Source organism: Mauremys reevesii, linkage group 2 (assembly GCF_016161935.1).
Source record: "Mauremys reevesii isolate NIE-2019 linkage group 2, ASM1616193v1, whole genome shotgun sequence".
NCBI lineage: Eukaryota > Metazoa > Chordata > Testudines > Geoemydidae > Mauremys > Mauremys reevesii.
Window position 1 is genome coordinate 196873313 of NC_052624.1, and position 144179 is coordinate 197017491.

General features: G+C 43.0%; 2 protein-coding genes and 1 long non-coding RNA gene across 11 annotated transcripts; 2 read left to right on the forward strand and 1 right to left on the reverse strand.

Annotated features, from left to right (window-relative positions):
• Positions 1-17209: 17209 nt before the first annotated feature.
• Positions 17210-50668, forward strand: MC2R (melanocortin 2 receptor). 4 transcript variants are annotated; one of them, XM_039528114.1, is made up of 4 exons: positions 17210-17292; positions 23934-24045; positions 43740-44824; positions 45756-50668. In XM_039528114.1, the coding sequence occupies exons 3-4, from the start codon at positions 43887-43889 to the stop codon at positions 45838-45840; spliced, it is 1023 nt and encodes a 340-aa protein (XP_039384048.1). In that variant the 5' UTR covers positions 17210-17292; positions 23934-24045; positions 43740-43886; the 3' UTR covers positions 45841-50668. The 4 variants fall into 4 exon arrangements, 2 of the variants coding, with proteins under 2 accessions (XP_039384048.1, XP_039384047.1); XR_005595275.1 differs by lacking the exons at positions 17210-17292; positions 23934-24045 and adding an exon at positions 38986-39046 and having other exon boundaries at positions 45756-46930; positions 49973-50668; XR_005595276.1 differs by lacking the exons at positions 17210-17292; positions 23934-24045 and adding an exon at positions 38986-39046 and having other exon boundaries at positions 43740-44900; positions 45756-45852.
• A 29570-nt stretch (positions 50669-80238) lies between these two features.
• Positions 80239-108371, reverse strand: MC5R (melanocortin 5 receptor). 5 transcript variants are annotated; one of them, XR_005593519.1, is made up of 5 exons: positions 105055-105113; positions 103281-103387; positions 101641-101738; positions 80516-80581; positions 80239-80335 (listed from the first exon to the last, which is right to left on the reverse strand). XR_005593519.1 is itself a non-coding variant. In XM_039522141.1 (4 exons), exon 4 carries the CDS (start codon positions 100606-100608, stop codon positions 99631-99633), a length of 978 nt encoding a protein of 325 aa, XP_039378075.1. In that variant the 5' UTR covers positions 100609-100691; positions 101641-101738; positions 103281-103387; positions 108316-108371; the 3' UTR covers positions 97365-99630. The 5 variants fall into 5 exon arrangements, 4 of the variants coding, with proteins under 4 accessions (XP_039378075.1, XP_039378072.1, XP_039378073.1 ...); XM_039522141.1 differs by lacking the exons at positions 80239-80335; positions 80516-80581; positions 105055-105113 and adding exons at positions 97365-100691; positions 108316-108371; XM_039522138.1 differs by lacking the exons at positions 80239-80335; positions 80516-80581 and adding an exon at positions 97365-100691.
• LOC120396907 lies at positions 81360-97233 on the forward strand. 2 transcript variants are annotated; one of them, XR_005593520.1, is made up of 3 exons: positions 81360-81510; positions 94520-94573; positions 95423-97233. It is a non-coding gene; the product is annotated as an uncharacterized LOC120396907 (long non-coding RNA). The 2 variants fall into 2 exon arrangements; XR_005593521.1 differs by lacking the exon at positions 81360-81510 and adding an exon at positions 93501-93623.
• Positions 108372-144179: the final 35808 nt, after the last annotated feature.

Sequence of the window (144179 nt, forward strand, 5' to 3'; positions counted from 1 at the left end):
GATCTCGTTCTGCAAATACTGCATCTAAGTAGGGCAATTAGTGTAGTGTTACTATTGTGAATGGTTTACAATTAGGTTGCATAACAATGACCCTCGCCTAACAGCCACGTGCGAGAGGCCACAGAGAACAAGCATCCATTGATCGTTCCCGTGCACTGGCGGGAGGGGCTGCAAAAGGCTCATCCTTTCTGCTTTGCACATTGCCTTTAGCAGGAGAGCACAGCTAACCACTAACTGATAAGCAGTATGTACTGTAAGGCTTATCAGGACTTTGTGCAAGAGGGATGCAGCTGTCTTTCCTCGCTTGTGCGCTCTGCAGTGCAATGGCGCCGCCAATGAGAGCGTATTCCGAAATCTCGGACTAGTTCTGAGATCTCCTGAGACTTGGTTCCCTCTTTGGTCTTGTTAACTGAAACTGACTAGACTGTGTTTACTGTTGGCAAACATGTATGTGTTCAAGGAAATCACCTACTTTTTCGCATCACACAGCTTCGGCTCTTTCCCGGACTGCCCTGGCATCCCCTGCAGAGGCTGGCTCAGATTAGACGCCGAAAGAAAAAGACTAGGGACGACATGTTCCAGGAACTGATGGCCTGCTCCAGAGCGGAGGCGGCAGAGCAGAGACAGTGGAGGGAGACCCTGTGTCAGCAGCATCGCACACACATGGAACGGGAGGATAGGTGGCGGCAGGAAGACCAGCAGGCGACTCAAACGCTGCTTGGTCTAATGAGGGAGCAAACGGACACGCTCCGGCGCCTTGTAGATGTTCTGCAAGACCGCAGGCAGGAGAAGAGAGCCCCCCTGCAGTGCATCTGCAACCGCCCTCCAACGCCAAGAAGTCCTGTCCCCCCCTCACCCAAAGTTACAAGAAGGAGGGGCGGTAGGGGCCGTGAGAACTGTCCCAGCACCGCAGCAGACCGCTAATGTTCGAGACAACTCTCGCGCTGTAAATTTGTACAAGTTCTTTCCTTACAGCATCAACCAGTCCCAACTCCAAGTTTAAACCCCCCACTGTGTACTACATTATTAAAAGCGGTTTGGTGTTACTCACTGTTTCCGTCACGTTTCTCGTGTCAGAAGACTTTCTGTGGGAGTGTGGGGGGGGGGGGGGAATTGTAATTGCAGTGCATAGCCCACAGTACCTTGGTACAGACTTGGGTGCAGGGTCAACTGCAGGGCACACACAGACTGCAGTCACTAGGCACCAGGGACAGTCTGTGTGGTGTATGCTGCCCCGGGTCTTTCCTTGATGTGTATGCTTGTCCAGGGTCCTGGTGCCTGCCATCCCCGAATGTAAAGGCAGGCTTCCCTTCACATGCACTTCGACCATAGCCACGATCCTCCCCGGTGCCCTGAGCCCCAAAAAGAGCCCTCATCCAGGGGCAGATACTCACCCTTCCCCCACACCCCTCACCCCTTCCAACACCCAAACCCACAGCCCACAGCCGTCATGTAAACCCCTATCCAAAGACGGCACCCCTCGCCCCTTCCTGCAAACCCACCCATTCCTGCAACCCTCCCCCTAAATGCACAACCACCGTAAACCGTCCCCCACCCTACAGACCTATGTAGGAGCAGGAGGCTGTCCGTCCTCTTTTGGACAAGCGGTCTGTACATCAGTGCACACCTTACCCAGCACAGAATGCTTCCATGTTTCAACCAAGAAACAGAAATGCAAAGTCAACGAAAGATTTATTATTAATTACTGAAACATTTCCTTAGTTTTAAAACGTCCTTTGGAAGTGGGGGAAACTTGGTTTGTGATCAGGCTCTCTTAAAATCAAGTGGACAGTCACAGGTTACCCTGCTCTGCGAGGAAACTCGCTTTCAAAGCCTCCCTGATGCACATCGCTTCCCGCTGGGATATTCTCTCGGCACGGGTGTCTGCTGATCGTAAACAGCAGCCAGGCGATTTGCCTCAACCTCCCAAGCGGCCAAAAAGGTCTCGCCCTTGCTCTCACATAGATTGTGGAGCACACAGCAAGCAGCAATAACTACGGGGATATTCTTTTCGCTGATGTCCGAGCGAGTCAGTAAGCTCCGCCATCTCCCCTTGAGACGTCCGAAAGCACACTCCACCACCATTCTGCACTTGCTCAGCCGGTAGTTGAAGAGTTCCTTCTCACTGTCCAAGGCGCCTGTATAGGGCTTCATGAGCCAGGGCATTAGCGGGTAGGCCGGGTCCCCGAGGATCACTGTAGGCATCTGCACATCCCCAACTGTTATTTTGTGGTCCAGGAAGAAAGTACCTGCCTGGAGGCGTCTAAACAGACCAGAGTTCCTGAATACACGCGCGTCATGAACCTTGCCCGCCCACCCGACGTTGATGTTGGTAAAACGTCCCCTATGGTCCACCACAGCTTGCAGCACCATTGAAAAGTAGCCCTTCGGTTAATGTACTCGCTGGCCTGGTGGGCTGGTGCCAGGATAGGGATGTGAGTCCCATCTATAGCCCCACCGCAGTTTGGGAATCCCATCGCGGCGAAGCCATCTATGATGACCTGGACATTTCTGAGAGTCACTACCTTTGAGAGCAGTTGCTCAACGATTGCGTGGGCTACTTGAATGACAGCAATCCCCACGGTAGATTTGCCCACGCCAAAGTGGTTCGCTACTGACCGGTAGCTGTCTGGCGTGGCAAGTTTCCAGAGGGCTATGGCCACTCGCTTCTGCACACTCAGGGCTGCTCGCATCCGTGTGTCCTGGTGCTTCAGGGCAGGGGACAGCAAGTCACACAGTTCAAGGAAAGTGCCCTTACGCATCCTGAAGTTTCGCAGCCACTCTGTGTCATCCCAGACCTGCAGCACTATGCGGTCCCACCAGTCTGTGCTTGTTTCCCGGGCCCAGAATCGCCGTTCCACACCATGAACGTGACCCATTGCCACCATGATCTCCACTGCCCGGCGTACCCTGGTTTCTGAGAGGTCTGTGCCACTCTCCTCACCGCGCTGCCGGAGCCTCCTCGCCCGGTTTCTCAGCAGCTGACTGTGGAAGAGGTGGACGATAAGGTGCGAGGAGTTGACAACGGCCATAAGTGCAGCGATGATCGCAGCGGGCTCCATGCTCGCAGTGCTGTGGCGTCCGCGCTGTAACCGACCAGACAAGGGCGCGAACAGATTTCCCGCCGGCGCTTTCAAGGAAGAGAGGGAGGGCGTGATTGACGGTTCAATGACGACACTAACCCAAAACCACCCTCGACACATTTTTTCCCCCAGCAGGCATTGCGAGCTCTACCCAGCATTCCAATGGGCAGCGGGGACTGCGGGAACTGTGGGATAGCTTCCCACAGTGCACCGCTTCCAAAGTCGACGCTGGCCCCGTGAATGTGGACTCAGAAGTTCGAATTTGTGTATTTAGTATGGATATACAAATTCGACTTCATAAGGTCGAATCCACAAATTCGACTTAAGTAGATTTGAAATAGTCCTGTAGTGTAGACAAGGCCAAAGACTAGACCTATTATGTGGGCTGGCATAGGAGACTTTTGACCTTTGGCATATGATGGATGGATATTCACTAAATCAATAGCACTGTACTTAGAAGAAACACCATATACCATAAGCCATGTCAAACCAAAACAACTGTTCTTTGTTTTCCGTTTCTCATCAGTTAGGAAATAATATATTAGTTCCCATAGACATTTAGTCAATGACCTCTGGAAAAGACAACTTATTTGGAAATTATTTCAGCTACATCTGTAAGATCTCAGTAATTATAAATTGAGTATTGCGTTGCATGCACTGTGTAAACAGATGGTGTATAATTTACTTAGCAGTTGATGCTGCAAAGGATTCATTTGAGTCTACTAATTGCTGAATATGTGGATGGACTTGCATCTGTCAAGGGATTAATTTATCTCATGGTAAACAAGAAAAAACATTAATTTTCTTGTCTGTTAGATAATATAGTATAAAAGATTTCTCAGAATGGAAATGGTGGCTCAATATGCCAGAGAAAATTATGTCCTTTCTTGATTGAGCTGTTGTTCATTTTTATTTTTTGACATTTATCTAGTGTAAAGTACTTATGGCCAAATTCATCAGTTAACTCGAGCTGCTATGTGCTACTCCAGCATTACAATGCAGCCATAACCCATTTTTTGAGAACCCCATTTTAAAGTAAGTTGATTGATAAATGACACAAAGTTCACAGGACAGCCTAAATGGAATGGTTAAGAGAAATGAGTGTATTCAGACTAGCAAATGATAGTTAAGGGGAGATGTAACTGCCCAAACATGTCATCTATACCACAAGAATCCATTATAGTAACTCGTCACTTAACATTGTAGTTATGTTCCTGAAAAATGCAACTTTAAGTGAAACGATGTTAAACGGATCTAATTTTCCCATGAGATTTAATGTAAATGCGGGGAGTTAGGTTCCAAGGAAATTTTGGAGGGGGGAGACAAACAGCATTATATACTGTACAGTACTGTACTGGGGAAGTGCCCCTGGCTTATCCCACACAGGCACAGCCCGCTGCAACAATGAGGCAGGCAAGGACACTAGGAAGCACCTTGCACAGCATCAGCTTCCCCCCAGAAGAACAGGTGCTGACTTTGCGGGGGATGCTCCAGGCCTGCCTCTTCCCACCCCCACTCCACCTCCTCCCCAGAGCACACCGCATCCCCGCTCCTCCCCCTTCCTCCCAGTGCTTCCCTGCCACCAAACAGCTGTTTGGTAGCACTTAGGACTTTCTGGGAGGGAGAGGGAGGAGTGGAGATGTGATGAGTTGTGAAAGCATTCTATGACTTTAAAATATTACAGTTCTTGTATGCATTTGTTCATCATGAAAGTTAACCATCCAATAGCAGCTGTTCAGTGACATGAAGGAACACAACTGGATGTAAAAATGAAATGTTAAAATGGAGAAAATGTTCTTCTAATAACTTTTCTAAAGGCAAAAGGCACCTTTCTCAGTTGTTGGAAAAATACTAATGAAATGTGAAAAATCTAGGGTGAGATAAAAGCTCTATTGAAGTTAATTGGAGTTTTGCCATTGACTTTAATAGGGCCAGTATTTTACCCCTGGTATCTGTAGTTAGTGTATGGAGCTCTACACTAAAAATAACACCGATGTTTAGTTGGCTGTAATTAAGGAAAAAATAAACAAATTGAACTAATTGAAGGCTAACTACAACATAGAAAAAAACAGGAATAAAAAAGCAGATAGTACTGGTACCCAATGTGCAGAGGAGACCCTATGCTGCTGGCATAATTAGAAAAATGCATATACTGTCCAAGTTAGACCTAGGGGAACTTTTTCAGCCAAAACTCTTTTGGAGGAGGGACTTCAGGCTCCATGTTTCATTTTAGATATGGGAAAAGGGAAGCAAAGAGGGCTTAGACCTGATTCAATTCTTGTTAAAGTGAAAATTCCCACTGACTAACATTGGATCTGACTGAGTTCTCATTGAACTCATCCAGAAAAATCAGTTCCAGAATAGGAATAGAACCTAGGACTCCCAAGTCACTGTGCTCTGCACCTATCACTAGACAATCTGCCTCTTTAATAAAGCTGAAGCACAAAATTTCATGGAAGCCAAATTGGATAAAAGTTCAGGAGTTAGATGTAAATGATAACTTAAATGGGGGGGACACTTTTTCACTTGCTTTCTGAACACTGGTTTTCTAATTGCGAGAACCAAAAAATGGTTTGCAAGATGACAAAAGGCAGAGTGATAGCAGGACTTAAAATTTAAAAATATTAACCAAGGAACAAGAACAAGAATAGCTTTTAAAAGTTCTCTATGGAATGTTGTACCTTGTAAAGAAGGCAGGAGGCAAAAAACTTAAAAAATATTGGAAGGGGAAAAATTTAGTCTGTCTGGAAAATGAGGCTAGGATAAAGGCATTATAGCTGAGTTAGGGATTAATGAAGCCCTGAAGAAAATATGCAATGGAGTTGTAAATCACTTGAGGACAATGGTTATTCAGTAGACAACTCAGAGCAATTGACTTCAATATTAGTTAAATCTGAATTACTCATTTGAAAGGTAAATCCTTCCACATAAAGGGACCAAGCCTTACTCATGTGAGTCATCCTGTCCCATCTGCTTCAGGATGCAATATTGAGGCCACTATGAACAATACAAATTTAACTGTTAAAACATAGAAGGGCCCCTCTAGTATGTGGCACTTATGAACAGGGACAAAAGTATCTGATTTTATGGACTATAATGTAAATACTAGGTGGTTTGAAAGAGAATATATTGTTAAAACTGACATTATTGGCAATCAGATGATGCTATTGAAAACCATCTTGCTAGTTCTGTGTATCTGAATATGCAGGAGTTAGATCTTGGAGAAATACTTATCACTAGCAGTGTTGCTGTTGGCTTTGAAAAACTGAGCATATTTAAGTATCAGAGTGGTAGCCATGTTAGTCTGTATCCAGCTTATTTATTGAGCTCATTTATTTATTCATATTAATGTTAGTTTACTACTAAAAACCAATTCCAATGGAATTTCCTATTAAGAATTAGCCTTAGGTGAAGCAGTTGACTGTTACATGAAGCAGAAATAATATCAAAATTCCATGAGAATGCCCTTTTAACTCCAGTGCCAGTGAGTTGCAGAAAATTCTGTGTTCTCAAGGGATAAATACTTTCAGACAGTGACTAGAATGTACTTTGTTATCACTTTAAAAAAATCACCAGAGTGAGAGCTCTGTATAGTAAGAATGATCTTGAGATGAGGGCTAACGCCTATGTTGTTTCAAGGTTGGCTTATTGTAATTATCCTTTGGCAGGACTTCCTGATCATTAATCATAGGATTTAGCTTATAAAAAGTCTCCGATTCTGTCTGGATTGGTACTATTCTAAAATGTTTACATTGCCACCTCGTACACTTCATATTGATTTGTAAGTTCATTCACTTCTATGACTTACCTCAGGGTTTATGGTCCAGCATGTCTGACTACGCTTTTATATTCATTTATTTGCAGGTTGGCCCACTGAGGGCAGAGTTGGCTGTATCTATAACCTTGAGATTTGTGTAATTGTGCTCCCTTGTTGTGGAACCAGGTCTCTAACTGACTGTTATGTGACCTGGGTTTGACTCAGCAATGCAGGTTACAATAAATGGGTATTTATTTGCTGTGGTTTGCTTTTTTTAGCTGCTAATTGACTCTTTCTTTCAGTGCACTGGGACTCTTGTGAAAGAATCAATATAAATGCATGGTAATGAAAATGTTGTTCGTCTTAACTACAGTTAATATAGTGTGTCTCTATTTCCCTCTTCTTCAATAGTCCCTTAGTTTTCTGTCTTTAATTTTCTCTTCATTTTCCTCCTTCTGTCTTCCCACAGTAAAAGATCATTTATGATGAATATATCAGGGAGGGCAGGAAGAAAAGCTCTAAGGTCTCTTAAAGATTATACTTTGTCACCCCAAGAGGGAAAGAAGAGGTAAGAATAAAATAACACAATACTCTTTGTCCCAGATGTGCAGGATCAAAACAAGATGTGAGGAATGTGGCTTAATTAGGTCACAAATTTATTAACCTAACTTGCTGGAAAATTCCCACAGCAATAACTCTGGCAGTAGAGGTTGTTATTCCTTCCTCATTCTTTTCCACCTATTTAGTGAGAGCTGCCATCAGCCCCCTCTAAATCTGGTCCCATCCTATTGCTGGGACACCACCACCCTTCCCTGATGAAGGCTAAGGACCTGCAGGGAAGCAGGTTGTCTCCTCACTGTACTATATGTTGGGATTCCCAACCTGATTTCCCCAGCTTCTTCAGGAGATTCCTTCCCCTAAGTCTACTTCCAGCTCTGGTATATCAAGGAATTAGCCCCCTGTGCTACACATTTGCACCGGACACCAGTCACAAGGAGGCACCAGCTTGGCTGCTTCATCCCTACTGAATTAGCCTCCCCAGGAGGGGACCTCTACACTGGTATTCATTCAATTGCCACCATTGCTAGGCATAACCTATTGGGCTCTTATTCTGTGCTGTTGAATGGAATCCCACTCCACCAGGGGAATCTCAGTATATACTCTGATATTACCATAAACTGAAATTTCCGTTTTTGAGGTAACTCCCTTCTCCTTAAAGAGGTAATAGGGCCTGTAACCACATCTGTGCTCCATTGACTGGACAAATTGACTCATCTTGGGGGCGGGGGGAGGTTGATACTCTGAGTTGGGGTGTCAGCTCGCCTCCTCCCCATTGCAGAACTCTAAATTCCAAAGCGTTAGCTGAATCCTTCCTTGCTGAACCCCTTATTAGCCTGATAGAGACCACCCCTCCACTATCCATGACACCACAGATTGTACTGTCAAATACTGAGAGGGCTCGCCCCTGCCCTCAAGTGGAGTTGAGTAAATTCCTCCATTATATACCTCAATGTGCAAGGTGCTAGTTGTTTTGCATAGACACAAAACTGGTCAAGAACCAAGGCTCCTTGGGTCAAGCAGTACCCAGATAGGCTCCTCTGTGGGTCCCAGTACCAGCTCTCAAATTCCATCCACCACATCCTGAGGCTACAGCTACATTTGAGCTGGAGGTGTAACTTCCAGCTCAGGTAGAGGTGTGTGCACTAACTCTGGTCAAGCTAGCACACTTGAACTGGCAGTTATCAACATGGCCCAATGCGTCACTTTTACTTCAGAATCACCTCTTTCACTCCTGACTTCATCCTTGCATGCAGTCACTGTCACTGGGATGGGAGACAGCCCCTACAGCTACTCCCTATTACCTCCCGGATCCAATACAAACTGCTTGCCCTGGTAAAGCCCACAGACCCACTGCTCCCCAATCAACTTTCAGGTCTAGCTCGGGCAGCCAATACCCGCTTCAAGCAGGGGCGGCTCTAGGAATTTGGCCGCCCCAAGCACGGCGGCACGCCGCAGGGGGCGCACTGCCCGTCGCCGGTCCCGCAGCTCCGGGGGACCTCTTGCAGACGTGCCTGCGGAGGGTCCGCTCGTCCCACGGCTCTGGTGAAGCATCTGCAGGCATGCCTGCGGGAGGTCCGCCGGAGCCGCCTGCTGCCCTCCCAGTAAAAGGCCGCCCCGAGCGCGCGCTTGGCGCGCTGGGGTCTGGAGCCGGCCCTGCCTTCAAGGAAACTCTATTCCCTTATTTAAGGGATTGTCGAATACTCGGTAAAAATCTCCATCTTTTCATTTGCAAATTGGGTCTGGCCATTGTAGTTGGCTGCCTCCTCAGTTATGTACAAAAACCCATCCAAGGGTACCAGCTAGATGTGAAACTGAAGTTTGCCATGCTTGTAGTTAACGCAAAATAATTTTCTTAGATGTCCTAGCCCTTTCTAACGAGCCCCTGCACGCTGCCAGTTTACAAGTGACTAGAGATACATGTCTCTCTCTTTAACCTAGTCTCCAGATACTCCAGCCTGGGGGTGCAGGAGACGGACTGCTCTGTTACATTTGCTGGTAGTACTCCTGGAGCTGGCCAAAAGTTGGGATTTGTCGGAAATTTCAACATTTAAAAATTTAGTTCATTCAGAACAAAAAAGATTTTTTCCAAGGAACTGAAAATCCTGAAAAAATAAAAATTTACCATGAAAAATAAATACATTAGTGTGCAAATGGGAAGCTAGGCCTGAAATTACCCATTCCATGCATACAAATAGCCATATCTTGTGCAAATGTACTTTTATACAAAAAAAATCTACATGCACATTTTGCAGGTGCAACAAAGGCTTTCATATTTCAATTTTCAACTATGTACAATTACTTTCCTTAAATAGCTTAAATTAACTTTCCTTAAATACATGCAAGATAGCTTAAGTATAGGTGACCTTATTTTGTAGACTATTTCTTTAATATTTTTATAAAATATCCATAAACTAAGTACAGGCAGATTTGGAAATACTCTTGACATTTCTTCATCACTAGGATGTGATCATTTACTTAGAACTTGCTGAATAGTTGGGTTTACAAAAGTTTATAAATATAGAGAAAGACACCAAGCATATTCCACAGGGAGCTAATTTTTGCCAGCTGTTCACCTTGTTGATACACTGCCTGGTTTCTCACAGCTTTTTTTTTTAAATCACTTTTTATTTGCTGCACCAAATAGTGAACAACATATTGAGCTCCTCATCTACAGCAGGTCCCCAGTATACATCAGGGTTGCATTCCTGAAAAGGGCGACGGATACTGAAACAAAGATACCAGGGAATTTTTCCCCATAAGGAATAATGACCCTGCCTCTTTCTGCCCCCACCTCCTTGACCCTCGTCTGGCCTCGCCTCTTCCCTCCCAGTTCTGCCCCCTTCTCCGAGTGTACCCTGTCCCTCCCCTGCTCCTCCACCTCCCTCCCAGTGCCTCCTGAATGCCACGGGAAGCACCCAAAGAAAAGCCATGCAAAAGGTGAAGCAATGGATATGCACATCAGGACTGACATGAATCGGACCATGTTCCCCTATTGATGAGCGACAGATATGCGAAACGACGGATAAGGAGGAGACGTATACCGGGCACCCCCTGTACCACAAGTCTCATAACCAGAAAATGACATTTGTTTATAAATCAGGCTCCAGTCTGACTTCAAAGCTATACGCATACAAAGTGCTTGCAGGATTGGAACTTTAAAGCTGGACGATGTTCCACAAAACCAAGTAAAATACACTTTTGGTTTGACTACATAACTTCCTTAAAACAGATCGTATGTCCCACATAGCTCTCATCACAGCTAATTTAAATGTTTTTAAAATTCAGATTAACATACCACTGTATTTAATTAGTGGCCGTTCATTATGGCCATATTTTTTTTTGCTTCTCACGGTAGTTTGACATTTCATAAGCAAATCAGTGTGTACCCACCATGATTAATAACTAACTCTAAATAGCAGCTTTTCTCAGAGTCAGTGCACAGGCTGTGTCGATTGTAGGAATCCCTGTTCATTCTCACTTTTTGAATGGCTCCATCCTTTCAAGCTTAATATAATTATTGAGCTTCTCTTCAGAATAAAAAGCAAGCTATTCTGGGTTCCATTAGAGGGCATATGGCACTTTAGGAGATCTGAGTGATGTAAGGATGAGATAGAATCAGTTAAAGCACTGAAAGGGACTCAAGGCACTAAATATTTTCTGAGCAGAACGAAGCAAAGTGGGTGGCTTTATTAAACTGTAATTCAAAGCATCAAAGACAAAATACCATAATCAAGGAGAGGGGACTCTGGATTAGTGTGCCTAATGGGGAGATAAAAACATTCATACTGACAATGTTTACTCATCCATCTTTGAGCAGACGCATCACACGTTTAAATTTTCAAGACTTATGTAATGTTTCTGGTGGAGAAAATACTTTCTCTGAGGTTATATCTTAACGGTGCAGTTCCTACTACACTTTTGATTTCATACTTGATCCATTACATCATTCCTAAAGTCAGATTGGGCTAATTGGCACATGTTGGAAGTCAAACAGAGCTGCATCACCCCAGGGGTTGTCCAGTGATTAGGACATTGGCCTGCGACTCAGAAGACCTGTATCTGGTTCCATATTCTGCCACAGCCTCCCTGTGTGGCCATGGGCAAATTAGTCTGGCCCATATCCACAAAAGGACTTATGTGTGATAACTCAAAGTGTTGCAGCACCTAGAAAACCACTGGAATAACACTGTGATCTACAAAGCCTAGGTTAGCCACCAGGACTCCCTGTACAATGAGGAGAGATAGGTGACTTAGAATGCAATGCACAAAAGCCAGCATGGGGAGCTGCCTAAACTAGCCAATAGGATAGGCTGACAAGAGGGTGTGTGTCCTAAGTCCCTCCCCTCTCAGGGTGTTAGGCATCCAAGCCCAGGCTGCAAGGAGGCACTTCTCTCTGCCAACAATCCACAACCAGGAACCCTTCTCCTGGGGTCAGGAGGCTTAGGCACATCACTTGTTTCTTGTGAGAATGAGTTAAATATCTGCCTCACTCCATACAAAGTGGCTGCAAAAGGAGGTGGTAGCTTAGTGCTTAGAGGACTCAGACATAGGCACCGACTCCGTGGAGCATCCACGGGGAAAAATTAGCAGGTGCTCCGCACCCACCAGCAGCCAAACTCCCCGCTCCTTGCCTCCTTCTCCCCACCCCAAGCATGCAGTATCCCCGCTCCTCCCCCTCCGAGCGCTTCCCACCTCCCCACCACCTAACAGCTGTTTAGTGGTGCTTAGGACTTTCCGGGAGGGAGGGGAAGGAGCAGGGACATGGCGCACTCAGGGGAGGAGGCGGGGAAGAGGCGGGGACATTAGGGAAGGGGTGGAATGGGGGCAGGGTGAAGGTGGTACAGGGGTGGGAAGAGGCGGGGCAGGAGCAGGGCCAGGGGCGGGGAGGGTCAAGCACCCACCGGGCAGAGGGGAGGTCGGTGCCTATGCTCAGAGAGGTATGGGGGAACTCCTGTTCAAGTACTTTTCTAGGCAAGTGCTTTAACAAGTAGGCAAAAAGTCTTGTAAGCTGGGTACTGCCACTACTCCCTTCTCCTCCTCTGGCCACAGTTTGAACAGGACCCAATGCAGTAGGTGGCTTCTAAGCACACCAACTGGATTGGGCTGCACAGGTGAGATATGCTGAAAACCACCTTTCTTCCTTCAGTTAGGATTGCAGTGGGACTTACGCATCCAAATGCCTTGACTGAAGCAACAGTGTACATGCCCAGAGGCAGAAACTTAGTAAGAGTTCCCTGGGTCCCTGAGAAAAATTAGGTGCTGAGTGAGTTTAGGCACTTACAGGCTTAGGCAGCAGACAAGCAGCCATTTTTGTGGATTTCAGTGGGGCCTCAAACTTAGGCACCTAAATACCTTTGTGGAACTGGGCCTTAATCTGGCTATGCCTCAGTTCCCCATCTGTAGAACAGAGGGAATAACACTTCCCTACCTTGCAGAGGTATTGTGATGATAAATATGTTAGACAGTGAGATTCTCAGACACTAAAGTGATGGAGGCCATATAAATACTAGATCAGGGGTAGGCATCCTATGGCACGGGTGCCGAAGGCGGCACACAAGCTGATTTTCAGTGGCACTCACACTGCCCAGGTCCTGGCCACCGGTCCGGGGGGCTTTGCATTTTAATCTAATTTTAAATGAAGCTTCTTAAGCATTTTAAAAACCTTATTTACTTTACATACAACAATTGTTTAGTTATATATTATAGACTTATAGAAAGAGACCTTCTAAAAACGTTAAAATGTGTTACCGGCATGCAAAACCTTAAATTAGAGTGAATAAATGAAGACTCGGCACAGCACTTCTGAAAGGTTGCTGACCCCTGACCTAGATAGAACATCACCTTTCTTCCTCCTCTTCTACTGTCTTCCTATATCATTCTTATCTTAATAATGCCTTGTACTATAATCCGATTGCTTAAAACACCTGAATTATTATATTTTGATATCTATACACATGACAGAAATTAAAAGGAACTGTTAACAAATGGCTCAAATCAAACTTTCCACTCTCATTCCTCCTCCATGTGCTGCCGAGATAAATGCCCTCTGGCATTTGATTTGGACGCAGATTAAAACAACCTAATTGCACTCATTTTTGAAAATGCCCAGTGAGCACAAACACCATTTGTACTGACTGCTGTGGATTCAAAAGCCCAATTTACCAGTACAAACTCTTTCAATTTTTTCCCCAATTCTCAATACCTACCACAACATAAGAGGCTTTTCGATTTTGAATGACAAATACCCAATTGTTTATGGAAAAGGTATTTAGTCAGAAGAATAAAGTAGTCAAATAATGTCCCAGGGAAACAGTAAAAATGTGATAGGATGTTCTGCTTCAGTTTCCATTATGAGTTAGAATTTAGACAGTAGCTACTTAAAAGAGGAAAGGCTAGAGACAAAGGTGACAGACTGGTCAACTCCCAGTGTCCTTTACACTCTGAAATCATATTCATTTGCCTTCCAGCATGTAATTATCCACTGCTAAGCAGAGTATGGACATTGTACACAAATGTCACTCTAGAAAGATCATCCTGTATAAAACTTGACAATAACTAATATGATCACAAAAAAATTCAAAGCCAAAAGGCAAAAATTTTCAGACTTCATTCCCTAAAATGATGTGCTTGCCTCTCTGGACAAAGGGAGAGCCAGGAGCTAGCAGAATAAAAGAGAAGCATGCCTTAACCTAAAAGATCACCCTTGGGACCAAATTCTTCCCAATGTTACACTCAAGCTATCCCAATGCAGCCACCGAGGACAGAATTGGGGCCTCTGAGCAGAGCCGGCTTTAGGAAGTGTGGGGCCCGATTCAAATACCCAGCAGCGGTCCAGCTCTTCAGCGGTACTTCGGTGGCGGGTCCTTCACTCGCTCTGGGTCTTCCACGGCACTGAAGGAGCTGCCGCCGAAGACCCAGAGCAAGTGAAGGACCCGCCGCCAAAGTGCCACCGAAGACCCAGACCGCCGCCAGGTGAGTAAAAATTAAAGTTAGGCTCTCTTCCTTAGGGCGCGGGGCCCTCTTAGGTGTAGGCACGGGGCCTCTTAGGCATGGGGCCCAATTCAGGGGAATCGACCTAAAGCCGGCCCTGCTTCTGAGGTTCAAGATTTTTAGTGTGTGCAAACTATAGTAAGGAGTCAGATTCTCTTCTGGTACATCAGTAGAGAGAGATCTCCATATGGTGACAGATGATTTTTCTGCCTTCACATGCCTAAAAATACTTTTTAATAACACTAGTTCCCGTGATTAGCATTATACACTTCTACCCCGATATAACGCTGTCCTCAGGAGCCAAAAAATCTTACCGCATTATAGGTGAAACCACGTTATATCGAACTTGCTTTGATCCGCCGGAGCGCGCAGCCCCACCGCCCCCGGAGCGCTGCTTTACCGCATTATATCCAAATTTGTGTTATACTGGGCCACGTTATATAGGGGTAAAGGTGTAGTCTTATTCATTTGTGTATTTTTAATTGTTAGCTTGTGTCAATACAATAAGCATTAAATCTCTTCTCCGAATCACCTGACAAAGAAAGCTCAGAAAGAAGCACACTTAATCTAAAGGGCTTTCTTCATGGAAAATGTACACAACAAATTTGAAAAGGATTCTATCAGCCACTGATTTAATTTGGAAATAACAGTCTCCCATACTTTGTAGGCTGTACCCGTCTTTATTCTGTGCAAATGTTTGAGGCTTATGTAACACATTTAAATAAAAAATCATTTGTTATAAGAAAGGGCAGTTTATGAATAGCTAAGTGATAGTTTAACAGGAGTTTTCTGCCTGAATGATTATCCAATGGAAAATACAGTTTCCACAAGATCAAAATCTTCTGTGAGAAAACTTCAATTTTGCAGCAGAGAAAGGGCTGCTGGGGCCTCTGGGCTCTCTGGCTGTGTGGCAGGCCACCTGGCAGGGAACTTGGAAGCCAGGGCCAGTTCCCTGACCTCCCCAACCCCCCAGGCACCCACCTGTCCTAGGAATCAGGGAACCAACTGCTAGGAGTCGGAGAGCCCTGAGAGGTTCATGGCAGCCCCTGCAGAGGGGCTGCTGAGGAGCCTGAAAGCCAGGGGAGTGTTCTTGAAACAATATTTTTTAAATGAAACTTTCTGGGAATTTTCCTTTCATGGGAAGCTGTGAAATTTCTATTTGATCCAAATTGGAAAGAAAAAAACTTCAAAATGATAACTGAAATTCTGTTTTCACCAGCTTTACTAACATGGATTCTCTAAAGAGCTGAATGTTTCAGAAATGGGTAGAGGGCAGGACTTGGACTCAAGGTGGGGGGTGAGAATGCTTTTATGAGATTGGATTTGGAGCAGTGGTGGGCAACTGTCAAATGACTGTGTCAAATTTTTAATCCATCCCTGTCTTTCTACAATTAGCCATTTTACTGATGAAAGCAAGGGCCCACCCATCAGAAATCTGGCTCAGCTGGCCTTTTAGGACTTGCCCCTGCACTTAATCCATCCCTCATGGGCCAATGTATGTTGATTCCCTGTACCTTCCCCAGTGTCTTCTACAGTCCAGTTTTAAATGATTCCAGCAGTAGAGTTTCCACCTTATCTCTTAGACCGGGGTGGGCAAACTATGGCCTGCAGGCCAGATTCGGCCTGCGAGCCATTTAAAGCCAGCCCGCAAGCTACCGCTGGGGAGCAGGGTCTCGGGCTTGCCCCCCTCCGATGCTCCAGCCAGGGCTCTGGGTCGGGGGCTGCCCCAGCGCTCCAGTCAGGGCATTGGGTTGGGGGCCGCACCTGGTGGTTCCTGGAAGCTGTGGCATGGCCCCACTCTGGTGATCCAGCCAGGGTGCAGGGTCGGGGGCCACACCATAAGGCTCCTGGAAGCCACGGCATGGCCCCGTTCTGGCTCCTACGCACTCCAATGGCCCCCTCGGGTGCTCCAATGGGAGCTGCAGGGGCAGTGCCTGCAGATGGGGCAGCGTGTAGAGCCACCTAGCTGTGCCTCTGCATAGGCGCCAGAGAAGAGACATGCCACTGCTTCTGGGAGCCGCTTGAGGTAAGCGTCACTCGGAGCCTGCACCCCTGAGCCTCTCCCAATGCCCCAACTCCCTGCCCCAGCCCTGATCCCCCTCCCACTCTCCAAACCCCTCAATCCTAGCCCAGAGCACTCTCCTGCACCCCAAACTCCTCATCCCCAGCCCCACCCCAGAGCACGCACCCCCAACCAGAGCCCTCACCTCCTCCTGCACCTCAACCCCAATTTTGTGAGTGTTCATGGCCTGCGATACAATTTCTATTCCCAGATGTGGCCCTCAGGTGAAAAAGTTTGCTGACCCATGTTCTAGAACATTACCCCTCTAAAAGATCTCAAAAAGATGCTTGATATTTAGAAAAAGATGCTTGCTGTTTATCCTGTGTTGTTTTTTGTTCAATGCTATCAAATGGGTCAAATATTCCCTTTCCCTTATCACTCTTTACAATCTTCAGATACTTGTAACTTGTCATCATTTCCCCATTTGAAGTTATTCAAATACTTATTTAGGTTTTTCTAATCTTATATTCGTCTCTTTAGCCCCTGGATTATTTTTGCTGCTTTTCTTTGAAGTCCCTCTGGTTTGTCCAGATTGATTCAGAAACAGACAAACGTTCATATGAGTAGAGTGTGATCTAGTGCATGTGAGGTGCTATTTACCCAATCAGGCTCTTTCCAGAAACATGCACCTTATTGTGATGCCACCCATGTAAGGCCTGATCCTATGTATTGTTAATGCAGGTATTCCCTAGTACTCTCATTGAAATCAGTTGGACTATGCATGTGGCCAAGGACTACTTGCATGAGGAAGAGTTTGCAGGATTGGGCAAAGAGGCTCCTCTCCAACAACTGGCTCCTTTTCCTGTGATAAAGACAGAGTTCAAACATAAAAACAATAGGTATGTGTGGGAAGGGTGATGTTATCTTTGCAAAATTAAATGACTTCCTTGGATAAAGAGAGGACATCATACTCAATCAAATTCTTTTTGTTAAATGTTCATTCTTTGAGCCCTGCTTTTAAGAAACTAGGTTTTAAACCAAAGGTATCACAACTTATTCCTCAGCAAACATTTATTAGTACACAAAGGGCTCCCTGAACATTTACCTTTTATAACCCATTCTTAAATTCTCCTTGAAAGTTCCTTCTCTTCTAAGTAGCATCTCAGTAAGAAAGCAGTGTACAGTTCTACTTTTAGGAATTACTAAACCTTCTGAGTTTAATGCCCAATATATCTGTGCTCTCAGAATGCAGGGATAGCTTGTCACAATTATTAACACCTTTTTAGAAAGGGATATCCTGTGTCTCATAGTAATAATATTCAGTACAGGAGACCAACCACCTCTTAGTAGGGGAAAAGATTTTCCTAGGAGCTCATGGCACTCATATGCCTACTGGAAAGCAATGGTGGTAAAAGAAATAAAATATAAAATGAAACATTCCTGTACAAAGACACAGAATTATGACAAGTATTGGATGTCAGTGCATTGATGTCCAGCAGTAAGCCTCAGAGCTACATCCTGAACTCTAATAATTGCAATTTTCAAAAGTGGCCACAGATTTGGCTGTTTTGTTTTGAGATACCCTAGACCTAATTTTCACAATTTTTACTGAAAACATAATGCAAGATATTACTGAAAAAAATGGTAAATATTTTAATAAAAGTTCAGGTAAAAAAATGCATTAATATTTCATTACAATGTTCATTTTTGAATAATGGCCACTTTTTCAATTAAAACACTTGTTTGAAAATTTCAGTCAGCTCTAATATTTTGTTGTCAGTATTCCAAAACTGAGATTAGTAACAGGAAGCAAACTTTAAAAAAAAAGTGAGCTTTGAAGAGGGATTTGAATAAAGAGGCAGGAGAGGATGGCAGAAAAAGTACTTCTCAATAGAACATGTGTTTATGATTTGAGATTTCCCCTTAACAAATCTTCAGTGTTATTAATGAATGCTATATTTTAATTTTAATTTATTATTCATTTTGAAAAACTGATATGACCATCCAGATAATTGTATAGTAAATATCTATTTGATTTACCCTCATAGTCTGGTCTGGTATGCTCAGAATGTTCCACAAAGATTCCTTTCACACTTAAATATGAAAGGTGTGAAAACAAAGAAAGAAGAGGAGGAAGGAGAAACAACCAATAAATAGGAGAGAAAGGAAGAAGACACAGAGGACGGCAGTCTGCCAGTCCATCTAGCACTCACATTTAAGAAAATATAACCCTCCGTGACTCTACCTCTGCTGTTTCTTTAAGATATTAATATACTTCTTACATAATGACTTAAATTCTCCTGACTTTCTGTTGATTTTATATATTAAATCTTCATAAGAAGATAGCCCAGTAATTTCTAATTCCCCTTTCTGATCAATACAATCATATTACTACTCCGTCTTTGTGATATCAATCTTTTAGGACAAAAGCACTACCCAATTTTTCTTCTTAAAACTTTTTAAATTGTTTGGCACTGAATAGTCATAGTACATGTAAAAAATAAATTAAAAACATTAAGATAGCAAAGCCAAGCACTCAGAAGTTAGGAAATGCTAGAATTAAGGTCACCCATGCAACCGTATTTCAGCCCCCTTGTGTGTATGCATTATGATACAGTCTTTAATTACAGAAGCAGCAAAGAATCCTGTGGCACCTTATAGACTAACAGACGTTTTGCAGCATGAGCTTTCGTGGGTGAATACCCACTTCTTCGGATGCAAGTAGTGGAAATTTCCAGGGGCAGGTTTATATATGCAAGCAAGAAGCAAGCTAGAGATAACGAGGTTAGTTCAGTCAGGGAGGATGAGGCCCTGTTCTAGCAGTTGAGTGAAAACCAAGAGAGGAGAAACTGGTTCTGTAGTTGGCAAGCCATTCACAGTCTTTGTTTAATCCTGAGCTGATGGTGTCAAATTTGCAGATGAACTGGAGCTCAGCAGTTTCTCTTTGAAGTCTGGTCCTGAAGTTTTTTTGCTGCAGGATGGCCACCTTAAGATCTGCTATTGTGTGGCCAGGGAGGTTGAAGTGTTCTCCTACAGGTTTTTGTATATTGCCATTCCTAATATCTGATTTGTGTCCATTTATCCTTTTCCTTAGAGACTGTCCAGTTTGGCCAATGTACATAGCAGAGGGGCATTGCTGGCATATGATGGCATATATAACATTGGTGGACGTGCAGGTGAATGAACCGGTGATGGTGTGGCTGATCTGGTTAGGTCCTGTGATGGTGTCGCTGGTGTAGATATGCGGGCACAGTTGGCATCGAGGTTTGTTGCATGGATTGGTTCCTGAGTTAGAGTTACTATGGTGCGGTGTGCAGTTACTGGTGAGAATATGCTTCAGGTTGGCAGGTTGTCTGTGGGCGAGGACTGGCCTGCTACCCAAGGCCTGTGAAAGTGTGGGATCATTGTCCAGGATGAGTTGTAGATCCCTGATGATGCGTTGGAGGGGTTTTAGCTGGGGACTGTATGTGATGGCTAGTGGAGTCCTGTTGGTTTCTTTCTTGGGTTTGTCTTGCAGTAGGAGGCTTCTAGGTACACGTCTGGCTCTGTTGATCTGTTTCCTTATTTCCTCGTGCGGGTACTGTAGTTTTGAGAATGCTTGGTGGAGATTTTGTAGGTGTTGGTCTCTGTCTGTGGGGTTAGAGCAGATGCGGTTGTACCTCAGTGCTTGGCTGTAGACAATGGATCTTGTGGTGTGCCCGGGATGGAAGCTGGAGGCATGAAGGTAGGCATAGCGGTCGGTAGGTTTTCTGTATAGGGTGGTGTTAATGTGACCATCAATTATTTGCACCGTAGTGTCTAGGAAGTGGACCTCCCGTGTAGATTGGTCCAGGCTGAGGTTGATGGTGGGGTGGAAGCTGTTGAAATCGTGGTGGAATTTTTCCAGAGTCTCCTTCCCATGGGTCCAGATGATGAAGATGTCATCAATGTAGCATAGGTAGAGAAGGGGCGTGAGTGGACGGGAGCTGAGGAAGCGTTGTTCCAGGTCAGCCATAAAAATATTGGCATATTGTGGGGCCATGCGGGTGCCCATAGCAGTGCCACTGATCTGGAGATATATATTGTCATCAAATTTGAAATAGTTGTGTGTGAGGATAAAGGCACAGAGCTCAGCAACCAGTTGTGCTGTGGCATCATCAGGGATACTGTTTCTGACAGCTTGTATTCCATCAGCGTGTGGGATGTTTGTGTAGAGAGCCTCTACATCCATGGTGGCCAGGATGGTGTTTTCTGGAAGGTCACCAATGCATTGTAGTTTCCTCAGGAAAACAGTGGTGTCACGGAGATAGCTGGGAGTGCTGGTGGCATAGGGTCTGAGTAGAGAATTAATTACATGATTAATTAATTACATCTTTAATTACATGATCTCATACTTTTAACAAAAGATGTTGTGTGTAATTTGCTAGATTTTTTTAAATCAAACTGAAATAATAGTAATTCCATCTTATTAAACCACATTAACATCCATATAGGTTATCAGCAGAGTTGGAACCTTTAGATCTGCAGCACAGATCTGCCACTTGAGTTAATGGAGTAACTGATAACAGTAGCAGGTTTTCATCCTCTGTGTGGACCAGCACTAGAGGGGATGAGACAAAGATGCTCTTTGCAGTAGGTTTCATGGATATTTGCTGATAGGAGAGGAAAGTAGAGACTCAGGAATCTTGGGTTCCATTCCAAGTTCCAGAGGAGAGTGTTCACAGACCCTTCTTCCCCATTCCTCCTCCCAAGCCTGACCCATTTTCCCCTATCCATTCCAGCCAGTTCTATGGCTCCAATCTCCCCACTTCTCCCTGTCCCACTCCCATCCCCATGCAACTCATCTCAGGCTTCTTGTTCCTGTCTCCTTGCACTGTCAGTCCTAGTCTCCTCCTCCAGTTTCCAAGTTTCCTGCCCCACATCCTATAGAATTGTATGGAGGGTCTGTTACGGACCAGCCAGGAGAAGTGCAGTGGGATCTATGTTTATGTGGATTCATTGGCCTTAATACACATGCAGACGATAAGAATGTCACAGATTTTAATGCCAGAGGGACCATTGTGATCATCTAGGAAGTGGACCTCCCGTGTAGATTGGTCCAGGCTGAGGTTGATGGTGGGGTGGAAGCTGTTGAAATCGTGGTGGAATTTTTCCAGAGTCTCCTTCCCATGGGTCCAGATGATGAAGATGTCATCAATGTAGCATAGGTAGAGAAGGGGCGTGAGTGGACGGGAGCTGAGGAAGCGTTGTTCCAGGTCAGCCATAAAAATATTGGCATAGCAGTGCCACTGATCTGGAGATATATATTGTCATCAAATTTGAAATAGTTGTGTGTGAGGATAAAGGCACAGAGCTCAGCAACCAGTTGTGCTGTGGCATCATCAGGGATACTGTTTCTGACAGCTTGTATTCCATCAGCGTGTGGGATGTTTGTGTAGAGAGCCTCTACATCCATGGTGGCCAGGATGGTGTTTTCTGGAAGGTCACCAATGCATTGTAGTTTCCTCAGGAAAACAGTGGTGTCACGGAGATATACAGTCTGACCTCCTGTATAACACAAGCAGGGCTGGCTTTAGGCCGATTCCCCTGAATCGGGCCCCAACTCTGGCAGGGCAGTGCGGCCCCGGCCCCAACTCTGGCCAGGTGGCGCGGCCCCGAGACCGGGGCTGGGGATAAGGCAGGGGCAGGGAGTCCCAAGGACAGGGAGCAGGTGTGGGGGGTTGGATCGGGCAGAGGTTCTGGGGGGGCGGTCAGGAGATGGGGAAGGGGGGTTGGGTAGCCATGGGAGTTCCAGGGGTCTGTCGGGGTGGTGGTGGATGGGGTTGGGGCAGTCAAGGGACAGGGAGCAGGGTGAGTTGGGTAGGGGGTGGGGTCCTGGGGAACAGTTAGGGTCGGGGGTCTTGGGAAGGAGTGGTCAGGGGACAAGGAGCAGGAGGGGTTGATGGGTTGCGGTTTCTGAGGGGGACAGTCAGGGGCAGGACATGGAGGGGGGGATGTATTCACCAGGCGGTTCCCTACCGGGTCTTCAGCGGCGGGTCCTTCAGTGCCGCGGAAGACCCGGAGTGAAGACCCGGAGTGCCGCCAAGTGAGTCATCCCTGCTGGGGCCCCGTCAAATCGGGCCCCGCACTTCCTAAAGCCGGCCCTGCCTGCAGTGGTCCCCAAAGAAGGGATAGTACCTAGGGAGATGGGTCTGTGCCCAGTTTAAGAGGGATAGACTATTCCTTTTGTGTTTGCTTTTGGGAACTCTGTTAATTTAGTTAAAATAAAAAGAAACTCTGACCCTGTAATTAGGCAAGACTGTGGAGTTTTGATTAAAGTCATTAGTACCATGAAGGCCTACTCCTGCAAGTTGCTGAGCTTGAAATCCTACACCTTTGCAGAGAGCTTATGCAACACCTGTGCACCACTTAAGATGTCAAAATAGAGATGAAGTGGGGTTTTGTGCTATCCCTTGGCACATGGGAGAATTTCATCCTCAGGCTCCGTTTGTCCTTTGAGAGACTATTTTTTTATTTTATTTTTTTGTTTGTTTGTTTTTCTGAATACATTTGTATTTGCTCATTTAAATCATGTCAGTTAGGAGTGTAAAACTGTTTCCAGGCCCTGATATCCCCAAACCCCTCAATTTATCAGTCTAACCCTGAAGTCTTTCCTTAGACAAAAATTGCCTGAATTCATCCCCCCAAAAGTGCTTCAGCAGCTGACTTCAGGACTCCTGCCTCTTTCTGAACTGTCTTTAACAAGCACTAAATTTTTTTCCCCTGACCTGAATATCATCTGGATGTTCTGTAGGAGCTGAAAGTACATGTCTTGCAACCAGAGCTGTCCCTAGGGTACGGCCACTGCCCGGGCCCCGCACTTTGGGGCCCCCTGTGCTTCATGAGGAGGCGGGCAGGGAGGTGAGGCAGGAGGTGGGTGGGCAGGGGGGATGAGGAGGAGTCCCCCTACCAACATCCCTCTCCCTCCAGCCAATCAATGCCTCTCCCTCTCTCCCAGTGCCTACAGCTGATCAGCTGTTTCGTGGCATCTGGAGGTGCTGGGGTGAAGGGAGAGGAGTAAGAGGGCAGAACTGGGTGGGGAAGAGGCGGAGTGGGAGTGGGAAGAGGCAGGGTGGGGCCTTGGGGGAAGGGGTGGAGTGGGGGCAGGGTCTGGGCGGAGCTGTGGGGGAGCACCCCCCCGACAGATAAAAACTCGGAGCCTATGTCCCGGAACCGCACCCTCCCAGAAGATAGAAACTCAGATCCTGTGTCCCGGGCCTCGCATCCCCCCTTAGGGATGGCCCTGCCTACAACAGCACAGGAATTTACTAGAAACTTGAAATACTATTTGTAATAAACAATATAGCCTGCTCTAGATTCCTTGTTATTTGTTCCACTAAATGTATCTCTTTCAGAAAGACTAGGAACAGGCTAGTCTGGCTGCTTCATTTTAGAGTATTTCCTCTTAGTCTGAGTGTTTAAAAAACAAACAAACCTTTTTTCAGAAAGTGGATGACTTATTTTAAAATGACCCTAGCTCAAGGTTGTGATAACAAGACAGCTGTCTTTCTCTCTGATTTAGATGTTCCAGTCTCTTCCTTGCGCAAGGGCTGTGTTGATTTCGAGTTCATTAATAAGTAATCTTGCTCCCAGCAATACCCTCACACTGACTCGAAAGTTGTCTCCAGACCAAGGTAAGTGGGGTTTACTACAACTATCTTATACCCTGAAAAGTCTGTCTGGAAAACATAGAGTGAGAGATGTAATATGAGTTGTGGAATGAAAGTTCTGAATTTTTAATAATCCATGAAATTTCTCGTCTCATAATTATTCTCTTCTGAGGATTTGGTGCAAAGTAAATGGGATTATTTAATCCTCTATTGCAGTGTATGGGGCTAAAACACTTGTTCACCCATCTCTATTTGTCTTTCAACCAGAATTAGAAATCCTCAGTTAATCAACCACATCCACATGTGAAGTAGATTTTTCTAACAAAGATCTGTCCTTGCCTGTGCATAAATGAGAGTACTGGTCACTTCCCCTTCCCTGGGCTCTCAGTGTGGTCCAGGATCTTTATATGGGAAGGAGGCAGGCTGGAAGCAGCAGGGAGTGCATGGACCTTCAGAGCATCTGAGCAGACCTCTCCTGATGCTCTGGAATGCTTCCTTCACAGGGACTTCAGGTACCTCTGCCCATAGGGCACACCCTGTCGGAACTGGATCCACTCACGATGTTCTGACAGGCAAGCAGGAAGACTCACAAAGGCATGGGTCCTTCACACAGATTTCTCTAGCTACTGCTCCAAGATCTATGCAGATTTTTATGGGCAGGGGTTGGAGCTGAACCCCCTGCTCTTTTCTTTTTCACTCTTCACTCCCAGACAGAGTCACCCTGCAGAACTTCTCTCCTTCTCCCTATCCCCTCCCAAAGGTTTTCCCATGAGAAGTGTCAAGCTGGTCCCATTTTTTACTGTTTGGGGATTTTTAGTGCATGGAGGTGTAAATGTCTCTACCAATGCAGAACAGTAAGACTTAAAATGGTTTCCACCAGTTAAGATATGATAAGGAAATAATAATTTCCTCTAAGGGATTCCTCTTGCCCATAGGGAGTTGTTAGTGCTAAAGGACTATAGAAAATATTCAGTGGTGTGTGTTTAACTAATGACAATCTTTATCCTATAAAAATTTAATAAATAAATGTCAGTACATGTATGTCTTTCAGAGTGATAATAAAATGGGGAAAGCTTTTAAATCTTAATTCACTCCGATCCGAAGAGCCTGCACAAGGCCCTGTGCATCACTTAACTCTCATTTAAGACCCAGATTAATGGTTTAAGTGGGATTTAAATGGTATATAAGGTCCAGTGAGGACCTGCTGCACTGGGGTGAGTATCAAAATTATAGAAGATACACATTAAGGAGATAGTTTAATCCAGTCAGAAATGTCTTGATCTATATCCTCACCTCTTTCCTAATACCATGTACAGCAGATAATCTTGTAAAGCAGTTGTTCTCACTGAAGCACAATGGTTACAGGAGAAAAAAAATCTTATCTCCTATATCAAATAGACAATCTGATGGACAAAGCAGAATTACTTGTAACTTAGAATAGCCAGATTCTGCCATCCTTACTCATGCTGAGTATTTCCTTACTTGGTCTGATTGAAACTAAGGAAACCATTAAGAAGTACTGTCACTGTGAAAACTAACCATTTTATTCCTATCCTTTGTTTTGTCTTTTAACCCATTATTGATGCCTGAGAGGATTTTCCATCTTAACTCATAAAAAAGCCTAACTAAGACAGTGGATAACCCTTGTCCACCTGCTTGTTGGCATCCTCAAAGAATTCTAGTAGATAGGTGAGGCATTATTTCCCTTTACAAAAGGAGTGTTGACCCTTCCCCAACATATTGTGTTCCTCTATATATCTGATTCTGTTCTTTATTATCATTTCAACCAACTGGCCTGGCACTGAAGTTAGGTTTACTGACCCAGGATTGCCTTTAGAGCCTTTTAAAACATAATTGGATTACCTATGCTATCCTCCAGTCATCTGATAAAGTGTAATTTAAGTGATAGGTTACGTACCACAGTTCTACAGTTTCATATTTGTGTTCCTTCAGAACTCTTGGGTGAATACCATCTGGCCCTACTGACTTATAATTTAAACAATAATCAATTCGTTCCAAAACCACCTCCTACTGACACCTCAATTTGGGATAGTTCCTCGGATTTGTCACCTAAAAAGAATGGCTCAGGTATGGGGCTCTGCAAGGAATACCAATGCGAAGGATTCATTTAGCATCTCCACAACAGCCTCGTCATCTCTGAATGCTCCTTTAGCACTTCAACTGTCAAGTGGCCCCACTGATTGTTTTGGAAAGCTTCTTGCTTCTGATGTAATTTTTAAAAGTTAGGGGGTTTTGTGTCTTTTGCCAGTTGCTCTTCAAATTCTTTTTTGGCCTGCCTAATTATATTTTTATACTAGACTTGCCGGAGTTCATGCTCCTATTTTCCTAAGTAGGATTTCCCTTCCAATTTTTAAAGTCTTAAAGTTTTTTAACTTCCACTTAACTGGCTTCCTCGCTCCTGTGTAGTTCCCTTTGTGAAGTTAAATGCTATTGGGATGGGTTTCTTTTGGTATTCCCCCTTCCCCGATGTTTAAAATTAATTACGTTATGGTCACTATTACTGAGTTATAGTCACCTCTTTGACCAAATCTTGGGCTCCACTTAGGACTAAATCAGTAATTGCCTCTCCCCTTGTGGGTCCCAGGACTAGTTGCTCCAAGAAGTAATTATTAATGGTGTCTAGAAATTTTACCTCTGCATCCTGTCCTGAGGTGACATGTACCCAGTCAATATGAGATAGTGGAAGACCCAATAATGATGAGGGATTTCTGCTTTTTGTAGCTTATAATTCCCCTGAGCATTTCACAGTCACCATCAACATCCTGGTCAGGTGTTCAGTAATATATTGCTACTACTATACTCTTATTATTCAAGCACAGAATCTTCTGCCTACAGATTCTATGATACCCTTTGATTCACTTAAGATTTTTACTATATTTGACTCCATGCTCTCTCATATATAGTGCCACTCCCTCACCAACATGACCTATGCTGTCATTTCTATATATTTTGTACCCTGGTATTACTGTGTCTCATTGACTGTCATCAAGTTTCTGTGGTGCTTATTATATTAATATACTCATTTAATACCAAGCACTCTAGTACACCCATCTTAGTAATTAGACTTCTAGCATTTGTATTCAAGCACTTATAAAGCTTCTAAACTTATAAAACTTGTCAATATTTTGTTGTCTGCCTTCATGTGATGTAATTGAATGGGACTCTTGTGTGCAACTTTCTCTTCAGTTCCTATCTGTATTTTATCTGCTCCTTTCCTCCTCTTCGGTAGGATATTGACTATCCCCTTAATAAATCCTTCATTAAACGGTGTTTGTCTGAACCATGTGCTTTCCGCCCCCCCAATTCTTAGTTTAAGAACTCCTCTATGACCTTTTTTCCTGTACAGGCTCAACCTTTCCCGAAAGGTTCCCCGGTTCCTAATAAACCTAAATCCCTCCTACAACACAGTCATCTTATCCATGCATTCAGACCCTACAGTTCTACCTAATTGCCTGGCCCTGCTCATGGAACTGAAAGCTTTTCAGAGAATGCTACTGTGGAGGTCCTGGACTTTAATCTCTTATCCAGCAGCTTCAATTTTGGCCTTCAGGACCTCTCTTACCTTTCCCTATGTCATTGATACTACATATACCATGACCACAGACTCCTCCCCAGCATTGCACATAAATCTACCTAGATGTCTTGAGGACCACAACCTTTGCACCTGGCAGGCAATTCACCACGCGCTTCTCCTAGTCATCATAAACTCAACTATCTAGATTTTTAATCAAATCCCACCATTACTATTACTTGGCTCTTCTTAATAACAAGGGTCCCCTCCCCCAGAGGGGTATACTTTAGTATAGGAGGATACCATCACATCATCTGGAAGGAGGGTCCCAATTATGGGATCATTTCCCTCTGCTCCAGCTTGATGTTCTCCTTCTCCAAGACTTTCCTCCTCCTCCTCCACAATAACACAGGCTGTCTGACTCAGGGTGGAACCACTCTGTCCCCAATCCACAATCATGCAATCATACATGCTGCACCCAGTGCAATCAAATGGATCGTCCCCACTCTGGACTTCTGCCTGCAATATTTTTACTTCTGCGTGTGTTTTTGGTTTTTGGTTTGGAGGGTTTTGGGTGGGGGGTTGGGGTTGTTACAGGCCTAACTTTAGAGAATGTTTATTAGGTGTATCTGGCTCTCCCTCTACCTCACAAAATTCCCCGTTTGCTGTTCCTGTTTGCTGTTCCTGTTTGATAGTTCTCTCGTTTCTTAGAAGGTAGCTTTTTAAACCCCTGTTCTCCCTGAGTTAGCCCTGCCCCTTTGTCAAGGATTAGGGATCAAAGGACAGCAAACTAGAGCCTTGCTAGGAAGCGTCTCAGTTTTGCCTAGCAGGCATTAGGCTCAGCACACAGCCTCCACTCCCCCAAAACAGATCACACAACAGGCACATGGCAAGCAACAAGCAGACAACTAACTCACTCCAAGAGTCACTTAGATGCTCCTCCTTCTGCTGGAAAACTCCATTTTTTGCTACTGTTGTCTGCTAGCATTAATCTGATTTATTTGTGTTTTGTTTTCCATTTATACATCCAATTAGTCTCTTAATATTCTAATTTCATAATGATTTAGATTTCACATATTCAAGTTACTCAAGATAGGATTCTTGTAACATTGAAATCAAATCTTTTTCTTCTCCAAATACAGTATAAGATTTGTTTCCTCTTTAGTCAGAGAAAAAACCCTTAAGTAGTTCAAGACATTATTTTAAATTGTTTCACTTATTTTAACTATTGATTTATTTGCATCTGTTAGTTAGTAGATACTCTCCTGCTCTCTAATTTTTAGGGATCAGCATTCCTAGGGCAACAAACTGGAAGGAAATTTTCTGCATCTGAATTCTCCTACCAAAGAATGGTTAATATCCTTCTGTACAACAGATTTCCTTGATGCTTGTTTATAACAGGTTTATGCCAGCAGCATTGCTGGAAGGAATAAAAATAGAACAGTGTCCTCAAACAGAGATGTCACTTGAAGGCCTTTTTTGATTAGTGGGGTTTTTGTTTTTGTTTTGTTTTTTTACAATTAATCCAGAGGACTATTTGTCTTGGACTCAAATTCACCGTTATTTTTTATTCCTTGGGAAAGTTACATTTATCTGTCTTTAAATTCATATATTCTGTAGATAAGTAAGAAAGAAGCAGACTGTAATGTCTGGAAGACAGTAACTGATGCTTGAACAGTTACAAATAAGATTAACTTTGTTACAGTTTTAATAAAGGTCCTGATACTTAGCTCACATAAATTGGTACAGGTTGGCAACAAGTTGACTTTAGTGGAGGGACATTTATTTACACCAGGTAAGGATGTGGCTCCAAATCTTAGGGCATCATTACACAGGAATTGTAACTTGGATTGCAGGATTCTCATTACAATAAGGTTGTTTCTACAAAATACAATTGCTTGGTAATAAATTCATTAATATGTCACTCACTAAGAAGGCAGTAGCAGCAGCTGTGGGGAAAGTGTGAAGACTTTTACCTCATGAGTTTCTAATTGAAAATGAATCAAGGTTTTTTGCAGGATCCTGCAAGTCACTTTCAGTTCTCACAGAGAATTAATGAGTGTCCCCATAGATAATGGGCCCAATCCTCTGCTAGTGTATATTGACAGCTCTATTGATCAAGCTGATCCCGAAGTCAATGGAACTATGGTGATATAAACCATAAAGAATCTGACCCAGTATTCCTAAAGACTCCCATCACCCTGTATCCTTGACCTGCAAGGATATGCGGGGGAGAAGGGGAGAAGAGAGATCCTCAGAGTCTGGGGATCAAAACCCTGCTCATTTTCTCGTAGGGATTGGAGGGAATTTCACCTCACCCCCATCAATGGAATGATCAGAGGAAAACTCCATGTTACTCCCTTGTTTCAGGCAACCTCACTTAATGTGATTGTTGGAAAACTTATAGCTCTAAAATACCTACTGCTAGTCTCTGAACTAGTCAGTCTTTGGCCCTAGAAGAGAAATGTCCTTTACAGTTCAGATTTCATATACAGAAAAAAGTCATGCAGTCAGTAGTGCTGTCAGACTTTCACAATCCATAGTTCAAATGTTTGTCACAGTAAATTGCTCATCACTCATAGATTGCTCATACCCCTAGATCTGAGTATGAGTTTGTGCATACACAGGGGGTGATGACTTTGTAAACAGTTTGTGCTTATGACTCACTAAAAATCAAGCACCCTAAGCCAACTTTTGCCCTATGCATTTTACAGGATATTACAGAATCACAGAAATTAGAGTTGAGAAATTATATATTCTCAAGAGCCCAATTTAACTTTACATGACTGGAAAGAAGGGCACCTCGCCATTTTGCTTAGGAGGATGCTCTACAACTAGGAAATGTTTCTCGAGGGTTGAGTTTGGGGGTTGTCTTTGTTTCGTTCTTTGAGAACTAAATCTTATTTTTCTCACTGTCATATTACTACTCTTCATTATCTCCTTTGGAAACACCCTAAAGAATTCCTTTCCCTCTATGACCTGAGTGACACATGCTGGAGGTCTCATGCTGCCAGTATTAAAACATCCTTGGAATTTCTAAACATTATAAGTGACAAACTTCCTAACTCAAAGTGTTGCAGCCAACACAGGGGAATTCTTTAGTTCCTCTTCATCTATTAGGACAAGATCTAATAATGACAGAACTAAAAAATTACGGCTTAGGTACAAGTGATCATCAGAATCATAGTGCCCAAGCCCAGTGAAGTCCAGACCAATAATATATAAATACTTGGTGCCTTATTAGGGCCAAATTCAAAAGGCTGAAAGCAACTCAGCTAAATTAGCTGGGTAGAAGAATTTAATCAGAAAAATGTCACTGATAATTGGGAATCATTGAAAAATACCTTGCTAGATGTCCAAAAAGCCATAGTCAAGGAAGAAGGCCATATGGATTAAAAAACTGACCTGGGTTACAGGGGAAGTGAAGGCAACTATTTTAAAAAAAAGTATATAAAACAAATAGGAGAAGGGAACGTTGATAGTAATGGATATAAATCAGACATTAGGAATTGTAGAAAATTGATAACGGAAGTAAAGTGGCACAAAGAGGAATCTGTGGCCAGGAGAGTTAAGGACAATCAGGAGGAGTTTTGTTTGTTTTTTAATATAATAGAACAAAAAGAATCAGGACACGGTTATTGGTCCATTACTAGATGGAAGTGGTAGAATTATCAATAATAATCCAGAAAAGGCAGAAGTGTTCAACATATATTTCTGTTCTGTATTTGAAAGGGGAGGAACATGATGTAGTCATATCATAGGATAGTAATTTCCATTCCACTAGTATCTCAAAAGGATTATTGAACAGCAGCTATTAAAGTTAGACATTTTAAAATTAGTATATTGCATGCTTGAAGTTGTTAATGATTCAAGATTAATCTTTGATTAAATAATTCCATTTGAGCCAGTTATTTGACACACAGATGAGTATAGGACCGTACAGAAAGAAGACAGACCTTGTGTGAAGAGAAGGTAGTTTAGTCCCTTCTTCTGTACCTGATGGAATGCTGACAGTGTTCATTCCCAACCTAACTGTCCAACCCTCTTTCCTTTTATAAGGTGTGAGACAAAGAAACTTCCTTTTTGGGGGGAAAAATCCTTTCCCTTCATTTAATTTTACTACGTGTTCTGTTTTTGACACTTTAATTTTCCCTATTTGTGGAGTTCTTTTATACTATTTTTAGGTTACATGAGTGACACACTAAATGGAATTCTAATCCAATCTTCTTATTAACAGCTGTGACAGCAGGCAGTTCTTACTGTTAAACATCTTTCAATGGATCCTTATTTCATCCATTGCAGAAAACATCTGCAATAACAAGCAATTCTTATCAGCCATAGAACATACTTAAATCATAGGCACCCCTTATCAATCACCCAGTCTTGTATAAACTGTACTTCCATTGATACTCTATATTAGTTTGAGGGATCTTTTTCCTAGACCTCTATATTCCCACAGACCCAGAGATGCTGAGGACAGTTAGATAAAGACCAACATTCAATCACACAAAAATTCCTGCGCACAGATCAGCTTGAGAACCAACACTCTGGGCCTTAGACTTCAAATGCACTAATATCCTATGATTCTGGGAGAATAGTTAATATGCAAATCAATTTAATTTTCAAGAAGGAGGGGAAAATGGGGTAATATTTGCTAACAAATATAACTTGTATCCAAGAGCTTTAAGAGAGCTGGGTGAGGACTTTGCTGGACTGTTAATGTTGCTTTTAAATGTCTTGGAATACTGGGGAAGTTCCAAAAGAGTAAAAGAGAGCTAATTTTGTGCCAATTTTTAAAGGGTAAATGGGATGACCCACGTAATTATAGGCCTATCAGCCTGCCATGGATCTCAACACCCTGGTGGCTAGGAGCCACCTCCTGCCTGTCAGCTTTGCTCCCTGTAAGCTCTGTGCAGCAGCAAGGAAGAGCTGGAGCTGCCACCACTGGAGGCTGCAAGGAGGTTTTGGGGCTGGCTTCCACAAGCTTCCCTGATAGTGCATGGGAAAAGGGGGGGGGCCAGAGGGCAGCGGGACCAAACAGCTATGGCAGTGGTCCCCAATGCGGTGCCCGCGGGCGCCATGGCGCCTGCCGGGGCATTTATGTGCGCCCGCCTACTGACAAGGGAGCACTTCCGCCGGATGAACCGCCGCTGAGGAGTGCGGCCACTGGACAACCAGCTGCCAAAATGCTGCCAAGAAGCAGCAACCCGAAGAAGCGTCGCCGCCGAAATGCTGCTGCTTCTCAGCGGCATTTCAGCGGCAACGCTTCTTGATGATGCCGGTTCGACGGCTGGTCATCTGGTCATCTGGTCATCTGGCGCCCGCCACACTCTTCTGGGAACATGAATATGCTATTGCAACAGAAAGGTTGGGGACCACTGAGCTATGGTGTTGGGGGCCACCCTACCCTTGCCATGCTGAGCTGGGAGCTCTGCTGCTCCTTCTCCCTGCAGGGCAGCTGCTTAGCCACTGATCTGCTCTCTATCCCTTGCTCCCAGGCCCTCCCCACCCCCACCCCCTTTCTAGGGCCACATGTACAGAGGCACCTGGGCAGCGCACACTATCAAGGCAATGAGTGGGAGCCAGCCCCACAGCATCCCTGGGATCCCTTATCTCTGCCTCCCAGAATGGGGTGAGGGTAGGGATAAGGGATCCCTAGGGAGTGCTGGGGCACACTGCACCCCAAGCCCTGGGGATACACTTCACCACTCCACAGCCGGCAGCTGTGTTTTTCCTCTGAAACCTACATTTTATGTCAAACTTCAAAACAAACAGAAAAAAATAAATAAAAAACCAACCAAACGAAACCACCTTCATTTAACACCACATTTTCAATATGAAGAATTGCAAAGTTTAATTGTAATAGTTTGACAGCCCTGGAGACTGATGTCCTCATTATCCTCAGACCAAGTGCACATGGGCATCTTCCTGCCGTGGGACTCAGCCTAGAGGTGGAGAGCCCCATTCCCAGATTAGATGGGGATGGGGGTGCTAGACACTCTGGGAAAGGGTTACTTTGACTGGGGTCTGTGCACTGCAGTGTGGATGCTAGAGCCTAGGTTCGAGCATGGATCAGAAAAGCATTAACCTAGGGTTAAAATGCAGTGTAGAGGCTCAAACTCAGGGTTCCCTGATACTGGACAGCTGACTTGACTCCCACTAGCCCTAGGCTTACATTGCTGTATAGACATACCCTTAGTATGATTCTGTGGCCAAAATTGTTAATGCGATCCTGGGTTGCATAAACAGGGGAATCTTTAGTAGGGATAGAGAAGTTATTTTACCCTCTATATTTGGCACTGGTGCGATGGCTGCTGTAATACTCTGTCCCATTGCTCTTCCTTCATTTCCATGCAGTTTTCAGCAACTATTGAAATGCCCAGAGCTGTATGTAATGTTCTAGGTATAGCCTTGCTAGTGTCATTCAGAGAAAACTGCCCTGGGCTGTGATGTGATAAGGGATCCCCGGGATGCTGTGGGATGTTTTGGGGCTGGCTCCCACTCATTGCCTTGCAGGGGCGGCTGTAGGCATTTTGCCGCCCTAAGCACGGCAGGCAGGCTGCCTTCGGTGGCTTGCCTGCGGAGGGTCCGCTGGTCCCGCAGCTTCGGCTTGGCGTGCTGGGGGCCTGGTGCCGCCCGTTGCCTTGACAGTATGCCCTGCTCAGGTGCCTCTGCACACACAGCCCTAGAGAGTCTAACTGCCTTCGTGCATTTGTTCACTGTTTGCTGACTAAAATCCAGGGCCGCCCAGAGGATTCCGGGGGCCCGGGGTCTTTGGCGGCGGGGGGCCCTTCCGTTCCGGGACCGCCGCCGAAGTGCCCTGAAGACCCGCGGCGGGGCCCCCCCGCCGCCGAAGCGCAGCCAAGTCTTCGTCGGCGGGGACCCCCCGCCGTGGGTCTTCGGGGCACTTCGGTGGCGGGTCCCGGAAGGGAAGGGCCCCCCGCCGCCGAATTACCGCCGAAGACCGGGCTGCGCTTCGGCGGCGGGTCCCGCTCTGTCTTCGGCGGTAATTCGCCAGTGGGGGGGTCCTTCCGCCCCAGAGCGGAAGGACCCCCCGCCGGCGAAGACCAGGAGTGAAGACGCTCCTGCGTCCGGCCCCGCGAGAATTTTCCGGGCCCCCCGGAGCGAGTGAGGGACCCCGCTCCAGGGGCCCCAAAAAACTCTCGTGGGGGCCCCTGTGGGGCTCGGGGCCTGGGGCAAATTGCCCCTCTGGCCCCCCCCTCTGGGCGGCCCTGCTAAAATCAATAGTACATTGAACATTTATAAACTTTCAAATTAGGAGACTGGGGTCTCTTTGGGCAGAGTTTATTCACTTTATTGAAGAAACAGAATATGTTTACTTGGAGTATTTCAAAGTTGATATTCTATGAAGATAAGAAGGCAGCAGGATTTGTGTGGATGCATATGTACTTTTTTTTTTTAAATATTTTCTTTAGCTGTATAGTTTGCAAGTCTTCATTTTGTCCAGATTCTTAGCTTAAAACTCTTCAGATACTTCTGTAGCTTATTGTTGTTAAACATGTCACCTGTAGTCAGTAAAATATCTATATGGTGCTCTGTTCAACAGAGATGAATATCTGCCACAGAGAGGTTGGCACTAGGGTGACCAGACAGCAAGTGTGAAAAATTGGGACGGGGTGGGGTAATAGGACCCTATATAAGAAAAAGACCCAAAAATCGGGACTGTCCCTATAAAATCAGGACATCTGGTCACCCTAGTTGGCACATATAAAATGTCTGAAATTAAATTACACAGTACTGTGAGTAACTCTGCAGAAACCAAAATGGCTGAAGTAATTCATAAACATCTTCCACAAGGGTCACTGCCACAGAAAGTAAATTGGGGCAACTTTGAGGGCTGACCTAGCCTGCTGGGGGACAGCTGCAAAAGACCCCAATACCCAGGGGCAGCTCTAGGAATTGCGCCGCCCCAAGCAGGGCGGCACGCCGCGGGGGGCGCTCTGGCGGTCGCCAGTCCCGCGGCTCCGGTGGACCTCCTGCAGACATGCCTGCGGAGGGTCCGCTGGTCCCGCGGCTCCGGTGGAGCATCCGCAGGCATGCCTGCGGGAGGTCCACCGGAGCCACGGGACCAGCGGACCCTCCACAGGCATGCCTGCAGGAGGTCCACCGGAGCTGCCTGCCGCCCTCACGGCAACAGGCAGAGAGCCCCCTGCGGCATGCTGCCCCAAGCGCGCGCTTGGCATGCTGGGGTCTGGAGCCGGTCCTACCAATACCACTGAATAAAGGAGGTGCAAGGCTGCCCCACTTTTTTCCATGCACAAGCACAACAATGAATTTCCCTTTATGTACTCGCTTTGTACAGGGGTGAGTGACTATACAAGGTGCAAGGCAGTGGAGAAATGCCTTGTGCTCTTCCTCCCCCAGTTTCACGTTCATCCAGGACTAGCATAGTCCTGACCCACACAGAAGACAAGGCTTTACGACCATTAGGGAACCAGTGCAGAGAATTTCACATCCTTGCTACTTGCCTGAATATTACAGTTCCTTTTCCCTGTGCTTTCAAGAATGCAATTAGTTACATGCTGATGAAAATACATTAGATAATCCTCTGCTCACTTGCTTGATATCAATAAAAAACCCTTTAACCGTGCTTTTAACAAGCATGGCATGTAATCAAATGCTATTGGAAAACTGGAAACAAGGGAAAAAGTAATTTGCCATAATTTTTGTAAAATATGTTTTTATTATAAAAGGGAGCAGTGAATATTGTATTTCTCCTAGCCGCATTAATGTATCTCAGACATAGGAGTTGGGCTATCATCTACAAAAAGTCTGAAGTATGCTTTAAGCAGCGCTACATGGAACCAATCAAACACAGCTTGCAAAACCACCTCTGAATTGAGTCATTATTCCACTCCTGGCTATTTTAGAGGTAGAAAATAAAGTGAACAGACATCCAGTGCGACTTCATGATGAAGATCCTGATTCTGCTCCCATCAAAGTCAATGGGAGTTTTGCCACTGAATTAAATGGAGTAGCTTCAGGACTGAAATGCTGGAGATGCATAACCTGCTCTAGTGACAAAAGCTTTTGCAGGGGCAGTGGGTTCTGGATAAAGGAGATATACTTAATCATTTAGAATGCCACCAAGGCTAACGCCACAGTATCTCTAAAAATGCAACTTATCACCTTTCTAGCCTAATAGGTGGCATTTTTTCTAAAATAAACAAAATCTGCAAGCCTGATGTAAATCCTTCATTTCTGCCTTATTGATGAGTTTATCATAGTCATTTTGTGCAGTCCAAGAGAACCCAAGAAAAATCATTCCGTGTTCAGTGTATCATGTACAGCCAAGGGTTTAGAGAGTAATTATAGTTGCCCTCTCTCTAGGCTGGAGTGCAAAGGTTTTATATCAATGATTCAAATATGGCAAAGGAAGCTAAGAAGTGATGAAAGTTTAAGAAATACAGTTTATTGAATGTGTCTCAAGGCCTTATCATTTTATGCATTATAGATCAGAGCTGAAACTATATCTTACCTGGAGGTAGAAGACAAGGAAAATAAGCCAATTTATAACTTTTTTTAGTCTAATGAACTAAAGCTCTATTCAGTAAAAACTCAAGTGCAGAACTGATGAGCTCCTGGAACATCCAAGTGCTACAGTCTCTTCAGTGCAATTGTAGTACACAGGAAATGATATTTTCTGGCCAGATCTACAGGGATTTACACAAAGGGAGCCCTGCATTATGTTTAAGGGCTCAATCCTGTGTAGTGCTGAGAGCCTTCAATTCCCATTGCGGCCAGTAAGAGTTCAGAGTGATCAGCACCACAAAGGACAAGCCATGGGACCTGATTCTCAGTTATGCAAAGGCTCCTTTATGCCCCTTTGACAGTGTAAATGTGCCTTAAGCCAGTGCTTCTCAAGCTATCTGATGTGAGGGACCGGCAATTTTTTTTTCCAGTGTGCCAGGGACCGGTGCCATATTATTATCCTATTCAACACTCTTATGAGGAAACTCACCACGGACCTGCAGCCGATGGCTCGCAGACCGGCACCGATCCGCGGACCACCACTTTGAGAAGCACTGCCTTAAGCTACCAAAGTGGTGTGAAAAAGAGGAGCACTAGGACCCAGTGGTGCCTCCCCATCCTATCCTCATATCGGCTTGGGAGGAAACTGCAGAGAGGAGCTACTCTAGCTACCAAGGGTAGAAGTAGCCAAAGCAGGGGCTGAGGGGCAAGAAGTAATATAGGGCCGAGCCTGGAACACTCCTGGACCCAGGACTATGAAGGGGAGATTCCCCCATAAATACTTTGGGGGCACTAGGACCTAGGTGGTGTCTCCCTTCCCCAACCCCCCACATGGCCTTGGGGGAAAACTGCAAAGAGGTGCCAGCCAGATCCTCCAGCCCATAGACAGAAGCAACCGAAGCAGGGATGCTGGGACATTCGTAGAACTTTCTTACAGTTTTGACTGGAATTTCTCTGCCCTGTTGCCACAACCCTCCCATTCCCTCAGTCTCTTCACCTCAGCTTCATTCCATGCTTCTTCCTTTTACCTTGTTCTCCCTTGCTCTGTCCCCTTCAACTTCCTCCCCTTCCCTTTTCATTCCAGTTACCTGATCCACTCCTAAGTAAACCCACCCCCCAAAAAACTGCAACACTAACGTGAGGTTTGCTGCCATCACATTGTTTGCTCTGCTTGTGTGTTATTGCCCTTCCCCAGGCCTGTGTCTGTCTTGTTTATTTAGAGTGCAGGAGGGGTGGGAGGTGCAGGCAGAGGGCTTAGGACAGGGAGTTGGGGGGCAGGATGCAGGAGGGGTTCGGGCTCCGGCCCGTGCCACTTACCTAAAGCGGCTCTGGGGTGGCAGTGGTGCGAACCGGGGTGTAGCAGGGTGGACCCTGCTCCGGGGTTTTAAGGGGTTAGAAAGCAGCCTGGCAGGGCTTGAGAGCTGCAGCTGGAGGCTGGGCTGATGGGGAAAGTGGCTGCAGCTGGGGGCCACGCCCCAAACTGAGGAACAGGGCTTATAAGAGGCAGGGAAGCCAGAGCCCAGACAGAGTCTCTCTCTGGCTATAGAGAGAGATGGGCCTGGCTGCTTAGAGGCTGAGGCTAGATACCTGAGGGAAGCAGGGCTGGGGGACAGGCTGAGGAGCTAGGGAAGCTCTAGCCAGGGAAGCCCCAGGCTGCGGCCTAGCAGTGGGCCAATAGGTATTGGGGGTTGCAGAGGGCAACCCAGGGGTAGGACAAAGCAGCAGGTCCAAACCCCCTTTGCCTGTGATGAGTGGGCTGATACTGCAGTCTGCCCCAGGGTGTGGGGCTAGACCATGACTGTCAGTAGCCACTACTGAGGCAAGGTGGGGATAGTAGTGTGGGGTTCCCCTGGGAGGGGGAGACCCAACCATAAATAGGGGGCACCGGGTCCAGGGAGGGACGCCGGGGCCAGAGAACAGGCGGGTCACCAGCCTGCTGAGGGCGCTCCAGGGCTGGACTGAGGGACATTCCGGGACCAACCACCAGGAGGCGCGGCAGGGGTGAGTATCGCCCGCTTACACGGGGCCAGGGCAGGCTCCCTGCACGCCTGCCTTGGCCCCACGCTGCGCCGTTCCGGAAAGCGCTGTGGCCCCTGGGGGAAGGGGGGTGGAGGGCTCCGCATGCGCTGCCCTTGCCACGCCTCCAGGTACCTCCTCCAAAGCTCCCATTGGCCATGTTCCCAACCAATGGGAGCTGCGGGAGGCAGTGCCTGGCGGCAAGGGCAACACATGGAGCCCTCTGCCCCCCCGCCCCTGGGGGGCTGCAGAGAAGTGGTGCTGGCCGCTTCTGAGACCGGTGTGGGGCCTGCAGCACCACGGGGGACAATCCCATGGGCCGGATCCAAAGCCCTGAGGGGCCGGATCCGGCCAGTGGGCCGTGGTTTGCCCACCCCTGATTTAGACCATAAGCCCTTCTGTTACCAATTACTGTACTTACATCAGGAAGTTATGTGACTGCAAGTAGTAATGGTGGTCCACTCCATGGGATGCTCACTAGAGAGGAGTGAGGTTGGTCCATCAGACACTAGCTCCATTAAGATGTGGTCCACCCTAGGAAAAGTTTGAGAACCTTGCTTTACAAGGCGTTTTTTAATCCACAACCTCTAAGGAATAACCTCTAAGGAACAACAGAAAACTTCAGGACAATGGCAGACAGGCCTGTTCCCATATCAGTTTGAGCAGATATCATTTAAGGTTCAGTAAGTGGCATAATCCTAGCACATGTCATTGTTTGGGTTACAATTATTTTTAATTAAGAAAAAAATTGGGGGAAAAAAAGTATTCAGAAGAAGAAATATGAAATTCTGGTTTTTATTTTGCATTTTTCCCACTCCCCAAATTAACCTTCTAGACATTCAGTTCAACATGTTAACAGTTAAGCAACACTTGTACAGCCCTGTTTTATGGACTATTGTCATAGGTCTCACCCCCACTTGGAGCTGTTGGGTTCCAATGTGGGGACCTGCCTTAGTTTCCCTCTAAACTAAAATCCTAGTTTAGGTCTGGTTCTCGCTGCCACCAGTCAGGTTAAAGTGTCTGACACACTGCCTGTCCCCCAAGCTTCCCCTGGGGAATCCAGATTCAAACCCCTTGAATCTCACCAGAGAGAGAGAGAAACAGCCAGTTCCCCTCCCCTTCCCTCTCTCCAGCTTGCTCCGGAGAGAGAGATACCTTGATTCAAACTCCTTGAATCTACACACAGGCAGGGTCGGCTCTACAAATCACGCTGCCCCAAGCAGCGCGGAGCGCTGCGCCGCCCTTCCCCGGTCCCGCGGCGGGTCCCCTCTTCCTGCGGCTCCGGTTGAGCTCCTGCCGGCATGCCTGCGGCAGGTCCACCGGAGCCCGGGACCAGCGGACCTGCCGCAGTCATGCCTGCGGGAGCTCAACCGGAGCCGCGGGAAGACGGGACCCGCCGCAGTCATGCCTGCGGCAGGTCCGCTCGTCCCGGGCTCCGGTGGACCTGCCGCAGGCACGACTGCGGGAGCTCAACCGGAGCCAAATGCCGCCCCCCCGGGAAACGGCCGCCCCAAGCGCCTGCTTGGCGCGCTGGGGTCTAGAGCCGCCCCTGCACACAGGGAAGCAGCCCACTTCCCCCCTCCCTCTCTCCTAGCCACTCTGGAGAGAGACACACCGATTCAACTCTGTGAATCACCCTTAGGAGGAACTCACTCTTCCCCCCCTCCCCTTCCCTTGAATCTCCACAAGAGAAGGCATTAACCAAGTTTTAAAAAGAAAAGATTTTATTAAAGAAAGAAAAAAAAGTACACTCTCTCTGTATTACCAGGATGCAAAAATACAGGGTCTAAACTTATTAATCTCTGGAGAGAATCCCCCCTCCTTTCTTTCTCAGTAAAAGCAATATCAGCAATAGAAATAAAGAATTTCTCCAGCAAACACACAACTGCAAATATAGAAAGCAACTCAAAAGACTAATCCGCCTTTCTAATTAATGCTCACTATTAAATAGTAGAAACTACTCCAGGAGAACTTGGAGACATGACTGATCTCTCTTAGATCCAAAGAGAGCTCTAACAAAGAACACAGACAAAGGCTTCCCTCCACAGAGATTTGAAATTATCTTGACTCTGATTGGTCCTCTGGTCAGGTGGTCATCAGGTACTGCATGTTAACCCTTTTTAGGTAAAAGAGACCTTAACCCTGATCTGTTCATTTATGACAACTATTATAAGCACCCTCCAATTCTTTTAAAATTAATAGCTGCTGCTAGCCATTGAATGTACACAATTTGTTCTTGCAGACCAGGGTTTAACAGCATCCATTACTTTTTAATATGCCATTGATCTGTGTGAATATGATGCCTTACTTACTAGAAGGTCAGGGGAAATAAGCTCAGTGGTATCTGCTAAGTATGGGAACTAAAAGATCTTGTAATGAAACCATATATGAAAAAACATTGATTTAATAAATGCATTTTTCCCTGTGGGAGATACTTTGCCTAAATCCCATTGAACTACAGTTTTATCTGTTTTTATTAAATGAATCAAATATCAAAATAAAATTGTTCTGAAATTGACTGCTAGCTTTATAAATCCTAAAGCTTCCCTGTGGCAGTAGCTCAGAGAGCTGGAAAGCTTGTCTTTCTAACCAACAGAAGTTTGGTCCAATAAAAGATATTACCTCACCTGCCTTGTCTCTGGAAAAATCCCTGTCAATTTACAGACAAAGCTAAATCTCCCATTTTCAGTATTAATTCCCTCCTGAAGTACCATGTTTTATTTATAATAGAGAATTTTCAGTTAGATGCAGTGCATTTGTGCCATATAATGTAACTCATTTACTCCACATCAGAGCCATTCAAATAAACACAGGCATTCTCCTGAATATTTTCTTTTAAATCTAAATGAAGTGAATTGGAGGTGTTAGTCCAGTTCCTGATGGCTATCAAAAGCCATGACCGCAACTTACAACTTTACTAACAATCTCAGCAGCAGAAAACTCAGTGACTGAATGGTGGTGAACTGTGGTCAAAGCCACTGGCTACTGAAATGGGGCTGAACACAGTTGTCTAGGTTGTGGCTAAAACATATCAAGCACAAATTCAGCTGCACTTATTGCTGACATCTGTTGTCAATAACAGGAGGTTTGCAGTGGGAGGAAGAGTATAGCATAAAGGAGGCTTTTATGTGTGCCCCTTTAAAACTAAGGCTATATCTACACGACAGACTGCTGTTGGTATAGCTATGTTGGTGAGGCATGTGAAGAGGTGTGATCCAAGATTTATATAGCTTAAAAATCTTTCTTCTGCTGGTTTTAACTATGGGCATTCTCAATAGCAACAGTAAATGTATTCTGTAATTGGAGGCATAATAATGACAGAAAGCTCTAGGTCCTATTGTCCCAAGGGCAAAGTAATCCATCAATTTACATCTAAATGAATAGCTACAAGTAGGGTGACCAGAGGGGAAGGGAGGGCTAGCTCAGTGGTTTGACAATTGGCTTGCTTAAACCCAGTGTTGTGAGTTCAGTCTTCAGGGGGGGCCACTTAGGGATTGGAGGCAAAATCCATACTCAGTCTTGCTAGTAAAGGCAGGGGTCTGAACTTGATGACCTTTCACAGTCCCTTCCAGTTCTATGAAAAAGGTATATCTCCATTTAGTAGATGTTGCATTTTTAAAGGGACAGTCCTGGTTTTGCCCTTTTTCTTATATAGGCACCCATTTTTTTCACAGTTGCTATCTGGTAACCCTAGCGACAAGCATACAGGGCTTGATCCAATTCCCTTTAAAGTAAATGGAAAGATTCCTGTTGACTTTACTGGGGGTTGGATTGAGGTCATAATGAAAAAAGAGCATTAAGTACACTGAAGCAAAGCTTTCAGCTTTTCAAAATGTTATTCTGATTTGGCAAACATAACAGTAATTTAGGCTGAGATCCAAAGGAAATTCTTGAACAAATTGTACAGTATTTGGGCTGGGCTGTAAAATTTGTTCAAGAATTTCCTTTGGATCTCAACCTAAATTACTGTTATGTTTGCCAAAACAGAACATTTTGATTTACTTGAAAAGTGGCTTCAGACAGCTCCACCAGCAAAATAATCTCTAATGTACCTATGAAAAATATTTACAAGTTTTCATATATGAACAAGCAGAGATGACCCATGCCTGCTGACAGTGGTGGGGCAGAGTGAGGGCAGCTGGCTTCAGCAGTGTTACTGAGCATGCTCAGTCTGTGTGAGCATGCTCAATACAAGCCAGGCAGCAAAGCTGGGGGGTGAGGGCACGTGACTCCACATGCATCCCCATGCATTGCCTCAAAACAAGTGTGAAGGTAAATATGCTGTTGCCCTACACATCAGCTTCAGTTGGCATTTATCTAGTTGTTTCTTGTAATATTGTCAATCTTGTGAGAAGTGCCAAAATTATTCAAAGTAAGCAGCTAGGCAAGTAAACATTGCCAGATATTCAGGGAGTCTGGGATCAATTTCAGCAAATGTAGGAGGCCAAATAAGAAGGGAAATATACTTATCTTTATTCAGCCTAAAAAGGAATTAACATTTCATTTTCCTTTGAGGTTTGGGCTGAGGCTTAGGACAACTCTTACTTTAGCCAAACCAGTTTACTGATGAAAAATGTTCGTTCCAGTAAATTCATAGGTTGAACTTCAAAATATCTAATTTTGTCACAGAGATGTATTAATTTTCCTCTCACTTACTTTTCTGTACATTTTATCATAGGTTGCTGAATACATCTCGCTTAAGTCTTACAATTGCTCAAGATAGAACCAGAAAGGCTTCACCACAGAAAAGATTATCTGAATGACAGATTGGTGTCTCAGTGAAGTCACGCCTGAGTAATCACATATTTTTCTACAAGCAGAAGAAATGAGGCCTGATAGCACTTCTCAAATAATGAGACTCCTAGGGCAGACACGCATTCCTTCATTTGAAAATATCAGTAATCTCTCCATGAACAGTGACTGCACCCAGGTTGTAGTACCAGAAGAAGTCTTTTTCACAATTGCCATTGCTGGAATACTGGAGAACCTACTTGTCCTTATAGCTGTGATCAAGAATAAGAATCTCCACTTGCCCATGTACTTGTTTATCTGTAGTTTATCAGTTTCAGATATGTTGGTCAGTCTGTACAAAACTTTGGAGAACACCTTGATCATCTTATGCAAAATGGGGTATCTGACACCTCGAGGAGACTTGGAGACCAAGATAGATGATGTCATGGATTCTTTATTTGTTCTGTCTTTGCTGGGATCAGTTTTCAGCTTGTTAGCCATTGCAGCTGACCGATACATAACTATATTTTTTGCATTACAGTATCATAACATCATGACACTGAATCGTGCTTTAATCATCCTGGCAGTAATTTGGGCATTCTGTGCGGGGAGTGGCATTGCTATGACCATCTTCTCCCATGAAACAGCTACGGTCATTTCCTTCACTATTCTGTTTCCTTTTATGTTAATTTTTATATTATGCCTCTATATCCACATGTTCCTGCTTGCACGATCTCATGCCAAAAAGATCGCTTCACTGCCTACCAGTGCAGGTCCCCAGAGAGTTAACTTGAAAGGAGCTATTACATTAACTATTTTCTTTGGTGTTTTCCTTTGCTGTTGGGGACCCTTTCTTCTTCACATCCTCCTCATGAAATTTTGCCCACTTAACCCTTACTGTGCTTGCTACATGTCCATTTTCCATGTGAATGCTACACTCATCTTGTGCAATGGCATCATTGACCCTATGATTTATGCATTCCGAAGTCCAGAATTACGGAGTACATTGAAGAAAATGTTCTATTGTACCAGGTCAGACTGGAATTAGTGAATACCAAATTTGAAAAATGTTTGTAAAATTAAGCCTACAGTGCCATGCATAATACTGGTAAGAATTATAGACGCTAAGTAAGACCAGAATTCTACAAAAAACGTACACATATTCTTAACTTAATACACTTTGGATAGTCCCACTGACCTCAGTAGGACTATGAATTCAGCCTGCAACAGGTGCAGAAGGGCTGATCATGGGAATGGAGAGCATGTGTTCCATCTTAAAAGTAATAAAAATCTTAACCAACTGCTTAACTGAGAAAATGTACTAGGCTAAATTTAACCCTTCAGTGACTCCTTTACAGTACATAGAGATGCACCACAGAGTTTAGGCCACTGAATATTGTATCAGTGCTTTCAATTCAAGGAGAAAATACTATAAAACTCTTCTGGTGAACTAACTGGGAAATTAGCTTTACGTTTTTTTCTAAACTGCTTTATTATTATGTTTTCAGAATAAGAAAATATTTATTGTGAACCAATACACACAGATATGGCTGGGTGTTGGCTGGTTTGATCTTCTTGTTTTTACATATAGCTAATTTCAAACGAGACAAGCATGTTTTTTTTAAAGTGTCAAAAATGTCATTAGGAGGCTGATGCCAAGCAGGAGATATTTTTGATCCAAAAGACATTTTTAGACAAAGTTTTATAGTAATTGGAAACAGGGACTAAGATTACATGTGTTATTAAATTGTTAACTGAAGTATAATGTCACAGTCACATCACTATAATACTGTTATTCTGGAGGGTGTTAATGGCTGTCATCAACTGCAGACTGGTTAAAGCTGATAGGTGTACTAATCACTCTTCTTTCAGGCTAATTGGACTTCATGCGCATTCTTTATAAATAAACAAGACTGCACCAAAGAAATAAGTAATTCATGTAATCAATTTCTCCTCCTAATAGAAAGAACTCAGCAAGGCCCCAAATCTTGGCTAACTCTGGTGCCAGTAGTTGGATAAAGTCTCTATGGAGGGAAATTGTGAGCTGATATTTCGGTTGAAGTAAACTGGAACAAATGAGAGGTGCTCATAGAAATCAAAGATGACCAAATGGAATTAAAAGCAGGACCAAAAACAAGAATTAAACAAAAGCTAGAGATTTCACAAAAGGAATTAAAGAAATATCTGGAGGTTTCCTGGGAGTGACTGAGAGTTTACCTGCAGTCAGAGATAAAATTATTGTTGTGGCAGCAGCCAAAAAGCATCTAGGCAAATTTGGAAGCCCAACCACAAAACTCTCTGTCTGGATTAGTTAGATGACCAGCAACCTTGGTCTAACTACCTTGGACCAGGAAATAATGGTGAGCAAGAAAGCTTTGGCCAACTTGGAACTTGCTAACAATGATGAGCTGCAGCAAGAACTTAAGGAGCTAAAAAATAATCTGGAGCAGGAATTCAAAGAATCACAGACCATAGTGGGAGTAGGGAAGTGATTCCCGATCCATTCTTCCTGAGTGGGGAATCGGACCAGCCATAAAACCTGTGTAAGACTGGACATTTACAGTATCTAACCTGTTTATAACCCACGCAGGCCCAGATAGAATAGGTGGGATTCCTCTTATAAATAGTAGGCTTTTGTATTATTTCAGAAAGGGAAAAGTTCCCTAAAAGAGGCTTATTTGGCTCAGTTCATCATCATAGCCTAAATGAATGCTGGGAAGATGGACAAAAGGCAGGGTTCCAGGCAGAAGGTGGCCCAGCACTGATGGTACTGCAGAACTTACCCCTAGAAAAGAGATTACTTGATCCAGATCTGGTACAAGCTCTTGATATGCAGTTCAGAGGTAGCTATCAATCTGAGATGGCCAGGACACAGCTAAGAGCTAGAAGGAGAAGGAAAGAAGAGACCCTATCTGAACTGGCAGAGGAACTCAGGGAACCTGTACTCCTGTCATATCTGCAAAAATCAGTGATGAGCTAATTAATAGATGCATACTTGGCCTGGGACTTGAAGATCAAGATCAGAGAAAGGAGGCCAAAGACCCTTGGACTGTGAGATTTGCCTCAGAACTTGAACCTTTCCTTACAGCAGTCCAACAGAAGAAGCAGCAGCCACCAGTGAGATCCACCAGGAGCCTTGTGGGTACAGATTTATATCTACTATGTATGATCAAAAAGGGAATCCTAATGTGGTTCATGACATTCTTGAACAGTTGGAAGAATTGTTAAATTTGGTTTGTAAAACAAGGGAAATTGGCAATAATATAAAACTTAAGGGAAGCAGTTTAGTTAAATGCTGGTACATAAATAAATTGGCTATAAAACCTTGGCTCTCACCCATAGTTCTGATGAAGGAAAAAAAAAAGATAGATAAGAATCCTTTAAAATGATTTCATTTTCTATAGTCCAGATAGCAGTATCAGATTCTATTACCATGAATAGATGATACCCTAGATGCTGTAACAGGTTCGGTCTGGTTTTCCATACTGTATATTAAAAGTGGGTATTGGCAAGTGAAAGCAGAGGCAAAAGACAGGGGAAAACTGCTTTCATAGAGGACAAGGCCTGTGACAATCTAAAGGAATGGCTTGTGTAATGTGCTGGCCACGTTTGAGAGGTTATGGAGCGGATACTGCATGGAATGCCTCTCAGCCTGATTGCTATGATATCTTAGTGCATGCTAAAACCTTTGAACTTTTGATACATCTACCAGTGGTCTGAAGCTGAACCCAAAGAAATCTGAGTTGTTCCAAAGAGAGGTAATCAACCTCAGGCAAACACTCATTGGAGGGAATTTCCATTGACAAAATGAAAGTGGAGGCTGTGCAGAACTAGCTACTTCCCCGGACACTCTCAGATATGCAGAGTTTTGTAAAATAGGTTTATTTGGGGGGTTGCCAATCTTGTGGAACCATTGCATAGGTTGAGCAAGAAAGGGAAACCATTTCAGTGGCCAAGTATGATTTAGTGGTTTTAGATTTGAAAAGAGCTCTTTTTACTGCTCCTGTCTTAGCATACCCATGGTCACTGCTGCTAGTGCTTATGCATTGGGGCAATATTGACATATATCTTCTCAGATGATCCATTAGAGAGCTAGCATCTCAGCTTGGTTGCCCACAAAAACTGACAATGTGGCTTTGGAAGCTGAGGAAAAGTTGTGACTACAGCAAATTCCACATTAGAAGAGAATGGACGAAGTCTGTCCCAAGGATCAGATTCCACAGAAACAATACAGGCTCATCAGGAGCCCACTGAAAGTGGCTCCTCCTGCTTGTCTGTATAGTATCTTACTCATGAGCTTACAAGTATCAGGATAAAGCCTTTATCGTGAACAGGAACTATGTACAGAAATGAGCTAACTTCCCACTGCTCTGTGTAGCTGCAGCCTGAGATTGCCCTATCTCATAGACTTTATTCCCAAGAGCTGCGGGGGGCCATGCCTGCGGACGGTCAATGTCAGCAAAATGTCTCATGACCCACAATCAGATTACCCTGATGCTTTAAGGCCAGAAGGGACCATCTTAATCATCTAGTCTTGACCTCTCCTGGACTTCTTTATTTCTGCCCCAGTGGAAAATGTGTCATTTGGGAAACCAAAGACTACATGAAGCATATGCAGGAAGTACGGCATTGCTACACTTCTTGGAGGACTTACCCTATAGCACAGATGGAAAGGCAGTGGGGTAGAGAGAGAAAAGCTCCACAGAGATTTGGATGGGAGTCAAATTGATTTGTGTTGGTGATTTGAAAAGGTCCAGACCGGGGGATTGTTGGGGGTGTGTGGGCATTAGCATGGTACTGATGAGAAAGGTGGCGGTCTAGTTCCAGACCTCCTCTCTACCCACATATCAATTTTTCTCTGATTAATTTCCTAGCAAACTGGCAATAAGTTTCTGTCATAGAAGTTTCAATTAATCCCGTGGATACGCTTCAAACTGTTGAATATGGATTCCAATGAAAAAATGAGAGGCAACAAAAGACCTAAGACTGAATCACCCAAGCAGTTGAAGGGGGAGGACCACAAGGCCTCTGCAGAACCTAGCACAGGATATTGTGGCACTGAAAGAGTTCCTCACAGACTGACTGAAGTCAATCTCAAAAGACATTTGTGGCCTCTCTAAAAATATATGTGATGTAAAATCCCAAATGGGTCACTTGGAAAATAAGCTACAAAAGAATGCCATTGAAACCAGTGAAATTAAAGAAGAAACTGCCTTCTTAAAGCTGAGACTAGACAAACTGGAAGAAAAATGGGATGACTTAGAAAACAGATCTCAAAGAAAAACCCTTTTCTTCCTGGGCATTGGTGAGGTCTAGAGGAGAAGGATATCATTAGCTTTCTTCAGAAATTGCTCCCTGACATATTTAATTTGGACCTCCAGCAGCCCCCATTTAATATTGAAAGGGCACATCAAATACCTTTTGCTAGAAGACTGGAGACTGACAAGCCCAGACCCATTATCTTCAAGCTGCTGAAGTTCAGTGTTTGAGTAAGGTTAATGGAAGCTTCCAGAAAATCTGAAACCATTATGTACAAGGCCACAAAGTTTCTCTTTCTTCTGACTTCTCAGCTAAGCTCAAAAAAAGAAGGCTGCATTCAATGACATAAAGCAAATCTTGAGGGAGACCAATATCAGATACAGCAAGTACCCAACCACCTTCACTATGGATTTAGCAGGCTCGAAAGATTTTGCAAATCCTCCTCTAAAGCTTGGCAGACACTCCAAACACTAAGGTCTGGTCTACACTGGGCGGGGGGGGGAATCGACCTAAAATACACAACTTCAGCTACGAGAATAGTATAGTGGAAGTCAACATACCTTAGTTCGACTTACCTCGCGTCCTCATGGCGCAGGGTCTATTGGCCCAGCTCCTCCGTCGACTTTGCTTCCGCCTCTTGCCAAGCTGGAGTTCAGCAGTTGACGGGAGAGCAATCGGGGATCAATTTATCATGTCTACATTACACTACACGCAATAAATCGGTCCCCGATAGATCAATTGCTACCCGCCAATCCGGCGGGTAGTGTAGATGTACCCTAAGAGCAGGTTTGACCAAAAGTAGCAGAATGGGTTTTTTATCATAAAATGCATACCTCAACAAGTTTAAAAATGGGTTTGTTTTCCTGTATATCTTTGTAAATATGGTAATATTCACTTTTATAATCTTCCAACACCTAGCAGATAACCAGCTAAGCTGAATTCTTCTCTTGATTTCCTTTGGAACTGAGCAATAACATCATGTGCATATCACTACAATGCATAGATTTAACACTAAGCTGGAGGACAGAGCACCATCTACTGATTGAAGTATTATCTGCACAAATGAACACAACTAGCACTGCTAGATAGAATCTCTTCACTAGCTCAGCCACCGGTGGATTGTGTTATGGTAACCACAAGTCCCTTGGAACAGTAAATTCTCTTGACATGTAAAGTAGACGGGCACCTAAATCTTAAATGGCACTAGTTATTCAATTTGTGCAGGGCATTTGACATACTATGAATATGAAATGTATTTTCCATATTTAGATTTTGTACTAATTTATATTTTTTTGTCAAATCAATTGTAAATTTACATGTTCTGAGTCTGTGTGTATATGATATACATATGTGTATGTATGTATACATGAAAACTTCTGTATGTAGGAATATATTATGTGTGTTCTTAGAATACCCAATGTTATTTACAGAGTAATATTTGACTTAAAATACATTTCCGTTTAGAGATGTTTAGACTATTATTAGATAACATAGGGAGGGGAGGAGCAGATGGCATTGAAGCAATCAGAGATCTGAATGTGCCCACACTGGCTTGTTTTAAGTCTGTTATTTTTGTTTTGTTTTCTCTTATAAATATACTTTGGAAGATGCATGATATTTAACTATAAGTCTTTTTATATACCTGACACCCTAAAAGGCCCAATTGAAGGCATAAATTCATTCAGAACTAACCATTATCTAATATACATAAATACGGACCATGTCCTCGAGGTGTGATTTTTACAATATAAATGGGGAAATGTGTCTTTAGAATAAGGTGATCTTTTAAAACTATGTCATGATTTTTCTTAAAATGTGCTCCTGGAATTTGAGGGGACTTAACTTTCCAAAAGAATAAAAATCCTGAGACACCTCAGATCAAAAAAGTGTCAAGTAGCTTTATCGCAGGAGTCTCATCTACCAGAAATAGATGCGGATAGAGTCAAGACAATGTGGGTAGGTACAGTGTATCATTCATCATTTAATTCTAAAAGCAGAGGCACATCCATCTTAATTCATAAAAGTATAACTTTTCAATATATATAGTCTTGGTCTCATCCTGAAGGAAGATATGTTCCTCTTGAAGGCTGTTTCAACTCAGAAAGGTTAATTCTAGAAAGCATTTACAATCCACATGGAGGTAATTCTGAATTTTCCAAAGCCATTGCAGACATTCTTTCTAATTAAAAAAAAATTCCTGTAATTCTGGGAGGCAATCAGAATACTACGCTAGATAGACATCTGGACAAACCCAATTACATGAGAGCCAGCTCTCAAAGTACAATAGACCAACCCTCATTATTAAAGAAAGAACTTGGTTTAAAGGGTATAGAGAGATTCAGACACCCAAGGAGCGTGGCTGGACATATTTCTCTATAGTATATTCATCTTACTCCAGAATTGATAATTCTGCTCCAGAATTGAAGCAATTATTGATAATATATGAATTTCAGAGTATGTTCCAGTTATACTTACCATAGACACTGATTACATCTGATTAAAGTCTTCTAGGTGGAAGCTGAACACCGCACTAAAAATGCAAATTTTTGTTCCCCAATTGATTGAGTCATCTCTAACTTCATTCAAGAAACCAAGCACTCAGTTACCTCAAATACCATCTTCTGGGAAGCTCTGAAAGCTACTGAAAGGGGTGAATGCATAAAATATGCCTCCCAAAAGAAGAAAAAAATTACTCATGCTACTAGGTCCTAGCCAAGGAAATAGATTAGTTATAGAGAATGCACAAGACTGACACAGATAATGAATACCTTCCACATTCTCTAATCAACACCAAATATAAATATAATGAATGCTTCTGCAGCCAAGTAGAATTTATACTCAAGAGGGTCAAACAAAGATATTCTGACAGGGTAGATAAAGCAGGTAAACTACTTGCCAGAAGATTTAAGATGGAACTAGGTCACAACAATATTTCTTCCTTATTACAAGATGGCATTGGCATCCTTGGAGCAATAGATATAAATAATCAATTTAAGCAATTCTGTTAAGCTTTATACAAATCAGACAACCAATTTAAGTCTATTAAATTTGATAATTTCATTGAAGGCCTACCTTTTTATATCCTAACTTCAGAACAAGTGCTGTTTATGGACAAAGCTTTCACAACACATAAGAACAATCAGGCTATTAAAAAATATGAGTTCCAGCAAGAGACATAGGATGGATAGCTTTCCAGCAGATTTCTACAAAACATTTTGTAATTATGCTTCTTCTATGCTTTCAAAGGCCTTCATTGAAACATTCCAAAAAGGAACCATGTCTGATGACACGAGAATTGCTTTCATTAATATTCAAAAACAACAAAGATGATTGCACTTGTAGTGACTTCCATCTCATATTTCTATTAAACATAGATTGCAAAATGTTAGTGACACAACAGAACACCATCATCACCAATTATACACACACATCAGCTTGCTTTCCTTAAAGGATGATTGGCTGCTGATAATATGAGAAATATCACTCACTTGATCCAGTAAGCTCAGATGTCACATGTTCCCTCCATAGCTTTATGTCTAGATGCAAGAAGGCGTTTGATAGAATTGTATGGCCTTACCTAATGGCTGTCTTTAAAAAAAATCAGATTTGGACCAATATTCCTAAATTGGTCAGTCTATTATACAACTCTCTCCTTTCTTCACTATCAACTAATGGAATTATTTCTCCCACATTTCAAGTAGAAAGAGGGTCAGGGCTGTCCCTTCTCACCCCTCCTTTTTAATCTCTCTCGAGCCACCTACAATGTACATACGTCAGGACTCAACCATTGCACGTGTGACTATAAATAGGAAAGCATACGCAATCAGCGTATATGCAGATGACATTTTTGTACTTTTGTACTGTCCTCATCAATCCCATCATTACTGAATGTAGCTGACATTTTCTGAAAGATCTCTGTTTTTTGCATTACCTGAAATAAATCACAAGCAATGAATATATCCAAAAGACCAGATCCTTCTCCGTTTCAGCATTTTCCATTTCCATTTCAAATATGCAAGGAAATAACTTATTTAGGTATTAAAATTTGTCCTAATCGTCTCAGAAATGTTTCTATAAATATGGACTATATATATATATATATATCCTTGGAATATATATAAAGAGAAAATTGCAAGGATGTAGAGGAATGGCATTTCCTCCCTCTATCCTTACTGAGGAGACTAGAAATAGTCAAAATGAATATCTGTCCAAGAATGATTTCTATCGTTAGCCTATTGCTTTTCCAGGTCTCTCCCTCACTCTTTGCTCTAATAAATTGGCTTATCATGCAATTTTAATGGGATAAAGAACAACCACACTTGCCACACAAGACCCTTAAAAAATCCTGGAGGGGGTTGCCAGATTTGTATATATTATCGTATTGTATATATATTGTATATATATTATCTAGCATTCCAAATGTGTCCTATTGTGAGATGGTTCCCCTCTAGTAGCTCTGTATACACCCTGGCTTGGTTTGAAATTAAAAAATGCTTAGTTATGCCATTTGGTTCCCTCTCTTCTTTTATGTACCTAAAGAGGCTTCCCACACCTTTAAGGCAAAATCAAAGCTTTGTATCTACAAGGGGCATCCTACAACACTTTCAGACGATTACAGCATCCAATCTTACTAGTCTCTTCTCGTACCACAATGGAACAACCCTAGGCCAACTCCACGCTTAAGACAATTTGCATAGAAAAAGGATTACAAGATGATAGACTGTCCGCCTTCAATTACATGAGTAACAAATACCAGCTACCACTGTTTCACAGTTCTTTCTTTCAGCAACTATGCTCAAGGATTCATGCAAGGACTGGGGACCATTGGTCTGTTTCAACTATCTCACCTTTAGAAGAGCATGTTCAGAAATAGGAAAAAAAGACACTTGGTAGGAATTACTTATAGGTGGCTTAATGCTTTGCAGTACCTTCTCCATTTCCGTCTCAAAGAAAAATGGGGAAAAAACTTAGTCTTAACGATCACAACAGAAACCTGGGAGGATGCCTGACTTAATATGAAAGATACTTCAAGTTTTTTATCCCTATGATTCTTCCAGAACAAGATATTTAAACAGGCACTACTGGACTCCATAACATTTGTATAAGTCTAAGCAATACGCAGCCAATGTTGGAGATGCAAACAGCCACATGCCAACCTTTCACACATCCTCTATACTTGTCAAAAAATGCAGGGCCGCCCAGAGTAGGGGGCCAAGAGGGGCAATTTGCCCCAGGCCCTGGGCCCCACAGGGGCCCCCACAAGAGTTTTTCGGGGCCCCTGGAGCGGGGTCCTTCACTCACTTCGGGGGCCCTGGAAAACTCTCACGGGGTCTGGCCTCCCGGAGCTTCTTCCACTCCAGGTCTTCAGCAGCAATTCAGCAGCGGGGAGTCCTTCCACTCCGGGACCCACCACCGAAGTGCCCCGAAGACCCGCGGCAGGGGGGTCCTTCCGCCCCGAGACCTGCCGCCGAAGTACCAGGTCTTCGGTGGCAATTTGGCGGCGGCGGGGAAGACCCAGGCCTCCTGAATCCTCTGGGCGGCCCTAAAAAATGCATGTATTCTGGAACACCAGATTCAGTGCTCTCTCAAAAACTTTGTGTTGCTATCTTTTCTTTTCCAAGCTTGTGTATCTTAGGGGTGCTGGGTGAATTGCTATTACCAGTTAACATTAAGAAGTGGATTGCAGTACCTATTTTAGTGGCCAAAAAAGTTATTTTGAGAAAATGGAAATCCGCAATTCCTGTCTCATATGCAAACTGGCTTAGTGAGCTCTCCACTACTGCATTAATGGAAAAAATGACTGTCTAAACAGAAGTGCTTGGGAAAAAATATGAGGATGTCTGGTCACACATGAAACTATTTCATACTTTTGCAGTTTAGTGTATAATAGTCCCTGATACTCAAGTGACTGTGAACAATCAATTGAGATAACCCACTACCTTCGGACCAGCCATATATTAGTCCCCGATACTCAGAGATTATGTTCCCACTTATTTATCTATTTAGTGACTTTAATAATTGATGTCCTGCATGACCTATATCGGTTCAGAGGTGGGGGTTGTTTGTGTTTTTGTTTTTTCTGGTTTTGCAAATAATGAATGTTAAATTTTGTTATTTATATGCTATTTCCATCCTATATATATGTATATATGTTTTGTTTGGTTGTGTTTATATTCTATATAAAAATAAAAGTAAAATTGAAAAAGAAAAAGTCCTGACAAGAAAAACACTATGTAAAAATGCAAACAGTGAAGCTTGTATTATTTCTTAAATTATTTATTTTCTTTCTTTCCCTTCCTGTGAAGAGGGGCTCCTGGTGTCATCTCTGGCTGGCTGTGGCTCCCACTGTCAGCTCTGGGCAGCTGACTGACAGTGATTTCTAAGTAAAATTGTTAAGCCTGATTCATGATCTCGGGACAGAACTCTCAAATATCAGGATTTTTTTTTTCAGACAGCTGAAATCCTGACATTTCAGAGTTCCATCGCGAGATCATGAGTCAGGCTTAATTTTACTTAGAAATCTCATCTCTTGCGATTAATTCATAAGAGTTGGCATATTTGTACGCATACGCACATGCACACACACCCCATGTTTAACTCCCTCTTGTACCTCACTTTTGTCATTCTGATGTAGAGCATCGAGCCCAAGATGTAGCCAAATACCACTTTGACCACTCTATTTAGATGTTGTACATAGACCCCCAACAACAGTCTTTTTTTCTGTTTGCCTGCCTGCCTTTAGAGTGTAAAGAGTTTGAGATTTAGGATTAGGCCTTGTCTTTGTTGGGAAGGCACTCAGAATATCTTGGATGCTATCAGATACAAATAATATTTAAAAACAAACTAAAAAGAGCCCAGCCACTGTTTTTTGTTTGTGTTTAACTTTATATATGGGGACAGAATATATGACTGTAGCTAGATGAACCAGATCAAAATCTATAGCGAAAGGCAAAGAGTGGGGAACATCCTCCTTGGAACAGTCAGCAATCTGTGGCTACCCAAACGGTGGACCTGGATAAGTAGTTCTATTTCATCCTCAAAATGGCCAGGCTACAGTTTACAAACTGGAAGGAAAAACACACGAGCAATCTAGCTGTAATTTATTTGTGATCCATTATAGACCCGAAATTTTCAAATAGAAGTGCTTCAGTTTAGGCTCCTAAATCAATATTTTGGCACGTAAATAAGTGGCCTGATTTTCAAAAGTGCTGAGTTTCTTCAGCTGCTATTTACTTCACCACTTTTGAAAATCAGGCCACTTATTTAGGTGCCAAATTACTGAGTTAGGAGCCTAACTTTAGATTCCTATTTTTGAAAAAATCTTGGACCAGGTCCTCTGTATGAAGTCACCTACACTGAACTTGCAGGAAAAAAAATAATAAAGAAGAGGGTTTGAAATCACCAATTTAACATGAAACCTAATTAATATTTTAATAGTTATTGCTGCATTGGGGTTATATTCACAAGCTTTAGTGATTAGAAAGCCAGTGGATTCTCTGCTTGCTATTTTAGTGGACAAGACTCTAGGAAGTGATTGTTTCACTACTATTCATCTGCACTTTAATAAAATAATACTCTTTAAAAACATATTTTTGAGTCCGTTTTGGACAATTGCCCTTCAGGTGCTATAAATTCAGACAATGAGTTCACCCTGATAAACTGGTGTCTGTACTGCAAGGCCTCCTGCTCTGAAATAATTAGTAGATAGCCATCCATCAAGACATTATGTATTTGTTATTCAATAGTGCTTTGACTTTGCTTCTGTTGAAGTGTCACTTTTATAGAACACAACACTCTTGTGAGTTCCTCATTCAAGGAGGATGACTTGTAGTACCAATCTGGAGAACATTCAGTTCAAGGCAGCTTCCTAAAGGCATCTTTGTCCCCGAGTCCCCTCAAAATATTGATCTAGCATAAAGATCTTGAACTCCAGCACATGGCACAATGCATCACGCTTTAGCTTTCAGAATTGGTTACTCCGTATGTGTGTACAGAATTCCAAGAGCTGATTTTCTGAGTTATTCAACAATGCGAGTCAGATAATAGGATAGACCTCCAAGTGTAATTATATAATGTACTTACTGTTACCATCAATGTAATTTCATATTCAGCTCCCCAATGTCCAGTACTAAAACCCAATTCCTAAATTTCAATATCTGGATCTCTCTTTTAACTGTTGCATCATTCCATTCACTCCTAATTGGCTGAGCCGGCACGCAACATCGTTTCTCTGTGTCTCTGTATGTAACACAATACCTTTTGAATGCCACATCTGCTCAATTCCAAAATTTCAAGTAATGTTCTAGGCATCAGTGATTAGAATCCTACTGATCTGGGGGGAAATGGGGATCGCAGAGTCCCTGCCATTTTTATCACAGCCATGGCTTCCTGCTCCTCTGCAGTTGTCTATAGGTCACACAACTGGTTGATGGAACCTAATAAGTGCCTTTCTGCATAATAATCTCTCATCTCTGCCCATTCATCCAAGAGAGTGTAACATGTTGGCACCATAACTAACTTCTTTCCCAGACAGACGACAAATAAGAACGTAAGAACATAAGAATGGCCTTACTGGGTCAGACCAAAGGTCCATCCAGCCCACTATCCTGTCTACCAACAGTGACCAATGCCAGGTGTCCCAGAGGGAGTGAACATAACAGGTAATAATCAAGTGATTTCTGTCCCGCTATCCATCACCACTCTCTGACAAACAGAGGCTAGGGACACCATTCCTTACCCATCCTGGCTAATAGCCATTAATGGACTTAACCTCCATGAATTTATCTAGTTCTCTTTTAAACCCTGTTATAATCCTGCTGCCCATTAATTTCATTTAGTGACCCCTAGTTCTTATATTATGGGAAAAGGCAAATAATTTTTCCTTATTCACTTTCTCCACACCACTCATGATTTTATATACCTCTATCATATCCCCCCTTAGTCTCCTCTTTTCCAAGCTGAAAAGCCCTAACCTCTTTAATCTCGCCTCATATGAGACCCGTTCCAAACCCCTAATCATTTTAGTTGCCCTTCTCTGAACCTTTTCTAACGCTAATATATCTTATTGAGATGAGGAGACCACATTTGTATGCAGTATTCAAGATGTGGGCGTACCATGGATTTATATAAGGGCAATAAGTTATTCTCCATCTTATTCTCTATCCCTTTTTTAATGACTCCTAACATCCTTTCTGCTTTTCTGACTGTTGCTGCACACTGCGTGGATGTCTTCAGAGAACTATCCACAATGACTCCAAGATCTCTTTCCTGATTAATTCTAGCTAAATTAGCCCCCGTTATATTGTATGTATAGTTGGGGTTATTTTTTCCAATGTGCATTACTTTACATTTATCCACATTACATTCCATTTGCCATTTTGTTGCCCAGCCACTTAGTTTTGTGAGATCTTTTTGAAGTTCTTCACAGTCTGCTTTGCTCTTAACTATCCTGAGCAGTTTAGTATCATCTGCAAACTTCGCCACCTCACTGTTTACCCCTTTCTCCAGATCATTTATGAATAAGTTGAATAGGATTGGTCCTAGGACTGACCCTTGCGGAACACCACTAGTTACCCCTCTCCATTCTGAAAATTTACTATTTATTCCTACCCTTTGTTCCCTGTCATTTAACCAGTTCTCAGTCCATGAAAGGATCTTCCTTCTTATCCCATGACAACTTAATTTACGTAAGAGCCTTTGGTGAGGGACCTTATCAAAGCCTTTCTGAAAATCTAAGTACACTATGTCCACTGGATCCCCCTTGTCCACATGTTTGTTGACCCCTTCAAAGAACTCTAATAGATTAGTAAGACATGATTTCCCAGTACAGAAACTATGTTGACTTTTGCCCAACAATTTATGTTCTTCTATGTGACTGACAATTTTATTCTTTACTATTGTTTCAGCTATTGTTGCCTGGTACTGACATTAGACTTACCAATCTGTAATTGCCGGGATCACCTCTAGAGCCCATTTTAAATATTGGTGTTACATTAGCTATCTTCCAGTCAGGGGCGGCTCTAGACATTTTGCCGCCCCAAGCACGGCAGGCAGGCTGCCTTTGGCAGCTTTGCGGGAGGTCCCCAGTCCCACGAATTCGGCGGCAGCCTGCGGGAGGTCCGCCGAAGCCGTGGGACCAGCGGACCCTCCGCAGGCATGCCACCGAAGGCAACCTGCCTGCCGCCCTCGCAGCAACTGGCAGAGCGTCGCCCACGGCTTGCCGCCCCAAGCACGCACTTGGCGTGCTGGTGCCTGGAGCCGCCCCTGCTTCCAGTCATTGGGTACAGAAGCTGATTTAAAGGACAGGTTACAAACCATAGTTAATATTTCACATTTGAGTTCTTTCAGAACTCTTGGGTGAATGCCATCTGGTCCTGGTGACTTCTTACTGTTAAGTTTATCAATTAATTCCAAAACCTCCTCTCATGACACTTAAATCTGTGACAATTGCTCAGATTTGTCACCTACAAAGGACGGCTCAGGTTTGGGAAACTTTCTAACATCCTCAGCAGTGAAGACTGAAGCAAAGAATTAATTTAGTTTCTCCACTATGACTTTATCATCTTTAAATGTTCCTTTTGTATCTCAATCGTCCAGGAGCCCCACTGGTTGTTTAGCAGGCTTCCTGCTTCTGATGTACTTAAAAAACATTTTGTTATTACCTTTGGAGTTTTTGGCTAGTTGTTCTTCAAACTCCTTTTTGGCTTTTCTTATTACATTTTTACACTTAATTTGGCAGTGTTTATGCTCCTTTCTATTTACCTCACTAGGATTTGACGTCCACTTTTTAAAAGATGCCCTTTTATCTCCCACTGCTTCTTTTACATGGTTGTTAAGCCATGGTGGCTCTTTTTTAGTTCTTTTACTGTGTTTTTTAATTTGGGGTATACATTTAAATTGGGCCTCTATTATGGTGTCTTTGAAAAGTGTCCATGCAGCTTGCAGGGATTTCACTCTAGTCATTGTACATTTTAATTTCTATTTAACTAACCTCCTCATTTTTGCATAGTTCCTCTTTCTGAAATTAAATGCCACAGTGTTGGGCTGTTGAGGTGTTCTTCCCACTACTGGAATGTTAAATGTTATTACATTATGATCACTATTTCCAAGCAGTCCTGTTATAGTTACCTCTTGGACCAGATCCTGCGCCCCACTCAGGACTAAATTGAGAATTGCCTCTCCCCTTGTGGGTTCCTGTACCAGCAAGAAGCAGTCGTTTATAGTATAGAGAAATTTTGTCTCTGCATTTTGCCCTCAGGTGACATGTACCCAGTCAATATGGGGATAATTGAAATCCCCCACAATTATTTGGATAGTCTCTCTAATCTCCCTTAGCATTTCATCATCACTGTCACTGTCCTGGTCAGGTGGTCAATAATAGATCCCTACTGTTATATCTTATTAGAGCATGGTATTATTATCCATAGAGATTCTATGGAACGTGTGGATTCATTTAAGATTTTTACTTCATTTGAGTCTACATTTTCTTTCACATATTGTGCCACTCCCCACCTCCGCACACACACACACATACGATCTGTTCTGTCCTTCTGATATATTTTGTACCCCGGAATGATTGTGTCCCATTAATTGTCCGCACTCCACCAGGCTTCTGTGATGCCTATTATATCAATATCCTCCTTTAACACGAGGCACTCTAGTTCACCCATCTTATTATTTAGACTTCTAGCATTTGTGTAGAAGCACTTTAAAAACTTGTCACAGTTTATTTGTCTGCCCTTTTCTGACGTGTCAGATTCTTTTTTATGTGAATGTTTCTCATCTGATCTGGCCCATACTTTATCCTCTTCCATCCTCTCCTCCTGACTAAAACCTAGAGAATCTCTATCAATAGACTCTCCTCTAAGAGAAGTCTCTGTCCAATCCACATGCTCCTCTGCAGCAATCAGCTTTCCCCCTTCTCTTAGTTTAAAAACTGCTGTGCAACCTTTTTAATGTTAATTGCCAGCACTCTGGATCCACTTTGGTTTAGGTGGAGCCCATTCTTCCTGTATAGGTTCCCCCATCCCAAAAGTTTCCCCAGTTCCTAATAAATCTAAACCCCTCCTCTCTACACTGTTGTCTCATCCACACATTGAGACTCTGAAGCTCTGCTTGGCTACCTGGCCCTGCATGTGGAACTGGAAGCATTTCTGAGAATGCCACCACAGAGGTCCAGGATTTCAGTCTCTTTCCTAGCAGCCTAAATTTGGCCTCCAGGATGTCTCTCCTACCCTTCCCTATGTCATTGGTACCTACATGTACCACAACCACCGGCTCCTCCCCAGCACTACACATAAGTCTATCTAGATGCCTCGAGAGATCTGCAACCTTCTCACCAGGCAGGCAAGTCACCATACAATTCTCTCGGGTCATCACAAACCCAGCTATCTATGTTTCTAATGATCGAATCTCCCATTACTAACACCTGCCTTTTCCTAATGACTGGAATTCCCTTCCCCAGAGAGGTAACCTCAGTGCGAGAGGATATCCCAACATCATCTGGAAGGAGGGTCCCAACTATGGGAAGGTTTCCCTCTGCTCCCATTAACTGCTCTCCTTCCCTGAGCTTTTCATCCTCCATCACAGCGCAGGGGGTGTCTTACCGGAGGTGGGACAAATCTACAGTGTCCTGGAAAGCTTCATCCACATACCTCTCTTCCTCCATTAGCTCCTCCTGTTCTGCCACCCTGGCCTCCAAAGCCTGTACACGGTCTCTGAGGGCCAGGAGCTCCTTGCACCAAATGCACACATACGCCCCCCCGTCCACAGGGCAGGTAATCATACATGCTGCACTGAGCACAATAAACAGGATAGCCCCCTCTCTGCTGCTGAGCTTCTGCCTGCATTCTATCCTACAGCTATGTAGGTTAATGATAGGGTTTTTGTTTAAATCAAGAAGTTTTGACTATAGGTTAGTTTAAAGGTTTTAAAGAATGGCTCGCCCCCTTCCCAAACTCCCTTTCGAAACTCCGTTAGCGGCCGCTGTTCGCAAAGCTCCCTGGTCGCTCGCTCACTGCTTTATGAAGCCCTGGCCTTCCTGATAGCCCACCCCCCCGACTAAAGCTCAGCCAATGAACAGAGGCTTCTAGATTTCAAACCTTGTTTAGAATCTCACAGCTTCCAACTGCCGGCCACAGCACACTGTCCTTCAAACAAACAGACAGACAGACACAAGTTCAGCACACAGCTAATAACCCCCAAACACAAACAACAGACAGCCACAGTACCCACTAGGGAGGGAGCAGGGCAGAGGCCACTCTCCCACTGAGCATAAGTGGCACCTTTTCAATTTCTTAGCACCTTTTTAATTTTTACTCACCCGGTGGCGCTCTGGGTCTTCGGCGGCACTTCAGCGGCAGGCCCTTCACTTGCTCCAGGTGTGTTTGGTGGCACTGAAGGACCCGCCACCAAAATGCCACCGAAGACCCGTGGAGCAAGTGAAGGACCCGCCGCCAAAGTGCTGCCGAAGACCCAGAGCGCCATCCCATCAGTAAAAGTGCTGCCAGGTGAGTAAAAGCGCTGCAGTGGGTGGCACCTTTTTTTGTGATCGCTCCCCATGTTCGTTCCACCCAGCTATGCCACTGACAGTACCCCTCAGGGAGGAGAATTGGGGGAGATGCAAGGAGTACCTGAAATAGAAGGTGATGAGAGGGTAGCACAGAGGGATCTCGAGTGGCAAGCTGCAGGGATGTAAGGAGCCCCTGGTGAGTGCAATGAACTGCCCCACCTCCTCCAGTTGTGTCACTATCTACTAATGTTACTGACTTAAAACAAAAGAATCACAATGATTTCAACAAAAGGTAACATGCAAAAATGGGTTGTTCAAAGTTTCCAAACAGAAATGCCACTGGTAAGTGTCAGTTCAGTTTGGCTTTGGACAATTAAAAAAAAAAATAAACACAAGAGCAGCCATCCAGCAGTACTCTAGAAACTGAGAGCCAGATTCACTGGTACACTTCAGGTGATTTGCACTGCTCCAGCGATGCAAGGCATATATAAAACCAATTTAACTGACTGATTATGGCTGCTTTGTATCCCTGGAGAGGTGCAGAGTAGCTGCAGAGTGCCAGTGAACCTGGTCCTGAATTTCCTCTAGACAGCTTATCTATTTAAAGCAGCATCCTTAACAAAAACTAAAAAAGATCTTTAAACTATAAATAACATGCAAAGGTAGGAAGGCACCTTTGAATTTCTCAAAACATAAGATTGAATGGAGACCGGATTAAAGTAAATTTGGTTTAATCATCCAGGGAACAATGCTTTAAAAATGGAGCAAGTTGAACTGTTATTAAAAGAACTGATTTCTGTTACCATTTTTTGCATTGCTTCAATAGCAGCATTACACTAATATTCACTGAGGCCTGGTCTACACTTAAAATTAGATTGACTTAGCTACATCGCTCAGGGCTGTGAGCACCGTAGTTAGGTTGACCTAACTCCTGACATAGACATGGCTAGGTCAATAGAAGAATTATTCAGTCAGTCTAGCTACCAGCTCTCAAGGAAGTGAATTAACGACAGTGATGGAAAAACCCCTTCCAGTGATGTAGTTGAAAACTGGAGGTTTTCAAAAAGAAACTGGATAGCCATCAGTCTTGGATGGTTTAGACACAACAAATCCTGCATCTTGTCAGGGGGTTAGACTAGATGACCCTTGCAGCCCCTTCTAACCCTATCATTCTATGATTCTAACTAAGCATGTAAATAGTCTCAATGAAGTCAATGGGATTATGCACCTGCTTGATCTAAAATTGTTAAAATCTTAACATTAAAATGTTTGTCGGATTGGAGCCTTAGGGAGCAGAGGGCCTGCAACAAGGCTTATACACCAATTAAACCCCATTTAAACCCCATTATGTCATCTCACAGTTTAAGGGTATGTCTATTCAACTTAATTCGAATTTGTGGAATCGACCTTACGAAGTCGAATTTGTGTATCCACACTAAGGACACTAATTCGACTTTGTGATTCCACACTAATGGGGCCAGCATCGACTTGCTGCCCATTGGAATGCTGGGTAGAGCCCCAATGCCTGCTGGGGAAAAATGTCAAGGGTGGTTTTGGGTAACTGTCATCATTGAACCAATCTGTTCATGCACTTTTCTGGTCAGTGACAGCGCGGATGCCACAGCACTGCAAGCATAGAGCCCGCTGCAGTTATGGCCGTTTTCACCTCCTCACACCTTATCGTCCACCTCTTCCACAGTCAGCTGCTGAGAAATCGGGCTACTTTTCAATGGTGCTGCACGCACTGGTGGAGCATAGGGACGTTTTACCAACATCAACCAGGAACTGTGGTCTGTTTAGATACCTGCAGGAAGGTAGTTTCTTCCCGGACCACAAAATAACTGTTGGGGATGTGCAGATGCCTATAGTGATCCTCGGGGACCCAGCCTACCCACTAATGCCCTGGCTCATGAAGCCCTATACAGGCGCCTTGGACAGCGACAAGGAACTCTTCAAGTACCAGCGAGCAGCATGACCTGTGACTGTTCAGTTTCTTTACAGAGAAGCTGAACCTGCCCCTGTTTCTTTACCCGGTTACTGTTGACTATCCTCTGCAGTTACATACCCCGTTCACCCTGTTTCCCCCACTTCCAACACATGTGTAAAAATAAAATACATGTTCCATTGTTACTTAACAAAGGTTTCTTTATTAATGACTTTGCGTTAAAGGGTTGAAACTGGGACACAGACTGTGCTGGGTAGGGTGTGCAGTGATGTAAAGACCGCCTCTGAACTCGAGAAATGACAGGCTCCTGCTCACTGGTTGTTTCAACGGAGCCTGCCATCCCTCCTTTTGGGATTCTGTGGATACAGATTCCTCTGCTGCGTGACTCTGCGGTCCAGGACCAGGACCACTGCATAAGATCTGTAACCGCCCTCCCCCGCTACAAAGTCACGTCCCCCCCCACCCACACAGAACCTGGAAACCACCTCCCATACCGACCAGGGTGCCTACTGACTGCACTGTGTGTGTGACCTGCTGCTGATCCTGCCCCTGTGTCTGTACCCTGGTAAAGGTGATTCCTTCAAACACAGTCTTCTGTTATAAAAGCATGACGGAAACAGTAATTAACAGCAAAGTATTTTTAATAATTAACTAGACAGTTAGGGGATGAAACTGGGATTGGGGCTTGGGTGAGTCTGGAAGGGAAGGACTTCTCAAAATTTAGGGTATGAGAGCTTTTGGGTATTTGAGCACTCTGCTGGAGTGCAGTGATAGTTTCCTTCTGGTTATTTTGGGTGAGGGGTGGCGGGGAGGGCAGTTGCAGATACACTGTGGGGGCTCTGTCCTCCTGCCTGCGGTCCTGCAGAAGATGCACTCATTAGTCCAAGCAGCGTTTGAGTCGCCTGCTGGTCCTCTTGACACCACCTCTCCTCCTGTTCGCTGTGTGAGCGCTGGTACTGAGAGAGGTTCTCCCTCCTGGGGCATTTCCTGTGTGGCTGGTCAGAGCATCCAAGCTCAGACTGCTGTCCAGAGCGTCAACAGAGTGGTGCACTGTGGGATAGCTCCTGGAGCTACTAAGGTCGAATTAAATGGCTTCCTGGTGTGGATGAATTAAAGTCCTAGTGTGGACCAGGCCTAAGAGGAATTGACGCCTCATCTTCCACCTGTTTCTGGTTTCCTCTGTTTATAGGATAGCAGTAGCAGGGCCTATCAGAGTGGGGAAAGCAGTATAAAAGGCAAGTCTTGTTCCCTAGTAAGAGAAGAGAGCTGGAAAGAACCTTGTAGGAGGGAATTCTCAAGGCATGATGGGGCTGGGCCAAGACTGGCAGTGGTTCCCTGTTGAGAGGGACTATGTGGTAAGATGCCTGAGAGTAGGCCCAAGGAGAAGAAGCTCAGAAGTCAAATGCAGAAGGAACCTGGGCATAGGCAGCGAGTTATGTGGACCCATGGTGCCCATGCTCCACCAATATTTAGTAATGTGGGCCTAGCTCCACCAGTGTTTGGGCTTTCCAAGCTTTGGGTGGCCCTGCGCTTCAGGGAGATGCAGTGTCCAGGGTGGCCTGGGGCACTAGCTGGGAGCCTGGCACCAGCAGCAGTGAGCGACCCTGCCCCAGCCCACCCTGCTCCGCTCTGTCCCGCCCCACCAGCTCCTGGCATCGCTCAGTGGAAGCTGGAAAGAGATAGAGCGGGGACTTGGGGAAAGGGGTGGAATGGGGGCGGGGAGGAGGCAGAGCAGGGGCAGAGAAGGGGCATGCTGGGGCCAGGTTGCTCACTGCTGCCAGTGCCAGGCCCCCTGCTAGACCTCCAGGTCCCTCTGGACCCCATGTCCCACTGAAGCACTATGGACAGAATCACTCTGCTTGAACTTGTTCTGGGCACCACCAACAATTATATAAACCTGGCACCCCTGGGGAGGGGTTAATTGCAAGTGAAGGAAATGGCTTGGAGCAAAGCAGCACTGTGGACTTGTGACTTTTTTTATGTAGGGATCCTATGCTGGGACTTTCTGAGCATGTGGAAGAAAGACCCTTTAACTCCCTTTCTCTAAGGGGAAAATATCAATTTAACTGCTGGAGAGTAAAAGGCAACTGAATCTCTGAACTGAGGTGGAAAGCACAGGCTTAGGGAGGATGAAAGGTGTGTTTTGGGTCTTTGTTTACCCTCCAAGGGGTGGGCACTCTATCAATGGAGGGAAACTGAGTCACAGCTGTAGTCAGATGAGTTAAGCAACCCTCTAGCATTCTAATTGCTGTTGATCATGCTTGTAAAGAGCAAAGCCTTGCAGCTATGTATGGCCTCTCAAGTGCTGAGTTTGCTTTTGCTTGTGTTTAAAAATTTAATTTACCATACCTTTTTTTTTTTTTAGTGTTCCAATACCACGGAGAGTAATTGAGTTACAAACCACTGCTAAATACTGGGCTGAAATTTAAATTAGCATCAGGATGACACTAAAATGGTCTGAGGGGCCCCCACCCCTGGTTAGATAGAGCCTAGCCTACTGCTAGTGCTCAATTAACATATCCTAGGAATACCATGTAATTTTGAAAATGCATATCACTATGTCAAATTCTGTAATTGAAAAACATAGGACAGTTTGTCCTAAAACAGTCCATAGAATCATAGGACTGGAATGGACCTCCATAGGTTATCTAGTCCAGTCCCCTGCCACCAGGGCAGGACAAAGTATTATCTAGACCATCCCTGACAGTTGTTTATCTCACCTGCTCTTAAAAATCTCCAATGATGGAGATTCCACAACCTCCATAGGCAATTTATTTCATTTGGAACATGCTGGCATTTATTCACCCACAGTTTAGGAAGAAACAAACATCAATAACCTTTTGTGAACCATCATCAATCTATTCATTAGCATGTCAAAGTCATTTTTTAGCACGTCTTAAATAAGACACAGATGGAGCCAATACTGGATGTTTAATGTGACGTAATAGGCTGTGTAATTTCTGACTGATATTATATTAGTGTCATTTCTAAGAGAACATGAAAAAGTTCATAGGTAACTCAACAGCAGTAAATTACAGATAATACAATTTTTTTTACAAAAAAATAAATAAAAAGAAAACTTTATAAAGGATGTCCTTAGGATGTTTGAGAGGGGTAGCCGTGTTAGAAGTATTGGAGCATAAGCTTTCATGGGTGAAAAGACAACGTGGGTATTCACCCACAAAAGCTTATGCTCCGATACTTCTGTTAGTCTATAAGGTGCCACAGGACTCTTTGTCACTTCTTAGGATGTTTGACTCCCCAAGGGAACCACAGACTTTTGAGCTTGATCCTGCATCCATTGACTTTGGTGTGTTCAAACCTTCTGTTTGCCCAGAGGAGCATTAGAGCCCTGTTTAATGTTTTATCTAGATAGTATGTATAAACAAAGTGATCCGCACCTTACAAGATATCTACAGTATCTATAATACATAGCTATCCACATCTTAGAGCTTATCTACACAGGGAAGTTAGTGTGGACTAAGTTAGGGTGTGAATTTAAAGCTCATTAGCTATTCCTCACTGTGACACAGTGATAACATACTGAACAAACCTTATGGAATTAAGATGAACTATAATTGTATTGGATTAGAGTTAATACCTCTGGGGTACATTGTATTAAAAATTCAATTGTGCATGTGGTGTTGTGGCATTGTATGTCCCTTTTCTAGGAGGAATGGTGGTTGATAATGAACTTCCTCCATTATCAACCTTTGAAGCAACCCTCATGGGGAGACACACCTATACTAGTTCAAACTGAGTTCTCCATAGAACAATAGACAAAGAAAAGGCTTTGGGATAAAAGCCTAGGTTTTAAACTGACTCAGGGCCGCCTTCCTGATCCAGCAAAGTGACAGGACCCTTGTTCTATATAGGCCCCAATTCTTAGATGAGGATTGGTAAAACCTGGCCTGCTGAGGCCTCAGAAGACTCTGTGCTTGTTATGAGCTGAAGCACTGAGGAACTTGTAACCAAAAATATATATATATATGTAAGGTGAGATGCCTTTTAAGCTTATTAGCATGCATGTAAGTTCTCATTTTTTTTAATTCCTCTCACCTTTGGAGTATATTCAGATATTTCAAAATGATTCATCAGCGATCACTATACAAATGTCTCTTCAAAACCTGTTCCCTGTTAATATAACGGGTCTTTATCCTAACATTATTAAAATCTAGCTGAATAAAATATCAGAACTGCAAAAAAAAAAGCCTAATAATCCTAACATTCAAATTACTGCATGTTCATTTGAAGTCCAAATTATGAGGTCCCTGTGAATAGTCTAATAATGCACGGTGTAGAGTGTTTTATAACCATCCTAAAACCTAATTACATTAGTGTACATTAGATTAACTGCTACTGAGTTATCATCATTCATTTTGGCCCGTACCTTTAAAATTGCCTACTGTGACACTTTTACTAATGTAAGATAACCTATTCAACAGTTTTGTTCTGATTTTTAAAAAGAATAGACCTTTAATAGGAGGAGTGACTAAAGGGCAATAATATGAAAGAGGACTTGGTGAGTTTGACTCTACCCTGCCTTATACTTGTAACATGTTACACACATTTTAAACAGGTGTAACTGAGGTACAAAGCAGCATAGAAGCAGGCTTTAAAATTAGAAATATTTAAGTGATAAATAAGCGTGGTCCTGGCAGCATATATTTACAGTACCAGTTAAAAGCTGTTTTAAAATAGCTAACAAATTGTGCTCTGCTCTTGTGCACAGGAGTGGGAGAAGAGTGTGGTGCAAGCAGTCTGTTCTTCCCAGCAGTCCCCCTTCCCCACCGCACATGCACACACATGGTCTGTGCAAGAGCAGCCCCTCCCAACAGGGGCTTGGCTCTTGCTATTTCTGGAGAACAAATCATGTACCAAGGATGGGGGAGGCAGCAAGAGCACAGCCCCACCCTCGCATCAGCCTGCAGAGCCGGGCTGCTCACCAGCCAGGGGATCCAGTTTGTAACCAGATGGTAGAAAGTGTCAGGGCATTCTTTGGAATGTCTGAACTGTTACAGTAAAACACTTGAAGAGGAATTCCTCCTAGACTGAATTAAGATAGCCCCAGCTGTACTGAGCGATTTCAAATTGCTTGTGGTTAACACAGGGATCAGCAACCTTTGGCGTGCAGCTCGCCAAGGTAAGCACCCTGGTGGGCCGGGTCGGTTTGTTTACCTGCTGCGTCCACAGGTTCGTCAATCGCGGCTCCCACTGGCCGCGGTTCGCCATCCCAGGCCAATGGGGGTGGCGGGAAGCGGCAGCCAGCACATCCCTTGGCCTGCGCCGCTTCCCGCAGCCCCCATTGGCCTGGAGCGGCGAACCGTGGGCAGTGGGAGCCGCAATCAGCTGAACCTGTGGACACGGCAGGTAAACAAACCGGCCCGGCCCGCCAGGGTGCTTACCCTGGCGAGCCGCGTGCCAAAGGTTGCCGATCCCTGGGTTAACATCTCAAAAGCCAACCCATCAACTTGAGGATTTGGAGGATAAGATGGCTAATGCTCCCTTGAAGGAGGAAGATGGTGAAGAAGGGGAGAAGGAGGAGGGATCTTCCATGTCTATTTGAATTAAGTCTGCTCTCCCTCCTGGCCCATGCTGATGTAATTAGAATGACAAAAGCTTTGGTATAAAGAATCTTTCTTGCCACCTGGGAATGTTGTGAAATTGTTTCCCGGAATAAAATTCAGAAATAAGACTCAGAGGGTCTGAAGTACATGTGTTCTATTAATGATACTTTCTACATTAGTATTTTTGTGCCAGAGATAAAGAAATGTCAAAATGAATCTGAAAAATTTTTAGAAGCATTTCTTCATACCAGATTCAGGTTGAGAAAATTCTTTACTGTTCATTGATTAATCCCTTCATTCATTATCTTTTCTCAGCTCTAGATAACACAACCCTTGAGAGCACAGAAGCTGTCCATTTGTGTATCTGAGATATTCTTGGTTTTTCTGCAGTGAACTGGGAGACTGTCTTATTTGTAGGTTTCTGCTCCAAAAAGCTCAGCATTGTTATACTGAGGCCTCATCTTCATTGGAGAAATCTGGTGTGCTAGCCAGCCTTTAATGTACCTCTAACATACTATCCTTCTACACACAATTGCTCTGAGCTCTGCATCTATGTGCAGGATCAGAGCCTGTATGTGCATATGAACCATGTCATCATCACCAAATTGCGGCCACCTCTGGGTTGAAACAGGGAGATGTTTAGTGGTGGGCATCTAGTTTCTCGGGACAGGTAATGCAGAAGAATAGCAACTAAGCTGATGCAGAACTTAGTTCTTGGTAGGAAAAGCAGAGTGGGGATGGAATGTTAGCTCCATTAAAGCAGTGCCTTCTTTCAGCAGCAGAAGTGCAGCTATAAGAAACAGGAGTAGGAGAAAAATGGCTAGAGCCACAACAAAAAGAGCATACATCAGTCCTGAGTACCCTTTGACACAACTCCTGTCACAACATTTTTTTAATTAAAAACTAGAAATGGGTTGAAGCTGGGATATTTGGATGTACATTGAAAACAACTCAATGTAGGAGAGTTCCGTGGCAGGTTTTTGGTTCAAGCCCATCAACCTGTGAGTTAGCTGAAGTCCTGGCTGTTTTTACAGACTTTTCCCCAGACTTTCAGCAGCTGCAGGTTATTATGGTATACTGTCTTTTGTATTTTTCTCTGATTTTTCCCCCCTTTCATACATCTACAATAGGAATTTTTCTCTGCCCTTTACAATTGTCTCTTTAATCTAGCAGACATAGGCATTATGAGAGCCAATGGCTGGTAGCTGAAGCTAGATAGATTCAGACAAGAGATATGGTACAATTATGTATTTAGAGTAATTAACATTGGAACACCTTACCAAAGGATGTGGTAGATTCTCCATCGCCTTGTCATTTTTAAATCAAGGTTGTATGTCTTTCTAAAAGTATACTCTAGTTCAACCACAAGATATGGAAATGAGGCAGAAATTACAGCTTGAAGTTGTGTTGCACAGGGGGTCAGATAAGATAATCATAATAGTTTCTTCTGACCTTAAAAGGTGCGAGAAGGGCCTTCATTTTGAGTGTGTCAGTTTTTGGAAGCCCAGCTTAAGACACTGAAGCCATGAATTTCCAGAGGTTCTGAGTTCCCTTCCCTGTGCCATGTCCTCCCTCCCACAAAGCTCTTGACTTTGAGTTGTGTCGTGGAGAAAGAAGCAGCAGGATTTTTGAAGCTCTTGTCTGGGTGTCTGGGGCAAGAGGAAGGATAAAACCCTGAGTTAAGTCTTAGGTTAAGGGTTTGAGTGACACCATGGTGGTGTTAACATTAACAGTGGGGGGAGTGGAGAGGATTTCATAATTGCCCACCCCTACAGTTGGCTTCAGTGGTCAAGAGTAGCTCCATGATTGTCTGGTTTATGTAAATAATTGCAGTTATTTCAACACATAATACTACTGTAAGGGTTACACAGCTGACAACTTACTCTTGAAGAAAATTAAAACACAATGACGTCAAAAAGCAAAGACAAGAGTAGATGGACACCAAAAGTATGTCTACACTAAGGGCCAGATTGTAGCTAGCCTCTCTGTGGGTGCCTGGGAGTGAAGGTGTAGATAGCCTCTCTGTGGATGCCTGGGAGTGAAGGTGTAGGTAATAATTGGAGATATACCAATCTCCTAGAACTGAAAGGGACCTTGAAAGGTCATCAAGTCCAGCCCCCTGCCTTCACTAGCAGGACCAATTTTTTCCCCAGATCCCTAAGTGGCCCCCTCAAGGATTGAGCTTACAACCCTGGGTTTAGCAAGCCAATACTCAAACCACTGAGCTAGGTGGGTGCCTGGGAGTGAAGGTGTAGCTAGCCTCTCTGTGGGTGCCTGGGAGTGAAGGTGTAGATAGCCTCTCTGTGGATGCCTGGGAGTGAAGGTGTAGATAGCCTCTCTGTGGGTGCCTGGGAGTGAAGGTGTAGATAGCCTCTCTGTGGGTGCATGGGAGAGAGCAAGGAAGCTTGCAATCTTTTTGTAAAGGCTCTCCGCAGTTGCATGGAACAGCTGCTAAAGTCTGGTGAGTGGGGGAAGCCTCTCCAAAGATGACATGAAAGAGGACCGGTAATGATCTAATCCCTTAGAACTGCATAATTCCTTCTGACTTGGCCTGGACTCCAAACCAAAACCCATTCCTAGTTCATACCTGAATACTGTATGTGATGGGGGAGGGTGAAGGCAGAAAACTATTAACTACAATTTGTACCCTAGTCAATTAATTTATTTCATACATGCTGTTTTCAGGCACTTGTTTAAATCACCTGGGTCTTCCACCAAGATTTAGTAACTGTCTTTGCTATTCAATGCTGCTGTAGAGATGCAGTAGCAATAGTGTCAAGTTTCAGAGGGGTAGCCGTGTTAGTCTGGATCTGTAAAAGCAGCAAAGAGTCTTGTGGCACCTTATAGACTAACAGACGTAGCAATAGTGGTCTCTTGTGCAGTGCTGTGCTTTATTCTAATAACTTCCCCTTTAGAATAACTTAAGATATAATCTCTACAGGTAGCATTCCCTTCATTTGAGAGCTGCTGCAATAGAACATGAAGCTGAGACTAAAGAAAGAGTGGCACCTTCAAATTATGATGTTTCAAGCAGTTTCTCATGAGGGAGCAAATTACCTATAATATATGCATAGATCTCATAACTGTATCATAGAATCATAAAAGATTACGGTTGGAAGAGACCTCAGACCTCATCTAGTCCAACTCCCTGCACAAAGCAGGACCAATCCCAACTAAATCATCCCAGCCAGGGCTTTGTCAAGCTGGGTCTTAAAAATCTCTAAGGATGGAGATTCCATCATCTCCCTAGGTAACCCATTCCAGTGCTTCACCACTCTCCTAGTGAAAAAGTTTTTCCTAATATCCAACCTAGACCTCCCCCACTGCAACTTGAGACCATTGCTCCTTGTTCTGTCATCTGCCACCACTGAGAACAGCTGAGCTCCATCCTCTTTGGAACCCCCCTTCAGGTAGTTGAAGGCTGCTATCAAATCCCCCCTCACTCTTCTCTTCTGCAGACTAAGCCCAATTCCGTCAGCCTCTTCTCATATGTCATTTGCCGCAGCCCCCTCATCATTTTTGTTGCCCTCATCTGGACTCTCTCCAGTTTGTCCACATCCTTTCTGTAGTGAGGGGCCCAAAACTCCAGATGTGGCCTCACCAGTGCCGAATACAGGGAAATAATCACTTTCTCTTCATCTGTTGGTAATGCTCCTACTAATGCAGCCCAATATGCCATTAGCCTTCTTGGCAAAAGGGCACACTGTTGACGCATATCCAACTTCTCATCCACTATAACCCCCAGGTCCTTTTCTGCAGAACTACCGCTTAGCCATTCGGTCCCCAGCCTGTAGCAGTGCATGGGATTCTTCTATCCTCAGTGCAGGACTCTACACTTGTCCTTCACCCCACCCAAGCACCTGGACTCCTTGCCTTGACATGGTCTCCTTCTCCCATTCACCTGGCTCCTTTCACACAATCCCTTCCGCTCAGAACTCTTTTTCTGCCACCATTTGCCATACCTCTTCCCTCCATTTTATTAAGTACCTTCTCAAGACCAACTTCCTCAATGTTACATATAAGTAAACTATAGCACTTCTAAAATGAAACTACTTGAACAGTAATCACCCGGATGCAGACTGCCTCCCAAGTTGACCCTGTAACCACCCTCTCATGAAAATTCATAGATTCAGGCCAGAAGGAACCATTATAGTCATCTAGTCTGACCTCCTGCATACCACAGGCCATTGACTTTCACCAGTGAGGGGAATTATTCTTCATTCCTGCATCTCTGTATGAGGCTGGGGATAAGGTCAGATTGAGAGGCTAGTGCCTGAACCTTGGTGGTTGGTTGTTTTTGTCTTAACAGCGAAGGCTGTGGGATGAGGAAGGAATCTCTCCTAGGTTCTCTTTGCTGGAAGTGGTCTGGAGTATGTGGGTTTGAGGGCCATCCCCATGATTTGATCTAGGGGAGACATACCTCAGCCATGGAATGATTAGGAAGAAAACTGCAAGGTGAATCGTGCAGAGATTTCCCTCCCTGTCCCACAGGTTTCTCCAAAGGATTGAGCTGTTAAATCACAAATTCTTCTATGCAAACAATTCATTTATATTTGTTCTGTAAGATGAAATGCAGTTACATGGTGCTTTATTAATATTAATAATTTGTAAGCACACGGGCAACAAGGAAGTGTTGCAATAGAGTGCATGAAATTTGGACCCAGAGCCACCAACATGGTCGGCTTGCTGTAGCATTAAGATCACTTGCCAGAGTGAAGGAAAGAAAGGAAGATATCTGACAGACAAATCTGGCAACACAAAGAATTTTTTTTTCCTTTGTGGTTTTAGAAGCAAGATCATACATATTAATAAAGCTCTAGGGAGGATTCAGTATTTGAAGTCAATGTAGTTTCACAACCAGAATAATATTAAAGTAGAAATAGCACCATTCATCAGCCAGACTTAAAAAAAAGGTGGGGACAGGGCAGACATTTTACATCCTTTGTCCTAGGCTTTTAAAAATGGAATACAATATTCATTTCACCAGTGAAATGGTAGGAAATACTGCAGTCCTCATTCCTATTTTGTGACCATTGTGAGAGATGTTATGGACACGTGGAATAGTCAAAGGGTATACTCTATATGGCTTCAGGCCACTGGGCTTACAGATACATTAGAGTTCACTGTTGGCACCTGTGGGTGAATAAGGAGAAGAGTGGTCCAGAGTTGCTTGAGGACTCCAGATGGGCAGAGGCTCCATGGTGGAAGGAACTCGCTGCCAGCATGTTGGTGACCAAGGGGAAATGATTGAATGGGCCAGGCCTCATTTACATTTCAATTATGTGACAGTTTGGGGCACATTGATTAAAATACAGTTATGTTTTTTGAGTTTGGGGGCACTAAATTGATGTTCACCCTGTTGGGAAATGAAAGGATAAGAGAGCTGCACCAAATTTGGCCCCTCACTTCAGGCACTCTGACCGAGATGACAGTCAGGCACAGCTAGGTAAGGAAGCCTGGACAAGGCTGAAGAGAAAGGATTTCCTGTCTTCTGCTAGGAATGCCTCTCTGGTAATAAGGATGCTGTAAAGAGCTCTATATACCAAAAACTCAGCTCAGAAGTAGCTTTGAGACAGGGGATGGCTTTGAGGTGATGGACACAGCTAAACAGAGGCAGGTGAGAGGGCTGGGTGGCTTGCTGTGAAGCCACAGAAAGTAGTAGTCTACCTGATGGGTTCCCATGCTGGCTTCCTACCTAGGACTCAAAGGTGAAATCACTTCAGGTGACACAGCCCCCAGAGCACCTCAGGCAACACTTCTCTTGGGAGCTGGAGTCTGACCTGGTAGAATTCTTGGACTCCTCCACCCCTGGACGAGTGGGGAAGCTGGGGAGGAAGGAAGGGACTAGAACACATCAGCCATTCACAACTGCAAAAGGAGGACTGAGGTTGGGGCTATTGTTAAGACAACCAAGAGGGAGGAAGGGAACTACCTAATAGATATTGGTAACTACCTTATTAATTTCTGGCTTTCTCAAGTTGATTCCTTGTCCTCCTTTTCCCTTCCAATAAAGTTCTTTCTTTTAAACCCATAAACTCAGCGCCTACGAGTGGAGAAGTACTGCCTGCTGGACACCCAGGGGAGGTCATTTAATGTTCCCAGGTTTCTGGATGGGAGTTTGAGATGGTGTTATTTAAATTTTCAGAAGGAACCCCTCGATAACTGAACCTGACCCTCATTGCTGCCAATAACACCTAGCAGAAGGACTACATATTAACATTATAAATGTTGTATGTATATTTATGGGTTAGGGATTATATTCTGGCTCCATAGGGGAGTCACAGGAGGTTCTTGCAGGAACTAAAATCTCTCAGGGGTAACTAGTGCAAATCCCTAGGCAGGTTACAAGTCCAGAGAGGCCTCAACTCCTTGGGGAAAATTTTATATATCGTTTAATCTAGTTTAAGAGGCTGGCAAACAAAGAACTAAAAATGTATAGAAGTGACCACCCTGACGTTGGGAGAAAGAGACTGTATTTAGAGGGACAGGTCTTTGAGAGGATTTGAAGTATCTTGAAACCTGCCAGGGTCTCCATGTGGAAGATGGGTGACACCTGGTAAGTCAGACACGCATGTAAGCTGATTATTGTTTTAAAGATTTTTTTTTCTGAAATGCTTTTGTTCAGAATAAATAATGCTTTTCTTTATGAAGGCTGGCTGGTCACTGGTTAACTCTGTCATTGCCCCAGAGAAAGCAGGACTGCCAGTACTGAACTAAAGTCAGACCTGCTAAAAATGATCACAGTGAATTGCAGGAGGAAGAACAGTTTAAATACCTGGCAGAGAGTCGTGGGACTCTGCCTCAAGAAATGTGACAACCTAGAGACCTGAGACCTAAGAGACGTGTCTTTACCTCAAGAACGTGATAAGTTAACTGACAATGAACAAACAAGGAGATGTTGAATGCCCAAAGATGCTTACAAGCTACAGTAGGCAATGCAGGCATAAACAAAACAGTTCAGAACCATGGTACATCAGGTACTGGTAAGACTTCAAGGTGCTGTAGGACTCTTTAGGCGGCATTGCTAAGACTTTGCAGAAGAAGAGTATGTTCAGAGGAAGAAGTAACCAAGAAATAAGAGCAGACATGTAAAGTTGGAAATTATGTCCAAGGCTTTGATTGAGGTCAAGAAACATGGTGGTTAGGGGAAGCCAGCAATAGGCCTAAAGAATTACTTGGTCCAAATGTTGAAATAAGAGTCAAAATGCAGAGTGGGAGAATCTGAACTTTCTGGGTATAATACTTTATTATACACTAGGGACACTACCAATGTACTGGATTATTAGATAAATGAGAAACTTTTAAGTCAGTACTAGAAGGAGAACTGCTGACCATAGAACGGGCTGGAGAGTCAGAAAATTGCTGTCATCTATCCCTTGCCTATGCCCTTTAATTCCCCATCTCTCTTTGTTATAGGCTCTCTGAAGAATGTTTTAACTTATTTACCAAAGAGTAACCCACTCATTACTGCTGAGCCACCATGAACAGGAGTTCCTGGACAAGGGAGGATGGATTCACAGGCCGTGTAGTCATTAGTTATGAAAACATTTGGTTCAGGGGGTGGGAGGGAGCAGAGAAAAACACACAGGCTGCACCTCAAGAAACACATAATTTTATGCCTCTCAGCCATGTCACCATAGGCCTGTTTCTTTCACTCATTATTGCCTGTGGCTCTAAATTGTGTAATTAAATTGTCTTTATACTGAGCTCTAGAAATTCCTTATCACAATTTTCAGCAGCATGTCTTTATTCAAGTAGAAGTAAACCAATCATGGTAATTAGCAAGTGATATTCATGGAATCTTAATTAGGAAACAATCAATTTTCCTAACAATTAAGGAAATGATCACAGACTGACTTATCAATAAAGATAGGGAATGGGAGGGGGAGATCACCTGGGGAACAAGTTCTTTGTCTCTCAGCAAAAAAAAAAAAATCTCTTCAGTTCCACTCTCCTGGGATTCATTAAATCTCCCTGTAGCCAAAGCCAGCAGAAAACTACTATATGAAGGGCAGGGCCAATCAGAGAGGGGGCCAGGAGGCTATTTGGCCCCGGCCACAAGCTCAAAGGGGACCTCAAATGTAGACACTTGTTAATTTTTTGGCATTTGATAAGTTTCGCAGCCTTGTTTTTATTCACACAAAAGCTAGATTTTTCCTCAATAATTAGTGCATTTGCACAGAAAAAGGCTAGAAAAGCATATGCATACCCCACACAGGCATGCAATTAGTTAATGTTGGCTTGAGAGGCCAATTAGCATATCAGGCTTCACCTGGAGCGTGGGCCAGGCTTAAATGGTGAAGCCCAACTAAGGAGGGGCTTGCATTGGACTATAAACAAAGGTAGTTTACAGCAGAAGGGGTCTGGAGGGAGGAACTTATTGGGATTAAAGAGTAGGGAAACCAGCAGCATCAAGGAGGCAGTCCAGTAGAGAAGTCTAGTAGGAGGCCAGGAGAAACAGAGAGCAGCTACCAGTGTGGGAGGAAGCTCTGGTGGGAATACCATGTCAAAATGGCAGGATTTGGACCTCTGGGGAGGAGGACATAAGGTCAAGAACAAGGAGGGTAGACATGTGCTTATGTTTATATATTATGTTTTTGGAGTTTGTTAGGAGTTTCTAGAGGAGGGCCCTGAGAGTTCTTGCCCTGAAAGAAGGGTGAATGTAGAGATGTTGTGGGGCAGAAAACCTGAGAGATGCTGGGTATGAAGAAGTTCAGAGAGGTGGTAGCAAGGAATTAGAACAGATCTTGACTTCTGGTTACAGATCCCTGAGCTGGAACCTGGTGTAGTGGGAGGGCGTAGGTTCTCCTACCAGCTGCTGATGAGGTGGTGTGAGGGCCTGAGAAAGGGACAATAATGGCAGACAGCCCTGAAGAAATGGTGTGAGGGCCATGGGGCCCAGAGTTGGGACTGAAAACCTTTTTGTAAGGCATTTGAACTGTTGTTTGCTGGATATTCTCTTAGCCCTGAAGAGGTGGACGTAAGGAGGGCTGAGTTATGGAGGGGAAAAAAGACCACTGCAGGGCTGGACCACTAGCCAGTGCCCCACACTAGTCAGTGTGGGGCACTAGACAAGTAAAAAGCCTGCTGAGTCACACTGAGCTATGAGAGGGTGCACCAGTGGTTAGTGGCACTTTTCAACATACTAGTTTTTCCACTTCCTGAGTATTTACTGATTTTATTAAATCTATTTGTCCATCTAGTGAAGTCAGATTGAGTCCAGATATTTGTACTATGCTCATCACCATGGTAGCTGAGCCTGTGCTATTTTGCATCTTTTTCTTTCAGCAAATGCAATTATTATAATTAATGTTAATACTTCCTGAAAATGATGAAATTCTACTTTCTGAACAAAGTCTTGATTCTGCATATATTTGCTTCAGTTGCAAATTCACCTCTTCCCAAGTTAAAGCAAACAAATTTCTGCAAAGAAAAGACTTTTTTTTTCCCTGCTGGCAAAAGCCATCTTCTGTTTTTATAAAAAAAGCCTGAGGTTGAAATTAAAATCATTTTGCCTCAAACCTGTGCAAATAGGATATTTTCCTCTGTTAGGCAAGTGGCAAACACTAATTTTGCAAATCTAGTGAAAACAGTAAAAGGGAACTGGCAGAGGGAGTTTAAACAATATAGCAATCCTGGGGACAAAGGTTGATTACCAAAGCCCTGCCAACCTTAGCAGTTATGTAACTAAAGGTTTTGGCGAGAGCAGAAAAACAAACCTGACTACAGTTTAGTTTGTGTTAGTATTATAAAAAGCTGGACAGCTTCCTGATTAGCCCCCTCACACAGAGATACAGTTAGCGATCGGTGCTGACAGGGAAGCAAGCTTTAGCTTTTTTTGTGGCTAGCTACAGTGAGTAATTGAGGATTCTGTGGGAGAGACTGTTGGTACTCTAAAGATAAATACTGGCATTCAGTTCCAGAGGGATAAGAGCAAAAGAGAATTGAATGGGCTGTCTGGAATTTCACTACATTTTTGCACTGGCACAGCATTTGTGTCACACACTTGCGGGCAGGTGTACCATTTTCCCATTAGAAGACCTGTCTCATTATAGACTCATCAGCCTACACAAGAATAATCCATGTCTATTCTATCCTAAGTTCAAAATGCCATTATACGTTCATATTTCCATTTCTTCCCATTGCTAATGAAAACTGTCACCTCAGGCAGAGGCACTGGGATAAATATGAAACTTCAACTTGGAACTGCTTCACGTGCTTCTAGATTACAAATCCTAGGGCTGGACTAGCACTCAATGGTTCTGAAAAACAAAACCCAAAGGTCTGGATTGACACACTGCCACTCACCCTAAGTAAGCAGTAGCGTGTATGCCCCAGAGTCACAATTCGGTCCCAGTTTTCCCTATGGCTTTAGAGGTCCCTACTGGCTCAGCTGTGCTGACTACCCCATTGGGAATGGGGTCAAATCTCGGCCCACCTACCTGCACAGGAGAAGCCATCCACAGGCTATCCCTCTCTCCTAGGCAGGATCTGGCAATGTAGTTAGCCTGCAACAGGAAGTAACAGAGTTCCTTATGCTCTCATACTTGCCAGCCTGGTCATGCAGTCAAGCTCAGGATTGAGCCCAAAGTAAAAAAAAAAAGATTGTTGTCCCAATTATGTGTGCCATTCACAGCTGTTAATTTAACAAAACAGAGCTTGCATCATCCGGATGAATGATAATGTGGGCAATATCCAGCATCCCTCAGACAGACACCACACAGAACTGCCTTTCAGCCACAGATGTGCCTAATTATTAACCATTAACATTTTTCTATAGCACCCTCGTAAGTAAAGCAGGGTCATCATCCTACAATATCTGCCCTGATTATGAACCAATGTGCTGCTGAAGAGAGTTACAATGCCCAATCAACCATTCTGAGCAAAACTCGCCACAAGCTACCATCAATAGAAGAAGCACAGAAAAGAGGGAGCCTCACAACTCTAATGAGGCCATTTGTTCTGGGTGTGGGAGGGGAGAGGCATGCCCAAGCAAACCCAGGCTGAGGAGAGCTCTGTACAGAATGGAGAGCCATGCTCACTGCCCAAGGAAGTTAAGTGGCATCCCTCTCAACCTAGACACCTGCCAATGAGTGACTCAAGGCATTGAACTATGTGACAAATTACTGAAATGTTGCATGTCCCACCATAAGCAACAGATTATAAGCTTTGTTTTGTAACTATAAAGTCCATCGGTAAGCATGTGTTCTCATTTTTTGTTAATTAATTAAACCAGGTTTTTTAATCTGTTGACGCCTGGGACCCAGTCCAGGCTGCTGAGGGAGTTGGGAAAGGGCCCTGACATGGGTTTCTTGAGCACTGCTAGAGGGAGAAGGGTAAGCTGGAGAGAGGTGAACCTTGCCTAGGCTGCCACCTTTCAATGACTGCAACACCATGACCATCTGTGGGCCAGCCAAGGAACACACACGCCTGTGAGGTAAGGAGCAGAGCTGTTCAGGAGGAACCAGAACTAGTGTTTGAATAGAGGAAGGAAAGATCAGGCTGTGCTGACAGGTTTTTCACAGGAAGGTAGTGAGGCAGAGGGAGTATAAAGACCCCAGCAGTTCAGAGGCAACTGTGCTCCAGTCTCCTTCTATCCTCCTATGGAAAACAGTGCCCCTACACCCAAAACCTACTGTTGGCTCTTGAGCAACTGTTTCCTTCCCCACAGGCCTCTCTGTTCCTTGTACCATTCCAGGAGGCCAGAACTACTCAAGAGGAGTCTTCTCTGCCCCTCACCTTTGCCAGCTGCTCCTTGTCTCACAACATTGCTCTAGAAGGGACCTCAAGAGGTCATCTAGTCCACTCCCCTGCACTCATGGCAGGACTAAGCATTATCTAGACCATCCCTGACAGGTGTTTGTCTAACCTGCTCTTAAAAACCTCCAATGACAGAGATTCCATGACCTCCCCAGGCAATTTATTCCAGTGTTTGACCATCCTGCAGTTCAGTGAGACAGGGAAGCCAAATGAACTCCACTGTGGTACATACAACGTGTGGTTCACTTGAGAACTCTGTATAAGGGCACTAGGAGTTTCCCTAAGTGACTGTTCCAATCTTGTTTATAACAACATTTTGTTCAGCTTCACAAGTTCATATTTGTCTGTATCAGCCTCCCTTTGACTGAGGACTTGTCTACACATAAAATGCTACAGGGGAACAGTTGCACTGCCACAGCTGTGCCACTGTAGCACTTCAGTGTAGACACTACCTAGACCAATGGGAATGGTTCTCTCATCGGTGCAGGTAATCCATCTCCTCCAGAGGTGGCCTTCCGTCAACGTAGTGCAATCTACACAGGGACTTAAGTCAGCTTAACTATGCTGCTCAGGGTTGTAGATTTTTCACACTCCTGAGTGACGTATTATGCCAACCTAATTTTCTAGCATAAACCAGGCCTGAGAGCTCAACCACAGGTTCTGAAGATAAGGATCTTAACCCTGCATTTGAAATGGGTTTCCATGGGGAAACTGGGGGAGAGCAGAGTCCTGGAGTGTCATGCTGTTAGTGGCCTGTGTTACTCAGATTTGCTGCAGTTGAATTTGTCCTCAGCAGTTACTTTCTTAATCTTAGTTGCCATTAGGGCTTTAGAAAAACATATTGGCATTAAACTTAAGTTAATGCACCATATGTTTCCTAGCTAGAGGGCAAGGTTGCTGCTTTTATGAAAGCCTGCAAGCTGTGAATCACTGCTCTACTGACTTAACTGTTTGATGCTCTCACAGTCTTTATCTGTGGCTTTGGTTATGGAAAATGCCACCTACGTATAGAAATAAAAATATCAAAGCAAAACCGAAAACAAACTTTTCACATTTGAAAGAGGTGACAAACAGAAACAATGAAAGGGAAACAAAATTGGCTGGAATATTTGTTGGTCCAAAATTTTGATTTGACTTTCAATCATAATTAGGGTCCTAAGTACCTAAGTCACTTATGAAAGTGGAACTTGGGTGCCTAAACCACTTAAATGCTTTTGAAATTTTTACCTAGTCTTAAATTTCAGATCATATACTATTTCTCAATTCAAGAAATACAATATTCTGCAATGCAGGAAGGGGCAGAGATAAGATTGTATATGCAACATAGACTTACTCTTTGTTGCTAACAGTGCAATCTTAACATTATCTTACCGGTGTGCTAGAATGATTTTTATAGTGGGGATGCTGATATGGAAACCATGTATTTGGTGTTTGTTATTACTTCACGCCGGATGATGTGGCAACACCCTTAGTTCCAGCACCACTGTTATCTTACCTACAAGTGTTATACCCTGTGTATATATGAATGAAAGCATCTTCAAAAATGTATTATATAAAGGACAATCTAATCCTGTTCTATGTACACATACTGTGCTTGCATTATAAGACTTTCCATTTACTTCAATGAGCACTAGATCAGGACATACATCTGCTGATCCAGCATGTGGGCCACTGTATTTGCTATATCTTAACTTTTTCTACAAACTAGAAGTCAAAAATTGAAGAGAAGACGTCAGGAGTAGAGCTGGGCAAATTTTTTCTTACAAAACTTTCTTGGCAAAAAAAGTTGGTGACACCAAAAGGGTTTGTGAATTCGTGTTGATTTCACCACATTTGATTTGACCTGGGGGGGAGGGGAACTTTAAAAACTCAACTCATTTTTTTAACACTTTTGAAACAGAACTTTTAGATTTTTCAGCTCACTATGACCATTTTGTTTCAAAATTTCCTTTAATTTCATTAAACGTGTTTAAAACTGGTCAAAATCAAACCGTCTTTTGACTTCTGTCAAAACAATATTTAGTCTGAGCTCAAACATTTTTTGTTTTGGCTGGAAATTTTGAAAAATCTTGTTTGTGGTTTAACCCTAAAGTGATCGAGAAGACGGGGGAGTGGCAAGAGGGGGTGAATTGCCAACTGAAAAATCTGCTATTTGCCTAGCTCTAGCAGGAAGTTGATTCCTGTTCTGACTTTTTGCTGTGTATACCCCTGGAGATACCCTAAGATTCCTAATTTGCCAGGAGAATGAAACCTAGGCAAGACATTCAAGTTCTGGTACGGAAGGAAGAAATACTCTGGTGTGTTAAATGGGATTTAAGAATGGCATGATTTATTCAATTTGGCATGATCAGTTGACAGTTGGTGACATCCAAGACAGGAATAGCATAGTTGTTGCAAATCAGGGCTGAGAAACATTGGTGGAACTCTACAGCAATGAAGTTTGCACAAAAGTTGTTCATACTTTGCCTGGTTCAAGCTCTTGCTATTTAATACACTGAATTTCAATTCAGTGACATTCTTCTTAGAAAACAGTTCTTTAGGGCGCGTTTTAAAATAATTCCTCCTAAGAAATATGTTGCAAAATTCTAGCCAATCACTGAAACAGAATTATCAAAAAGAGAAACAGAATTCATGTACTGACACTATTACCAGTCACTGAGCAGATCATTCAGAATAGCATAATCCACCCCTTCACAAAATCTATCCTTCCATTTTAGTGGTGCAGCAGTATAAAATGTAAACTAAAGAAAAAAAATCAGGAGGCTGTATCTGAATAGATCCAAGAATTTTTAATTCATTCAGAGAGTCCTAGAAAGTTTTACTAATCGTACGCGGTATAAAATAATGATTGACTTCACAAAACTTGATACTATTTGTTTGCACAAAATGTAACACTGTATAGCTGACAAGACTATCACCCTTTCAAATGTATTTTCAGTTTAATGCTACACATCAGAGTTCCTACTAGTAACAGAACAGCATGTTTCTACATCAAGAAAAAATCTTTCATACCTTCCTCTTTTCAAAGGGTTCACATAATTTTTTTCTGATTTTAATAGTATATGAGCATATAATGACCCAGATAGACATTATTCTGTGGTTATTAAATTACATATTAGACTAAATTAAGTAACAGAGTAATACAGAGACAGTCATCAGATGTACCATGAAATCCTAAACTAGATGTTAGATGGAAAAGACCTATTACTATAGGCTATCTGGTCTATTTTCCTGCCATTGCAAGATTAAGCCTCATGTTCATTTTACTAGTGCTTCTCTAGTCTAATTTTAAATAAGTGGCCCAAGCAACAGATTCCAAAGCTCCTGTAGAAGACTATTTTGCTTTCTACCTATCTAGGCATTGATAAAGACTCCCCTCAGCACAGAATCTGAGCACCTCCTGAAGCAGACTCGCAATAAGCCAGCAATTTAACTTTTCTTCGTTTTCTCTCTCTCCTCTTTGGCTTTACCTCTTTGTCCTCCTCCTTTTTTCTTTGCTGTTTTTAGTTACAGCCATGGGAAAGCTGAGATGAAGTGAGGTTTTTTTTTCACTTCACTCTGAAGGCAGGAATGATCTCAGATTTCACTATCTTCTCTAATACTGAATTCCAAATCTTTGGCCCTATTACCATGATTAGTTGGGAATTGGTCCTGCTTTGAGCAGGGGGTTGGACTAGATGACCTACTGAGGTCCCTTCCAACCTTGATATTCTAAGATTCTAAGAAGGCCCTGCTTCCTGCTCTCACATACTTCTCCCTTGAGGTTGAAAACTTCAGTGACCCTGTGTTGTCAAAGGAGACTCCCGTCACAAAAAGTGAAGTGCTTTCCAAGGACTCTTGCCAGGAAAATTAATACCAGGATCTTGAGTTTGACACTGTATTCTATGAGGAACAGAGCTCTGGGGTGTTGTGCTTTGGCAGCTGTTGCTTAACTGGCAGGCTGTCAATTCTGAAATCAATGAAGCTTTTTAATATAGGCAATGCTCATCTCCAGGCATGATGAGTTACAATTATCCAGCCTGGAAATCATGAAGTCTGAAGGCAAGGTATGTATTACACTTTTTGAAAATCAACCGCCCTTTAAGTTTTTTCAAGTTGGGCACCCAAATACTGAGGAACACAAAATTGCTAGTCACATATGAAAATCTTGGCCTGGGTGCCTACAGTTCTTGACACAAATCTCTCATTTAGCCAATGCTTGTACTTGGCGTCATGTGCACATGCTGCATGGGCAGTAAACATCACAGTAAATGTTTCAACCTGCCCTGCTGGAGCAGACCTCAGTGTTCTGGTGCCCCCTCTGCAGCTACAAGTTAGGCAGCACTGTCTGAATTGGACTTGCCATTTCTCTTAGCTGCAGTACAATTCTTAATTAGTCCTTTCCCTTCCTGGTATCTGGATTTGTGATTAAGGTCCCAGTCTCCCTTCTACGTAGTTAACTCTAGATTTACTTCCTAAATCAATGTCTCCATTCCACTGATCTGTTTGTTTGTTCTTCTCTGAACTCGCTCGAATTTGTCAATATCTTTCTGGTCATTAGCTGCCCAGAAATCGCAGAATAACTGAGATCAGTGAAAAATAAAGCAATTTGTTGGGATTCCCTCTGAGACCTCTTTCCACTTGGCTTCCCAAGATCTCAGTTCAACTCCAAATTTTGTCACTCAGGTATCTTTATTTGGCATGCAGCAAAGCAACACTGATCAGATTCAAATGCAGAGGGTGTATCCCCAATCCAAAATTACACAGAAAACCTCTTCCTTTACTTATGTTTACACACACAAATTGCATTACTCTAAATTACATCACTCACTTTGGTATTGGCTTTATTATTTTGTAGGAAACAGGCCCTGGAAAGCATGCTTTCTCCATGGACAACCTACTCTTTACTTCATCTTACATTCAAGGCTTATCTTGTCCACTATTGTGCATTCAGTCTCTTAGGTGACTGACCCATCTTAGCACAGACATTGTTTCCAGCTTGCTGATTCATTTACTTTCCTACTTCTGACTTCCAAGAAAGACAGTCTCACCCATGTCCAGTTACCCATGCCAAGCCAGGCCCACACAATTCATAAAGGACATTAACATAAGGGGCGGCTCTAGACATTTTGCTGCCCCAAGCAGGGCGGCATGCCGCGGGGGGGCGCTCTGCCGGTTGCCAGTCCCACAGCTCCGGTGGACCTCCCGCAGGCGTGCCTGCGGAGGGTCCGCTGGTCCCACGGCTCCACCGAAGCCGCGCGGGACCAGCGGACCCTCCACAGGCACACCTGCCGGAGGTCCACCGGAGCCGCCTGCCACCCTCCCGGTGACCAGCAGAGCGCCCCCCGCACGCCCCAAGCACGCGCTTGGCGTGCTGGGGTCTGGAGCCGCCCCTGATTAACATGACTTTCCAGAACAAAAAGGCAACAACACAGGCAAAATACATTTTTTCCCTACGATTTGCAAAGTGCCAAGCAAATTCAAGCAAGTGGTAGTGCTGTTTTTAACTCTCTTAATTGTGTTGCGATGCTTCCCCCATAAACCACAACCCCCAATGAGAATCTGTGTGTGAGACATGAAGCATCAAGCTATTTTCATTAATAAACTTGTAAATTCATTAGACCAGCAGTTATTTATCATTTTCTAAACTAATTAACAGAGTGGCTGATATTTAATATTGCTGTAGGCAAGAGTCCTGAAGAAACAGCTCTTAAAATGATTAGGTAAAAGGAAAAAATACTCTCTCCAATGAGTGTTGATCAGCGGCTATTCCTCTCAGCCTATAAACACCTCTCATTCTTGTGTATAACTGGCATAATTCCATTGACTTCATTGGCAGGAGAATCAGGACCTTTACAGCTATTCTTATTTCATCTTCCATTTTGGCTACAGAAAAGAAAATACTCTCAGAGGATGCCTAGAATATCATTCACAATGTATTTGTCAGTGGTTCTTCCTTCACACCTCACCACCCAGTGTATGAGAATTCATGATATCCCTTTGAGCTTGCCAATCATTTTATTACTAAAGCCATTGGGTCAGATCTCTGCCTTACTTCATCCTATGCTGTTCTAAGCTGTGCCAGGCTGGGCAGAGAATCAAAGAGCTGGGTATTCCTAAAGGCTCTCTGCTGTGCTGAAAGGAAGCTCAGCACAATAGATTATCTGGCCCTCTTCAAAGGAAATTTGACGAGAACCTGTACATATGTCTAACTAAAAATGGGAGCTAGGCAAGGAATAAAGATTAAAGATTCTTGTTTTAAGTAATTCGTATCCTGCTAGATTCCAGGAGATTCTAGGACTACTGAAAACATTTACTGTTTTTTAAAAATATGCAGCAGTTCAGAAGTTGAATTTTGCCAGAGCCAAATTAAATGTATGCCCCAGAAAAGGAGTTGTTTCAAACATAGAACTCCTTTTTGAGTTGGTTGTAAATTTGGCCAGATAAGTTTTCTCATTCCTATCAGAAATACCTATATCATTTTAATTTACACTTCATGTAATTTAAACAGATTATCACTAACGTTGATGGATTACTACATCTAAATTGATGGCTTGCCCTTTTTGTACAAGGAAATTAAGTTTCACATTCATGAATGTAAGGTCATTTTATATAATTCCCTTGCATTTAAGACCATCTAAATCAGGGATCAACAACATTTGGCACGTGGCCCACCAGGCCTATTTATTTACCTGCCGTGTCTGCAAGTTCAGCCGATCGCAGCTCCCAATGGCTCCAGGCCAAGTGGCGCAGGGCAAGGGACATGCTGGCCGCCACTTCCCACCACCCCCATTGGCCTGGGACAGCCAGTGGGAGCCGTGATCGGCCGAACTTGCGGACGCAGCAGGTAAACAAACTGGCCCGGCCTGTCAGGGTGCCAAATGTTGCCGATCCCTGCTATAGTTCAAGAACGACATATGCACTTCTGTTATGTCTTTGACTAGTCTACATTTCAGGTGTGTAACTGCTCCACTCATTCACATGGTACTGTTTCTGCTCCATGAATAAAGCTGTTACAAACAGAAGGATTAAAATAAAAGATTTCAAGCTGGTCTCCTGAATACTTCTAGCGTGAACCTCCACACTTGTAAATGTTGGTGATTGTGGGCCAGGGTGTGGTATTTGACCATCTTGGCTGACAAGAGCTACCTACATTCCTCAGGAATAAGAAATGAACCCTCTATAACACTTTCAAAGAATTTTATCCACAGATTTTTAAGGCCAGAAGAGACTATGAGGATCATCTAGTCTGACCTCCTGACTAATACAGGCCATAGAGTCTCACCCAGAAATTTCTTTCTCGAGGCCATAACTTCTTTTTGTTAACATGCAGATTTCAGCAAAAGTACCTACCAGAGCACTTCAACACATTAATACAACTATGGCACTAACAAAGGAAATCTACAAGTTCCAACTCACTTGGTTGCATACCGTAATTCAGATTTTGGGCTATTAGCTACATCCTCAACCCTGCCTAAATTTCCTTTTCTATTCATGTTCCCTCCATAGCAATGTGTCATAAGAAGAGGCCAGACTGATGATACCTAACAGAATTAAAAGACATCATGAGCTGATTGACATCATCCTTCAAGGTTCTGAACATTCTAGAAGACCACTTCACTCCTGTGCTTAACTTCAAGTATGTGGGTAGTGCCACTGATTTCAGTGGGACTATCTCTACATTTAAAGTTAAGCACATGCCTTAGTAATGTACTGGAGTGGGGCCTAAAACAAATGGGTGCCAATCTGCTACAGAAATCTTTAAGAAACCCACAAATTAAAAGAGGGCCTAGTGCACCTGGCCATTGATCAAAGAAGGTAGGAAGCCTTATTAAAATGATATTTAAGTGGACTTCATAGTTTTCATCCACAGTCACTTTATTCTTCAGGAGACATACATGGAATTTATCCTAAATATAGCACAGTTTCTGCAGCTCAGGATTTCTTGCTGCCAAAAGATACAAACACCTTAATAGCTGTCTATCATGGGAAGCCACAATTATTTATATCTTGAGTTCTTGATGAAACCCTAGGGCTGTAATCCTGGGGTGGTAGATTACTGGAAAACTCAAACTGGAAATGAAAGCATTGCATTTGTGGTAAAAGACAGTTTCCTACTGCTCATGCTGCAGCTGAAGCAATCAAAAAAGGAGGATCATAGATGAGTAAGCAGCAATGTACCTAATGCGTCCAGCAGCCTATGACACTAATGTGACTTAGCTGGTAGCTAGAAAACAAGTTTTTAATAAAAGAAATGTTTGGAAATATGAATGTTTAAAATTTAAACTTATGATTACAGTCTGGTTAAAAGTAAATCCATGTAGCTTAATCTTACAATAAACAAGAAAAATCAATTCTGTATTATAAAAAAAGCCATAGGTTTTGCCTAAATATTATAAAAATATGGATTTTGTCAACCAAAATCCTCTAATTTTTAACCTCCTGTACATTTCAAGAGAAAGAAATAACTCTGCCTACACTTAGAAAATCCCAGGAAGAGGAAGGTGGCACATGAAGCTTCTGTTTCATCTGCCACTGGCTTATTTGTGGCTTTGCCAATGCACTTGGATAATAAATCATGTTCATAGATTGGTGCTGTCCTTTCAAATCCCCACAACAGCAATTTGTGGACAACCATCCTTTCCAATTACTCCACCTACACAGGCCAAATGTACGAGTTAGATGTTGTTATTAAAGTGATCATCTTGACATAGTTGACAATAAAAAAAATCTTAAGGATTCATATTGAGATGAATGGAGCAGGTCACTTTTTGTAGTGCTATTTTTCCACTGGGTCGGTGAATTCAGCTACATGACTCTGTAGCACTCCATGTTGAGAAGGTTTTCTTAGTAAGCAGAAGGGCTGGAAACTTTATATTTAAATGAAACCTAACATTCTATAGAAAGCATTGCAAATCAAAAAATCTATAGAAAAGCCCTAAAACTATGTCCTAGCACAGAATTTTCAGTGTATATTTTTAATGGTCACCAGATTGGCTTATCAGAAAAGAACTCCACTCTAGTAAAGTCTTGGCTGACCATCAGCTAAGTCTGTTGTTAATATGCAAATATGTATAGTTGACTGTGAAATGCTGACCCATAAAATCCTATTGGCTATAGTTGTCTCAGTTCAGCAGTAAGAAAACTGGGTTGTATTTGATCTCTCTTCAGTAGACACTCCTGAGAATTAAAAGAGAGTTTCTGAAGACTTGAGATTTATTAAGCAAGCTCAGAATGACGGAGAACTATGCAAATTTTTCTTAAACAAGTCTAGACTTTCATGTTTTGCAAATCTTAATGTCCTACCCCCTCTCTCTTATATTGCATTCTCTTTTATAGCTTTATGCATTATGTCAAGTATATTTTATTTACGTTCATTCAATGTAATGACCTTAGCTACCTTACAATTTTTACTGTAATGGGTTGTATTCTGTATGGCTACTTAACTTTATTAAAAACAATTTTTCTGGATGTTTCGCTTTGAAGAAGTGCTGCTTACTTCCAAAAAGGAGACTTAGATTACAGACTCAAGGCTTGTCTACTCTTGAAATACTACAGTAACACAGTTTCAGCTGTGCTGCTATAGCACTGATGTGTAGATGCTATCTATGGAAGCTGATAGAAGGGGTTTTCTGACGGAAGAATTCTTCTGTCAATCTAGCACTGTCTACATAAGGATTTAGGCCAGCTTAGCTACATCATTCCCTGGTCTGGATTTTTCTTACCCCTGAGTGACGTAGGTGGATCAATCCATTTTCTAGTATAGATCAATAATTTGTTAAACATAGGTTCTTAAAGTTAGCAACTAAATCAATGGTGCTAGTTATAATTATCCAGTTTTGAAAATGCTAGTTTGACCTCTCTGTCGCCATTCTCCCACCCTGTAAAATGGCAGTTATATTTACTATACCATTTCAGAGTAATATTGTGAGATTTAATTCATTAATGTTGACACTTTTGAAATAGTCATATGGAAGGTGCTGTAGAAATGTTAAATATCATTAAAATTAGAGCTGGTCAAAAATTGGAATTTTCATTGTGTGGGAAATTCCAATATTTCAAAATTTGTTTTCATCCCAAATCAGGATAAAAAAACAAAATATCCACATCTTTCGGAGATCAGAAATTTTTCAAAATTTCGATTTCAAAACATTTTGACATTCCTAAATCCTCTGGAGGCTGGGCTGCCTGGGTGGACTATGTCTCCTATGATGCATGCTGGTCACAATGTACTACAGCAGATCAATCAGAGGGGAGAGAGCAGTGCTTTGTAGGAGATGTAGTCCGAACAGCGGGCTCAGCTCACAGAGGGAATGGGAGCGGGAGGCACCCAAACTACAGTTCCCATGAGGTACTGAGGCCGCTTAGGCAAACACAGCATAATGTCCAACTTATGCAACATGAAAGAGAGACATTATTAATAACTATAAGTAATTCTTAATTGATTAACATTTACTTATAATTTAAGAAATAATGCACATCCAAACATCTCCTGATCTAACAGGACAAGTTGTTGCATATCATTAGCAGGAATACTAAGGTTGAAAATCAGTATCAATACAGTCTGAATTACCCTTTTAGATGCTCAGATCCTATTTTAAGTCCTTTTGGGACTGAAGTTTCTCATTCTTGACCTTTATCCAGTGGTAAGTTTTGTGTGTGGGAAAACTTGAGAAAAAAATCCGTACAGCCATTTCTGGTTTAGGAAAACCAGAAAAAATATATATATTACACCGCTACCTCAATATAACACCACCCGATATAACACAAATTTGGATATAACACGGTAAAGCAGTGCTCCGGGGTGGGGGGGCTGCACACTCCGATGGATCTAAGCAAGTTCAATATAACACGGTTTCACCTATAACGCGATAAGATTTTTGGCTCCCAAGGACAGTGTTATATCGCGGTAGAGGTGTATTTGCATTTTATGGAAAATGAAGGGATCATCTGTATTATTGTTATAAATATCATGTGAACCTCAGTTTCCCTGTTTGCTATTACCCTGTGTGACTGCCTGGAGTTAAATCAAAGAAGGCTGAAGGGAAACAAACAGAAAATGAAACAATGAAAACATGAGTTATTGCCAGAGAGAATACCAAGGTTCTTGAAGAAACAATGGGGAAGCTATTGAATGGGAAATGCTCACCTGCCTGGCTCCAATCAGGCCAGCAGGTTAATTTTTCCCAGGACTTGAGCCTAGGATCAAAAGAGCATTAAATATTCAAGACCCTAGCATAGAGAGGAAGGGACTAAGCTAGTAGCAGCTGCTCAGCAGGAGAGACAGAGAAGAGAGAGCTGCAGAGGGGACTCTCTCTCTCTCTCTCTCTCTCCCTACCTAGGGCTGGAGGTAGCTGGGTTATGTGGAAACTACCAAAACTTGCCAGAAAAGGATACATTTAGGTGAAACCAAATGCCTAAAGACTGTTGTTGGTTTAACCCTTTTCTCTGAATATTATGTACCTTTTGAGAGAGAATAAACAATATGTTTGTTTTGAAGTAGCTGGTTTTGAGTCACTTTAATCAATTCCTGGTCACGGGCTGCCAGAGGGACATTTCTTACAGGTGCAAAATACAGGTGGGCCTGTTGTGTTAACACGGTTGGAAACAGGTGGGTTACCCTGGGATCCATTGTGAGAGTGGCAGAACCACGGAGTTCCACCTGGAGAGCAGTGAAGGCAGCAGAACCTGTCACCTGAGTGTACATTCAAGAGGGGCTGCAAAGGGGTCTCAGGAATCACTCACCCAGTTAGCGTGATCAGACTGTGGAAACCAGGAGTGATGAAGCCTGGTGATCCAATCTAAAGTGGGGTGAGTTCCACTATGGGAGAAGTGCAGGTAGAGACAGGCCTGTCACTTGGCAAGAGTGCCCAGGACAGACGGGGGGTACATGTCCCTAAGGTGGTATGTGCCCCTGAAATGTGACACTTTCAAAAAGAAAATGGAATTCAGATTTTTTTTTATTTTTATTTTTTTGGCACAAAGAACTAAAATACGGTTGAATTTACATGTCAGCTGTGGTTTGATCTCAATTAGCATCTGGATAACTTTGCGGGGACATTAAGTGATAGTCAAAAACAACAAAATTATATGGAATTAGATACATAAACTCTACCAAGTCTTTTGCCATCATTTGTGGCACTATAGTGTTATGCATTACATAACGGAAATACTATTAGGGCTTAATCCAAACCCCACTGAAGTCAATGGAAGGTTCTTAGGTAGATTAATAGAGCAATATTCTATCTATCTAGTTAAAGGTGTGGTTCTGGGTTTGGTTCTATGTCATTTTCAGGGTTTTCTTCTCAGGGCTGTTGTAAGATATCAGTCAATAAGTAATACTGTTTAGGAATGATATAAATTCCCTTTGATTTTCTATGTACACCTTCAAATAATCTGATTTTCCACCAGCACTAACACTTCTCATTCTTTAACATTTCATTGGATATGATTTATTTAGTTATCCTTTACCATTTTAAAACATCTGTATTTCCAGGTTCTCTCCTTTCCTTTCCTGGTCTGACTATTGCACCTTTCATCATTCTATTCAGTTACTTGTTATCAACATTATTTTCAAACTGACATTTTCAGCAGCATGTCGTTGGATATAAACACTATGTTCTTCATGTTCCTTGCTTTCCCATCCAAAGGTTCACAGTATGAAGGCTTGATGGGACTAATGGTGTATTTCCCACTTCTTTCATTAGGTTATCCACTGGGTCTTTGGTTCTCAGCCTGTCTGTATTCCAGTCTTGTCTCAGGTGAGATAATCCAGACATGTGAACTTCCTCCACTGACCCCGTCTCATTAAGCTGCACACATTTTAAATTCACTCTCAGTATAGTCCCATGTGATTAAACCTCCGGGAATACGTCCAACCAAACCGGGCAATCCTCCCTGTGCATCACAAAGCAAGCCCTCAATAGTCCATCAATGTACAGCCCCAGCGTCTCTCACCACGCTCAGGCTCTCTGCAGCTCCAGCCTCTCAGTCCAGCCTTTAGCCCGCTCTGGCCCTCTATCTTCAGCACTGTGGCTCAGAGAGCTATCAGACATCTCCCCCTGGTGCTCTCAGCCCTCTCCAGCCTGGGCTTTCTCAGGCTCAGAAAGGTCAGCATGCTTCTCCCTCTGCTGGCTTCCTGGAAATTTCTCCCTCTTTCCAGGGAGGTCATCCAGAGCTTTCTGCTTTCTTCAGGTTTCTCTCAGAGCATGTCTCTGCTGCTGCTTCTTGTCTCCCATTTAGGGACCACCCCCTCTAGGGCCCAGCTGCCCTCTTTTAAGCCTAATAGGAGGTCAACTGACCAGTCACTGGCCTCTTCCCTCAGAAAAGGCCAATGTCACCCTCTGACGCTCCCCTTCCAGAGAGTTACTACAGAATCAATTTAAACTTGATATGAAAGTCCAGTAGAGGGTGTACCTGTACTGTCACCAGTGGGTAGAGATGGACAAAATTTTTCAGTCAAATAGTAAATTTGCTGGAAAATGCAGTTTCAGGGCAACCAAAACTACTTGTGAATTGGAGTGGAATTTGGCTAATAGTGTTGGCTGAATAAAAAATGAAAAAAGTTTCAGTTTGAAAGCAACTGATTTTTTTGTTTTGTTTTGTTTCAGCCACTGAACTGAAAAAATCAGTTATTCACTCAGCTCTACTAGTGAGAAGAGTTTGATAATGCTAAATGAGCAGACAGAAGGATTCCTCAATCTGACTGACACAATGTCTGACTTGGGGCCTAACCGTGCATGCCTTACTCATGTTGGTACCTCCTTCAAGTCAATGAGACCAACCACGGTGTGTAGGGCATAGGGAAATCTTCAAGTGCCATAGAGCCACCACAGGAGCATGATGGGGGTCGTGACTGGAATGCCCATAAACTCCAACAACACGCCTCTTGGAGTCCACTGCAGCCAATAGAACTTACAGCAGCCGTGGGGCTGCTTTATCTTATACTGGGAGAAAAATAATCCTCCAGCAGCCCTATGGATCAAGGATTCCAAAGTTCAGCTTTGCTGGGCAGAGTTATGGTGCAGCTCTGTGACTCAATTTTCTAACACTCTCCTAGTTGCTTCTGACCTCCTTTGACTGGATATGTAACTGACACTAGCCCTTTACATCAGTTGCCCCCGTGACTTCTATGCAAGTTGCATCTACTTTCAATAGGTATGAATGCAGAATAAATGAGATGTATAGTAATGACTCATAATAGAACACTACTGGTGTCCACACAGAACAAAACAAGTTTTCCATTCTTTTTCTCTCTTGGTTTTTGACATGGGGAAAAGGGAAACATCCAATACAGCAAATAATAGTGGTCATATCTGTTGTGTTTAAGGTTAAAGGAAAAATAAATTAAGCATCAGAGGATAACTCTTACCACCACCAGGTCGAAAAGGAAGTGGCCTTTTAGTGGATCGGTGAAGAAGGAGTGATCAAGTGTCCCCTTCAAAGGCAGGGCTGTTTTTCTTGGTTAACATTCTGCTCTATTACAGAGTTGTTACTATGCATGTGTCTTCCGGGTGGACAGACCCTCTGTTGAACCATAACTGAATGACAGCATGAGCACGGGTGGTATCATGGATTGGTGGGCTGCTGAGAGCAAAACCCAGTGGCTAATTTTCTTGTGGTTTTCTCTTGAGGGTACTGGCATGAAGGTTCATACTTTTAATTAAAACTCAATAATGATGACTGCCAGAAACAATCAGAATACTCACTTTTTTTTTCCTCATCATATTCTAGTAGAAACAAAAACAGTATATTTGTTTTCATTCAGTTGTTGAATATGAGGCGTATGTATGGTGGTATCTATGTATTCATTTATTTAGCATTAGTTTTAATAGTGTTAGTCACAATGACCAATAAACACTGGGCCTAATTTGCCACTCTGCTATACTAGTTACGCTGGCATGATTCCACTGAAACTGGTGTAACAGAACGGGGAATCAGGGCCACTATTGTGGCATATTTTTCCTGTCTCTTATTACAGATGCTAGCAGTTTCCACTCTGTGCAATCAGTGTCATGCCAGAGTTCCCTCTTCCCCATGTAAAGCTGACAATGATGGGTAAAGAAAATGTCAACACCTGCAGGAGAAAATAAATTAATTTAAATGTCTCTTGGTTAGCCCGTAACTTCTTTTATAAGGCTTTCATCACTAAATATCAGTTTAAACTGAAACATGAAATCCTGGTGTGTAATATTCCCTTCCCCGGGAATTCTGTTTGCAATTTACCACTTGAAATAACACCCCAAAAATACTGACAATTTTCCAAATAAACTCTAGAGACTATATTACAATGAATATTCAACAACAAATGGGTTTTCCAACCCTCGACTTTAATAATTACCTCAGATACTTATCTTTTTACATCAAATAAAATTCCAGAGCAAAAACAAAATATGAGGTAATGTACAATTCAAGAAAATATCCAAAGCTTTTACAGTTTTGATTTCCTATTTACTGATTTACAATTATTTACAATACAACCTTATATATATATATGTATATATATATATATCTCTTCAAACTGAATTACCTAATGAGGATTTCATGGTTTATTTACGTAGTGATTTGAAGACTTGTTGTGCCTTTAATTATGTTGCTGGAAATTAAATGTACTGTCTCATTTTCACCCTAGCTAGAATGAAATTCACCCCAGTGCAGAGTGACTATCCATGCTACTTAAAGTGGGATTTAAGTGGTGAACTCTTCACTGGAGTGAACTTCACCTTAAAGCAAAATTCTGCAGATGTAAAATCCCATTCTCAAGTGTAACTGAGGGAAGAATCTGGCCCCTAAAGTATTGGTGGTTTCCTGATACAATTGGTGCACTAAAATTCTGTACTCAGGTGTCTCAACTGGAAGTGAAATGCCCATTCATGTAAATGGGAGCTGAGGATGAAGATCAAGGGCAGTATATGGCCCTCATTTTGTAAACTTGACTACTTTCCAAACACAAGTCCAAAGCTTTATCATCCAGTCTCCACTGTGATCATAATACCACAAACCTCCACACTGAAAATGTAGACATGAAGATATTCAGCTGTCCTCCTAACAGTGTGGATCTCTAGATTTCTTTGTTTTTGAGGCTAGTGCTGCATAAGGTGCTGAGTTTGGAGCAAAAAATTGACATTTATAATAAAACATCCAAGTTTTTTTTCTATAATATGCTACGATCTAAGGACCTAATCAAAAGCCAATTGGGATAATGGGAGTCTTTCTACTGGCTTCAATGGGCTTTGGTTGAGGCCTTGAAACAGGTTCACTGGAGACAATTTAGCAAGAGTAACCTCTTGGTTTTGGAAAGGAATAATTTACTCTTGTGAGCTAACTTACATTTCAGATGTGTAATCAATATGAAACTGTTCCCTCTGTGAGTCTTTATATATTTTATATTTAAATGCTAAAGTCCAGCTTTTGGGAGGACATTCTGTAGATCTGTATAATTCCTTGGAAGAGAAATTAGAATATTTTGTAGCTCCTTGATTGTACTTTCTTCATCTGTGATCATATCCCATATTTTTCACATTATATAACTGTTACAGAAGACAGTATTGGAGAGAACACAACAGGAAGCAAATTGCTCACACAAAATTTAAGAGGATTGCTGTATTTTATGAAAATGGCAGCCTCGGTAAAGAGAAAAGCATATCAGATGCTGGCTTAAGCCTATGTAAACATGTTACACGTTCTCCCATGTTCCTGGGAGCCACCCCCAGCATGCCTTGAAAACCATCCCTACTTTGTGTAATGCCATCGCGAAAGCTGTACTCTGGGACCCAAATTTCTCCAATAATAAGTGCCCCAAATCCACCCGCATCTGACAATCTTCCTGTTGCCTCTGACATGCTCATTGGCCTAACGTCTCCCCACAAAATGCTACATGGGTTACCTTTGTCTACTTTGAAGCCATATATGCTGTACTCATTTCAGGGCCCAGAAAAACCCATATCCAGTGCTACCTTTAGGATGAACCACTGCAGCATTAAAATCAGCATGTAGTACACCTTTGCCTAAATATACAGTAATAGGAACACTGGAACAAATACAGACAGGTGTCATAAAATACTATGCTTAATACTGGGAAATGTTGCAATTACATTGACCTCTTGTGTAGTATGTATTTTGTGAATGCAACAATCATGATTGGGGTACAAAAATTTGTGTATATATACATATACAATTTCTTGTTCATAATTGTGTTGGTTGAGGCGTATAGACACTGACGTTTACAGATTATACTTTTCACTTAATGCTGATCAGTTATTCTTCTGGCTTTATGTCAATGAAGAAACTGACAGGAAACCTGTCCATTCTCACACTGCCACAATGAGCCATGTTGTACCCAAAGAAAATGTTAACTAGAAACCCCTCTATTGGTTGTGTGTTAGTTAATGCTCACTGCATTTGGCAGTGAGGCAAATAGGGATATCCTACCCACATCTACATATTCATGTACCCTGCCCATAAAAATCAAAGAGGGGAAAGGATGAAATTTCTGCTACTTTTATAAAATATCTGGCTTGAATCTGGCCCCAAATGTTCTATTCTTCTCTTGATATACATGCATATGCTAACTCCTATTAATGCCAGGTAGAGCTATAGGTGTGTATGGAAGGGGAAATAAACCAAATAACATCAAACTAGAAAAACAGCTTTCTAATTTCCATAAAAACATGATCCTCATTACAAGTATAAGGTGGAAAGACATTTTATAGTTCCTTCAGCAGAAATAGGGCAAGAAGATGCTAACAATTTTGACGCATGACTTTCCTGATAAATAATAATATTGCATCTTGGTTTCCTCATTCAAAAATGCATTTTCCTAATATTTGCTCGACAACCCACAGGCCATTCTTAGGCTATAGCAACAAATAATCTCCTTGAAGGTCTTCCGCATTTCCTGGCTACGAAAGGCATAGATCAAGGGATCGATCACTGAGTTACACATGATGAGGATGAGGTACATGTTGAAGTGAGACATAAAGCAAACACAGTAGAGGTTCTGAGGGCAAGAAATCATCAGGATGAGGTGGAGAAAAAATGGAGCCCAACAAACAATGAAGATGCCTAGTAGCATGGTTAGAGTGATAGCCCCCTTCATGCTGGTTCTTTGATGGACAGAATTGTATCCAGGCAAAGCAGCTATTCTCTTAACATGAGTACGAGCCAGGAGGAACATATGTATGTACAGAGAGACCATGAGGAATAACATGGTGAAAAACATTGTGATGAGACAAATGATAACGTAAGTTGATTCATAATAAAGAATGAAGATAATGCCACAGCCAGTGCAAAACGTCCATATGCATGCAATGATTAGCCCTGATCTTTTCACTGTCATGATGTTGTGATAACGCAGGGCGTAGAAAATTGTGACATACCTGTCTACTGCTATAGCCAGCAAACTGCACATGGAAGCCACCACAGATATGCAGATCATTGAATCAAAAACATTGTCTATATGTTGTACAAAAGCATCTTCCATAATTAGATGCCTATTGTTTATTAAATATATCGTTATGGTCTCCCAAGCATTAGAAACACTGACCAGCATGTCAGCTACTGCTAAACTGCACACAAAGAAATACATAGGTGAGTGCAAGTTCTTGTTCTTTACTATTGCACAGATGACCAAGATATTTTCAAGGAGGCTTATAATGCCCAGGATTAGAAACACCTCCACTGCTATGACCACTTGCTCACATGGTGATGATTTGTTCTTGACAATAGGCACCGTAAAGTTGATGCCAAAAGTACTCAAGTTAAGTTCTGGAATGTGTAGCTGGTAGGATGAGTTCATATCTGGAGGCAAATATGCTCTCTTCTTTCCAAAGGACTTGTAAAGCAGGGTGGTAAATGCATTTTCCAGAAAGGCAAGAAGCCCTGCCAAAAAAATATGGCAACATGACAAAAACAGGTAAGAGTTGACAAAACAAATATCAAATGGAATCAAATATTTGTATTTAATTCAGTATATCCAGCTCGTGACTGCTCCACATTCTATATTTATTCTAAATTAACCTGTCATAGATTTTTTCCAGCTATCCTTGCTCATAGGGAAATTAAAATCACAAACTAATAGAGAGATTTATGACCCTTCTTTTTTCTTTCTCCTCAGACTTTTGCTCATTCTCCAATGTTGATTGTCTTTCCCTGAAGCTAGCACATTTTATCTGGAAATTCTGGTGAACACATAATATTTTCAGCTAAATTACTACAGAACAATAAATAGTATCTGACAGGTGTCTCAATCCTGGCAGCCTTGAAACCCATAAGAATACACTATTCATAACTGAAATCAGACTGTATCCTCTCATCTGATCATACTTATATAAAATTTGAATTCCTGCAAGATTAATGACTGAGCCTTTTAAGCAAAAGATTTAAATATTTTTTCTGACCTTTGCACTTCTTAAGTTTGCATAACTTGTGGTATAAACAGCTTATCTGCTCCAGACTAATATGCTCAGCTTAACAATACTGTTTTAAACCATTAAACAAGACAAATCTGTATATTTCAGGTTTCACATTGTTTTATTCTCTTGTAATTAAGATTTGAATATTTTAACTTGCCCACTAAAATCACAAGGGAATTTCTGTCAGGAATGGGTATTCTATTCAAATTATGGGTATATTAATCAAGGCTTTTTTTCCCCACTAATGATAATATTTTGAGAGGAATGTCATAACCAATAAAATTCTTAATAAGCAGAACATATTTAGCTTGCTGTTAGTCAGTGCAAATAAAATTCAAAGGCTTTTAAGAAAAACTACTCTCCATTTTAAAAGGTAACATTTCCGATACAATTAAGAAGCAGTTGTACTTATTTACCAGGACTGTTCCTTCAGATCCTATTTCTCTTCATATCCTGTATTCTTTCCCTCTAGCTGTCACATGTTTCAGCTCCTCTGCCTGTCCATCCTCAAGGGCTAAATGAAAAAAGAATGTTCAAATTAATAGAGCCAAGGCTGCCCAGGTATAAACTATTTACCATGCAACTGCCCTTATATAGTCTCAGAGAGTTAATGACTTCAGTGCTCAATCTGTGACTCCTCCTCTACCCCCTTCTTTGCCTCCAACTTCCCTTCCCACACATTTCATTACTGAAGGCTTGGGTTTTTACCACCACCTAGTGGCTCATACTTGTAGAGCACTTCAACTTTTATTTTTTATTGGCAGCTGTTTGCGATCCAGAATTCACTCCCAAACTGTTTTATTCGTGTGTGTGTGTGTGTGTGTGTGTATAATATGCCAGTTGCTTTGCTTGTTTTCTTACACTTATGCACGTGTTCTATTTTTCTTTCCCTATTATTTTTAGTATTGATTGAAAACAAGTCTCCACTGAAATCATCGATCCAAGCACAGGAACAGAACTTTGTGGTAGCCTTTATTTATTTATTTTATTAACACCTAGCATTTGCCTTATATGCACTCTCAGTGGCACTTGATCTTCAACAGACAAAGAGCCACAGTGTCATTAAACAGAACTGCAAAAAGACATAAACGAAGAACACGCTATGCCTACCTTTACTAGTAGGATCCCCTCCAAGTTGGGGGATCAAATGGAGGGGTGCTAGCCCATAAGGGCAGGACAGGATAACCCAGACTGGGCAGGCACTCTGTCCTGTGAGTAGAACGCAGACTGGGTGGGTCAGGTTTGTGACTAAGGGTATGTCGACACTGCATAGAAAAACCAAGTCTCAGAGCCTGGGTCAGTTGACTTGGGCTCACAGGGCTCGGGCTGCAGGTCTAAATTTAGCAGTTCCCAGACATCATCAGGTTTCATTTCAACCTTTCTAAAACATTTCTGTGGTTTCCCAAGCTGCCCAGACACCTGGTAGCCCATAGCTTGAGGAGTCTGTGAGAGGGAGCTCCCAGGGCTTCTGGGCTGCTGAGGAGCTGGGAGTCTTGGGAGCCAACCTGCCAGGCTACTCTGGAGCTGGGGACCTTGAAAGACCTGGGAGCCTGGTCTGCCAAAGAACCACAAACCAGGGCTCGCAGACTTCCAGGCTCCCCATTCCAGTCAGGCTGCTGAGAAGCCAGGCAGGTGAGCTAAAAGGAAACAAGGCAGGTTTTGAAATCTGCTTGGCAGGCAGGGATACACTGGAAACCTGCCTGGCTTCTGCCTGAATTTTGTCAGAATTGGCATGGTCACCCAGGACATTTTGATTTCAACAAACCAGCATTTGTGAAGACAAAAAACGTTCCGCTGGAAAAGTCTAGCCTGTACTAAACATGGTTTGCCATCGTAGCCATTCAGCCAGGGACAGCTATACTGGCAAACCCTTCTGGTGGGATGCAACTTATACTGGCAAAAGAGCAATTCTATCAGTAGAGTTCACCAGTTCCCTGACCAAAAAAGCTTTTCTTTTTTTAATTTGCTGGTATAACCATGTCTACACTAGCACTTTTACTAGTGTATAAGAATGTTATTTAAAAAATTACACCCCATCCAACATTAAAATACTGACCTGTAGATCTACCTGTAGCATGCAAGACAGCTGACTCCCCCTCGCTAAGGTTAAGTGCTGCTCCCACTAGCAAATCCACACAGGGCAGGGACTTGTCCCTTAGATTCCTTCAAGATACAAAAATGCATGTGAGGTATTTATTGTACAATAATGTTACTACTATTAATGAAATTAATCAGAACAGTGAAACAAGCAGCATTTACCTCCCCGTAATTTCCCAGTCATTCTCTAATAGAACGAGAACTCCTGAGTACTCCAAATAAAACATTTCCTGCATTGTAGCCATCTGAGTGAGACAGCAAACATATCTGGGCAGGCACCTTACCGCCTCTGCCACTCTAAAGTGCCATGTACACTTTTGGTCCTGTATAAACAACCAACAAGAAATGGTAATAATGTTAAACACCCTATTCTAGATTAAAAGTGTTTGCTGGAAACTGGAACTGTACCAAGACTCCAGATTTAAACACCCCTAAACTTTGGAGGATGTTTGAAATCTAATCCTGCTACTCACCCTGAATTTTGCAAATGCGTATTTTTCTACTGGGCAGCAGATCTGACGACTCTTAAACTGGTGTTTGAAATCTAGAGCTGGATTGGGGGAAATAAGAATTTACCAGAATTCTCCCTGGCAAGGGTCATGTAATGCCTCCCCAGAATCACATCTCCCCTGCACCGGTGTTGCACCTTATAATCTTCCCTCTGGAAACATGTGGCAGGGAAGAAGCAGGCAGATCCAGGATTCCCTTTTCTCCTCCCTCATGTGCCAGCCAGCAGAGCTGTGTGGCTGCATGTGGAGAGGTATGCCGCACAAAAAGGTGTGTCCCAAATTTAAGACACACACCCCAGAACATTTATGGGGCCCTGGGAAGCATGGTGCCTTTCTGAGGCACAGTTGCTCTCCATGGGGCAGTGTCATTTCTGTACCACTCCTACATCTGGTTGTGTCTACATGTCACAATTTATATTGATAGACCCAACTTCTGCCCTGGATTAGATGGCAAGTGAGCATGAAAAAATTGTCCAAAAAGAGACTCTAGCCCTTACAACCTGCTCCACTCACTCTATGGTAAAAGAAAGACAAATCTCTCTCAACAGTGTTATTCAAATTATTCCTAGGCTACTGTGACATGATTGTTTGGCCAATAAATATTCAGCTCTCCAAATAAATTATATTTTTCTTTGTTACTGTTATTTGAACATGCAGTGATGGAAAAAATAAAACCCAACTGTTCCATTGTTCCATCTGCATTTATAGGATTTTACTGCAGGTCTTAAAAAAATGACATTTTTAAATGAAATCACAACAAAGACCTCAAGTGACAGCACAATTTTTGTTTATGTCAGATGTACTTTAAACCTTCGCAAACAGACATTTATCAACCTGCCAGACAATGCAGTAGTTAGGAAGATATTTAAGGCTTGCCATCTGATACCTCCAAATACTTTCTGCACATCACTGAAAAGCAAAAATAAGCTATGAAGCTTTACATCCATAGTGCTTCGTTTCTTTTTTTTTGAGTAAATGTATTGCTTGCCAGACTGACTGACAGCCTCTATCCACAGAACAAGTCAATGAGAACTATATATTTCCCCACAAGGGTCAACTAGTTTAACCTCCTCTAGTCCTTTGTGTTCATTTTGGGCCTGGTCTAAAGACTTGTGAATTCAGTGGGAGTTTTTCCTTTACTTTCTGTGGGCTTTGGATCGTACCCTCAGTCTTTTGCCTCTGTGCTATGACTGATAGTTGTCTAAATCAAAATCAGCACAATACCTGCTGGAATCAGTGTTATATCCTTGGGGGCAGCCGGTTTAGGAAGAAATCACTTGAGGTCAGACAGCAGACAGCTAACAAAACTCCCATTTTATTTACAGACACAGAGCTCACCCAACCGGCTGAAACTGGCTGGGCTATCCCCTAATAATCTAACTCAGTTGCCACAGGAACAAAAACCATGACAACCAAATACACAACATATTCCTCCCCCCCAATAAGAACATCCCCTAAATAAAACACACACTAGACTAGACTAGAGAAGGAGGGTAGACTGCCTCCATTCCCGGCTAAACCCTGGGGATTATTTTACCCCATAACCGTGGGTTCGCCCTAGCTAAAGATCCAGCCGATGAGGAGGCCTTCTGTCTCTAGGTGGATTACGGCGAACTTCTGGTGTTGTTGCACCCGAAAGTACATGGGCTCTGGGTCCGCAGCACGAACAGGTGAGGAGGTGGTATCAGCTCGTGCTGGGCAAAGGGATATCTCAGCCGCCGGCAGTAATGGAGGAGAACAGACAGAAACAGGTGATTTGTGATTCGGTGTCTCACCAGAAGTGATGAAGTCAGACCACTCAACTGCAGATGTGTCCTGAGGACTGGCATGACCTGGAAACAGCTGATCTACATGTCGCCGCCAGGTAAGATTCTCTGCAGTCCGGACTGTGTAAGAAACAGGTCCTGTTTGAGTGATGATTGTGGCAGGGACCCATTTAGCTCTGGAAGTATAATTCCGAGCCAAAACTGGCTGTCCTGGGCTAAAGGTTCGCTCTTTTGCTCTGGGTGCCCGTCTGATAACTTGATTTTGCTGCTGATGTTGCACAATTTGTCGGGGTTCAGAAGGTTTCAGCAGATCAAAGCAAGTGCGCAGCTGTCGTCCCATCATTAGAAAGGCCGGAGATGCCTTGGTTGTAGCATGAGGTGTGTTTCTGTAGGAAAGTAAGAAGGTATCCAGACGCTTTTGAATGGAGTGTTGTCTCCTTGCTGATTTCAAAGCGTGTTTCATTGTCTGCACAAATCTTTCAGCTAATCCGTTGGTGGATGGATGATATGGTGCTGATGTGATGTGGTGTATCCCATTTGCCTTCATAAAATTTTGAAACTCCTGAGAGATGAACTGCGGTCCGTTGTCGCTCACAAGTTGTTCTGGCAGACCAAAACGACTAAAGAGTCCTCGTAGTTTTTGGATAGTACTCTCTGCAGTAGTGGACTGCATTATAGAGACTTCTGGCCATTTAGAATGGGCATCTACTGCCACCAAGAACATGCTTCCTTCAAGGGGGCCAGCGAAGTCAATGTGAATACGTTGCCACAGGTTTTCAGGCCAGTCCCATGGGTGTAGGGGTGCCCACTGGGGTGCATTCCTCACACCCTGACATGACATACAAGCTTTTACCTTCTCTTCAATAGCACTGTCCAATCCAGGCCACCAAAAATAGCTTCGTGCAATTTCCTTCATGCGCACTATTCCACAGTGACCGGAATGTAGCTGTTCTAACATCTGTGATCTCAGTGGTGGTGGAATAATGACACGTCTCCCCCACAACAAACAACCAGATTGGACCGATAACTCCGTCCTCCTGGACATGTAGGTAACAAGGTTGGGTAAGACCGGAGAGGTTTGTCGAGATTTTCCATGCATCACCAGGTCCATAACTTGGGACAATACTGGGTCAATGCGAGTTGCCTTCTTTATCTGAGTAGCAGTGATGGGTGTATTCTCTACCTGTTCAAAGTAGAAGATTTCCTTTTGGACACTATCTTGATCACCGCAAATCCGGAGAGAGCCATCTTTCTTCACTATTGGAACAATAGGAGTGGCCCATGACCTATGGGTAACTGGTATTAGGACTCCATTGGTGACCAGGCGCTCCAAGTCCGCTTCGACTTTCGGCCTGATGGCATATGGCACAGTTCAGGCTTTCAGATATTTTGGTGGACTGTCAGGTTTAATGTTCAATGTCACAGTGATTCCCTTCATACTTCCCAAATCATCTCCAAAAACAGCAGCATGTTTCCTTAGTATAGGGGTTAGACTGGTTTCTTCTTTAGTCATCCGGTGCACTTCTGCCCAGTTCAGTTGAATCTTCCCAAGCCAAGACCTATCCATTAAGTCTGGGTAATTACCTCTCACCACAAACAGTGGCAATTTAGCAGCCTGTCCATTGAGCTCCACCTTAACATCAATAGTGCCCAACATGGGCACAGCTTCTCCCGTATACGTCTTCAGAACAGTTTTTGTTGCCTTAAGCGGAAGATGCTGTAGCTTTTCTTTATACACAGTCTCGGAGACCAGTGAGACGGCTGCACCGGTGTCCAGTTCCATGAGTATAGGTTTGCCATCCAACAACGGGGTTACCCAGTATTCATGTGAGCCATTGCCAAAGACAAAACATGCAGTGGCACTTCCTCTTGCGATGAGGTGTCACTTTGATCATCCTGGGTCTGCTCTAGGGTATGCAGGGTTCCTCTTTTTGTCGGCCAGACCACAGGCCTCTTTTTCTTTTGTTTACAGACACACTCAATGTGTCCCTTTTTGCCACAGTGTCGACACACCAGGTCCTTACACCAGCATTCTGATGCCTGGTGACCCGGCTTACCACAGCAGTAACATTCTTGACTCTGCACAGTTTTGTGGGTCGGTTCTTGTGACACTTTTTGCACCCTAGGGGATGCACCGATGTATTGCGCCTCCCTTGTAGCCAGTTCCACGGAGACAGCAATATCAACAGCCTTCTGTAGGGTAAGCTGAGCCTCTGTCAGTAGGCGCTTCTGTATAGCTTCACTGTAGAGGCCACACACTAACCTGTCATGCAGGGCATCATTTAACATCTCCTTAAATTCACAGTGTTCTGCTAGCTTTTTTAAAATTGCTACAAATTGTACAACTGTTTCATCTTCCTTTTGGTCTCTTTTGTGGAACCTATATCTTTCAGCAATTACCAGTGGTTTTGGGGAAAAATGGGACCCCAGGATTTCCACAATGTCACTGTAAGATTTAGTTGCTGGCTTAACAGGGTGTAGTAAGCTGTGTAGCAGGGAGTAGGTTTTAGCCCCTACAACACTTAAGAATATTGGTACCTTCTTCGCTTCTGTAATGTCATTTGCAATAACAAAAAGCTCAAAACGCTCAGTATACACATGCCACTGCTCTATATTCTCATCAAAAGATTCCAGTGGCCTGGTCAGAGTAGCCATGATTTTTAGTTTCACTTTCACAGTCAGTGCAAACAAGCAGCTTTTTTGTTTGTTTCTTCTTTACCTTGACTTCTACTTCCTTCTGTTACTGGAGCAGCACCGGAATCCCACCCTCGTCACCACTTGTTATATCCTTGGGGGCAGCCGGTTTAGGAAGAAATCACTTGAGGCCAGACAGCAGACAGCTAACAAAACTCCCATTTTATTTACAGACACAGAGCTCACCCAACCGGCCGAAACCGACTGGGCTATCCCCTAATAATCTAACTCAGTTGCCATAGGAACAAAAACCAGGACAACCAAATACACAACAATCAGCACTCAGACCATCAACTTATTCCACATAAGCCACTAATCAACTAGCAGTTGGTGCCAGATTTGAACCTGAGCAGTTGGTCCCAGATTTGCGTGAGGTGAAAAGCTTTGCTGCCCTTAGCCAGCAGTTCACCAGAGTTCTTTTTCCACAGTGCACAGCAATTTAAAAATTCAATATGTCAGTTTTCTTAAAGAATTAACAGCAATACTGGACTAAGAACAAACTGTATTACAATAACAAACGGGGCATGTTATGTTGCTGTGTGCGTTTTCAATGCAATGTACCACAAATGACAATATAGTGAAATGACAGTTACTTTAGATCTAGGTCACAAGGAATTTGTTATTAATTTTGAATTAAATCAATGTGTCTGTTTATGATGCACAGCAGGAACTTTCTTTAGTGCTATAATTGTTTACACTGTGGTAGTGTCCAAAGGTTCTTCTCAGGATCAGGCCGTGCACTGCATTAGGCACAGTGCAAATATAGAAGACAACATGTCCCTGCCCCCAAGGAGGTTTGATTCATTGTCTTTTTGAGTGTGGATTCATAAGGTTCCTCTGGGAATTAATTTTGCCTGCTCCCACTCCTGTTTCCCACTGTGACCAATGGGAGTTTTGACAATTACAAGAACGGAAGCAGGAACAGGCCCTTAGAAGCTGCTCCAAATAGGAACCATTTGAACTTTGTCCAGAATTGACACACAAACACAGTTCAAGGCAAAGTGCTGGCAAAGGCCTCACTCAGGAGAGGGAGGATCCTTATTTACTTTTCAAAAGCCCATATCATGATAATTTTCTGGCTCATGCCACCCTTAATGATCTTGCAACATCAAAACATGTTTCATCTGTGTGTATATTCAAGTAACAATATCAAGGTTATTCTCTGACTTGGGATTCAGTGTTATTATATCAGATGACATGAGTAGAGGGAAGGTGATGTAGTGACAGCCAGCTCACCACTTTAGTCATCTGTACCTATGTTCTCCAGAAGAAAGAAATCCAGAAAAAGGGTATTTCATATCTCTGTGGCTAATTGTCCCATTCTAATGTCCTTCCAAGACAAACTTCTTTTTGGGAGAGTGGGCACATTTCTGAGAGTGACAACTAGAGCTGTGTGAATAAAAGCTATTTCAGTTTGTTGGCAATTCTGACAAAAATTTAAAAAAATGTTTCAGGTCAAACTGCAAATGAAATTTTTCAGAAAAAGTCAGGAAAAAAATTGTTTCAGGCCGAACCAAATGTTTCATTTGACCCAAAACAAAATGTTTGGCTTTCATTTCTATTTTTTAATTATTTTTTAATTCATAAATTTGAAGGGAATTTCAAACTGAAAAATTAAAATTAGGGTGTTGATTAATCGCAGTTAAGTCACACCATTAACTCAAAAAATGTATCACAATTAATCACACTGTTAAACAATAAAATGCCAGTTGAAATTTATTAAATATTTTGGATGTTTTTCTACATTTTCAAATATATTGATTTCTATTACAACACAGAATACGAAGTGTACAGTGCTCACTTTATAGTATTATTTTATTACAAATATTTGCACTGTAAAAATGATAAACAAAAGAAATAGTATTTTTCAGTTCACCTCATACAAGTACTGTAGTACAATTTCTTTATCGTGAAAATACAACTTACAAATGTAGATTTTTTTTGTTATATAACTGAACAAAACAAACAATGTAAAACTTCAGAGCCCACAAGTCCTCTCAGTCCTACTTCTTGTTCAGCCAAACTCTCAGACAAACAAGTTTGTTTACATTTATGGTAGATACTGGTGCCTGAAATGTCACCTGAAAGTGAGAACAGGCATTCACATGGCACTTTTGTAGCTGGTGTTGGAAGGTATTTACGTGCCAGATATGAAAAACATTTGTATGCCCCTTCAGCCACCATTCCAGAGGACATGCTTCCATGCTGAGGATGCTTGTTAAAAAAAAAAAAGTGTTAATTAAATTTGTGACTGAACTCCTTGGCAAAGAATTGTAGGTCTCTTATTCTGTTTTACCCACATTCTGCATATATTTCATGTTATAGCAGTCTCGGATGATGACCCAGCACATGTTCATTTTAAGAATACTTTCACAGCAGATTTGCCAGAACACAAAGAAGGTACCAATGTGAGAGTTCTAAAAATAGCTACAAATTGACCCAAGATTTAAGAATCTGAAGTGCAGTCCAAAATCTGAGAGGGACGAGGTGTGGAGCATGCTTACAGAAGTCTTAAAAGAGCAACACTCGGATGCAGAAACTTCAGAACTCAAACCACCAAAAAAAGAAAATCAACCTCCTGCTGGTGGCATCTGACTCAGATGATGAAAATTAACATGCGTTGGTCTACTCTGCTTTGGATTGTTATCGAGCAGAACCCACCATCAGCATGGACGCATGTCCTCTGGAATGGTGTGGTTGAACCATGAAGGGCCATATGAATTTTTAGTGCATCTGGCACGTAAATATCTTGCAACACTGGCTACAACAATGCCATGTGAATGCCTGTTCTCACTTTCAGGTGACATTGTAAACAAGAAGTGGGCAGCATTATCTCCTGCAAATGTAACCAAACTTGTTTGTCTGAGCGACTGGCTGATGTAGGACTGAGTGGACTTGTAGGTTCTAAAGTTTTACATCATTTTATTTTTGAATGACTTATTTTGGTACATAATTCAACATTTGTAAGTTCAACTTTCATGATAAAGAGATTGCATTACAGTACTTGTATTAGGGGAATTGAAAAATAATATTTCTTTTGTTTTTTACAGTGCAAATATTTGTAATAACAAATAAATATAAAGTGAGCACTGTACATTTTGTATTCTGTGTTGTAATTGAAATCAATATATTTGAAAATACAGAAAACATCCAAAAATATTTCAGTAAATGTTATTCTATTATTGTTTAACAGCGTGATTAATCGCAATTAATTTTTTTAATTGCTTGACAGCCCTAATTAAAATCTTTTGTTTCCACTTGTTCAGATTTTTTTCCAACTTCAGCAAAAGTGACAAGAATTCAAAAACATTTTGATATCACTGAATCTGCATTTTTTAACTGAAAAAAAAAAACCAGTTTCAACCCCAAAATATTTCAGCCAGCTCTAATTACAAGCCTAAGTACTAAGGTACTATCCAGGCTGTATCAGAACCATGTTGGTTGCACAATATGGTTTAATCCTATTGAGGGCAGGATTCAAGCATGTCTTCCTTAGCCATTATGGACAGGATTTTCTCCTGAGAATCGTGCTACTAACCTGGTAGATAGTCCAGTCTTGTCTACACAGCTGAAACAACCTAGCCTAACAAATCCACTTAAGCATGTGGCCCAAACAGTGTATTTATATAACATCAGTTGGGTGGCAAAATTAAATTGTTCCAATTTGTGTTTTAACAGGGTTAAATAACATAGACTTTTACAGTTTAACACAGTTTGGGACTATCCAACTGTGTTTATAACTCTTTCTATCAGCAACAGCTCTTTAAACCATGCTCAAGCACAGTGGTTAAATACAGTTGAGTCAGCTGTGTAGATGGTGCTAGTTAGCACAGTTTCATAATAAGGTTCTAACGGTTCTCAAACAAAGCTTTCTGTTGTAACTAGCATGGTTTATGTTTACAGGGCAATCTCATAGTTCTGATCCCATGGCCTAAAGAGAAGAATATGGGGTTCTCATCTTGAAGTACTTCTGATGTATGGCATGTTTTATCTTTCTTGTGCTTTCTGCATAATTTCTAATCCTTTGTCTGCAGCACCTGGAAATCAGATTCCTAAGGCAAATCATTTCCTTTCATTGTTTATAAACTTTCCAATAACAGTGTAGATACTATGCTCTTTTCAGTGCTGATTATTTTCTTTTAGTCCTCTAATTGTTTGTTTATTACTTTGTCTTCTTTTTAATTCTCCTAATCTTTCCATTTATAAATTCCTCTGTGCATTCTGTTTGCCCTTGATAATGTTCCTTACATCGCAGCTTAACTGCATTTACAATAGCTTTCACTGTTCTTTTTAATACTCTGAGTAGACCAATTGATTACAAGAAATCAGCCACCAAACTGGATGGTTTGGCTGTTGTCCAGTAGTGCAATGCCAGGTCACACACTCAGACTTCGAGTCAGCCTTTGGATTCTTGTTCCACGCGGTTGGAGCAGGAGGAGGCTCTCCACACATCACAAAGAGGATGTAGTTGATCTTCTGGAGAAAGAGCTTGATGATTTACTGCAGGAGTGTAAGGGCCATCCTGCTCTCACTGAAATCACCAGGAGTTTGCCACTACCTTCAGTAGGAACAGGGATAGGCCCAAGGTGCACAGATGACCATAATTAAAGAAGGAAATGGAACAGCAGCAGTGGAAGAGCTGGCTGGGCTTGCTGTGGCCACTCACCTCTCCTCCCACCAGGACAGGGAGCCATTCCAACCACCTCGTAATGCCCACACCTCTTGCAATAGGGCAGCAGCGAGGTGGGAGCAACAGCTGTGAAAGAGGAGATATGACTGCTTCAATATCTCCTTCAAACAAGGTGGTGACACTAGCGGCAGCAGGAAGCCACTCCAAAAACCTGTTTCTTCTGGGACTGCTTCCACCAGAACAGAGGGAGCAGGAAAGGCCATAGTTAACCCCTCTTCATACATTATTTTTTCATAGGATGATTAACTAGGGCTGCTAAAAATTCCTTCCTGGACAGCACTTCACAAAGACCCTTTTTGAGACATCTATGATCTTTTATTATGAAGACGGTGAGTGGATGTGCATTGTGATATATATATATATATATATATATATATATATATATATAATATATAATGAATACTAAATGTCATGTAAATATATATGAAGATATATGTGGTGAAATATGAACCAAATAGAAACCAGTGTATATACATAGTATTGAGTACATGTAAAGGAGTATTCAGTATGTATCATTGTATGTGTTTATAGTCATGTAACAATCATTCCGTATATATCTAAATTATAAATATAATATAGTAGTAAGCAAAAATCTAACAATAGGAACTGGTAACAAATAGATTAAAATGTAAGGAGGGCAGGAGGAGGCATGGATTATGTAGATTTTTTATACATTTATAGTATTATTTGTAAATTCACATAAGAATAATATATTAGTGTAATCATGAGAATCAATGTATTCAGTCAAGAGCAATTAGAGTTAGGAAGATTTTTTTATGTTTGTTAGAGTATTTTGAGAAAGAGTAGATATAATTTTATTTGTGTATTGTAATGTTAAAATACAACAATGCTAACCTAGATTAACTCTAACCTACTTTTACACTTAACTACTTTTAACTTAGTACACTACTTTGCTCGGTGTTACTACTTTAATCATTTTTAAATTTTTTTTTCTTTCTTTTAAAATCTTTTTTTCTCTATCTTTGTTTTCTGACTATGTTCTTTGCCCATATGTCACATAACCCTTCTATATATCTTTCATCTGATGTATTAATTTTTTTATTCTAAAATTTACAAATTTAAAATTAATCATTCTTTTAATGTAACTTTCAAAATTTAAACATCTGGAACTTTATTTTTTTTTTAATGTCTTTAAAATTTTAATTAGGAATTAACACTCTATTATGAGATCACATGGACTTGACTATTAGCACTAGAAGCAGATGCTGCTGGATTTAAAGTGTTAACTTTTTCCATTTTAGTGTTTTTAACTGTTAGTTTTAGTGTTGTTTAATTACTTTAAATGTCCATGTGTATCCATGTCTTTGTTAAGTACTGTTGTGTGTGATTGTGTTGTTTTAATTGTGTTTAGTCTTATCATCACTTTCACATATCATATCATGCACATCCAGCAAAGGCATATGTTTATCAGTGCATTAACTGTTGATGTATTTGATATGTTGTTGTGCATTGGTGTTGTGTGGTGTACATGTGGTGTGTGTGCATTGTGTGGTGATGGGGTGCAAATTTGTTAATGGTGTGTGTCTTACATAATTCTTTCATCCTATCTCCATCAAGCTTCATCCTATTCTTTTGCAAGCCAGCACCATTTTCAAAGCAGCCCCATTAGCAAAGACAGCAATCACTACTGTGAGCTGTGAAGTGATGACTACAAACTGAAGTCTGCATTTATGAAGGAGCTTACTTTCACTGATTGAAGCTGCTGAAAAGAGTATGAGGTCATTGCTGGAGATGGAGAAGGAAATTAGGAGAGATCTGGAGGAGGAACACTGGTGGCAGACCTGAGGGAGGCTAGAGGTGGGGGAACCTGAGTGGACAGGTGGGGGATGACCAGCTGTGATGAAAGGCTGTCAAACCTAGAAAACAGAACTTGAAAGCTGCAGCAGTGGACAGCAGCAAACCACACACCACCATGAAAGCTGCAGAGAGCAGTGAGCAAAAAGCCAAGAACTAGAAAGCTGCACAGCAGCCTCCCACTAGAGCACCATCACTACCAAAACTAATGGAACATTGATAGAGCAACTGTCCCCATACACAGATGTTTATGTGCTCAGCTAACAAATGTCACATTGGGGCATTGGACTGGATAATGGTCAAGGAAGTGTACACTGTTCTTGAAGACTTTATGTTGGCTTGTTAGGGTATTGGGGCATACTTGAAGAATTAAATCTTTTTTATTGGTTTTATTTGGTAAAGGTAGGGGGTCCATCAGAGTTTCAGATGAAGACATTTATCACCCCATTTCTAGAATTACTGTAAGATACTGTGTAAAGACCAGCAGTAAGTTTATAGGGCCTAAAGAGTGCAGGCATGAGGTGGCAGTTCAGTGTAAGGGAGATCTGGCAGCAGCAGTGACAGTTCAGGTGTGAGGGTGATGGTGGTCTGGTGTCTGAGTGGGAGAGTGGTGAAGCTGAGCTGGTCTGAGAGAAGGACTGGGAAAGAGAGGGGATGACTAACTCAGAGCAGACACAGGAGAGTGAACTGATGACTGGGAAGGAACAAGGAAGAAGGGAGAGGAGACTGGAAGCAGGGAAGGAGAGGCTGGAATGAAGCAGGCTGCAGGACTGGCAGAGAAGAGCAAGTGCACAGCAGCAGGCTGCTGCAGCCACTGGGCAGCAGGTCAGAACTGCCCTGCACAGGCGGCTGCCTGCTCAGAAAGCGCCTAGCAGTCAGCAAGAACTGCCAACTGCAGATGGCTCACTGGGCTCTGGGAGTTTGCTGCCTGCTGGTATGGGCCAGACTTGGGACTGTCCTTTCGTCTCCTTACTCCTCCTTATTGCTGGTGAAATTTATTCCTTGGTCCAGAAACAGGGTTCATGGACTGCCCCTCTTCCTAACAGGGCATGGCCCGCCCCTCTTCCTGGGGCTCAGACTCACCTCAGGGCCCATTCCCCTCTGGGGTCAGGCCACAGACCCTCCCAGTGTCTTTCACACAGACCTCAGGTTGTGCACCCCCCGTTTACTTATTTACTTTTTTTATTTGCCACCACCTCTCTTACTTATTCTTTCAACCTCCTGCCCCCCCTTACTTCTTCCTCCTTGCAGTCCAGCCCCTCCCCCCTCCAGCTCCCCTTCTCTCTGCCCCCTTTGGGCCCTTGGCAGGGCAGCCTTTGCCTTTTGGCTTCAGGGGCTCAGGCCATCCCCAGCTGGCCAGCCCCATCAGGGGCTGCTCACGAGGGCTCACCCCAGAGCCTGCCAGGATGGCTCCTGCCTGGCCCACCCCCCCTGCTGCCCTCACCCCTACCCCTGCCCCATCCATACACCCCCAATCCTCCTCCCCCACCCATACCCTAAGGATTTGATTTGCCCTGACTGATTTTCCCCCAGTGTGCCTCTGCCCTCCCCCCTGTGGGTGGACTCTGGTGGCAGTCTGTGGAAGGGGGTTGTTGATGAATGGTTTGAGAAAGGAGACATGAAGAGGATGTGGAGGAAGGAGAGAAGTGGGAGGTGGACTTTTTGACTGGTGTGATGAAAGGGGAGGGGATTATTTGGGGGTCTTCTGAAGAGAGTGAGAGCTACTACAAGAGAGTCTTGGAGAGAGAGTCAAGTTCTTCAGAGAGAGTTCTAAGACTGGGGCTTCTGTCTGTCATGACTCTTTACACCTTCTTATAAGACTCCTTTGCAGCAGCAAAATGCTCAGCAGCAATGCTTGGAAGCAGGCTCTGCAAACTGGCGCCCATGGGGCCAAATCTGGCCCCAAGCCCTTGGCCAGGCCCCGTGGGAGCAGGGTCAAACGGTTGGCTCCCAGCCTCGAGCTGGTCCAGAGAGCAGGGAGCAGCTTCACTCCTCCTGGCACTCCAGCTGGCAGCAGCATCAAGGTCAGCATGTCCCCCTCTAGCTGCCACACTCAGGGGCTCCTGGGGGCTGCAGCACAGGGGCTGCCTGCCATGCGCTCCCCACCCTGCCCGCCCCCCGCCCCGCCCCCCACAGAACCGCAGGAGCCGCAGGCGGGCAGCAGCCAGCATGGGGCACGCATGCCAGCAGATGGGCAGCATGGGGATAGGAGCCTGGCAGTGGGGACATGTTGGAGGGCTGGGGGATCTGTTGCTTGAGGCGCCTGGCCTCTGCCTCTCCCCCCCTGCACTCACTCCCCCCCCCACCCCCCCCCCCCATCCCCCCCTGCTCTCCTCCCCCCCCAGCCCAGATCACCCTCACCCATCACCCACCCCCCCCCCCTCCCCCGCCCCCCCCCCCCCCCCCCCCCCCCCCAGAGAGCCGTCCCCCCCCCCCCCCCAATCATGATTTCATGCATGATCCGCCATACAATTTCCATACCCAGATGTGGCCCTTCAGCCAAAAAGCTTGCTCTGCTCTCACCCTGGGCACACCTGAATTTTGGGGGATGAGAGGGACCAGGTCTGTGGTTGCCAGAATCAAGGGGTTTTCTGATAGTTGATTTTGACTGGGGGAAAAACAAAAGTTTGGGGGGCTTTGCTGGAGGAGGGCATAGGTTTGTTTATTGTATAAAACCAGTCATATATAATAGGTCACAATAGGGTAAATTAAATTGGTGAAAAGAAGCAGCAGACATGCTGTTACAGTGTCTGGTTGACCTTTGGACTCTGGCCACTAATCTCAGTGTGGTAGGCAGCTGAGATAAAGGGGTTGGTACTGAGAAATTGAAGGAATTCTTCCCAGAATTATGAGATTAAGTGGGCACTCCTATCAGAAATGATATGTTATGGCATGTTGTGGTAACAGAAGATATGTTCCAGGACGAGCTGTGCTGTTCATGGGCTGATGGCAGGATACAACGGGATGAAATGGGCCATTTTTGTCAGAAGGTCCATAACTGTCAGTACCACTGAATGCCCTTTGTTGGATTATGGTTCACTTACTCAGCAGATAGGACTAACAAATATTTATTAAGGAAAAACACTCAGCAAGTAGTGATCAATTACTTACAAGTGGGTAGCTTATCAGGACAATCTCATCACCGTTGAATCCGGCACTGAACAATACAGCTTCATCCTCCCTTTGTTAAGCAAACTTATTGTTGTCTTTTCTTATACATATGTATTAGTCTCTCATTTTTATGTTAACTCTCCTCTGCTGTCAGTACAGGTTTAGTATTTGTTCAAACTGGTCTTTTCTAGTTTTTTGGTTACTTTATCTTTTCTTGTTCTCACAAACATGATTACTGTGCAATTTCTTACACGTGCACAGTTCTACTTATGCTTACTCTGTTAAATGTTATCAGAACAGACTCTTAAAATACACAGCAGGCTTCTGTCAGGCCTAAATATGCCTTCACTCCCAACATCCTTGGGAACAGGGCATCTCCACATTGAAGTCCATCAAGAGGGTGGATCAAGGGCATGGGAAGGAGCCGGGGAAGGCCCACTGGCCTCATGTGCAGTGTTTTTAGTGTGCTGCAGATATCATAAATCTTAATATAGTCTTTATGTCTTTTCATAAGGTTGATCACCAGAAATACCTGGAAATTAAATTCCCAGTCTTAAACTGGCCAAAATGTCCTGGGGGAGTTGTGGCACAATCTCAATACTTGGAGCTGAGGGTCCCCTTCAGAAATATAAAGACCATCCCCCTGTAGCAGAGGAGGCCTTCCTATAGATAGAAGCTTGATCCTGGGGAGGTATCAGGGTTTTCCAGGTACTGGCAGATTGGCACCACAGATTGGCAGAGAGTGGATGGTAGTCATCAGCTGGCCCTTGCCCATCCTGCTGGTGAAACGGGAGGGTTTGATAACAGTGGTAAGAGCTTCCTTCTCTACTTTGTGCTGCTTGTCCTTGCAAGACAGAGCATCTGCCTTCCCATTATCAGTCCCTGGATGATAAGTGACTATGAAATTGAATCTGGATCAAGAAAATGCCCAGCAGATCTGGCATTGGTTTAACCATCAGGCTGTCTGTGTAGGGATATTAAAGAAGGTACTAACAGTGATTCCCCAAGTGACAGTGACCCCCTCCCCCACCCCCCAGTTTCACCAAGTACAAAAATCTTTTAGTTCTGTTAAAACTTGTGAGCTCCTGTCTGCAGAAAACATTAATTGTATCTGTCCTGTGAAAGATACTCTATTACTATGTAAAACTTACAAACAAGGTAATTGACTTTGTTCTTGAAGTGGACACTATGTTACCACCCCTGCTGTGAGCCTTAAGCCGGTAATTGACTCTGCCTAAAATATGGAATGCATGTTAATGCATGCTTAATGTACGTGGATGGTTAGGGAGGTGCCAGCCTAGAAAGGATCCATGGGCCGAAGAATGTGTCAAGTGGACCACCAGACAACCCCCGGAGGGTAAACTGGGATCCACCCCAAACACCTGGAAGTAATGTGCCACTTTAGACAGTGTGGAGCCACCTGGAATGTGAAAGCTCCCATAGACTAACATAGGAATTAATTCCTATAAAAATGGACTCTAAAAACTGAGGACTTTGAGTCTCTGGTTCTGCTGCCAGCCTCCAGGAGCATCAGGTGCATCTGACACAGACTCGGCTCCATCCTCATGACCAAGATACCTGGCCAGTAACTTGGCATGAGCAACTTCTAGGCTGGTAACTATAACACCTGTACAGAACCTGAATGAATGATTGTGTGAATGAATATGTGTGTGTGTGTGTGTGTGTGTGTGTGTAAGGAATAAGTAGTAATAGGAATAAGTGGTTAAACAACATTGTTTACTTTTGTCTTTTGCTTTATTATTATATTTACAATAAATGTGGCATCTTTGCCTTATCCCTCTTAATAAGATCCTGCTGGTTTTTATTATATTGGTATAACATTTGTAGGTCCTCTAGGTTTTTGTGATCAACCCAAAGCTGGCCAGGGTGCGGTCCCTTTCAAGAAGGTGCTACCATTCCTTGAAGGCAAACTTGAAGTTCAGGAGTTCCTTATCCCATATGTCATAGTTTTTCTCTGTGAAAGTCAGTTTCCAAGAGAAAAGGACACAGGGGTGAAGTACCTTACAGGGACCTGCGAAGTGGGAAAGAACTGCACCTATTACAATGTCTGAGGCATCAGTTTCAGTGACGAAGACCTGAGTGGAGTGTGGATGAGTTAGGATAGGAGCCAGTGTGAAGGCTCCTTTCAGGTGATCAAGTGAAGCCTGCACATCAGCAGATCAGGTGAATCTGGCTCCCTTCTTAAGGGAGGGACATTAAGGCAATGACCCAACTGGAGAACCCCTTGTTCTGTGAATCACCTGTAAATGTTTTCAAAGCCCAGGAATCACTATACCCCTTACACATTTGAGGGTGCCTTCCAATCTTTGATCACTGCTATTTTGTGAGGGTCTACAGTGAGCCCAGCCAGGGATATGACATAACCCAAAAATTCCACAGGGTCCTTGTCAAATTCACATTTTTTGTGCTTGGCATAGAGTTGATTCTGGCAAAGCCAATCTAAAACAATATGTACCTGGGGATCATGAAGTTCTTGATTTTCAGAGAAGATGGCAATGCACTGCTCAAGGATTTCCCTGGGGACATCATACATAAAATGTTGGAAGGTAGCAGAAGTGTTACAGAGGCCAAATGGCATGACCAAATATTCAAAATGATTGTATCTAGATCAATATGCCATCATCCCTCTGACTAAGTTATATGCTCCACAGAGGTCTCATTTCATGAAGACCCAGGCTGATTGAGTCTCTCCAGGAGTTCACTGGTAAAAGGAAGGGAATATCAACTGCATACTGTGACTTGATTTAATGCCTGGTGATCAACACAGGATCAGAGAGTGCTGTCCTTCTTATGAACAAAGAATATAGGGGTGCCATCTGGGGAGGGGGAAGGACAAATAAATCCCTTCCATAAGTTTTCCTCTAGGTACTTCCAGAGGGCCTGTAGCTACTCAGGCTCAGAAAGAGCATAAATGTGCCCAAAGGGAACTTCTGTACCCTGGTGGAGTTCAATAGGGCAGTCATAATTGCAGTGGGGTCATAGAGTGTCCACCTTCTGTTTGTCAAACACCTGGGTGAATTCCCAGTATTTGAGAAGAATCTTAGGTGTAGCTGGGCCTACTGTTTATTTCTCTTGGGGGTTGGAGCACACCACAGACTTCTATCACAGACGTCTATCACAGACTTCTATCAGCCATGGATGGGGGTTCAGGAGCCATTCTTGCAGGCACCACAGGGAGCGGAAGAGCACTGTCCTTGATTGCCAGCAGATTAAGGGGTCGTAGGTGATGAGGCAAGGGGACTGAGGATGACTGGCTAGTGCAGGGCATAGATCACCCTGAACTGGATAATTTCCCATGGCCACCACTGGTGATGACCTCCAAAAGGCACTGTCTGATACGTGATGGGCATTGAAAAGAGGGGTGAGCTGTCGATGGTCTTAATGAGCCTGGAGGAGTCTTTGAAGAAAGTAGGAATCCAATGACATTTGACAATTTCTTCGTTGATGAAGTTACTGGATACGCCTGAGTTGACCAGTGTCTCCAAGTGGTGGTTGAGCATTGTGGCATCCTGGAGATGGAGAGGAAGATGGAGTGGAGTGGTGTGCTGGTTAGGAGTTGTCAGGATTCCGGCAGAGCTGTGGCAGAATGACTCACTGCAGGGCAGAGTAAAGTACAGATTCAGCCCTAGCCTCACTACTGGGGCTGGGTCCTAACATTTCCTGACCCAGCTGGGCATCCGGCTACAAAATGCTAGTCCTCAAGCCTGGTGCTGGTTATTGGCAGAGAGGTGGGGTTGAACTTGCTCCGGGTCTGGTAGATTACCCAGAATTGCATGCAACAGAAGAGTTGGATTTGATGAAGGTTGGGTGCTGCACCTCCTTTCCTAGCATTGTTCTGCTAGCTGGTCATCAGTCCTAATGCACAGAATGATCAGTGCCTCAGGCTAGGATGAGATTTCATCCAAGCTAATTTGTCTTTAATAGGATCACTGAGTCCTTGCTGGAAATTATGTCATTGCATGACCTCATTCCAGTGGGTATCTGCTGCCTGGCATCAAAACTCGTCTGCGTATCTGGTCACAGACCAGGACCCCTGCCAGAGGGATTGGACACAGCTACTATCATGTAAGCTCTGATAGGGTCATCAAAAATGCCAGTCATTGCCTGGACAAATTCCTCAAAGAGTTTGAGCAGATGGGTAGACCCCTCCAATAGTGGAGAAGCTCATGCTTATGCCTGAGCCTCTCCGGTTAGCAGGCTAATCACAAGTCCTTCTAAGGATGGGTCCATGGGGTATGATAGAGACTTCAGTATGAACAGCAGGCAACATTGATTCAAGAACCCTCCGAATTTGGCATGGTAGGAAAACCTTGAGCTCACAGGCAATAGGTGTGAGAGTCAGGGGGCCTGAAGGGTGGCATTCCTGTCTTGTAGTGTGGCAGCCTACGCCTGCATTTCTTGGGCCTGCAGGACTGCATTCTGTTCTTAAAATGCAGCAGGTCCTGTAAGGCCCCAGCTAAGTCCACAAGGGTAAGCTGGGCTCCCACTGTGGTCATTATAGAAGGGATCTCCACGTCATTAAGCCAATACCCTCCCACTGCTAGCTGCTGGGGCATGGATGGCCTATCTACTGGGTGAAGCAGATCGTGTCTAATGGTTGTGGTGGCAGTTCACCATACTGGCCAGTATAGATCCAGGAATCAGATACTGGGCTGATTTGAAGCTGGGATCAAAGTTGAGGAGCCAAGCCAAGAGTCAGAACCAGAGTCAGAATTAGGAGGCAAAGACTAGACTGGATCAGACAGGGGTCAAGGTTGGAACAAGAACTGGAAGCAGGCTGGAGCAGGACTGGAGGCAGGAGTAGGGCAAGCACAGCTGTGGGTATGGTCTGGACTGAGCAGTTATTGTGCTGCTGCAAGGCTCAAATAGACATAGGCAACGAATTATATGGGCCCATGGTGCCCATGCTCCATCAATATTCATGAAGGTGGGCCCAGCTCCACCAATGTTTGGGCCCTAGGCCCCGTGCTTTGGGCCGCCCTGCACCATGGATCAGCACCGTGGGGCACTCTCACCTCGGGGGCAGCTCCCCCCGTCCCTGGAGTCACTGTGTGCTGCGGAGAGGCCCCAGCATTGACCCGGCTCCCCAGCCAGTGGGGGCTGCAGGGGCAGCGCCAGAGCTGCCTGTCCATGCCTCCACAGAGGGAGGGGGAGGGAGCCGCAGGCAGAGAGATCCCCAGGAGTCTGTCACTGACAGACAGAGACACACAGACACAGCTGGAGGGTTGTGGGGACAGACAGATGGAGCCATGGGCGAGGGAAAGGAGTAGCGATGGGCACCCCGGGGCTGACATAAAATACACAGGACAGAGGGGGCTTCCTGAGGGGGCTATAGCAACACCCTCTGCAGAGCAGACCCGGGCTGTGGCTGGCTCCATCCATCATTCCCTCCCACCCGTCAGAGACTCACACAAACCTCTGCCCCCCTCGAGAGACCCCCGGCGGCCCCTGTCACCCCTCTCTAGAGAGCCCCCTCTTTGTGCCAGATAACTCCCCTTCCCCTTTGCCTCCCCCCTCCCTCGCAGATTGGCAGAGACCCTGGGGGTTTTTCACCTGCCTTTGCAGCATGGGACATGGGTCACTTGCAGGTTGAAACGAGAGTAAATGATGGATTCTCTGTAACTTGAAGTGTTTAAATCATGATCTGAGGACTTCAGTAACTCAGCCAGTGATTAGGCATCTATTACAGAATTGGGTGGGTGAGGTTCTCTGGTCTGCAATGTGCAGGAGGTCAAACTAGATGATCATGATGGTCCCTTCTGGCCTTAAAGTCCATGAGTCTATCAATCCCCAGGTAAGCCTCAGTCTATAGCCACGATCCAGCAACGAGTGTGGCTGATAGAGTCTATTTCATGATAGTCATTGCCCACAAAGCTCCCAACTGAAGGAGACGTGTGGACTCTCTGATTGGCTCAGACTCACTATTTAAGCCAGAAGAAGGCACAGGAAGTTTTCTAAGCACCTAGGTGAGTCTCTGGGTGGCCGTTACACTGGACTCAACCTTCTTCCAGATCCCTGCTTCTATGCCTCCACAGCACTGGGAGGGGGAGCCACAGGTGAGCAAGCCCCGGTCATCATCATCACAGGCACCTCAATTCTCTGGATATTTTAATTTCATTGAGGCAAGTAATTCAATCTACTCGTCCTTTCCAGACAGTTTGTGGCTTTTCTTGTAAGAAAACTTACAAATTTTTTTTGCAAAGAAGTCCATTTATAGTTTTTTCACTTGAAAAGTACATTTTCTGGTTGTTTATAAGCTCATTTATTTTGTTAACTCGGTTTCATAGGCAATTTTAAAAGTCACTTGAATTGTACCTGGTTTTTTCCATTGGTCCAAAAACACATGGAAGATGTGCAGATTTTTATTTCTGTGGGCCAAACCACCCTGTGTAGAAATGTAAATGTGGGAGCTAGAAAAGCTCTGCAAGGGAAATTGTCCTGAATTGTCATTCATTCTTCTGGGCATTCCATTCTATTGTTCCCTCCTATAGTAGTGATCAGTGTGTTTCCACCCACAGGGGAGAGGCAGAAGACTGGGTCAACCCTGCAGTGACTCTGCCTCTCCCCTTGTTCTCTGTCTCCTCCCTCCCTCTGTCAGCCCCTTTGGTCTCCCTAGGATTGCCCCTACCATTACTCCCTCTGGGTCTTCTTTCTCTGGAGCTTCTCATGAAGTAAAGTCTGTCATTACAGGTTCTTATCTCTGTAATGTATTTAATTTTGATGTATTTATTAAATGTTAATTAATGCACTATGGGAGTCCCCCTTCAGCCCTCTATATAAATTGATCCCCTTCTTTCTATATGTTTTGCCCATAGGGTTTTCTGCAGTCCTGGGGCAGCCAGCAATAACCCCTGTGCCTTTTCAATAGGGTGAGGGAAAGGGACCACAGGTTCCCTATTTATGTGATTTGCAAGAAGTGTTATCATTACTCAAGGTACCAAATGTGTTTAAATGATATAAGTGCCTTATATAATCCCAACACAAGCTCATTTTCATTTCTCATGTAATAATCCATATACAGTATACACGTTTTCATTAATTATATGAGTTATTATTATTGTTGTCATTATTAGCTAGGTTACTGGCTTTTTTTTCCAGTTTGACAAAATGTGTGCTATTTTATGGGTTGAATGATTGAATGACATAATACCCCCCTGTCCTCAATGTCCACCACTAAGTCCGGTAATTTTGTCAAGTGTTCGTCGCACAACATGGTGGTGCCTACCCCTGCCCTGTGCTTCAGGGGGTCATGGGATCCAGGGTGGCCTGGGGAGTTAGCGGGGGGCCTGGCACTGGCAGCAGTGAGTGACCTGGCCCCAGCCCACTCTGCTCCACCTCGCCGGCTCCCGGCATTGCTCAGGGGCAGGGGCTTCAGGGAAGAGGTGGAGTGGGGGTGGTGGGAAGAGGCAGGGTGGAGCAGGGTTGCTTGCTGCTTTTAGCGCCAGGCACCCCACTAACCCCTCAGGCCACCCTGGACCCCACGTCCCCCTGAAGCGCGGGGCCCCCCAAAGCGCAGGGCCCAGGGCGGTTGTCCCGGTCCATCCTATGGATGGGACGGATCCACTTGGGCACCACCCAAAATAATACGAACTTGCCACCCATGCAAGTAGACTGCTGTCTGCTAGCTGTCCTGCCCAGTCAGGAAGCACAGCCATTTGGAGAAGGCTCATTGGGTCCAGCTGAACTTGCTGGGTTGCCTAGTGACCAGGATGGGAATCAGCTGAGTGCCTTAGAGGAATATTAATGAGTATGGTCTAGAAAGGTCCATGATGCCAGGATCTTTAGAAACTCTGGACTCTTTTCTGCAATGTGAAATAAAACTTTTGCTTCCGTGGTCTCTATGGACATAGATGGTGTTGCCATTCTTCCACTCATTCTGGGATACCCAGCTTATCCTCTGCTTCCGTGGCTTATGCAGCCTTTTAATGGACAATTGCGTGGGAGAAAGGAACAGTTTAACTATACCCTGATTAGTTGCTATATAACAGTGGCATTTAGGAGAGCAAAACTTAGATGGAGGAGCCAGATGTTGAGGCTGGAGGCTGATGAGAAATATGCACGTTTTAAGGTAGCTGTTTGCTGTACAAACTTTGTGAGAGCAAGGAGAGCCTTGTAGATAGATGGAAGGAGGAGGAGGAGGCCAGACTTGCTGTGTGTTTTGAACAGCCAGAGAAGATACCTCTACAAAGTGCTGCAACTACTCAGGGACACAGAATTAGAGAGGCACTATGCTACTACTATAAGGGTAAGAGTCACTTGCAAAAAAAGTGCATGCTTTTGTATAAGGCTTCAGTCAGGATTACTGAACATATATTAATGTGTATGTGCAGTGCTGCAAAACTTTTATCATGTGGGGATTCTTGTATAATTTATGTGGAGACTTTATCATAGTTCTGGTTAAACTATTTATTATAGTGTATGTGAAGGTGCAGCAAAGGTGGGCACTTTCACTAATTGGTTAATGAATTAGTGCTTGGAGGAGGGTATTTTCATTAATTGTTCTAGACGTGGAACCATGACTGCAAAGACATTTTCAATGCATTTGTAATAAACAATAATAAATATACCAATTTCAACTTTGTGAGCAGTTAAAAAAAATTGTTGTACACACACAACAATGTGCAGACTTAGAAACCCATTAAAAACCAGGAGATATAAGATGGAGCAAGTTTGTGCTTTTAAGATCACAAATGTGTACATAGAACATGTTCAAAACTGTTCTCTGTGACTCAGGGGAAGGACTTAAGGGGAGCTCCCATTTTCTTTGTTAGTTACAAAAGGACCTGTTTTGGGGAGTTGTTGCAGTGAATGGTATATCCCAGAATACAGTAGCCTCAGAAGTAGAGGGCTTCAAGGGGTATGTGGGGTGTGGCACTGTCTTTCACCAGAGAGCCACTATGTTCTCCAGGAAGGCTATTATCCCTAGCAGCTGAGCGTGAGAGGAGCTAGTCATTTCCCTGTCTTTTTCTCTCTCCACTTTGTCAAGCTTCAGGAACCCTTCCTTCCCTTCTCCGTCTTTTAATCCTTCTTTTTGGCTGTGCATAAGAGTTCCTTGCACATGTCATCTCATGAGCTCCTTTTCTTCCTACATAGATTGGACAGATGGTCACTCAGTGATAACACCCCCATCCATGGCCACCACAACATCTCAGTTGCTGCAGGGTGGGGAGAACAACTAGTTTTAGTCAAAATTCAAGTTTCCATGCCTAGTGATAGAATGTTGCTTTTTCCCTCAGTTTTAGCATTCCATTCCCATAGGCTCGTCCCAGGGTTGGGTGAACTTGGAGTTGATAAGATGTTTTCACAATCTTCCCCATTTGTGGAGGACCCCTGGGGTGGGCTGTAAGGGACGTGGCCAGGGGGTAGTTGTTCTGCCAACTTGGGAGAAGTGGTAATAAAGTGGGATGTGGAGGACTACCTAAAGATGGTGAAGCAGAGCTAAGTTAGTAATTGCATGTGCACTTCTGCGGGCTATTTGTGAAGTGGGGGTTGGCAATTAAGGCCTGGTCTCGATTATGTACTGGTACTGAAATAGTTATACTAGTACAACCCCTTGTGTGGCCCTAATTATATGAGTATAAAGGTGCCTTATGTCAGCATAGTTAGTTCCCGTTCCCATCTAGGAATAAGAATATACTGATATAAGCATCTTAATATCGCTGTAACTGTGTCCATCCCAGAAGGGTTGTTCCATTTTAACTATACCAGCGTTATTAAAGCAGTACCATTTCTGTGTGTAGACAGCTCTAGTTGAAGTCATGTTTTTTGAAGACATTCACTACCTCTGAAGGAGGTAGTCCTATTCATTCTATTTATATCCACTCACTCCCTATCTGAAGAAAAGCCAGGGTGAATGTGTCCGTAGGATGTTTGCTGTCCTTAACACTCTGTTCCTTTATTTTTTAGATAACTCCTGCTCTTTCCTGAAATCAATCATTGTTTTTAAGTGCAGAGGACTTTTCTTGGTGCTTTTCCTATTGATAAAAGCTGGACTTGAGTTGCTGTTTTAAAAAGAAATTGCTAATAGCACTTTCAACAAAAGTGCCTTTTGATTACATCCACAGTCATGTGAATTAACTTCAAGCGGGGTATTGGCAGTTTTTCCCACACTATAAACCCTTTTCAACAATTTTGAAATGGCTTTTAAAAGAAAAATCTCAGGCTGTATTTGTTTTTGTTTGATTTTTTTTACTTGGAAAAATAATACCTAGGAGTTAAAACAAACTTTGGTATTTTCTAACCTTTGCCATTTAGGACCAAGTGCACTCATGTTGCTCAATAATATTTTAAGATAAAAGTCAGGGCAATATCAGTCTTCTAATAACTCTGGGTTGTCAGAGCACAGCTCTCATCATGATATGCTGTTCTGACTAAAGAAAAAGCCTCACACACTTGCTAGTATAGGATGTTGAGGTGGGCAAACAGTGCAGACCAGAAACCCAGTGCCAGACTTTGGTGTGGGTTACCACAGGCACAGTTGGAGAAAGAAGGGAAGAAAAGCTAATAATTGAATGTTTTCCTTCCCATTAAACTTCTTTTCTACTTCTCCATCATAGAGCAACTCTTGCCTCCTGTCTTGCTCATTTGGCAATTGTTCACTTAGGGCTAGAATGTGGAGGTACCATAAGTAAGGCTAAGATTTTATCATGGTTATTTTGAGTAAAAGTCATGGGCAATAAACAAAAATTCACAGAGTCCGTGACCTGTCTGTGACTAGATTACCTGGGGGCAGGACTAGGTAGAGGGGAAGAATGGAGGCCCATGGGGTGAGAGGGGCTGACAGGCCAAGCCCCCCGCCAGAAGCCACAGCAGGGGATGCAGCCATGGGGGGCATTCAGCCCCCACTCCAGAGCTGGCCGCAGCTGTGGGATGGGGGTACGAGGTCCTGGCTGCAGCTGCCACCAAGCCTCAGCTGTGGGGGAGGGCACACGGTCCTGGGAAGCCATGACAGGGGTCTTTAGCTCCTCCAGTTCAGTCACTCTCATCTCCAAAGCCCATACATGGTCTCTGAGGGCCAGGAGCTCCTGGCACCAAATGCACACATACGCCACCTGCCCATTGGGCAGGTAATCATACATGTTGCATTGGATGCAATAAACAGGATAGCCCCCACTCTGTCGCTGGACTTCTGCCTGCATTCTCTTTTTACTCCTGCAGCTCTCTCCTTTGTTGATGCTTTGTTATTATCGGGGCATATTTTTGGCTTTAAGTTTAAAGAATGTTAAGTGTATCCAGTCCTCCTGCACACTCCCCTTCTGAACTCCCTCGCAAAACTCCCCAGTTAGCCACTCCTGTTCGCTGCTCTTTATCATGAAAGTGCAACTTACAAATGTCGATTTTTTTTCATTACATAACTGCACTCAAAAACAAAACAATGTAAAACTTTAGAGCCCCGTTAAAAAAAAAAAGTGTTAATTAAATTTGTGACTGAACTCCTTGGGGGAGAATTGTATATCTCCTGCTCTGTGGTTTTACCCGCATTCTTCCATATATTTCATGTTATGGTAGTCTTGGATGATGACTCAGCACATTTTGTTCAATTTAAGAAAACTTTCACTGCAGAGTTGACGAAATGCAAAGGTACCAATGTGAGATCTCCAAAGCCACAGCACTCAACCCAAGGTGTAACAATCTGAAGTGCCTTCCAAAATCTGAGAGGGACAAGGTGTGAAACATATTGTCAAAAATCTTCAAAGAGCAACACTACAATGCAGAAACTACAGAACCCAAACCACCAAAAAAAAAAAAAATCAACCTTCTGCTGGTGGCATCTGACTCAGATGATGAAAATGAACATCTGTCAATCTCCACCACTTTGGATATTTATCAAGCAGAACCCGTCATCACCATGGAAGCATGTCCTCTGGAATGGTGGTCGAAGCATAAAGGGGTATATAATTGTTTAGCATATCTGGCATGTAAATACCTTGCAAGTCTGGCTACAACAGTGCCATGTTCTCACTTTAAGATGACACTGTAAATAAGAAGCGGGCAGCATTATCTCCCATAAATGTAAACAAACTTGTTTGTTTTAGCAATTGGCTGAACAAGAAGTGGGACTGAGTGGACTTGTAGGCTTGAAAGTTTTACCTTGTTTTATTTTTTTAGTGCAGTTATGTTAAAAAAAACAAAAACTCTACATTTGAAAGTTGCACTTTCACAATACAGAGATTGCACCACAGTACTTGTGTGAGGTGAATTGAAAAATATTGTTTATCTTTTTTACTGTGCAAATATTTGTAATATAATAATAATATAATAATAAAATAATGTGAGCACTGTATACTTTGTGTTCTATGTTGTAATTGAAATCAATATATTTGAAAATTTAGAAATCCAAAAATGTTTCAATAAATGGTATTCTAATATTAACAGTGCGATTAGGCGCGATTATGTTTTTAATCTTCCAATTTTTTTAATCTTTCAAGAGCCCTAATTTGTACTGTCCAGGAGAGAGCTGGGAAGTACAGGATATATGTTTCTGGGGGAAAATCTAGCACTGGGAGTATGTTGGGGTCACCCTGTGATAGTCTCTAAGGCTGGTAAGGGCCAAGGTCTGGCTGGCTGACTGCAGCACACACAGAAATAGTTGGGAGTGACTTACATGCTTTGAAGCTGTTTCTGGGCAATCCAGGTTGGAGGCTACAGCAGCAAAGCATTAAAAAAAGCACCCTAGGTTACAGGGCAGGGGTAACACAGCTACTCATTGGTATGGATTGTAACCTGGTATGTCACACACATCCACAATTTTTCAGGTCAGTAATATTTTATTGGCAAGACAAAAGCTATACAACTGTTGCCAACATGTTAGAGGCTGAACCCTCAGGTCCCTGACAGGTACAATTGCTCACCATTGGTCTGCATGTGTGTCTGAAGCTTTAGCCCTTGTGCCTATCCATGAACACACGGACAGTGGAGCTGGCTGGGTAGAAAGCTGGAGAGACAGGCTGGGGTGGGCTCTGTGGGAAAGAGACACTTCTCCTTTCAGTTGGGGGAGGAACAGAAAGTAGAGGAAAAGCCAGGTGAGATGCATCCTGCTATCACTGGCTCCGTCCTCCAATTCACAGCAACATCACTCCCAAAGAAGGCAGATGGTTTCTAATCACTCCTTCTTCCATTAGCTGCTTGGAATCTAGCACCCGGCAGCCGCCCCATGCCAGAGCTATAGGACAAGCAGACAGGTATTTTCCTTTAATTGTTACAGTGTCTCAGCGTGGCTGCTTCTGCCTCTGACGTTATCAGTAGAGCAACTCTGTCCCCTCCTTTCAATCAAGAAATAGAAAATGTCAAACTTAATCTAAAAGATAAATGGGAGGGGTTTTGTTTTTGTTTAATTGTATTTTTAAAGTACTTTCAAAATTTTAATGAGCCCCACAGTTTGAGACAAACATATTGCTTTTGAATACATTCATTTTAAAATGCTGGTTTAACAGCACATCAAGTTCAATTATTTTTGGCAGAGAAGGCACAGCCACAAACTGTCAGTACTCAGAACTACTGATTGGTTTCAAGGAAAATATCGGGAGTTCTACGAAAAGCAGCAGAGCAGTATGCTAATGGAGATAGCAGGCACTAGCCTTTCGCAAGACCTCTGCATCTAAAATGTTAAGTGCATGGTCATGAATTTATTTAAGAATTTAGCCACTAGTAGAGGAAAACAATGTTCTCTGTAACAGTGATGCCTTTCCAAAAATAGGGGGGCCAAGGGCCCCCCACTCCCTCTGTGGCCCTGCCCCTCCACCCGAGGCCCCACCCCCAGCCAGCCCCTGGCCTGAGTCCCCACCCTCCAGACCCACTGCCCAAGGCAGGTGGAGGGTCCGCGGCTCCCCACAGTTGCCCGGGAAGCTCTTACCATGGCCAGGCTGCGGCTCTGGGGCCCTGCGCGGGCAGGGTCACAGGCTGGGGGCTGCTCTCACAGCCCCCCACCTTGGGCAGGTGGAGGGTCTGTGGCTCCCCACAGCTGCCTGGGCTCCCCGGCCAGGGTCCAGCTGCTGTCCCAACTGGGGGGCAGGGCCTTGGGGAGGAGAGGATGGGGCAGAGCCCAAGGCAAAAAATGGAAGGGCCAGGCCCATCCACCCTGGCCCCTCCTATTCTGGAACCCCTGCTCTGTAATATGACACTTTTAAGTACACTTGAGGCCATTCTAAAGGTTTCATTGTACAGATGCAAGTGGCTCATGACTGAAGCTGAATGTCCCATCAAAACACTGAAGGCTTTTACATACTGACAATCCCATGACTTCCAATGGTTTTATTTTTCAATGTTTTGGCAATATCTTCTGAAATTTCACATTCTCCTTACTCCCTATTCTTCCCCCATCCTAAAGGTATCACAGTGATGCTTCCTCTTGTTGGCTTACATTAATTGATAGCACTATGACCATTGGCCATAGAGAGTCTCTTAAGACCCTAACACTGTGTCAAGGCCTGATCCTGCTGCTTCTAGAGTATTCTTGAGGCTGCTGCTACTCTGAAAAGAAAATCTGTACTGAAATATGCAGGACCAGGTGTTGCACTGATATTGTAGAGGCGATCCAGCATTCTATCTCCCCTATTTTAATTATTTAAAATTAAAAGCAAAGATATTTTCCCTTATGGTTTTATTTTTATTGGATATATGTATCTGAGGAGAACTATGGCTTATTTTTGTTTCTTTGTAATAATTCTGTTTCAACAGTTTTCCAAGTGCAAAATTAAAAGAAAATTGATCCACCCGTGGCCAAAATTACTATTCCTCCTACAGATTAAGTACTGAATAATTTATTATGTATTTACTGCTACTGTACCCAGTGGGCTAGCTTGCCTTTATTATATTCACTGCTTTGCATTATATTCAGCAGTAATGCAAGAAACCTACAGGCCTGTATCCTGAAAGACATTAGCTTCAGCATGTTAACATAAGGCTTGAGACCTATGAACTTTGCACAGATAAACGGCCCAGTGGAAAATCCCAAGTATTTGGGGAGCTGAAAATAGAGTTTAAGGGGAAGTTCTGACCACAGGTACATAAGTCAACCACAGAAGTGTCCAGGCTACGAACTGATGTACATAACAGATACATCAGATGTATCTAAGACTAGCGTGCCTGCTTGCCTATCTATCTTTTCTTATAAATTTCTTATTTTCTTATGGGTTTGATTATTTGTTTTATTATAATAAATTTATAGGTTTATATTAGAATATATTTTGGCTGTAACACAAGGGACGTGCAGGCCACATACATCCTTTATGTTGAGCTAAGGCAAAGTTAGTATACATATGTTTGGGACCTTTCACCTAGATAGATGGTGATGAGCTAAAGCATAAGGTCCATATATGGCTGTGACCTTTAACATAGAGGATTTGTTAAAGCAGTTGGCACAGCGGGCTTCCTAAGTTCATACCCTTTTAAACTAACAGCACAACTTGGAAAGAACCGAAATAACCAGTTAGGGCAGAAATAACAAATGTGATATCTAATGACAAAAGGGCCATGGTAACGAATGGACGTATATGATAATAAGTTGAGATCATTGATATACTAAGCTATAGGAAAAAGACACTAAAGCATTAGTAAGGTGAAGAAATAAAAATAAGGAAAAGAGGAAAAAATCCGCTATTGAATAGGTATCAAACATAGTGGCATCAGCGTAACATATTATAAAAGTGGCATCATAGCCTAGGGGCGGTGGGAGAGAAAAATGTAGTCCTTGGGAGGTGCCAGAAGGATGGCTACTGGTGATGATGGGGAAGGTGGTGGTGATGAGGAAGATGGCTAATATTTTAGGTTGTTCTACAGGAGATGGGGTGAGCATATGGATGTGCAGATGTACATTCTGTAGTATCTCTATCTTACATTTAGCACAGTCACAAACACAATTTAGCATTAATAAACTGTATTTGTAAATATAAAAGAGTTCCTATAGTGTGAGTGTTGCAACTGTGCACGTCGAGGGTCCCAACTATATAATAATTTGAATAATACTGGGCCTGATCTTGGGGCAAGAAAGTGTCAACCCTCAAAGTGATAACTGGGAATTCTTAAGTATTCAATATAATGAATACATAATCTAAAGATCAGGCAATGCATGGTGTAAACATGAGGACCAATTTGATAGTAAGCACCTCACTGCAAACCCCTGGAATCTCACTCACTGCCTGCACCACTACAGCCAGCACTGAGCTCATATTGCCATCCATCAATGAACTTGCAAACTCCTCTATAAAGAGACTCTGTATTAAACCAATAAGCAACTGAATAGATCACTGTGCCAAGGCAGAATGAGGTGAGCAGAAACTTGACCAACCATTGTTACACGTGTGACTTTTCCATTTGATGAATAATAGGCCTTCTTTGCGAATATCACTCCCTTAGAAGCTCTTGCAATGGTTGGTCAAGTTTCTGCTCACCTCAGTCTACTACATACACCATTACACTCATATTGACATAGAATGTTTGAACTTAAAACAATGCAGCTGTAAACAGAATTCTACCACAATGTGTTTAATTGTGTTGCAAGAGGGCAACAAGCCATGCTGTGTATGTGCAGTGGAGCAGACCATGATACTTATTGTTGTATGTACTACACATCAGTTATAGAATTCTCTTTCTTTTTTTATTGCTACATTACAATATATAGAGGTAGGTTTTCTCCTTGATGTAGTTATGTAACCTGATGTTAATTTCAACTAGAATGGTGAGGAGAGAGACAACTGCATATCATCTATCTATCTATCTATCTAGTGTGTGTGTGTTGTAATCAGTATTATATTTATCTGCTAGAACTAATGAACACAAGTCATGACAGTAGCTTATCACGGGGATTTATATATGTTTTCTACATTTTGGCCAAGTTTTAAAAAAATTACTAGTGTTTTTGGGAGGCCATCAGAAAGGGGCCTGATTTTCAGAATGTGCTGAGCCTTTTGAAAATCAGACCTCTTTCAGTTGTTCCAAATTAGGCATCTAAAAATAATGGTATCTAAAATCACTAGTCCTTTTTGAAATCTTGGCCTTTGAGCTCTGTAGTGTAATTTTACTGTATTTCTGTAGATGTTTCTCAATTGCTACTGTAGACTGTGATGGTACAGCTTTATCTGATTACCTTGTGCTCCCCAGCTGTTGTCTCTTGTCTTATACTGAGATTGTAAGCGCTTTGGGACAGGGACTGTCTCTGTTATATGTTTGAACAGCGTCTAGCACAGCATCCTGATCTGTGATTGAGGCTCTTAGATGCTACTACAGTATAAATAATAAAACAATAATTAATAATATGTAAGTTACAGAGAAGGTGCAGTAGTCCTCATCCATTTTAGTGCCAAAGAACTCTGCTTTTTGCTGGGTCCCAGCACCACAAAAGTTATCTTTCCAAAGTGATAGAAATCCAACACGTTGGCAAATGAGGAGGCTCCCTCCATAATAATTAACAGCAACCTAATTATCATAAGGTTATGGAGTTTAAGTTGTGGTCGAGGTTAGCAGTATAGCATCTATGCACCGCATTGTAATTTAACCAGATGACTTTGAACCACTTTTGATGCACCTAATCCTTATATTTATTTATATATAGAGTGTTTTAATAGTTAACACTAAAACTTTAATTGTACACACACGAATTACATTGCTTAGAATAAAAAAAAAATTCAAAATGATTCTATTAGCCTATAGTTCCATGGATAAAATGCATTACATTTAAAGGACAAAGCAGACATCCTATATTTTGGCTATAATATACTTGCTATAATACCAGAGAGAGGGTTTTGTGGCGTTAGCACTGAATTTAGAGAACTATAGTTAGACTCCCTAGAACTACTGGTTCAAATATGAGCAGCAGTCACTCACATTTTCCTTCCTAATTGCTGTGCAGTTAACTGTACGTGGCCTTTCCAATGAGACCTTTAAAACTGTGAGTGTCTGTACTGAACAGACCTTAGAGGGCACTTTTACTCTGAAATGTAACTGTAAAAGTAGCTACAGGGCTTCCTGCTATATTTTGCTTTACTGATTCCATGTCCAATTTGCTCAGTTTGTAAGTAACAACATGGGGTTTTTCTAATTGCCAGCTCTCCAAACTCAGCCTGGGATCTAGTAGTTAAATTCTTACCACAATCACTGGTATTAAGGATTCTGTAGGGACACCTATGAGACTCCATTTGCAACCCTATGCAGGTGTAACTGAAGGTAACATTGGCCTGCAGAATCTTTATTACAGCTGATGATGTGCGAGGAAGAAATTACTCGGTGTGCCTTTTAGAGCTCAGAGTGAGCTTTCAGGGTTAGTAGTTATTAAAAACTGTCATTTTACAGAGCAAATGTTATGAGCATCAACAAGCAGCAGTAAGCATGGAACCCCACAATGTCATTTTTTCAGAGGAAAAACAAATAAAAGCTCTGGTAGCACTGTTTTGGTAAATATAGCAGTTTTCTCTGCAGTCCCTGACCTACATTTCCCCTCTCCACATCACTGTGCAGCTGCCTGCCACTCTTCATCCCAGAGGTGACTTAATTTCATTAAAAGGTAAAATCATTCCAGCATTTGTGATGTAAGAAGTCATATTATCTCTATAGCTCAAGGAGGTATTGTTCCTCCACAACCAAGGCTCTGGACTCATTGAATAAAACATTTTATTCTGATAGCATCCGCCTGCCAACACATCAGCCTGTGTGCACCACTGCTGTGACTAAAATTGTATAACTTGACATTTGTGGGCTGCCTTTTGCCTTCCCTGAGGGCTCCTTCAGTGACAGCACAAACCAGTTTGTTTTGGAATTGTGTGGGTGGTTGTACTGTTGTTCTGTTCATTTCTGATTGAATTCTAATATGAGCTGCAGTGCCACTCCTGGCCACACAAAAATAATAACTGCTGCAATCTAATGGAGGCATGGGGCCTTTCCTGCAGACTAATGACCAGAAGGGAGGGAAGTTAATGGCCCAAAATGCAGCAAAGAGTCATTAAACTCAGTCAGTCTGATTCATTCTTAGGAAATGCCTGACACCATGGTCCATATTGATAGAACTGTGCAAAATATCTGATAAGAGTTTGAAAATGCATTTTTGTTTTTTAGTCTATGAAACTTCCACAGACATACAGGGTGTTTTCAATTAAATTTTTCATGTCAGTGAAGGTTTCACTCTGCCTGTGAACACTCTGGGACAGATTTTCATGCAACATTTTCAGTTACAAATTGGGATTGATTATATAGTGGGATTTGAATCAGAGGCGCTGACTCCGTGGGTGCTCCGGGGCTCAAGCACCCACAGAAAATAAATAGTGGGTAGTCAGCACCCACCAGCCACAGCTGTTTGGAAGCTGGCAAGAGGCACTTGGGGAGGGCGGAGAGCAGCAAGCGGTGGATGGGTGGAGGGCCTCACTCAGAGGAGATGGGGTAGGAAGAGGCAGTGAGGGCGGGGCCTCACGGGAAGCAGCAGAGTGGGGTTGGAGCCTCAGGGCAGAAAAGGGGTGGAGCACCAACAAAATAAAAGTCAACACCTGTGATTAGAATGGCTGAAGTCAGATGATGTTCCTTCAGGTTTCCTGATTGGCTGAGCCTACGTGAGGTCCTCAGAAGGGGCAGCTGTAGCCATTCTGATTCCTTTATCCAGAAGGAGGGACTGGAGCCATCAAAAGGAAAATAGATTGTTAACAAAATAAAATGGCATATTAAACATTTGTGATTTAATTTAGAGGCCACAAAAATGAGGAACTAAGCAACAGCTAAACTGAGCCAGGCATGGCACTGCAGCTTGCCCATACAGTTGTGCCAATGCACTTCAGTCCTAATTTGTGGTTCTGCAGCCCCTGGTACTCAGTAGAAAATGATTCGGGCCACAGAATGAGAAAATTCCCCTCGATGTCAACAGCCGTTGAATTGAACCCTTATTCCCATTGACATCTTAAGAAGAGAGTGCCAGCTCTTCCAAGTTACATGGTGGGCTTAAGCCATATGCAGGAAGTAGGATGAAAGCATCTAGTCACCTGTGATAAAACAAGATTTGGCTGCAGGGCTCCCAGAAGTTAAAGGTTATACGATTAGTCCAGTGACCTAAGACAGTCTGCCATGCTCTTGACACACTTCATGTCATTTATTTTTGTTAGGCAACTAGTATAAAGTATAATCACAGCTGCAATAACATTTACAAATAAAATGCCATATTAACTGGCTTTATAGTCTATTTCTGTGTCTTGTTATGGTGAGTAGAGAAAACTATTATTAGCTTGTTTCCATATCAAGGAATTTTTTTTACCAAAACTTGCAGCCATGTTGACTAATCAAGTAGCAGGCTAAGTCTCCCCCATTTTGGCTTTTTGACTGACAATGCACTTTCCTCTCTTTTGATCTGATACTCCAGTTTATTTTATTCCATTTTTATGCCATAATTTAATTTTCAAATTAGCATGAATATGTGATATCCTGGACTGTCTTCAAACTTTATCTTTTTTAGAGCAAAATAACTTATTAACTATAAAACATGCAGTCAGGCTTGGAGATAAAGAATTCAAGTAATACTCTGGCACAAATCCACTGCAAGATGTCCATAATCTTACAGCCCACGAGCTCAGAAATACTACAATTTATGTGTTGCCCAAGAGTGATATTTCTTGGTTGCCTAATTGCCAGGCATGTTGTTCATGTTAGACCTAAATTTACTTCTGTTCCACACAACCCATGTTGTCGTCAATTTTGACATAAGAAATGCCGCCTCTTGAATCTGAGATCATAGACAATGTTATATACAGAATGTTAAAGAAATAAACTCCAATATTACTCCAAGCTCCTGACAGCTTCTCCTCCTCAGCTGTTTGGATTTATGTATTTTCTAAAAGGATGACTGTTTTGGTTAGTGCCAGAGTGCAGGTAGTGTAATGGGTGTCCCATCCACGAGGCACAGGTTGAAAATCATGATGTCATGTTTACTGCCTATGCTCTGGTGGCATAGAATACAAACCATCAGAGTGCTTCAGTGATAATAGCTTGAGATGCCTGGTGGATCTAAATGTCTCCTAGACCTTTATAGTGACCCTCCATGGGGCACATCACAGATTTCACCCACTGTTTAATGGAACTCTCCATCACCTAAACGCCTTCAAAAACAGACTATAGCATGAACACATTTCCGACTTACCCCACTGGTTACAGAAACTGAATGCCAGAACTTGATAGAAAATGTTGATGAAAAAATTTCAGGCAAAGAGATTTCCTTTTGCCCTGCTCCTCTTTCTGACCAGCTATATGGAATACCTACTGCCCAAGCCAGCTGACTGAGGAGTTTGAGGCAATGGTGTGGGCAAGTCACGCTGAATTTTCCCCCTTGTACCAAGGGACCTTCAATCAAATAACCACACTGGAGATCTCAGATTTGCTTGGACCTGCCTTGCATTTAGCAACATTGTCCCATAGTTTATAGTATTCACACAATTATCCCGTGGCAGGACAAAAACAAAGGACCAAGTATTAGAGTTAGTTTGGTTTTTAGACAATAGAGAGAATGTCACCCTAACATAGATATATCTGCATATCTATTCCAGGAACACCATCATAGGACCTAACCACATCAGCCACACCATCAGGGGCTCGTTCACCGGCACATCTACCAATGTGATATATGCCATCATTTGCCAGCAATGCCCCTCTGCCATGTACATTGGCCAAACCGGACAGTCTCTACACAAAAGAATAAATGGACACAAATCAGACATCAAGAACTATGACATTTAAAAACCAGTAGAACACTTCAATCTCCCTGGACACTCAATAACAGACTTAAGAGTGGCAATTCATCAACAAAAAAACTTCAAAAAGACTCCAACAAGAAACTGCAGAATTGGAATTAATTTGCAAACTAGATACCATCAAATTAGGCCTGAATAAAGACTGGGAGTGGATGGGTCACTACAAAAAGTAATTTTCCCTCTGCTGATACTCACACCTTCTTGTCAACTGTTGGAAATGGGCCACCTTGATTGCACTGGCCTTGTTAGCACTACAAAAGTAGTTTTCCCTCCCTTGGTATTCACCCCTTCTTGTCAACAGTTGAGAATAGGCCAATTCCACCTTAACTGAATTGGCCTCGTTAGCACTGACCCCCCACTTGGTAAGGCAACTCCAATCTTTTCATGTGCTCTAATATATATTCTGCTTACTGTACTTTTCACTCCATGCATCTGATGAAGGGGGTTTTAGCCCATGAAAGCTTATGACCAAATAAATTTGTTAGTCTCTACGGTGCCACAAGGACTCCTCATTGTTTTTACTCTAACAAAAGACTCATTCACGTCATTGTATCAGCACTGTATATGAATACAAATTAGTTCACTGAAGCACAAAGGTGCAAGACAAGTAAATGATTGCCTGTCAGACAACTACTGACATTTGGTATAATCAGAGTGGGTGTATTAGTCAATCAGTAAGATGAGTTAATTATCTTATAATATCTAGAAAAAGACAACTACAGAATGAAACTGAACAAAATATCCTTTAATTTCTGTGATGCAGTGGTGCCTAAGTACCATAGAATGGTGAAGTTGCACTTTACAAATCAGCTTCTGATCAAGTTAGCAGTATAGCCAGGTGTCTGGGGAACCCTGTATAGGAAAATATTCAACACACTCTTGCTGACTCAGTTTGCACTTCCCTAGTAATGTCAATAGCCAACAAAACTAATCAGTCTCTTTTATCAAATCATTCTCTGTAATTCTATGTGTTGGTGGTCTTCCTGATTAAAGTGCCTGATTTCTGCCTTGTGTCATTAAATGAATTGTATGTACAATTGTCCAGAAATGTGTTGCCTGCCATGTTTTATTAGTATTCCTCAATGACAGCAGTGTTGACTGGTCTACGGTTTACTTTCAAAGAATATTCACTCCCTTTCGAAAAAGTGACCATAAATAAGTGGCTCTTCAGTCTATAGAACATCTTGAAGACCAGATATTTTACAGCTGTTTGAGCTTTATTTTGGTAGTTCATGACAACAGCTCACCTTGATTCATAGCCCGCTAATAAGGAATCCATCCTCATTCATTCTCTCACATATATATGTTTCCATTCAGATTCCCATGGGGATTTCTTTTATGTCTAGTCATTGTTTATAAATGCTCATATTAGTCTGATACAATGTAGTTGTAGCCATGTCGGTCCCAGGATATTAGAGACAAGGTGGGTGAGGTAATATCTTTTATTGGACCAACTTCTGTTGCTGAGAGAGACAAGCTTTCAAAGAGCTCTTCTTCAGGTCTGGGAAACGTACTCAGTGTGGCACAGCTAAATACAAAGTGGAGCATAAGTAGTTAACCAATATTTCCAGGGACCATTCAAAGTGAAGTATCCTATTAACACCCCTCAAAAAATGCTTTGTCCAAACCATGGGAGAAGCCATGAGTACGAGGATGGCTCCCCAATATGCCAACCTCCTCATGGGCCACTCACTTGCCAGCTACATGCAAATATCACTATGCCAGAGATTATAAACCACTAAAGGTTTACTTATTCAGATTAACTAGGGTTACTCATCTGCCAGTTGCATGCAGGCTGAGAGCCACCAAAATAGCCTTCTCCAACCCATCTGAACCCCCCACTTTATCCAAAACTAAGTATTATGCAGGAACATGGCAATTTTGGTGAAATTTTCATTTCTGAAAAAAAGTGAAACATAGCACTGGAAAATGTTGAAATGTCCTGGTTTGAAGTTGTTGGAATTGAAAATTTTGATTTTTTTTGTTTTTGTTTACAAATGACTTTTTTGGAAATTCTGGCCATGAGGACTAATACACCTACTTATTTTCTCCTGCTGTGCTAGGTAGTTTATGATGTGGGTCTATAAGATGAGCCATCACCCTTTAAAAATGCTTAAAGAACGCTATTGCTATTTAGAATGGTGTTTCTTTATTCTAAAGAGCAGAGACTGTTTAATTATGTCAGTTCATCGTTGGAGCAGCTTACAAGATCAGTGCCTGACATTTGGGTAGAATCCTGTGGTCATTCACAGCCCTGGAGAAGGCAAAGGTCCATGCATGCAGAGCTACTTGCAGGATCGGTGCATTAAAATGTAAGCTCTTTGGGACAGGAACTGTACCTTCCCATATTTTTACAATATCTAACTCACAAAAGTGTTACCTGGCTATAAATAATAGTGACAAACCACAGAACACCCAGTTACAACTACAGTGAACCAAATTCAGTCTAGTCACTTAAGTGAAAGTCTCCATAACCCATTACCAGCTCTCTGAGCTGACCAGTGTCAACAATACCACTGATTTTTTTCCTGTTATTTTAACAGTTCTATTTGATGCACAAAATATTAAATCTATCCTTCCTGTACAGCTCATAACTGTTACATTGTCAACTCAGGTTATCAGCTAATGACTCCAGCCCTTTGCTTCTCATTCACTGTTGACTAGGAGCTGTTAACAAGGAAGTCAACAGTTTCCAGCACTGAAATTACTGTTGAGCTATTTGGTTGGCGCATTTATGGCTCTCTTGATTTATAAGATACAGGCAACAAATCTAACATCCAAGCTCAACAATGACAATCCTCAAAAAACAGTGAACTGAGAAGTAATCCATTGTTCATCCTAGAAATGAAAGGCTTCCCTAGGGAAAGAAGTGAACAAAGTAGCTTCCTGTAACAGTTATTCTGAAAATGTGGGATTCCCACTAGACAGCAGAGCAAGAGCAGGAGCACATCAAGTTTGCTTGGACTCAGCTTTAGTGATAATGTTGACTGATATTTGAATGTTTCAATTTTGTAATAATTACATTTTATTTGTACATTTTATAGCCGCTAACAAAAAGGGCTTTGAGTTTATTACTTTATGCAGCCGTTTAAAAAGTTTTAGTACTTTATGATTAAGTTAGAGAACTTCTGTCCAATTTGACAGTGAAAGAAAGTATGAACTGAGAAGGGAACTTGAGATGAGTTGTCCAGCAGCCAGTTAGAATCAACAGCTACGTAGTCTTTATTTGAAGACGGTGGTGTGAAGAAGTCAGGATTCAGCATCAAGAACTAATGCAGGATTGAGGAAGGATTGGACTCTGGGGAACTCATTCACTGGTGCTCTGCACCTTGTGTAAATCATTCACATCAATATAAAGTGAGTGTAAAATATTACCATTTTGATTTGATTATTTTCTCACCCACTTTCACCATGCAATAATGCTGAGTAAATAATTGATTTTTCAGTTGAGGGGCTGAATTGAAAACTAATAAATTTCTTTAGAATAAAACGGACGTTTTTCTTCCTAAAATGAAAGTCTGGAAGCAAAAGTTTAGGATTAACCACCCCTCCCACCCCCAAAACCAAAAGAACTATAAGTGAAACTTTTTTTTCCAGTTGTGTTTTCAGGCATTCAATTTTTTTTATACTAAATATAGCTATATTTCAAAACCAAGTCAAAACATTTAATATAGAGTTATCAAAATGAATTGGTTTGACTTTTTTTTTTTTTAATAATAAAAGATTTCCTTTCTTTGGCCCAAACTATTGCCCAAATTTTGGAACAGTTTCAGTACTCTGAAAAATGCATTTTTCAATGAATTTACAATTTGTTAAAATAAAATCCCAGTTTTACCATTGTAAGTAAACAACTACACAAAATGCAAAACAGCAGGGAATCATGCCCTACGCCTGCAAGACTCAAACGTGGAAGAGTCTAGACAAGGACTTAAGACTTCAAAGTGACCTGAAGAAATTTTTAATGAAATTAATGAGAACAATATGGGCTGTCTTGGGTCTTTTAGTTTAAAAGGAAATTAAAAGTTTATCCCCATTCCTGAGTCTCAAATTGTTAGAACTGAGAGTCAACCAGGAGAGAAGATAGTTGCAAAAACCTCATGTATTCAGAAGCAAAATACACCTTTAGTTGAAACTAAACTTCAACTAATTATTGAGAGCTTAAAGTAAAAAAATTATGAAGTTTAAGATACCACATAACTTTTGGATTTCAGCTTCTATTAAGAAGATACTTGTGTACTACCAGAAAATCCTAAACCTACTATAAAATCAGTTCTATTCTTCCTGGTATTTTCATTCTACCTCTAAATAGCAAAAGATGTGCCAAATAGGATAATTTGTGATGGTGATCTTAACAGACAAAGATTTTAGGCTATTTTTCCCCACAGTATTACTTTGGCATTAAATAGCTTGCAAAGAGGATTCATTATCAACCACTTGATTACTTTGCAGCTGTTTTAGATTTATTTCTATCCTAGCACTGATGTTCCTCAAAGAAACTGTTTTAAGTCTTTGTAATTGCTAAACTATATATGTAGCAAGCTT

Bases quoted from the DNA above. Each gene is read 5' to 3' on its own strand.
- MC5R (XM_039522141.1), bottom strand. From the start codon at position 100,608: ATGAACTCATCCTACCAGCTACACATTCCAGAACTTAACTTGAGTACT.
- MC2R (XM_039528114.1), top strand. From the start codon at position 43,887: ATGAGGCCTGATAGCACTTCTCAAATAATGAGACTCCTAGGGCAGACA. The intron at 44,825-45,755 runs GTCAGACTGGAA...TCCTCCTAATAG, and splicing joins AAAATGTTCTATTGTACCAG to AAAGAACTCAGCAAGGCCCC.